This window comes from Cervus canadensis, chromosome 21 (genome assembly GCF_019320065.1).
Source record: "Cervus canadensis isolate Bull #8, Minnesota chromosome 21, ASM1932006v1, whole genome shotgun sequence".
Lineage (NCBI taxonomy): Eukaryota > Metazoa > Chordata > Mammalia > Artiodactyla > Cervidae > Cervus > Cervus canadensis.
Window position 1 is genome coordinate 9,895,665 of NC_057406.1, and position 140,086 is coordinate 10,035,750.

Sequence of the window (140,086 nt, forward strand, 5' to 3'; positions counted from 1 at the left end):
GATGAGTCTGTCACACCGCTCCCCAAAGGAAGAAGCAAGGGCCCTAGTCATCACTGTCAGCCATAGGCCCTCGGAAGAATGGAGAGAACAGGGGCTTGGGAGTCATATCCACTCAGGCTTGAACCCTGGCTTTCCCTGCTCACTCAGCCATGTGATTTTGTGTCTCCATGAACCTTAGCTTCCACATCTTAAAAATGGGGGTAATTCCTGCTTTACACAGTGGCCGAGAGGAGTAAGAGGTGCTTCACCATTAGTCATCACTCGTAAATTCTAGTTGATACCTGGTGCCTGATAACAATGGGGTAAAAGGGTTTGAAACGTTTGTCCAGCTGTCCCCTGGACCTTTTTGAGTAAACTATGGAGGAAAGAGGCTGATTTGGGGAATCCCACCTCCTCAGAGGTTCACTGAGTTCCAGCCCAGAATATAATTATGACTCAGGGTGGGTCACCCCTGGTTACCCACCTGGGGGAACCTCACACCCTGGATCTGTAACAAGACTGGAAAGCCACCATCTTGGCCCAGAACACAGATTCTCAGGCTACCTAGGAAAGGGCCACCGTGAGCCAGGCTGCCTGGCCAGCCCTCTTGACCCCTCACCACCCCTTCGTTGCCACCTCTGGCCCTGTCGCTGTGGGAAAGCAACTCTGCGAAAAGAGGGTTCCAGGTGTTCTCACTAAATCAGAGACTTGGGCTCAGGACTCTGATACCAGCACCCACCTTGGCCTGCAAAGACCACCAATATTATTCTTTAAAATCCAGAAGGGATTATATCCTGTCCTCACCGGCCTAAAGGGCTCCCTTCAGGTCCCTGAAGACAGCTTCAAATCTAACCTTGATCCTATTGCCATGATAATAGCTCACCCAGCCCAGACTCTGGGTCCAAATCAGCCTTTGTAGGGTTTATAAACTCATTATCTGAGTCAGCTCACCATGATAGGAAGTAAGGGCCTGCATGACCACAGCCCAGACAACTCACCCCTCTGAACCCCAATTTCTTACCCTATGAAATTGACATAATAATCTTTGCCTTGCCTGCATCCCAGGGTTGTGGGTAACCAGGTGAGATCATGAATGTAGAAATGCTGTGCAGATTGTCAATCCAGGATTCAGGTGAGAGGTGGGACTGTGCTTACAGGTGAGGTCAGAAGCCACAGACAGTTACACAAGTCAGGTCATGGGCCCAAATCATGCCACAATTTCAGGATTAGGACTGAGGCATTTGGGCCCTTCATCTGGTGTATTTATTTTTTTAACTATCACTTAAGTAAATACATTCTCCTTATCAAAAATTTAAAAACAAAATAAAGCTAGGGTTCCTATTTGACTGACTCCCTCAACCCCAGTCCCCTCCTATGATGTAGTCGTGGTTGTCAGTTTGAATCCAAGCCTTCCAGACCTTGTGCATGCTTTTATATTGGATGGATCCTACAGATTTTGACTAAGCACCTGCTCCTTGACTGGGGGGCTCAAGAGGAGATGGGGCATGAACAAAACAGGATCCCTGCCTTAATGGAACTAATGTTCTAGTGGGGCAGACAGGCAGGCAGGGAACAAGTAAATCAGCGAAGATCATTTCAGATGGTGAAAGGGGCTTGGAAGAAAATAAAGCAAGACGATGTGACTGAGAACCATGGAAACAGTCCGGGCAGCCAGGCAAGTCCTCCTTGTGGTGGGGACATTTGAGCTGAGTGATATCCATCCCCCAAGAAAGCAAGTCAAATGCAAGCCAGTGAGCGATGTCACTGCAGGTAGTTTGAATTCTTCTAAAAATTCCCAGTAACAGTGCCAGGCAGGATCTAGGCAGGGAAGCGTTGACTGGTGTGGTGAGGGAGACAGACTAGTGAATACACTTTGTCCAGCATAAGGGGCAAGGAAAAAGGAGCCCCTAAGGAAGAACAGTCTGAAGGAGGACTCTGACTAGTCTGGGAAAGGGTGCAATGCTTTTTACTTCCTATTCTTCCTTCCAGCCTGCTTTGCAGGAGGGCTGTGAAGGAGGGATTATAAAAGGAGGATGAAAAAAAAAGCCCAAGGGGTGGGGAGCTAATGTAGAATGAGCACTGATGGGAATGGCTGAGTGAGTGCATGATCAGGACCTATAGTTTACATTTTTTTTAAAAAAATATTTATTTCATGTATTTATTTGGCTGCTCTGGGTCTTAGTTGTGGCACTCAGGATCTTCCCGGCGGCATGTGGGTGCTTTAGTTGTGGCAGGTGAACTCTTGGTTGCGGCATGTGGGATCTAATTCCCTGACAAGGGATCAAACTCAGCCCCCCTGCATTGGGAACTCGGAATCTTAGCTACCAGGATCACCAGGGAAGTCCCCCCAGCTTGCATTTATTTTCACATGCAAATCTCAAGGTAAATTTCAGAAAGATGAAGGGGAGAGGAACTGCCATAGAGGGGACCTGAGCGGCTGAGGGGAAAAGAATAATATCATTGCCTCTGGGGAACCTCTTGTGCTGTGTGCTTAGTCACTCAGCTGTGTCCGACTCTTTGTGACCCCATGGACTTTAGTCCACCAGCCTCCTCTCGTCCACTGGGATTCTCCAGGCAAGAATACTGGAATGGGTTGCCGTGCCCTCCTCCAGGGGATCTTCCAAACCCAGGGATCGAACCCAGGTCTCCAGCATTGGAGGCAGATTCTTTACCGACTGAGCCACCAGGAAAGCCCATATAATATATATATATATATATATATATCATATATATTTATGTATATAAATATTTACATGTGCAGATACATGGAATTTTAAAACATCAAGAAGAAAGGAAAAAAATCTAACCAAATGCTGTCAGTGGTTCATTTCTGGGAGTGAGATAGGAGAGTGGTAGACTCACTTTTTACACGTCATTATGGTTTGAATTTGTAACAACAGCAGGCATAACTTTAAAATGACAGCTTAGAGAGATAATTCGCATACCATGAAATTTACTCTTGTGAACTGTACAATTCAGCGAGTTTAAGTATATTCACAGAGTTGTGCAACCATTATCATTATTTTATTTAGAATATTTTCATCACCCCAAAACTCTGTACCCATTTAGTACTGATTCCCAATGCCCTTTCCCCAACCCCCCTGCCCAGCCCCTGGCAACCAATATTTACTTTCTGTGTATTCAACTCCTCTCTGTTGCTGTTGTTCAGTTGCTAAGTTGGGTCCAACTCTTTTTACGACCCCATAGCATAGACTTCCGGGTCTGCCAGGCTCCTTCTGTCCATGGGATTTCCAAGGCAAGAATACTGGAGTAGGTTGTCATTTCCTTTCCTAAGGGATCTTCCCAATCCAGGAACTGAACTCAAATCTCCTGCGTTGGCAGGCAGCTTCTTTACCACTGAGTCACCAGGGAAGCCCTCAAATCCTCTGAAAATGAAAGTGAAAGTCGCTCAGTCATGTTTGACTCTTTGCGACCCCATGGACTATAAAGTCCATGGAATTCTCCAGGCCAGAATACTGGAATGGGTAGCCTTTCCCTTCTCCAGGGGATCTTCCCAAGCCAGAGATCGAACCCACACCTCCCACATTGCAGGCGCATTCTTTAGCAGCTGAGCCACAAGGGAAGCCCTCAACTCCTCTAGGTACCTCCTGTAAATGGAATCATTCAATATTTGTTGTTGTAATTTTTAGATTCTTGCTCTGATCATAATCTTAACCAGTCACTTGAAAAAACAAAAGAACTTTCCCATACCAACACAACATTGTTTGCAGTTTAATTAATGGTGCCAGAAACAAATGGGGCTCCAATTTTAAGACAAAATCAACCCCAAATGAGCAAGAGGAAATTTGTTCACACAGCACCAGGGCTGTAGCAGATCACTGGAAGACAAGAAATCCAGGTAAGTCAGGTAGAACAAGCATAACTTCATCATGAAAAAGTGAACAGATGACAGAGCAGGACTTTAGGAACTGGGCCACTCTTCCAGTCTAGGCCGCCCAGAGCCCCGGCACCTGTGAGCTTCCAATTCTAGGATTTCATTTTTCTAAGCTTCTCTGATTCCAAGATCCATGTGGGTCTGACTCCAGGCATCAGGGCCCTGCCCAGGCCCTTGGCTCTGAGTTGCTCTCCAAGGGGCAGCCTGGCAGAGTTGTGGACAATAGGAGCATTGTGGAACCTTGGAAGCCAAGGCCTGGGGGCAGCGAGAGGCATGTGGGAAGCTCAGGAGACAGGAGTGGCAGCCGCTTCGTAGCTCTCCTCATCCTCGCTGGGCCAGAGGCATGCCCTGAGCACGTCAGGACAGCACCCTGCGTCCCCACCCCAGCCAACCTGGATGAGTTGAGTCCCATAGAATCCCAGCAATGTCTAGCATAGGCGGCTATTCCAAACCATTCTCCACAGGCCCTACTGCTCCCCACATAGACACATTCTGGAAAATCTGTCCGGGATTGTGCAAGTAGGTTTGCATCCTTACTCCAAAATGAAGTAACTCTGCAGCTAAACCTTCCAGAGTAGAAAGAACCAGAACTGCCCATCACTGGGAGGGTTCTCTCTGAGCTGGGAAATACTTTGCCTTCTGGGTCTGTCCCAGGGCGGGAGGCAGGTCAAAGAAGCCACTGAAATACCCAGGCTGGAAAGGACCCCCAGGTAGGATCTAGCGAAGCCCTTCCGGGTACAGGAGACTGGAGCCAAGGAGGGAAGGTGTTCACCTAAGGTGGTAGAGGCCATCGAGGAGAAGCTGGAGCTAAGCCCCATCCCCCTGACCCTCGCTCTCCAAGCTACAGACTGCCTACGAGGTCTCAGCCTGCCACACTGTACCTCATCTCTTTTGGCTTCTCCTGAAATGCCTGTTGCTGCTTTTCTAAATCCTACACAGCCATCAAGGCCCAACCTAGATATCACCTCCTCCCTGAAGCCTTCTCTGATGGACCCGGATAGAAGCCACAACTCCAGGTCTTCTTACAGAATCCCACCCTTGAATTAGATGGAAACAAAAGGGGGTATCCTTGCCAGTATCAGAGAGGACTTTCCACAGGCCTACCCTGGAGAGACTGGCAGGGCAATGTGGGAGACAGAATGTAAATAATCACAATAAACAGTCACAGAAAGACAAGACAAGGGAGGTGATATAGAAATGGACAAAGTGCTATAGTACTTCCACAAGGAGCTTCTCCTCTCCTGTCCAGGGGTTGGGGATACATCCCTGAAGGCTGCGTGGAGAAAGTGGCATTTGAACAGTGGCTTACATTATGTGGCATTTATTTGTGTATATGTGTCTCTCCCCATGGGGCTGTGAGATCCTTAAGAATATTGATAGCTAATCTTTATTGAGCACTAACCTTATGCTAGACATTGTGTGTGTGTGTGTGTGTTGTTGGGTGGGGTGTTTTCTTGTTGATGTACATCCCCTCTTTGATTTCTCACAACTCTGTGAGCTTCACGTGATCCCCATTTACAATGAGTAAGACTCTGAGAGGTAAATCCTGCTGAAAGCCACACAGCTGTCAAAAGGTGGTCAGGACTCTGTCTGGCTCTCTCTGACTTCAAAAAAAACTTTCACCGCAAGGATATGCCGCTGGTGGATTGAGGCCTGCCTTGTGTCAGGTCTGCACATAACCTCTGCACACATTATTTTCAATGAAAGTTCATTCACTGTTATGTACCAGTGAGCTTTTTGAGCAAGAACCCTCCCAGGGACCCCAAGTCCACAGCCCCCAGCAGCTCTTCCAACTCACTTCTGACAGCAATAAACGGTACTGGTACTGGAGTTCTTCCTGAAGGCTAATAAGTTTGGTGCTTGGATGCAAGTGGAATGTTCTAGGCCCTAAGAGTTGGGCTCCTGTGACTCTGCAGTGGAGCTTGGGGACAGAAATTTGTCAGGAAGGAGGGGGTGGGAGGTCAGAGGGCCTGACTTATAGTTGGGTCTGCAAAGCCAGTCCCCATTTAAGTTTGGACTCTTTACGGGTGACTGGGGGTTACAGTAGAGGTCAGGGTGCTGGAGCCCTCTCAGCTACCCCTGAGAATCAACCTGGCCAGCTTTGCTAGTGAAAAGCAGGCAGGGTGGGAAATTTTCTGAGACTTCCTGACCCGGGAAGGTCATCTGGCCTCTGAGGACCGGGTGACAAGGAAGGGGCTGTCAGGCTGGAGAGATTTCAGTCAGCCAGAAGGTCGGATCGCCTGCCAAGGCTGTCAGACACTAGAAAAGGATGGTTTGTCTTCTGCTTACCTGACTGTCTACACCAAACTGTGAGCCAGGCAGCTCTTCCTGTCTGAAACAGAAAGTGAGACTTCTGCCGAAGCTCTGAGCAACTTCTTTTTCCTGTAAGTAGAACATGTTAGCGAGAGCACACCTCACCTCCAGATCACACCACACAACAGAGCTGGGACGGACAAGAGTAACAGCAAACCCTGGTGTCCTTCCCTACAGCTCCGCATGCTGAGGCTTAGAGGGCCCCGGGAGGCCGGTAGGGGAGAACTATTCTCTCCACTGATGGATGAGGAAGCAGAGGCCCAGAGAAGTTAAGCAACCTGCCTGAAATCTCCCAGCCTCTAGGAGGGCAGTGTCAGGACATGTTTAGCTGGGCCCCCTGCCTGACCAGAGAGTGGAGAAGTCCACCCTCTAGGTCCATTAGCCCCAGGGGGAGATATAGGAGTGGGGGTGGGAACAGGAGGGAGGTACGCTAATCAAGAGTGAGGCCGGAAATACAGAAAGCTGGGTTTTTCAGCTACAGATTTGACAGGAATGTGAAGCCATAGGAACCCGGCTGACTTGCTGCTTTCCTTACCCACCACCTTCTGGAAAAATCAGGAAAGTTGCTGGTCAGACTTTGGATTCTTGACTAAAAAGAAAGTACAACTTCACAGTTACAAGTTAAGTTTTATTTGGGGCAAAATGAGCACTGCATCCCAGGAGACAGCACCTCAGATAGCTCTGAGAGACTGCTCCAAAGAGGTAGCGGAACAAGGTCAATATATAAGATTTTGGTGAAGGGGGAAAGTGAAAGTGAAGTTGCTCAGTCATGTCCGACTCTTTGAGACCCCATGAAGCCTACCAGTCTTCTCCATCCATGGGATTTTCCAGGCAAGAGTACCGGAGTGGGTTGCCATTTCCTTCTTCAGGGGCTCTTCCTGACCCAGGGATCAAACCCCGGTTTCCCACATTGCAGGCAACGCTTTACCCTCTGAGACACCAGGGAAGCCCATGGTGAAGGGGGAATTCAATGCAATCAAGTGCTTATTTCACAAGGGGTTTTCTGCCAGTCACCATTCTGCTGATGTCATCATGAAGGGATTTAATGCTTTTCCAGTTATGAAGAGATGTAAGGATTGGGATCATGAAATCAGTTCCTGAAAATATCTATCCAAAGACCTGTTCCACCAGATTCCCTGGAGCACAGAGGGTCTCACTCCACCCTGAGCTCCCTCAGGGCATGTTGAAGGTCAGCAGCTGCAGCAGCAAAAGTTCAGTCTCTGCAGAGGCAGATGGCAAATTCTCTTGTTGTTGTTCAGTTGCTGGAAAATTCTCTTGGCCGGTGCCAATTTGTAGTTGATAGGGCCCCCTCATGGTCATAAATCTGACCATACTTTAGGAGGCATTTCATGACTATTTTGTCCCATGTTGCTGGGAAGGCCCATTCCTAGTTCTGGAGAAGATTTTGCTAATAGACTACCCAACGTGCTATTACTGGACTAGGTCTTAATAGTCAAAGATCTCTGGACACCTGTCTTCTAGTTACGGTTCAGGAAAGTATTCCCCCTCAATTTCATCTTCCCATATCTAGAGTTACACTATTACCATTGATCACATATTTGATCAGCTGCTTCGAGTCTACTTATCATTATTTTCATGGGAGGCTCAGTCATACACCTGATAAAACAGGAAACAATAATCTTGTAAATCAGACAAAATACACACAGTATAGCTAATAACATTAGTGGACTTATAAGTAAATAGTTCAGCTATGAGCCTCCCATACCAAGCCAGTTTGTTTGTTTGTTTGTTTTTAAAGATCGTCAAGACTAGGGAATTGGGTCACTTAAGGCAGAAATCTGATTTTTCATATGGTTCATCAAATGTGTTATATTAGATGAACTCTAATCAAGCTCTTGACTCATCAAGCTCACATCAATGTTAGATTGGCTGGAGTTTTCTCTAATTCGTTACATGTATGACCTTGAGCTCATGCACTGGAGAAGAAAATGGCAACCCACTTCAGTGTTCTTGCCTGGAGAATTTCAGAGACGGGGGAACCTAGTGGGCTGCCGTCTATGGGGTCACACAGAGTCAGACACGACTGAAGTGACTTAGCAGCAGCAGCAGCAACCATACACAAAACTCCTTTTGCAGGGTCCACTTTCCACAAAACTTATTACTTTCTGTACCCATTACTTTGTTTTCCCATCCTGAAACAGCCACCTGTAAGTCAGACCTACTTCCTTTTCCCTTCATAAAATGCAACTCCATTCCTCATACCTTCTTTACTGAAAACACACATCCTGCTTTCCTTAAGCAGTGAAGAACTGAACTTTATATTAGCATTCTATAGATTGGTGAGCATAAATACCGGGATAATTTCTAAAAAAACTTTGCTTTCTTAAAGAAAACATCTCAGGATGGCACCAAACATTTTCATTAATAGTCAAAAATCTCTTTCATTTCTCTTTAAGAGGAAATTAGTTTTCAGTAATCAGTGTTTCAGAATCTTATTTTATTTGGAAATGACCTAGCTATTCAATAAACTTTCATCACTTCGTTTAGCACAACGCTAGAGATTCAGGTTACCAAAATCTGGAGAGACTATTTTAGACATTCCTGAAGTATAACCAGGGCTTCTCTGGTGGCTCAGAGGTAAAAGCGTCTGCCTGCAATGTGGGAGACCTGGGTTTGATCCCTGGGTCAGGAAGATCCCCTGGAGAAGGAAATGGCAACCCACTCCAGTATTCTTGCCTGAAGAATCCCATGGACGGAAGAGCCTGGTGGGCTACAGTCCACAGGGTCGCAGAGTCGGTAATAGAGTTTTTAAAGGCTTCATTTACATTTTCTTTCCTTAAAAGTTTCTTCACTCGAGTTACTTTCCTTGCTGACAAACTTGTAACAGATATAATAATATTTAACTTACATCAAAGCTAGGCACAATGAAAATATTATCCTTAATGTTAATAACTCTTAGACTTGTCTATATTATATCACAAACATTAACACCAGATATTTAACCACTGAATATTTCCCAGTTCTCGTGAACCTGAAATTCATTTAGGTAGATTTCTCTTGCATTTAGAATTGTTAGATTTGTAAGCGAAGGAAATGGCAACCCACTCCAGTATTCTTGCCTGGAGAATCCCAGGGACTCCGGAACCTGGTGGGCTGCGTCTGTGGGGTCGCACAGAGTCAGACATGACTGATGTGACTTAGCAGCAGCAGCAACTTTTCTTTCTAGTGACAGAGTTCCTTCCTCTTCTTGGGCTCCAAAATCACTGCGGATGGCGACTGCATCCATGAAATTGGAAGACGACCGCTTCTTGGCAGGAAGGCAGAGTCAGACAGGACTGGGCAACTGAACAACAATTTTCTTTAGGCCAATTAGATTAGAGCTCATTTAGAAACTAATCTCAGCAATCAGCAATATTATCCAAAGACAAAGACACATACTGAGACATACATGTATTCAAACAGACACAAGAGATCTCATAGCTTTGTTTTCCTACCTTAGTTACGCATCAGACTTCACAATACCAAGTTCACTAATTGCAAGTAACAGTTGGAATAAGAAATTTGTAAAAAGGCTTCTTTCCCTTTTTTCCCCCCTTCAGTTTCAGGAATTAGAGATAGTCTGGATAAGTGATTCAGAGAGCTCTGGTATCAAGGCCAACACAAAAGCTATAGCTCCAAGAGGAGCTATTCCCACAGGACAAGAATTCTAAAGAGATAAGTTCTTCCAAAATTTAGACCAGATAGTGCCCAATGCAGAGTTCCAAAGAATAGCAAGGAGAGATAAGAAAGCCTTCCTCAGTGATCAATGCAAAGAAATAGAGGAAAACAATAGAATGGGAAAGACTAGAGATCTCTTCAAGAAAATTAGAGATTCCAAGGGAACATTTCATGAAAGATGGGCTCAATAAAGGACAGAAATGGTATGGACCTAACAGAAGCAGAAGATATTAAGAAGAGGTGGCAAGAATACACAGAAGAACTATACAAAAAAATCTTCATGACCCAGATAATCACAATGGTGTGATCACTCACCTAGAGCCAGACATCCTGGAAGTGAAGTCAAGTGGGCTTTAGGAAGCATCACTACAAACAAAGCTCATGGAGGTGATGGAATTCCTGTTGAGCCATTTCAAATCCTAAAAGATGATGCTATGAAAGTGCTACACTCAAAAAAAAAAAAAAGGAAAGAAAGAAAGAAAGTGCTACACTCAATATGTCAGCAAATTTGGAAAACTCAGCAGTGGCCACAGGACTGGAAAAGGCCCGTTTTCATTCCAATCCCAAAGAAAGACAATGCCAAAGAATGCTCAAACTACCGCACAATTGCACTCATCTCACACGCTAGTAAAGCTCAAAATTCTCCAAGCCAGGCTTCAACAATACGTGAACTGTGAAGTTCCAGATGTTCAAGCTGGTTTTAGAAAAGGCAGAGGAACCAGAGATCAAATTGCCAACATCTGCTGTATCATAGAAAAAGCAAGAGAAAAAAAAAAAGAAAAAGCAAGAAAGTTCCAGGAAAACATCTATTTCTGCTTTATTGACTATGCCAAAGCCTTTGACTGTGCGGATCACAATAAACTCCGGAAAATTCTGAAAGAGATAGGAATACCAGACCACCTGACCTGCCTCTTGAGAAACCTGTATGCAGGTCAGGAAGCAACAGTTAGAACTAGACATGGAACAACAGACTGGTTCCAAATAGGAAAAGGAGTACGTCAAGGCTGTATATTGTCACCCTGCTTATTTAACTTATATGCAGAGTACATCATGAGAAATGCTGGGCTGGAAGAAGCACAAGCTGGAATCGAGATTGCCGGGAGAAATATCAATAACCTCAGATATGCAGATGACACCACCCTTATGGCAGAAAGTGAAAAAGAACTAAAGAGCCTCTTGATGCAAGTGAAAGAGAAGAGTGAAAAAGTTGGCTTAAAGCTCAACATTCAAAAAACGAAGATCATGGCATCTGGTCCCATCACTTCATGGCAAATAGATGGGGAAACTGTGGCTGACTTTATGTTTTTGAGCTCCAAAAATCATTGCAGATGGTGACTGCAGCCATGAAATTAAAAGACGCTTACTCCTTGAAAGGAAAGTTATGAAAAACCTAGAAAGCATATTAAAAAGTGGAGATATTACTTTGCCAACAAAGGTCCGTCTAGTCAAGGCTATGGTTTTTCCAGTAGTCATGTATGGATATGACAGTTGAACTATAAAGAAAGCTGAGCGCCCAAGAATTGATGCTTTTGAGCTATGGTGTTGGAGAAGACTCTTGAGAGTCCCTTGGACTGCAAGGAGATCAGTCCTGGGTGTTCATTGGAAGGACTGATGTTGAAGCTGAAACTCTAATACTTTGGCCACCTGATGCGGAGAGCTGACTCTTTTGAAAAGACCCTGACTCTGGGTAAGATTGAGGGCAGGAGGAGAAGAGGGCGACAGGATGAGATGGTTGGATGGCATCACCAACTCAATGGACGTGGGTTTGGGTGAACTCTGGGAGTTGGTGATGGACAGGGAGGCCTGGCATGCTGCGGTTCATGGGGTCGCAAAGAGTCGGACCCGACTGAGCGACTGAACTGAACTGAACTGAGTGCTCAAATTGGCCCTGATAACCAGGGCAGATTAGTCCCAGCAAGGATTGTTCCTCTGGGGAAATGAGGTCTTAGTTTGATCAGCCCCAAGCTATTGATTATAGGAGAAAAGTCCTGGACATCAGGGAACTTCAGTTCATTTTCCCATCCTGTGGCAATAGAGATCTAATATTTTTAGGCCATTTTCCTTTGTCATTGGATCATAGCTATAGGTTGACCAGTCATCTAAAACTTTGTTGCAAGGGATTCCCAGGTGTGGTGTGGAACCTTAGAAGAAGTGCTTCCCATTTTAACTTGAGCAGTTTGTACCAGATGTCTGTGCACACAAACCAAACCAGAATCTCACCAGCCAGAAGTCACATTCCAAATAAAACAAAAGGCAGAGAGATGCCCAGAAATCAAAAGCCAAATGGCAAAAATGTCAAATGTGACTTCCCAGTCCCACTAGAGTCAGTGCTGGCAGAGTGACCTGGCAGAGTCAGTGCTAGCAGCCTTTTTTGGTTCTGATATACTTTCAAGCAATTTCTTGTTGGCTTCCTGCAAAGAAGTTACCCTATCGCTTCCTTTTGTAGAACCTTCTAGGTACCAAAGTAAGCATTCCATTCAGTCTGCTTGATCTTACACCTGGCTTTTTCTAATGGTGCATGCAAAAGTATCAATTTTGGAATATCAAAAGAACTCCAATTTGGACACTTTTGTTAAGATCTTCTTTAGCATAATTTCCCCAATTAACTAAGAACTTGCAAATATGAACTCTGTACAGACTGTACATGAATCTGGCTGGAGTGTTAGTCAGAGGTTGGCTTTCTGACACCCCTCGTTTCTGTTTTTGAGATGTTTCCCTTTTTAAGCTGAATCTGTCAGGGATAAAAATCATTAGTGAAATTGTGCGCTGTTTGTGAGTTTAACTCCTCCAGGAGTCACCCCAGAGTCATTTCAGCTCCTCTTATGTGTCTCAGATTCTGCCTCCAGCAATTTAAGACCACCATGGCTATTCAGGTCACTGAATGGCCAATACTTATTGTGACCCTGGATGATCAAGTATTTTAATTAATGAGTGGGACTTCCCTGGTGGCTCAGACGGTAAAACGTCTGCCTACAATGCAGGGAACACGGGTTCGATTCCTGGTCGGGAGGATCCCCTGGAGAAGGAAATGGCAGCCCACTCCAGTACTCTTGCCTGGAAAATCCCATGGACTGAGGATCCTGGTAGGCTACAGTCCATGGGGTCGCAAAGAGTTGGACACAACTGAGCGATTTAACTAACTTCCCTATGGGTGGAGAAGGAAATGGCAACCAACTCCAGTATTCTTTCCTGGAAAATCCCATGGACAGAGGAGCCTAGCAGGCTACAGTTCATGGGGTCACAGAGTCGGACACAACTGAGCGATTTAACTAACTTCCCTATGGGTGGAGAAGGAAATGGCAACCAACTCCAGTATTCTTTCCTGGAAAATCCTATGGACAGAGGAGCCTAGCAGGCTACAGTTCATGGGGTCACAAAGAGTTGGACATGACTTAAGCAACTTAGCATGCATGCATTCTCTATGGGACCACTGCACTGTATGAGGACTTTGCCTCTACCACTCCTGTAAATTTCTCAGTCACCTGAGAAAACCATAACTGGCTGGAAGGAATCATCCCTTTTCTTTGGAGCAAGGCTCTCATATAATCGCCTCGCTTTTATCCTGACAAATTCTATAAAGAATTGAGGGAAAGTGTCAGATCAGCTCTTACCTACACTCAGCCAAGACCACTCAGTCCCCTACAACAGAGCAACCTCAGTATCTTTCAGCCAAGTCTTAGGTATTCCTGGATTTCTTTCAGTCGAGCCCTGCCCACCCAGTACCTTTCCACTCGGTGGGTATTGTTGCCCTGCTATCTTTCAGCTTAGCCCCACTCAGTGTCTAGTGAGTGGGGTATGCCCCAGTTTATTTCAATCACCGCCCCCCCCACCCCAGTATCGTATCTTTCAACTGAGAGTGGGCAGGTAACCTGCTCCACCACCAAATAAAACCCACAATCACAACCAATAGAGGAGATCTGAGAACCAGGACCAACTTACCCAAATTCATCTGCACTCCCCAAGAAGGTGGATGGGCGCACCACTGCTGGTATCAAAGCTCTGGTTCCTCATGGAGTTCAGGCGAAGGAGGGAAGTCCACTGGGTCACTTTGTCAATCACTGTAACTGTCTAAACTGACAAAAAAGATGCACAACTTGATAGTTGCGAGTTAAGTTTTATTTGGGGCAAAATGAGGACTGCATCCCAGGAGACAGCACCTCAGATGGCTCTGAGAGACTGCTCCAAAGAGGCAGTTGGGTAAAGTCAGTATATAAGATTTTGGTAAAGAGGGAGTTCAATGCAATCAAGCACTTCCTTACAAGAGGTTTTCTGCTAGTCACCAGGAGCTGATATCATGACGGGATTTAGTGCTTTTCTAGATATGAAGGTACTGACTGTGGGGAAGACTGAGTCTTGCTCTGGTGGGCGGGGCTATGCTCAGTAAATCTTTATCCAATTTTCTGTTGATGGGTGGGGCTGTGTTCCCTCCCTATAGTTCCCTCCCTGAGGCCAAACTATGGTAAGGGTAATGGCAGTAATGGTGACCTCCTTCAAAAGGACTTAAGCCAGCACCCTGGGGCTCCCAGGACTGTTGTATTTAGTGCCCCTGGCCCTGTGGCAGGCCACTGCTGACCCACACCTCTGCCAGAGACTCCAGGACCCTCACAGGCACGTCTGGCTCAGCCTCTCGTGGGAACCCTGCTCCTTTCTCCTGGGTCCTGGCGAACACAAGGCTCTGCTTTGTGCCCTCCAAGAGTCTGTTTCCCCAGTCCTGTGGAAATTCTGTAATCAAATCCCACTGGCCTTCAAAGTCAAATTCCCTGGAGGTTCTCAGTCTCTTTGCTCTGCTGTGGGCCCTAGAAGTTTTGCAACAGTGTGAGAGCCTCTTTGGTATAATTGTTCTGCAGTTTGTGGGTCGTCTGCCTGGCAACTCTATGGTGGGGCTAATGGCGACCTCCTCCAAGAGGACTTATGCCACACGCCGCGTCTCCCAGGTCTGCTGCAGCCAGAGCCCCTGTGCCCACAGCAGGCCACTGCTGACCCATACCTCCACAGGAGACACTCAAACACAGGTCTGGCTCAGTGTCTTGTGGGGTCCCTGGGCCCTGGTGCACACAAGGCTTTGTTTGTGCCCTCCAAGTGTCTCTGGCGGGTAAGAGATTTGATTCTAAATGGGGTTTCTGTGTGGATCACAACAAACTGTGGAAAATTCTTAAAGAAATGGAAATACCAGACCACCTTACCTGCCTCCTGAGAAACATATGCAGATCAAGAAGCAACAGTTAGAACTGGACATGGAACAATGGACTGGTTCCAAATTGGGATAGGAGTACGTCAAGGCTGTATATTGTCACCCTGCTTATTTAACTTATATGCAGAGTATATCATGCAAAATGCTGGGCTGAATGAAGCACAAGCTGGAATCAAGATTGCCAGGAGAAATATCAGTAACCTCAAATATGCAGGTGACATTACCTTTATGGCAGACAGTGAAGAGGAACTAAAGAGCCTCTTGATGCAAGTGAAAGGGAGAGTGAAAAGGTTGACTTAAAACTCAACATTCAAAAAACAGAGATCATGACATCTGGTCCCATCACTTCATAGCAAATAGATGGGGAAACAATGGAAACTGTTACAGACTTTATTATCTTGGGCTCCAAAATCACTGCAGATGGTGACTACAGGCATGAAATTAAAACATGCTTACTCCTTGGAAGAAAAGCTATGAAAAACCTAGACAACATTAAAAAGCAGACATGTTACTTTGCCAACAAAGGTCAATATAGTCAAAGCTATGGTTTTTCCAGTAGTCATGTATGGATGTGAGAGTTGGACCACAAAGAAGGCTGAGCCTCGAAGAATTGATGCTTTTGAACTGTAGTGTTGGAGAAGACTCTTGAGAATCCCTTGGACAGCAAGGAGACCAAACCAGTCAATCCTAGAGGAAATCAATCCTGAAAATTCATTGGAAGGACTGATGCTGAAGCTGAAACTCTAGTACTTTGGCCACCTGATCACAGAGATGACTCATTAGAACAGATCCTAATGCTGGGAAAGATTGAGGGCAAGAGGAGAAGGGGACGACAGAGGATGAGATGGTTTGATGGCACCACCAACTTAGCGGGCATGCATTTGAGCAAACTCCATGAGATGGAGAAGAACAGGGAAGCCTGGTATGCTGCAGGCCATGGGGTCGCAAAGAGTGGACACAACTTAGCGACTGAACAACAACAATAGATATGAAGAGAAGCAAAGATCGGGATCATGAAATCGGTTCCTGAAAATATCTATCTAAAGCCCTGTCCCACCAGATTCCCTGGAACACAGAGGGTCTCACTCCATCCTGAACTCCCTCAGTGGGTATTGAAAGCCTTCGGCTGCAGCAACACAGGTTCAGTCTCCTCAGAGGCAGATGGCAAATGCCCTTATTGTTGTTGTTCCGTTGCTGGCAAATTCTCTTGGCCAGTGTCAATTTGTAGTTGACAGGATCTTCAAATTGGCCACCCCCTGCCTCCCTCTCAGCTTCTTCCTGATGCCCTTCCTCCATCCCAAAGTCTGGCTCCTGACTCCAAGCAACAGCCCAAGCCAGCCCTTCTCCAGTGTGCAGGGCAGGTGTGGGTGGGGAGGAAAGGCCACAGAGAGGAGGAGACAGCGCAGGCCCACCCACACTCTCCATTGCTGAAGAGAGTGAATACATTCAGCATTTATTAACCCGATGCCTCTGCCTTCTGGAAAGGATTTAAAGCACTCCATCACTTATTGACACACTCATGTTGTTTCATTTGATAAGCCTCATTCACTCACTTCCTCGTGTATTCATCATTCGTTCATTCATCCAACTATTTCTCTTTACTGCAAAGCCCACTACTGCCCCCTTTTCTCTGGTATTCAGGGGAGGTCTTGGCCCATTAGATCCCACAGTCTTACCCAGAATTCTAAAACTGTAGGGCTGCAGCCTTTGGACAACAGCCGGTCCCACTGACTTTGCAGATGAGGAGATGGTCAGCATCCACCCGAGGCCAAGGCCATTCTGGGAAGAGCAGCCCCATCTCAGGCTTGCAGCCCAGTCCACACTGTGGACAGGGAGCCGAGGCCACCTGAGGCTGGTCTGTGCGGCGAGAAACCAGATGCAGCCTTGGGATCTGACTATCAGGGTTCCAGCCCCAGCTGTTCACGGCCGCTGCCCAAGTTCTTACGCCCTGGGCATGTCCACCTGAATGTCTCATAGGACCTTGAGCTCATGTCTGAACGCAGTTCTCTACCCACTTGCACATGCTTCCTGTTTCAAACTGCCCCATCCACCCCCATCTCAAAGGAGGTTCTACTGTCTCCCCAGCTGCAAAAGCCAGAGGACTAGGCATCTCCTTCCCTTCCCCTGCCACCACCCTGCAAGAGCTCCTCTATGGCTGGGCTACTCTAGACAAGCCCCTCAGCCTCTCTGTGAACTGGCCTCTACACTGTCTCGACACAGACTTGCCTTGGGTCCCACCCAGGAACAGGGAGTAGAGAAAGCCCTTGGGTGAGTCAGTAGTCTCTGAGTCTGAGCTCTACCAGGAAACAGCCTTGCTTATCCACATCATCTATGACTCTGAATTCCAAGGTCATGGCCAGCTAACCAGCTAATAACAATGGACTTCATTCGTTCATCGCACATGCTGGCCAGGTGCTGTGCTAAGTACGTCATATAATTTAATTAAGGGAAGTGCTACTACCTCCTGTTTTATAGATGAGCAAATAAAGTATTGAGAAGCTAAGTAACTTGGGCCGCGGTTACACAGCTAGTATGTGGAGTTGGGATTCAAACCCAGGTCTGACCAAGCCTAAGCCTGCACACTTTGCTGGGCTGCTTTCTTTTCTGGCACAGGAAGGTTTGGTAACTGGCCCCACCCAGAGCTCCCCATTCCTGGCTCATAAAACCATATAACTGGACCATCAGGACTTCCCTGGTGGTCCAGTGGCTAAGACTCCACGCTCCCAATGCAGGGGGCCAGGGTTCAATCCCTGGCTGGGGAACTAGATCCCACATGCCCACAACAGCAAAAAGATTGTGTGTGCTACAACTAAGACCTGGTGCAGTCAATTAAACTTAAAAACAAACAAAAAAATCCTCACTCCCGTTACACGTGGGAGGATTTTGAGCCTGCTTCTTCCACTCCAGACAAGCTGGAATAAAAGGCTTGCGAGCTGACTGCAGCTGCTTGGTGCCCTGCATTCCTCAAGCGGTACCAGGCAGAGTTCAGCTGTGCCTGCCTCCTCACTAGGCCTGCCGGCTGCCCAGCACTGCGGCTGGACGTGGGCCAAGACACTGGGAAGCAGCCCAAGCCAGGCGCTTACACAGTGGCTCTGTGTGACCTTGGGCTCCTGAAATGGCCTGTCTCCTGGTAAGAAGAGCGCTGACACGGCGCACCTTGACCTTGCATAATTTCAGTGATGGAGACGGGAGACTCGGACATGAACTATGCATCTCTGGTGGTGAATTCAAAACAAGTTAAAGCAGAGGCGCCCAGGTGGGTCTGTATCCTGTGAGCCACCATTGCCCAGTGTCAGGACGGGTGGTGGGTACAGGAGAGATGACGTTGCATGAGCCCTCCTTAAGAAGGCCAGGGAACCAGAGAATGGAGGTTACCACCCCGGGGAGGGGGCTGGTAAGGAGGCCTGGCTGGCACTGGATCCCAAGTCTGCCACTTGTTAGAATCCAGCAAGCTAACAGATGAAGTGTTTGGACAACTACCAAGAGCTCTATGAATGTTTGGACTTATTACATATTAACAAAGAGCCTGCCTTTGGTTTTCCTTGCATCTCAGAGACAGCACAGGCTTTCGAACTGGGCTGACCTGCATTCTGTCCTCGGTCCTCTTTAGCTCCTGGAACTTGGACAAGTCATGGAACTTCCCTGATGGAGAAAGGCCTCCCAGCTCAGACTCAGTCACAGCCCTAATAGCCTCCACAAGGCCTATATATGACCCAGAACCTCTTCCTCCCTCCCGCTTGCTAGCTCTGCTCCAACTCGCCTTCTTGCTACATTCTCTCAACATACAAAACATGCTCTGGCCTCAGGGCCTTTGCACTTGCAAGTTTTCCCTTCCTAACACTTTCTCCAGGTATCTGCAACATTGCCTCTTGCCCCTTGGGTCTCTGCCCAAATGATGCCAATCAGGGTGATGACCATCCAGTTCAAAACAGTAACTCCTATCCTTGATTTTTCTCTGTAAGATACATCACCATCCAACATGCTCTGCATGGTTTATAATCTGCCTCCACCCATTAGAATTTAAGATGAGGACAGGGACTTGGTTTTTTTCTTTTTAATTACAAGTAATTATTTGTTCTTTAGGGGTTTTGCTTTTTTACCCACTTCCTTCCCTTCATGCCTAGCAACACCTGGTTGGCTCACTTGGAGGAAAAAGGATCCAATCTTCTGTGCATGAAATCCTGCAATGGGCCTGATACACAGCAGGCATTGTGTTAGACTCCTAGAGCTGCTGTAACAAATTACCACAAAGTTGGTTAGAACAGAAATTTATTCTCACAGTTTTGGAGGCTGAAAATCCAAAATCAAGGTACCAGCTCTAGTGGAGAGGGCTTCCTCACCTCTTGCAGCTTCCGGTGGCTCCAGATGCCCCTTAACTTGTGGCTGCCTTTCTCTAATTTCTACCTTTCTGTGGCCCCCTTCCTCCTTGTGTGTCTCTGAGTTTAAGGACACTTGTCATTGGACTTAAGGGCCACTTGGATAATCCAGGACAAGTCATCTTGAGATACTTAGCTCACATCTGTGAAGACCTTTTTCCAAACATCACACTGATAGGTTCCAGGGGTTAGGACATGGGCGTATCTTTTCGGGGACTAGCATTCAGTAACTACCGCATGAACTACCAGCATTCATATCAATAGGAAACAAGGACACAGAAGAGTTTATGAATTAAAAGTGTGTGGGGGGAAGGAATAACAGCATCTCATTTAGTCCTGCTGCTGCTGCTGCTAAGTCGCTTCAGTCGTGTCCGACTCTGTGTGACCCCACAGACGGCAATCTACCAGGCTCCGCCATCCCTGGGATTCTCCAGGCAAGAACACTGGAGTGGGTTGCCATTTCCTTCTCCACATTTAGTCCTGACTCCCCATTAAAGCAGATTCTATCCTCATTTACTTCAGTGGTGACTCAGATGATAAAGTATCTGCCTGCAATGCAGGAGACTCAGGCTCAATCCCTGGGTCAGGAAAATCCCCTGGAGAAGGGAATGGCACACACTCCAGTATTCTTGCCCGGAGAATCCAAGGACAGAGGAGCCTGGTGGGCTACAACCCCAGGCCATGGGGTTGCAAAGAGTCAGACACGACTGAGCGACTAACACACAACATCCTCATTTATAAGCAAGGAACAGTGCTCAGTGATGAACTGACCTTCGAGCAGGAGCTTCCACCCCAAGAGCCATACAGGTATCCACCCCAGGGTGACAGGTGACATCCCAGATAAGGAACCCAGTTGACCAGTTCCAAGCCACCGCTGTCCCAACACCGAGGCCATGGAACAGGTCCAGATCTGCCCAGCTGCAGACTCTAGGGATCCTCAGGTGGGCTGCAGAGCAGTGAGGAACACAGCCCAATCATCCTCGTTTCATCTCTCAACAGAGAGATGGCAGATACCCTCTCATCAGAGGGCAGGCAGATCTTAATTTTCAGAGAAGTCTACCAGCCCAGAGGTTGCACAGTAAATTAGTGACATAATTCAGACTTGAATCCAGGTGTCATGCCTTCAAAACAGTGGCTCTTCCATGTTCTCTAGCCTCCTTATAACCAGAAAACTTAAAAGGAACCAGCCATGTACCAAGTGAGCCCAAAGCCTAGCTTCAAAATTCACAACCACCTTGTCGTTGGGTGGCAGGGAGGAGCTCCCAAGTTCCAGGAAATTGCTTTGGAGGGGATATATACAGACCCTGCAGATCTTGATGGTATAGCTACTGCTATTTAACCTCTTGCTACCAGTCTTTTTTTTTTTTTTTTTTAAGGATAAGATGCTCTATAATTAATTTATTGGTGGTGGTGCTGGGTCTTCATTGCTGCAGAGGCTTTTCTCTAGCTGCAGTGAGTAGGGCCTGTTCTCCAGTTGCAATGCAAGGGCTTCTCATTGTGGTGGCCTCTCGTTGCAGAGCACGAGCTCTAGGTTGCTCGGGCTTCAGTAGTTGTGGTTCCTGGGCTCTACAGCACAAGCTCAGTAGTTGTGGGGCAAGGCCTTAGTTGCTCTGTGGCATGTGGGATCTTCCTGGACCAGGGATCAAACCTGTGTCTCCTATATTGGCAGGCAGACTGTCACTGAGCCACCAGGTAAGCTCTTCTTGCTACCAGTCTTAGGGTAGGACTTTTCTAAGATAAAAACACAAGTTTGGAAAACAAAACAAAACAAAACACAAGTTTGGGAAATGAAAGACCAGTCTTCACTACCTACCATCTTTGACTTGGGCAAGCTACTTAATTAAGCCTCACTTTCCTTGGGTTTCCTGGTGGCTCAGATGGTAAAGAATCTGCCTGCAGTGCAGGAGACCTGGGTTTGATCCCTGGGTTGGGAAGAGTCCCTGGAGGGCATGGCAACCCACCAGTATTGCCTCAAGAATCCCCATGGACAGAGGAGCCTCATCAGTAAGTTCAGGATTCCACATCTCTGGAGTAAGATAATGCATAAATGGTGTGCAGACCATTCTGAGGGCTTACCCCTGAATACAAGATTTCTACAGATCCAGGAACACTTGATCTTTGTTGTGTAGGTTAGGTGAGCTACCTGAGACAACTTCAATGAAGTTTTCAATTATCATAGATCTACATGATCTGTGCTTTAACTGTTACAAAAGATAAGATTAGAAATAGGCTCTGATAATAGTGTGGGCTGCTAGGTTTTGAGGTGAAGATGGCATCTCAAAGAAGTCTCCAAGATGGTAGATCCCATATGGCCGTTTACAGGAGGGATGGGAAAGAATGTGAAAAGCAGACACAGATCTGTAGTGACTGGCTGTGACGTTCATTCTGGCAGACAAGCAGTAGTTTCAAACTCACTGAGGGTGGGAGAAGCTGTCCACTGTAGAGATTTGTTTTTTTAACCTAAGTTTTCCGTGTGAAGAATCACAAGACCTGAGCAGCATAAGACAGTAGAATTTGGAGCCATCTTATAGAAAAACCCAAGCATTTTGCTCAACCCAATATAACTGCATGACCTCGATGAAGTCACTTAACTCCCCAGGTCTGTTTCCTCTTTGACAAAATGGGGACCCTACTCCCAAACCCAAGCTGTCCAGTGTAGGCAGTGTACCTGGATTCCTCAGCAGAGTCCTGGCAGGATGTGTTCAGGAGTTCCTTCCAAAAACCCAGCACTTGCACAAATATGCATGCAAATTTTGGCAGGTCATTAATGCTCACAGGATTCCTTTGAGATGAAGATAAGATACTAAATAAGAAAATGTTCTGTATATTGTATAATGCTTTATGAATGCAGGAATTAAGTAATTCAATTTAAACATTAATAACTAATGCATCAGGACACATGTATCTCATGACACATGGGAAATTACATATAGTATTCTTGTCCACAGACGCTCCCCAACAAAAATAAGAAGACAAATCTGACTCCAAAGAAGATCCTTTATTAAGAACTACTTAAAACATATCAGTCCTTGATTCAAAAAACTTCAACTCAAGTGACTGGGCAATGGCTGAGCTGGGTAAAGGCTTCATGGTGGCAGAACACCACCTACAATGACATCAAAATAAGTTCCTGAGTAGTGTCAAGTGTGAATATACTCAGGGTCTCTGTCCCATCTTTTTCAGGGTTCGGTTAAGCTGGAAGAGAAAGAAAAGTCAAGTCAGATAATGGCTTTTTCACCAAACCTTTTCCTACGGTGTGCATGATCACCAGGCCACACTCCCGAGCCACCCCTCTGACGCAGACACGTCACAGGATCACTACTGACACAGCATCTACTATCAGAGTGTCAGGTCCCCCACCCGGCATTCTCATAGTGCCGCACAGGCCACGCAGCTTATGCTATCTGCCCTTCACACTGGACACACACTGTATACTGCTCTAATACTTTTATAGACAGGAAAGGGCCTCGGGCTGGCTAGACTTGCCAGGCCTGTGTTACTGTCCTGCAGGAGGACTCCAGTAGCACGGCCCACAGCACAGCAGTGACCTCTGCTGGAGGCCTCAAAGCACCGGGACGCTGAGGCTCTAGCTATGGGCACAAAGGGTGACCCACAAGGCCTCTCTGAGGGCAGGGCGTGGAACGCACCACGTATGTCAAAACAGAGCTTCAAGGTCTCTGCCTGCAGAGACTGGCCAGACCTGTCTAAGTTGAAGAGTAAATAACTGCCAGATGGGGAGGGACGGGTAAGAGCAGGCAGTGAATCCACCCATATTAGGAAATAACAGGGAGGGAGGCGAGAGCCGGCCACCCGCAGAGAGAGATCTTGGGAAGAGATGCTCCAAAGAAGGCTGACACAGCAACTCCTACAGGCCCAGCCCCACCCTCCAGACCCCAAGCAGCCAGCCTGTCTAGCTCAGAAACTTCAAAGGCCAATTTCAGGCTTTCTTGAAAATACAAATGAGAAAAAAAAAGAAAAAGGAAAATAGAAATGAGAAATAGAACACTTAAAAACTCCCCACTCCATTCCCAACTCCCATCTGCAGCCCCCACACCACTCTCCACACCTCTCACCTCTTCAAATTTGTGAATCTGCCGAATGAAGAAATCCCCATAGCGCCGGGCAACCTTGGTGTCTGCGATGTGGATCATGTCCTACGGGAAAAGCAGCCACAGAGGAGCAGTGAGGGGGAGTCACCGACGGACTCTGCAGACACCAGTGATGCTAAGTGCCAGATAAACCCCTATCCATGGGGGAGCATTAACAGCTAGGAGCCGCTCTTTATACATGCTGATTTTTACTTTCTTCATGTTAACCCATTTATTTTCTGGTCTTTTTAATGAACATGCATCTGTTGGCAATAGTAACATTTAAAACGTAGCATTTTATTCTCATATACTGTTTATAAGTGGCAAATTAGATTTTAAATGATTTTTTAGCTCAAAATATTTTGTTGAGCACTGTTTACTTGTACATTCCTATATAATCTAGGTTAAGACCCAAGAACTTCCTGAATTTCTTGATTTTTTTCAAGTCAAGAATGAAAAAAAAAAAAAAGAATTTGCTAACTCTTGGGAGAAGACAATCCAGAGATGGTTGGGACTAGTTCAGCTGCTCACTAAAAGGAATGTAGCAGGTGACTGATACGGCCCAAGAGTGTCAGGCACTGGGAATAAATTCAAACAGAATTTTAGGTAGCTGATGCAATACCACAGGGGGTAGACGGTTTTGATTTTTAAAAACATGACTTGGGAACTAAGATCCAGCAAGCTGCATGGCAAAAAGCACAAACAAAAAACCCCCAAAATTTCCCACCACCACCACCACCAAAAAACAAAACCCACACAACTTAAAACTTTCACTACTGACACGTTTCTACTTTGGGTGAGTCTGTTCATGGCAGGGATAGCCAAGTTCTGCTGAACACCAACCTTCCCAAAAGCCATGAAGTCTAAAATGAGAGGATCTGGTTTAGCAAGGTAAGTTTCCAAAAGCAAACTACCCAAACTGTCCGAGCAATTCTAGAATTAGGTTCATAAACCCAAGAGAACAGGTTCACAAAAATTCACAGCAGTGTTACCCATAACAACCAAAATGTAAAAACAGCTGGACTGTCCACCAACTAACGAATGGATAAACAAAGTGTGGTGTGTCCAAAAAGTGAGATACTATTCAGCCATAGAAAGGAATAAGGCACTGATACCCACTACAACCTGCATGAAACTTGGAAAGATGCTCCATAAAAGCTAAAGACAAAAATCCACATATTTCATGATTCTAGTTTTCAGACAATATTAAGAACAGACCCATCCAGAGAGACAGAAAGCAAATTAACTGATCTGCCAGGGGCTGTGGGGCCAGAGGAACTGGGAATGCTGCTAATGGACAGGGATTCCTCTTTGGGATGACAGAAATATTGTGGAATTAGAGCAGAGATGGCTGCCCAACACAGTGAATATACTAATTAGTCATGGAATTTTACCCAGTAAAGTGAAGTTTGTTATTAATTTTAGCTTTAAAAACTGCTAGCAAAAAGTAGTATGTTTAGACCAACACACTTTCTTCCTCTTTTCACCCCTCAAGCCCCACCTCAGCTGTGCTAAGCTGATTTTCTGCCTTTTCTAAGGATGAGTATAGCAATATCCACAAAGGTGAGTGGGTCAAATGACACATTAGTTTTCTGAACATGATTATTTTTTTAATCTGACAGTTTCAAAGTAAGTTCTGTATATTGTGTTGACTGGTTATTTTTGTTGGAACATGGGTCCAAGAGTTAAGTTTAAAAAGCAGTTGTTATATTCACAGATGGAGAGGCGGGTATGGGAGGGATGGATGAGGAGCTTGGAATTAGCAGATGTAAACTATTACATCCAGGATGGATAAACAACAAGGTCCTCCTGGACAGCACAGGGAACTATATTCAACATTCTGCGATAAACCATAATGGAAAAGAACATGAAAAACAATATATACATGTGTGTAACTGAATCATCTGCTGTCCAGCACAGATTAACACAACATCACAATATTGGAAATCAACTATACTTAAATACACTTTTAAAATAGAATGTTTAAACAAAAAGCAGTCGTCAGCAATGGATACACACATGTGCGGCCTAGTTCTCAGGAGGTATCTGTCTGAGGATTGTGCATTTCTAAGAGGTGCATATGTGTGTGTGTTGCAGACAAACATACTTTCTGAAAACAACCAAAAATGTAGGATATTTTTTTAAAAATTGCCTCATAGCAGCAAAGAGATGACAAGAGAATGAAGAATCATTTAAGAGAAAACAAACTGTTCTGTGAGCAAAACACAGAAGCCCCTTCTGCACTGAGGGCATTTGCTAATCCTAGAAAACCCGGGCAGAAGGCCAGTCTAACAGAAGACCATCCTTGTAACGCTGAGATCCTAAAGAGCTGCATCCTCAGCTACAAGTGATCCAGAAGTCAACTCCATCCCACTCCTGACACCAGCAAACCCTGCCATGGATGGGGGAAGAAGCATGAAAGAGACTCCTCTCTGAGACATACTCTTCTGACAGTCTACCGCCTGGCCTCGTCACCCAGCTGGTCCCAGGAACCTCAGTCTAGTGAGTTCAGTCTACGGTGGTCCCAGACCAACAATATTCCCAGGCACCTTGTGAAGGCAAAAACAAATTCCCTTCACAGGAACAGATGTTCATCCTTTGCTTCAAAGAAATACCAACAAATATTTTTTCGAGGACAATGAACCATATGTAGTTAAAAAAAAAAAAAGTACATATGGAAACACTGCACCATTATTATTATTATTATTTTCTTTTTAAAAGAGAAAGCTAGAAACAGAGCTGGAGAGACAGATGAACAGGTACAGAATGTTTTTAATCAAAAGTATCCAGAATAGAGGAGACAAAAAGATGAAGAAAGGTTTAAGAGACAAGAAGGATAGAGGTCCTACATAGATTAAAGAATTCCAGAAGGAGAATAGAACAGAAACAATACCTAAGACTTACTGGCTAAGAATATTCCAGAAGAGATGAAAGATACTGATCCACTAATTTTTAAAAGACTCTTTAAGTCTTTATCAGGGTTCCAAACATGCCTGAATACATTTCCTTGGAAGTTCCCTAGAGGCCTAGTCGTTAGGATTCTGGGTTTTCCCTGTCATGACCCAGGTTCAGTCCCTGGTTGGAGAACTGAGATACTACGAGCCCAAAAAGAAAAGAGAAGGAAAAAAAAAAAAAAGAAAAGAGAAGGGAAAAAAGAATGTTTCTTCATTTCTGAGTATTATGTACATGGTGCAAACAAACAGGGGGAAGGTGATATTTCCTGCAAAGAACAATCTGAGAAGTTCAGCATATTTTAAGTCTGGAAAATCTCACTTAAGAAAACAAAACAACTTAGGAAAGAAAAAAAACTCACAAGTACATTAAAATGTTCAACTTGAAGGTAATAACAGGAAGGGACTACCCTGGTGTCCAGTGGTTAAGAATATGCCTTGCAGTGCCGGGCACACAGGTTTGATTCCTGGTCTGGGAACCAAGATCCCACAACCTGCAGAGCAGCTGGGCCCACACACCTCAACTACTGAGCCTGTGAGCTCCAGAGCGCCCCATAGCACAGCTACAAAGACGCCCACGAGCCACAGCAAAAGATCCTGCATGACGCAGGCAAGGTTCTCCAGTCTGCAACTAAGACCTGCCGTAGCCAAAAAAATGAATAAATATTAAAAAGCAAACACTAACAATGTTCCTCGCCTTTCTCACAAAGTATATTGCTTGTGCATCTTTCCAGAAATGACTCTCTGCACAAGCATATATATCATTAAAAAAAAAAAATTAAATAGACGATTGACAGCCACTCTATAAAATCACGTGTACCGTTCAACTGCCAAAACCACCCAAACATCTACCAGAAGAATGGAAACACTGCAGTCAATAACTGCAGTAGATGTCAGACCATCACAGAATAAACATGACTAAACTACTGCTACATATGACAATGCTGGATGGTGATTTCTCTCACATATAATGTCGAGCCAAAGAAGTCAGACAGAAAAGGGCACATCCTGCGTAATTCCCTAAAAAGAAGTTCGAAACCAGGTAGCAATGATCTAGGGTGGTACCAGTCAGGACAGTGGCTTCCCGTCCGGTAAGGTACGTCCAACAGTCTACAAAGCACCACTCCCCCTTCTTCTCCCACCACAGCCTCCTCTCCGGCCACTCCAACCACACCGCAGCTATCTGGCCTCGCTCTGGCCTCAGGGCTTTTGCTCTAACTGTTCTCTCTACCTGGAATGCTCTTCCTCCAGGTATCTGCTTGCTAATTTCTGCCCCTCCTTCAAGTCTCAGCTGCAAGTTCACTTTCCCAACAAAGTCTATCCTGATCATCTTATTTAATACTGCAACCTGTGTCTTCTACTACCACCAACCTGACTTACTCCATAGCAAGTGGCAACGTCTAAACTATTACATGGTTTGCTTAATGATAATGTTTACCACCTACTTTTTAAACACTAGAATACCAGCACAAGGGCAGAAATCTTTGTTGATTTTGTTCAATGATATGTCCCCAATGAACAGAACAGTGAGCATCCTAAGACCCTAGCCTGGCAGGGTGGCAGGGGGCCAGCCGTACCTTATCAATGTAGAAGTCAACTTCGGAGGCTGACTGAAACTCTCCATCTAGGGCGGAGATGCCACTGGTCCACACCAGGTTCTTCATCTTGTGTTTGAAGACAAGCAGCTGGATTCGGAACTCCTGCTCGGTGAGGTCCAGGAAGCCGGCCAGCTTGGCCACGGGCATGGTGGTGTACAGCTTGAGGAAGCTGCGGATGGTGGAGAGCTGGGCCTGCTGCTGCACCTCGTCAGAGAACACCTTCAGCTGCTGCAGGAAGGGCTCCTTGTGGTAATTGGGGTGCACGTTGTCATAGTTGGGCACCACTGGCGACAGGAACTTGGGGCAGGAGTAGCTGAAAAGCTCCTCGTAGACCTGCGGGTCGCCTTTCTGCATGCGCAGCATCTTGTCCCCGTATTTCTCGCGCAGCTGGAGGTGAATGCTCTCGTCGATACGCATGGGGTACATGGTGAGGGCGATGGCCAGCAGCGCATGCATCTGCTCATTCTGCTTGTTGATCTGGGGGTGGGGGGAGAGACTGCTGCAGGGTCCCATGAGAAGGACCCTGTACCCTCCCAAACACTCTGTTCAGACCTCCTGACTTCTCCCTTTGTCTTACACCCAGCAGCTAAGTTTCCCAATGTCTCTCCCAATCCTCCCTCTAGCTCCACCAAACTTCCCGCCTGGTTCCAGGTCCTCCCTGTCTCCTGGATTCTTCACTGTTACCCCTGTCTCTGTCTCACAGTCCACCCTGTGTACCGTTGGCAGGGCAATCCTCCTACACCAATTATGATCAAGCCACCTATAAATCTGTTTTTTTTTGGAAAAATATTTTAGTTCTTATAATATCTAGAAATCTTTGATGGTACTTAACGCCTGTAGAATATAGATTAAATACTTCAGCTGACTAGTAAAGGGTATCGCAAAATCTAACATCCCAGTCTGATTATTCTTCTGCCTTTCAGTCCAACTGGTTTACTGTGCTGCTACATGATCATACTTCCAAGTCTCAACACCTCTGCTTTATTTAGAAACCTCCCCCCAATTCTGGATTCCCAGGTAGCTCAGCGTCAAGAATCTGTCTGCTGACGTGGGTTTGATCCCTGGATCAGGAAGATCCTCTGGAGAAGGAAATGGCAACTCACTCCAGTACTCTTGCCTGGAAAATCCCAGAGGAGCCTGGCAGGCTATAGCCCATGGGGTCAAAATTTTGTTTTGGAAGGTGTTTACCCAAAAACTGTTGGCACCGACATGTCAGCTGGTCAGAGGCCTCCTTACCATCTCATATTTGTACGTGGTCCTCTGGAACATGCTCTTGGTCCTCTGGATGTAGAGGAGGATGTTGGCAAAGACCCGGATGGCATCCTGGTAGCGACGCATCATCAAATATGCAAAACCAACATAATAGTATGTGGTAACCTGGCACTCGGGCACACGGGAATACATGCTCTGTGGAAGGAGGCAGAAGCAGCATCCATGAGTCTTAAGACCAATTCATCCCAGCTGGGTGTGAAAATAGGCGGGGCCTAGTATCAGCCAAAGCAGAAGCACCAAGAGATCCCTGCAGAGGCCCTGAACTACCCAGAGGAAGCCCTGGCTCTGGAGTTGGAGGCTCCGAGTAGACTGTACCACTAACTGATTATGTGACCTGAAGACTCCATTTTCTTGGCTGTAAGAGAAAAAGACTGGACCAGGTAACCCTAAAATTTCTTTCAACTCTAAAATCCTCTACACCTCACTTTTACATTCTTTCTTGCTTTTCCAAGTAAGCCCTATAAAGGAACAGACAGATAAGATACACACATCAAACAAAAAAGGTATCATGTTTCTATGGTGAGGCAAACAACCACTGCTAACATACCATTATCTCTACCACCTCAGAACTTTTTAAGTATTTTGTTAATTCTTTGGTGAAAGCTGAAAGGTAAAAATCTGCCTAATCATTCTGGTTTGAAAATAGTATCAATAGGAGTGGTGAATATCTGAGGCGTTATTAAGCATCAAAGAGAAACCACCCTGTCCAGATTCAGGTTTTCCCTGCAGTAGTTTTCCCAATTCTTGTCTCAATGTTCCCTGCGGAGGATTCCTCATTTTTTCTCCTTGAAATCTGTCCTAATAGATCAGAGATTCTCGTAAGGCCCTGCGAATGTGGGCCTGAGGAAACAGGGAATTACCTTCTTGTTCAGTTCGATGTTCTCTAGCACCTTGATGGCCTGGTAGTAATCCCCCAACAGGGAGTGCAGTCGCAGAAGGCCCACCAGGCTGAAGTAGCCGAGCATCTTGTAGAGGGAGTGCCGTCCGTACTCCCCAGCCACACTCTCTGGGTCACCTGAGAGACAGACAGACAGTGTACACTTCAGGAGAGGCTGGGAACAAGGGCAGGCCTGAACCTTGAATGTCACTCAGTAAACTCTTAACCTACTGCCAGTCTCTAAAGCTTTCTGCAAAAGGAAATAACTCTGCCTTTGAAGGAATAGGAAGAAGCATGCCTGCCTTATGCTAATCTTATATTCACCAGTTAAGTCAACTGGTGGGGGGGTGGTGGTGGTACCAGTCCCCTCACACACCTGAGAACACAAAAGGACCCCTCTCATCAATAAGAGCTCCTCACTAAGGCCCCTCCTTTCAGGATGTCCATGAGATCAAAGCTATCTTCCTAATAACACCAAGATACCACGTGCCTTTCTCACTGAGTTGGCATTTGCATCAATGGTGCAAAAACAATGTGCATAAAACTACAGACAACTTAGCATCAATCAGACAGCGGCACCGGACTCTATTGTCATCACGGCATTCTTTACCACCACTCACCTTCAGTGAAAGAACTAGCCACTCTTTTTCACAAAACCCAATGTTACTTAAAGGAATAACTGATATACAAACTATGACTATTCAGACATGGGTATTTAGCAGACATTTTCTCAAAAATGAGTGCAGCGAACTTGTTAAGATTCCAATGTCTGTTAAATATCAATGAACTTACTTATCAACTTTTAAGTAAAAATTAGAATTTCATAAAACTTCTATCTGGTACTATGAACAGCTTCCCAAAATAAGGACTTATCTGATGAGGTTGATGGTCAAAGTAACAGATGTGGTTTCAAAAAACTGTATAATAAAATGTGTCAACTTTCAGAAAATCTTGCTAGCTCATTTTACAAAATCACGCACAGATTAAAAAAATTCACTCAGGCTACAGGAGAGACTAGTAAACCTTAACATAACAAAGTACAAGTTTACTGATAAGGTTTCAGATTCCACACTGCAACTAACCTATAGAAACTACCATGGTCAAAAAAAAAAAAGAAAGAAACTACCATGGTCAAGTTCTGCTGTAGAATCAGAGAAGAGCTGGGCTATGCAAAAAGGCTGTTAAAGTTTCTCTTCCCTGTCCCAATTAAATCTCTGTGTGAGGCCAGATTCCCCTCAGATACATCACCCAGAGCAGCGTCTTGCCACAAACTGAGGGAAGAGGCAGAAGACTCCTCCAGGGCTCTTCCACAGAGCCACACTTAAAGAGGTTTGCAAAACCGCCGCTCTTCTCACTGGAACAAAATGCTTATAGAGATAAACTTTAGGATTCTTAATCTTTTAGAGTGTCAAGTGGTCCTCACACCAAAATGTTTGAGAAGTGCTTATCTCAACAAAGGCCCTGGAGAGGCAGCCGAAATGTTTACAAACACAGCTCTTAGGAAGTACTGGTTCATTCTGTCAGCCAACAGACGGCCAAGCCCAGCAGCCTCCAAATCAGCACTCAGCTCCTACTCACCCCCAGACACCAGAGGAGCAGCCCATCACCCGAAAGACACGGCTCCTTAGCACTACCCATGGCCACCATGCCTGAGAACCAGATGGCGGGCAGCACTCAGCACTCACCTCCGCTCGTGTACACCTCCAGCTGCCGGTTGATGTTGGACTTGTCCACTAGGGAGTGAAGGACATTGAGGACACTGTGAACATTCCAGATTTTGGGATTGGAGCGAAGGAAGTCGATCTCTTCCTCTGACTTCTTGGCGGTCTTACAGCGGTACTGACTAAACGACTGAAACTGTTGAGGAGGAAGGGAAAGATGCAGCAGGGGCATAAAACCCAAAGGGACAGCGCAAGCGCACAATGCTACTGCTGCGCGCTCACTACTGGTTCTCTGACAGCCAGCTTTGATTAAGCTGTGAATTCTGTTCATTACTATATACTTATTCCACACCAAAGTAACTATCTCTAAAATGACAAGTAGTTTGTGGGAAAAAGAAAACATTCAATTTGGAGTCAAACACAGCCTAAAGTTACGTAATGTCTCTGGGCAGCACAGTGCTGGCCGCTAGAACCTGGTTTCCAAACACACGTTCCAGTGACCTAGAAGCTAAGTTCTAGATGACCTAAGATCACTCTTCAACTGTAAAATATCATCTTCCTCTAAGAAGCAGGAGAAAATGTTTCCAAATCTACAATAAACAAAGAATAGTATCCAGAATGTAGAAGGAATTCTCATTAAGCCAAAAAGAGGAAGATCATCCAACAGAAAAACAGGCAAAGAATACTGATAATTACTTTGAACAGGACTGGACTGGTCAATTAGTAGAGAAAATGCTCAATCTTTTCAGAGAAACGTAAATTAAAATGACTACCATTTCTTTCCTATCAAATTGACAAAAATTAGACCAATAACATCCAACACAGAAAACTTGCTCTTGAATGCTGATAGTAGTAGTATAATTTGACACAGCCCTTTGAGAGAGCAGTAATTACTATTTTTTTTAATTTGAAGTGACAAAAATGTTTTATATCTTGATTGTGGTTGTGTATATATTTGTCAGATCTCAACTATACTCTTAAAATTGGTATATTTTATTTATTGAGTGCAATTTATGACTCTATAAGCCTGATTTAAAACAATTTAAGAAGCAAATATCCTTTGGCCGACAACTCTACTTCCAGTCATCTCCAGAAACAGACTTATGTGTAACACATAGACCAGAAGAGTGGTAACATCATGTGGATGGTACAAAAGAACAAGGCAGGTCTTTATACGCTGATTATCTTTGCAGATACTAATTGATATCTCTGCAAAGGCAAGGCAGGAAGACACTTTCACTTTATCTGTAGTTAAAAAACTCAGTAATAACAAATTCATGTTATTACTATATCAATATAAATAAATGAAAGTGGTGGGGAATAAAGAGAAAAATAAACACTTCCTTTTAAATTTTTTTTTAAAGAAAAAAGGAACAATAATAAAAAAAAAATTTTTTTAAACAATAAAGAGTGATGGGGAGGAGCTACTCACCCCATAAGGTATATAGCTGGCATTTCTTAAGCGGCTTATAGCACTCTCATGTCTCACAAAGACTGGCTGAAGGAATCACACCTAGCCCATAGTGGGAGTCTTTGTTAGAAGTGAGAGCACTTAAACCTGTTAACAGAGCACCAGTTAAGCCCAGGGAATTAGGATTATCTTTAATCAGATGAAGAACCTTAGCACAGACTCTGACTTGCTGTGAGTCAACAGGATGGCCAACCTTCTAAAATTATGCCAAGTAACAAGCCACGGACGGACTTCCCTCGTGGTCAAAGCAGGGGGCCTGGATTTGATCCTTGGTCAGAGAACTAGATCCCACATGCCTCAACTTAAAGAGTTTGCATGACACAGTGAAGATCCCATGAACTGCAACTAACAGCAGGAAAAGCCAAATAAATAAATTACAAACAACAATAACAAAACAAGCCAAGGAGCCAGAGAAGGCAAATAAGGCCGGTGTGCTCTGTGGCCTTCACTGCCCAAAGGCACTGAAGCCTACCTTGAGCAAGAGGCCTCAAGGTTTCCTCAGCTCTCCAATCACACGTGTCAGCACTTTGTATTTAGAGTCTCTTCGATCCACGGAGTTCAAATAAGAGCTTTATTAACAAACCAATTTTTCCTGAAATACCCAGTAAGAGCTACGCTATCTCAGTAAAATACAAGAAAAAGATTTTTCCCCAAGTTCAACATCCTTTTTTTAGTAATAGCACTCTTAGGTAATATTTCCCCTTTGATAAAAATGTCCTGTTTTACTCTGATCCAGAATATATTCACATCACCACCACCACAATCAAGATATAAAAACACCCTGACCTTAGGTGATGCAAGTGAGGCTCAGAAAGCTGAAAAAACATGTCACTGCTACAGAGCTATCAGCTGGCCACGCTCCGGCAAGACCCCACTTCTAGCTGACTCCAAAACCTGAGAAATCTGTATTCTTCCCATCAGACCACCTCTAAGGGTCAGGCAAGAAAGTTTTGGAAGTCTGGAACTCAACTCTCCTGACTTCCAAGTTCAGAATGGAGCTCTCAGACTTCACTGAATTCTTCAGAAAACCACGACATGGAGTTCAATGTGACAGGGTTATTTCTCACTATACTGGGACGGTTTTATATTATGTACCTTTTTCTGTGTGTGTGTGTGTAGCAGAGTTTTATTAAAATGTAAAAGGACCAAAAAACCTTCTGACATAGACATCAGAAGGGGGATGGAGAATGCCCTGTATCTTTTTAATAACATGAATGGTTAACAGCTATTCCTGTTTGGACCAGTTATTGAATATTTCAAATTAAGCCAAAGCTGACCAGCTACCTGGTAGATGAACTCATCGATGATGTCCCAGAGCCACTGGTTGGGGAGTTCAAGGGGAGCAGGACCATCAGCATCTGTGCAGAAGACCACAGAAAAGTCAGACTAAAGTCAATGACTACGCCCATTCAGCAAGGCTGCAGAACACAATTTCTAATTTCTCTCTTAAAAGGACTATGAATCTCAAGACTTCCGCTCTTCCCACCTGCATGTTAAAATCCTGTTAAAAAGAGATGAAGACAAATAGGTCTCATCATAACCTCAGACTCACTAAGAATGTAGTTGAAGAGATTGCAATAGTTGTAATAGGATTCAAACCTCTGCTCCAAGGAGGGTCCCCCCTGTAAAGAAAGCAGAAGACAGGAGGACACATTTAACCTAATGCACTCTACTCATGGCCTGCCATTGACAGCAGAGAACAAACACAGCTGACCTTTGAAAACACGCGGGTCAGGGGTGCCCACCCTCAAAAATCTATGTATAACGCACAGTCAGCCCTCCATACACGTGGTTTTTCTGTATCTGCAGACTCAACTCTGTAGTATATTTACTGAAAATATCTGCATGTAAGTGGACCCACATAGTTCCAACTTGTGTTGTTCAGGGGTCAAACATACATGAGAACTGATGTCTGCTCTCCCCTTCTTAGCACGTAAAGAGCACTCTAGTGACAGGGAAGACAGTAAGTGCTACAGCAGTCCAAAGCGATCCTGAGCATCTGACCCTACGGGTCAAATTTTATGCCAAAAATCTTAACTGACTTTTAGAGAATAGGCATGCACAACTGGCAAAGCAGAGGAGCAAAGGGAAGGTATTTCAGGAAAAACAAGACTAACAGAGGCAAAGAGATAAAAACTGTGTATGGTGCTTGAGGGCTGGGGAGTAAGGCAGACAATGCTACACTGGGCTTCAATAGGCCAGAAATGCAGAGGTCTTTTAGGGCCAAACAAGAATTAAGCCAGGGGTTCAGCAAATCCACCATCACCTATTTCAGTAAACAGAAAGCTCAACTGGAACACAGCCACGTGTACTCACTGTCCATGGCTGCTACACAGGTGAACAGACTCTGAAAGAGGCCCAGAACACTTACTACCTGGCTCTGTACATAGAAGGCTGCTGAGCCCTGAACTAGACTTCATCTGCTGGTAAATGAGTACCACTAAAGATGTCTGAGCTGGGGAACAACATGATGAAAGGTGTATTTTTGATGGACTAGAAAGAACACTACCTTGGAGTCTTAGTCCCACAGCTTACTAACCATGGGGTCTGACAAGGTATTTAATCTCTCTGAAAAATGAGATTATGAAGGTAAAGTGCCAAATACAGTAAACGCTCTTTCACTGAAACTACTACCTGCCCGAGCCCAGTCAAGGAGAACTATTAGAGGTGGAGAAATTAAACGAGCAATTGTGTTCCAGGGACAAAAATGGCATAGAGTTAAAAAACTGCCAGCAACATTTAGATACTCACACTGACTTTGGCATATATGTGCCTGTAGTATAATTCTTTGTACAAAATCAGGAAGACAGCATCTGAAAGAGATGGCAGAGGGGTGCTTTAGGAATCCACTGAACAACTAGTCAGTTTTAGCCCCTGGTGGGAGGTAACAGGGTAAATGTGATTTCAGAGATTAAACAACATCAAACTTCTAACACTCGCACTCCAAGAATACATGCGACAAGAAAATTCATTTCCCATTTTACTCTTTCAAATTCATCTTAACCTCATTCAGGCCCATATCCCTTCACCATTTAGCTATTGCTGCCATCCAGTTGCTTAACCAGGACATAATAATGGCTCCAAGGAAGATAACATGACATTTAACTATTGAAATTGCACATGCAAGGGGATCTTTGACTTAGACATCCTATTTTAAGGAATTTATCCTATTGATATGATGCAACCATGAAAAAGATAGATGTGGGGAAGCTCTTCAGATACTGATGCTGTGCAGAGTTCACATACAGGTCTGAGACTATTATCCTTAGGTCTGCTAGTAAAGCTGCTCCTTGACTGGCATCTGAAGGTTTCAGAAGGGTTCCCACCAACCCGATAGGGGATGGTCTGATGTCCTTAAACTGTTTGTACAAACAACATGTTTTACACTGAATACCTGCTTTACTTTTGGGAGTCTGGAATTTCGGTACATGTTGAGTCTGTAATGAGCTGCTATGGTAGATAACTTGTCACACATCGTGTCACAACTCCTTGCTCAAGGAATGAAGTACAATCCATGTGACTCCACTAGAGAGGACTGTTAGAATCTCAAACTGAGGTTCTCTCAAACTGATACTCAAATACAACACAATCTCTATCAAAATCCAAGCTGATCCTAAAATTGACAAGCTGATCCTAAAATTAATATGGAAATTCAAGGGACACAGAAGACCCAAAGCAATTTTGAAAAACAACAAAGTTGGAGGACTTATACTTCCCAATTTCAAAACTGTCCAAAGCTACAATTGTTAAGACAGTGTGGCTGGTACAGGCATAAAAGATCAATGGAGTCAGTTCAGAGTCCAGAAATAAACCTCTACATTTATACGATTACCAATTTCCAAAAAGGGCGTCAAGACAATTCAATAAAAAAAGGTCTTTCCAATAACTGGTACTGGAAAAACTGGGTATCCACATGCAAAAGAATGAGGTTGGCTCTTCCTACTTTACACTATATGTAAAAGACTCCATCAGAAGGTGAAATGTGAGGAGGTCAGAAAGCCCACTCTGGAGCAACTGTAATGACCCCAAAAATTACACAAGGAAAAGGAAATCAGTCAAGACAAAAATCTCACTTTCAGCATTCACCACATATGAAAAACCTGTCCCCTTTTCATTTATTCAGCTTTCATTCAACAAGTTACATCTACTATGCACCAAACCCTGGGGAAATAAAATGAAGAACAAAACAGACACAGACAATTCTGAGCTTTCTAATGACTTCCAGTTATAGGATCCCATCCAGCACCCAGGACACCTACCGTTGCCAACCTGAGGAGCAATGGTTTCAGCCTCAGGCCAAGGTGTATTCTTGAAGAATCTTTCAGTCAACTTGGTCCAGCTGAAAACCAAACAGACATACTCTGTAAGTCCAAAACAGGAAGGATCTGCACAGGAAGGATCTGTTTTAGGGATCTGTCACATTTTATAGATAAGTACCCAAGCTCAGTAAAGCGAAGAAGTCACAGAACCAGAGCCAGGGCCAGAGCCTCCAACTCTGTGACTTTCCTCAACCCAACTCTGCACCCCAACCTCTCTTAATACAGTGAAACATTTCTTTTACATCAATTAGGCAACCACAAAGCTCTTCAAGATCATCTCCTGCCCCTGTGTCATCAACTCTGGAGTTGTATTTCATTGCTTACTGTTTCCTGACTTGAGAACTTTTCAGACACCCCCACACACCTCCCTTAGTTTCCCCCCTTTCCACTTCCAAGAGTTCTCTTCTTCTCCAAACATGGCAGCAACACTGTCTATTTGTTGCAGTTTGATGCCACAACAGCCCTAGAGGATCCAACCCAAACACTGCTGCCCAAGATGCTTCATGACCCTATTTCCTCCTGAAGTCTTTTCTGACTATCCAGCTCGGACTGACCTGTCTCACTTCTAAAGCCCATTACACAAGGGCAGTCCCCTCAAAACTAGGATACAATCAGGAAATCCCTGGTGGGCCAGTGGTTATGACTCATCACTTTCACTATTGTGGCCTGGGTTTGATCCCTGGTCAGGGAACTAAGATCCCATAAGTCACATGGCATGAACAAGGTGGGAGTGGGAACTAAGACAAAAAAAACCCAGAAGCAACCACTCAAGAGCTCAGTTCACCCTACTATGCACTGAGAAGTTGGACAGCACAATTTAGAAATTAGGCTCTGCTGACAGACTGTGCAGGTTCAAAACTCAGAACATCCACTATGTGACTTATTCCTTCTGTGCTTTGTTTTCTCACCTATAAAATGAGGAAAACAATGGTACCTATTTCACAAGGTTACTGTGAAGAGTACATGAGTAAATACAAGAAAAGCACTCATGACACTAATTTATATTGATCATATATGCAATTACTATTATAATTATTAACACTGATGGTATTATTTTAGGCCTATTACAAGTTCTGGTATAGAGTCCAACAAAGTAATGTCTATAGCCCCCAAAGAATCACAGAAAACTCTGGGCACTCTCAGTAACTTACAGAGTAATGAGTAAATATCATCCCCTTTACAGACTGCATTACTCAGCCAGTCTCCCAACAGGAGATCATTTCAGCCAATGGCCCATACCTGTTCTCATAAATGTCCTGAATCTCATACACTTTCTGGTCAATGACATCGCTGGAGACACGACTGGCTTGTAGCTCATACACCTTCTGGTCAATTAAGTCTGAGACAGTTTTGTGGAAGTACTGGATGAAGTTTTTGATCACTTCAGGAATCACTTGATAGGTCTGCTGTTCATACTGACGTTCATAAGCCAGATCCTGCTTTGGATCTCCTAGAGATTGGATATGATAAACACTTCAAATCTGAATGTATAACATAACAAAAAAGGAAGGCCACTCTTAAAACTAAACTTACGTCGATAAAACTAGGTCTAATTCCTTTTTAAACACTCTCCACGTCACTCCCAATCCCCACTGGCCTCTTTCTTCACATTTTCCACTACTCATTTTATTTATTAAAGTAATTTATTTGCTTATTGATTCTCCCACAAGAATCTAAAGTCTATGACAGCAAGAACCCTATCTGTCTTGTACCCAGGTCTACCCTCAGAACTTGGGACAGTTACTGGGAAGGGAGTGGAGACTGTGGTTAAGAGAGAGTAAGTAGTAGGCACTTAGTATTTTTAAAATAAATAACCAACTGCCATTCTCTATCAATATGATGGTGCAAGCAACTAAACTTTTAATTTTTCACAACAAGATTTTGTTCTTCAGGTAATAGTTTAAACAAGGAAAACCACAGCCAGGACAACCATCCTTCCTTTGTGAGACTTTGATGTGGACTATGAAAAAAGCCTGGTTTAATAGGCTCTGTACCACCCTTTGGCGGAGAGCTAATAACTGACTCCAAACCTGGATCATCAACACCTAGTTTTAAACAGGTGCCCTCAGGGCAGCTGTGAGACATTCAAAAAGGTGCCAATCCTCAGAAGCACCCAGCTAGCCAAACCCATAGACTCACCTGTGTGCATATCATAGTCGCCAGGATAAGCATAGGGATCGTAAGCCGCCTATTAACAAAAGAGACACAGATAAACAGTCACCAGTCTGAGAATCCAACATGCTCGATCTAGGTTCCTAAACACACAAAGACGATTAAGACAGAAGCAGAAAATATTAAGAAGAGGTGGCAACAATACACAGAAGAACTATACAAAAAAGATCTTCACGACCCAGATAACCACGATGGTGTGATCACCCACCTAGAGTCAGACATCCTGGAATGCAAAGTCAAGTGGGCCTTAAGAAGCATCACTACGAACAGAGCTAGTGGAGGTGATGGAATTTCAGTTGAGCTATTTCAGATCCTAAAAGATGATGCTGTGAAAGTGCTGCACTCAATATGCCAGAAAATTTGGAAAACTCAGCAGTGGCCACAGGACTGGAAAAGGTTAGTCTTCACTCCAATCCCAAAGAAAGGCAATGCCAAAGAATGCTCAAACTACCACAGAACTGCAGTCATCTCACACGCTAGCAAAGTAATGCTCAAAATTCTCCAAGCCAGGCTTTAGCAGTACGTGAACCATGAACTTCCAGATGTTCAAGCTGGATTTAGAAAAGGCAGAGGAACCAGAGATCAAATTGCCAACATCCACTGAATCATAGAAAAAGCAAGAGAATTCCAGAAAAACATCTACTGCTTTATTGACTACACCAAAGCCTTTGACTTTGTGGATCACAACAAACCGTGGAAAATTCTGAAAGAGATGGGAATACCAGACCACCTTACCTGCCTCCTGAGAAATCTGTATGCAGGTCAAGAAGCAACAGTTAGAACTAAACATGGAACAACAGACTGGTTTCAAATTGGGAAAGGAGTAGTCAAGGCTGTATATTGTCACCCTGCTTATTTAACTTATATGCAGAGTACATCATGTTAAATGCCAGGCTGGATGAGGCACAAGCTGGAATCAAGATTGCCGGGAGAAATATCAATAACTTCAGATATGCAGATGACACCACCCTTATGGCAGAAAGCAAAGAACTAAAGAGCCTCTTGATGAAAGAGGAGAATGGAAAAAGCTGGCTTCAAACTCAACATTCAAAAACAAAGATCATAGCCTCTAGTCCTATCATTTCATGGCAAATAGTGAAACAATGGAAACTGTGAGAAACTTTTATTTTTTTGAGCTCAAAAATCATTGCAGATGGTGACTGCAGCCATGAAATTAAAAGACACTTTGTTCTTGGAAGAAAAGTTATGACCAACCTAGACAACATATTAAAAAGCAGAGACATTACTTTGCCAACAAAGGTCCATCTAGTTAAAGCTATGGTTTTTCCAGTAGTCATGTGTGGATATAAGTGTTGGACTATAAAGAAAGCTGAGCCCAGAAGAACTGATGCTTTTGAGCTATGGTGTTGGAGAAGCCTCTTGAGAGTCCCTTGGACTTCAAGATCAAACCAGTCCATCCTAAAGGCAATCAGTCCTGAAAATTCACAGGAAGGACTGACGCTGAAGCTGAAACTCCAATAATTTGGCCACCTGATGTGAAAAACTGACTCATTGGAAAAGATCCAGATGCTGGGAAAGATTGAAGACAGGAGAACGGGACGACGGAGGATGAGACAGTTGGACGGCATCACGGACTCGACAGACATGAGTTTGAGCAAGCTCCGGCAGCTGGTGATGGACAAGGAGGCCTGGAGTGCTGCAATCCACGGGGTCGCAGAGTCGGACACGACTGAGCGACTGACCTGAACTGAAAAAACACAAAGACAAAAAGACACAGTCCCTGCTTTTGAGCGACTCATGCGCCTGTGAGAAAAGGGAGAATAAATAGACAATGACAATACCTCGTTACGGCTGCAATAAGAGCAAAGCACAAGAGGCTGTGGGAATCAGCGGGGTTTGACGGAACTGAGCCTAAATCATAAGAAGTCAGAGCTCAGTTACAGAAACAGAGAACCCTTTGAATCCAGCCTCGGCCCCCGGGCTTGAAAAGGAGAGGACGAGAGGACCGGACACACGAGGTGGGCGGGCCGAGACCCGGCTGATCTGGAGTCCGGAGCTGTGCGTGGCAGCAGCATGAGTACGGGCACGCGGCGAGGATGGCGCGGGCTCCCAGAGAGGCGGGGACACCACTTCCCCTTAGGGATCAGTGTCCCAAAAGCCCTACCCCTGTGGCGGAGACCAGCACACGTCAAGGACAAGTTACCTCAGACTCGTAATCATCAGCAGGATACGACATGGCTACGGCGGCCGCGAACCCAGCCTGGAGAGAGCGGAAAAAGGCGGCCTCGCCTCCGTCTGGGCGCCGGAAATCCAACCTCCCAAGAGGCTGCCGGGAAACCGGAAGCTTTTCTGGGGCCGCCGGCAAGCTGAGGTAGCCATGTTGGGAAGGGCGCAAGTAAACACCATTAATCTTCCTTCTTCAAATAGAGGCTCTACAAGGAAGGCGATTCTACAGTACTTGCAAAATTTTATAAATAATAACGTTAAGTAGTTTAGGGTCATAAAGAATGGGCAAGGTAAAAGAAACCAGAAGTAATCCCCCTCAAAGGATGGTTGACAGCTTCCTCGGCCGTCGTCTCGCGAGATGGGTCATTTGGCTATGGGGGGGCCTGAATGTGGATTTAGGTGCTAGAAGTTTGCCTGAGGCGAAAAAACGGTCTTCAAATGTTCTGATCTCCAAAGTCTAAACTTATCGAGTGTAAAAATGGAAGTTTAGTCCAATGCAGTGCGAAGGTATTGAGAAAAGGCGCCCCCCTCCCCAACTTTGGACATTAATATTGGAGCAGGCAAAGATGAAGCCAGCTGTGGAGGGAGGAGGCAGTCCTAGGACCCACCCTCGCCTACAGCACTGCACGCTGTGAGGGGTGTTCACCAGCGGGCGTTTGAATGAGTTCGAGTCCTGATGAAACCGTAGAGTTAGGGACAGGGTTATAAAACAAACCAACACAAACTGGTGTGTGGGTGAAGGGCCTTAGTTTAGCCATTACAACAGCAGTGCCTCGCCCCAATTCCTTGTGCCGCGTTCTTGCTTTGCGTCGTCGGTTACCAAAAGGTGATACCAGCATGGAACTAAGCTTAAGCTTAAGGGCCCGTCTAGTCCCCGGGACCCTTCGTTGGCTTAAGGAGGGGACCCAGCACCGTGCTCACATAGTCATATGGTTTCGAAAATTTTTTAAGAGTAATGTTTTTATTGCAGTCGGTTAGAACCTCTTTCTATTCCGATTTCTCCTCCTATCACATTTCCTCTTGTGTCTAGTGGCGTTTGGGATTCTGCTAGAGGAAATCCTGTTGGGAACGTTTGAGCTTAGTAGGATAGGTTTATGTGATACTCTTGTGTGAATAGTTACTGTTGACCCTCCGTGTGTAACGAACACCTACACCGCGGGTCCTCAATGAAGTAAGTATTTAAGGGTAATCAGGGCAACTAGAAAGCTTCAAATTTCCCAAAACCTTACAGTTAGTATATGACAAAAATTTGATACAGGTTGCCCTCAACTTTGACAACTCTCAAAATGTTCCTGACTTACTAAAAAAGAATTGCAAAGTCGGAAGGAACTTTTCTAAATTACAAGAAAAAATTTTTGGTTTGACATGCTGAAGGAAAAACTAAATTGTCGTTCCATTAAAATTGTGGGAAATGATACAAAATTGTTATATAAAGTGATCAAAGTCAATTAAACCTTTAAAAAGAAAAAATAGAGGTGTTTAAGAAAAATATGGCTTCATTTCTGGATTTCATGATGATTGCGTTGTTAGCTTTTTTAAATTACAAATTGCAAATTATAATTGCAAGATTTCTCCTACAATTTTCATTGTGCTCCTTCGTTCTAAATAAATAAATATCTTTCCTCTCTCCTTTTTGGTTTGTTATTTTCTGTTCTTTATTCTTTGCGTAAGGTGAAGAATCTGCCTTGTAATGCAGGGGACATAGATTCCATCCCTGATGGGAACTAAGATCCCATGTGCCACAACTTATGGAGCCCAGATGCCCCCTAAACTAGAATCCATGCACCCAAATGAAGATCCCACATGCCACAATTAAGACCCAAGAAGACAATTTTTTTAGAAAAGAAAGAAATCCAACTTTGACCTAAGAGTAACCGGGCCCCCATTGTAGACTATGAAATGTCTGATCACAGAGTGTTTGATTTTGCAAGGCTCCCTTGTTAATGGAAAACCAGTACTTCAAAGGGAAAGAAACAGGCGGCAGACCAAAGCTCCTGGAATAATTTTACCTGAGAGAGTCACTGAGAGAATTTAGCAGTTGAAAAGCTAGCCTGTTTTCTTGATCTTCTTTCACTTGGGATTTGAGACAGGAAATTCTGACACAGGAAAGCCATTAGTTATATTTAATAGTCATCCTGGGCTCTTCAGCTCTGTTCATGTCAAGCCCCACTTCCCAAGAATCTTGAGTTTGTTTGTAGTTGATGTATTACCTTGTTTGTTTCATTCTCCTGAAATGATCTCAGAAGCCTCTGCTCACTGCCCTTTGGGGCGGAAGTATGTAGGCCTTGAGAGACAAGTAGCTGAGTCTTCATAAATCAGAAGTAGAAGTATCTTTAGGGATCATCTGGTACAGGAGTCCACTAGATAGGAAAAAAAAACAAAAAGTAGCACGCTGTTTCCGAATGTATGTTAACTTGTAGCCTTCTTTGATGGAGACTATTGAAGACTGTTGTTCTTGCCTGCAAATAAATATTTACCTACTTTTCTGAAAAGGGCGTGGCCCTCTTTCTACAATCTAAAATAGCAATTCTCAAATTGTTAAAAATATAATTGCATGCTCATATATATATTTCTTTGTCATGCTACATATCTTGATTGAGGTGATAGTCACCTGAGTGTATACATTTATAAGAAATGACCGGCCTTGTGTTAAAACGTGGGAATTTTCTTGTATATACTTTAAACCTCAGTAAATTTCATTTAAAAATTATAAGTAAAATTAACAACAAATGACTAATGAAAAATCTTCGGAACTTCCACAGTAGGTAAAAGATTAATACCACTAAGAGGTTAAAAACATAATTCTCATACCAATAAAGAGTGAGCTTATTTATTCGTTAATGAAGGAAACAACAGTATGACAGACATGGCCTGAAAAGAATTTGAGAATAGTTAATCGGCAAAGAAAGTGTCGGACACAGCTGAGCACACATGCACTAGAATGGGCAAAGAAATGCTGAAATATGATTGCTAGGGACTTCCTTGGTGGTCCAGTGGTTAACAATCTACCTTCCAATGCAGAGGACATGGGTTTAATCCCTGGTCAGGGAACTAAGATCCCACATCTGCAACTAGAGAAACTTGCATGCCACAATGAAGATCCTGTGCAGCCAAAAAATAGAAATATGATTGCTAAATTAGATCCAAATCTGTCTTGCACTACAGAGTAACAAAACCATAACTCTGGTGTTATGTTCTTTACTGGATGTACAAAAGTCAATGTACCTTATCAGTTTCCTACAAGCTAACCTCTAACTTTACAGAGTTATAAAAAACATCACTGAGTCCTAGTCAATTGTTAGTCAAAGTTAAATTTCCCCAGAGAGTCAGATGTCCCTTATGTAAGTTGATTAGAAATTCTCTAGAATGGCATTAAGAAGTCACACAATCACTGTACATCATGCTTTTACATACTAAATAATTTTCCTCCACACTAATTTTCATTATTCCACATTTGATGGAGACAAGTGATATTTTAATTTCCTGTTAGCTCCATTAAAAAAAAAAAATCACAGGTATGAGGACAAATGGCAACTGCCTTTAGGCCTCAAATGGAGGTAACAGAGAGTGGTGGGGACTGTGGCAAACCAGAATACCATGCGCCGCCTAAAGGGGAAAGTTGCTATACAGCTCCAGCCGACCATTGCCAGGTGGGAGAGTTGGTCACGTATTGCTATACTGTCTTATTTTTAAAAGAATCTGGAAATAAAAAGTTTTGTGGGAAAGATCTAAATTTTTTAATGTTGGCAACCAGTTCAAATTGCTCTAAAATACTGTGTAGGCCAACAGGATGAAGGAATGAATGAAGGGAAAGCCAAGCCAGCCTGAGCCAGTGTCATTATCTGACCTAGAACAATATTTCTGATGTGAAGACTGAAGCCCAAAGAAAGGAAACACTCGTCCCCAAATTATGAAGTGAGTCATGGCAGAGTAGGTCTTAGAACACAAGCCCCTGGATTCCCAAGCAGAAGCTTTTCCCACCAGGCAACATTAGACGTACTTTCTTTGTCTCCCATTAAGTGCTTCATGTTCTATTTGCTAACTGACCAAACATAATGACTTGCATATGAACGCTTGCAGCCCCCTTAGATCAAGTTCATGCCAGTGTGATATGCCCACAATTGCATAGGATTTTCACTGGCATCATCAACTTGATGGACACAAGTTTGAGCAGGCTCCAGGAGTTGGTGATGGACAGGGAAGTCTGGCGTGCTACAGTCCATGGGCTCACAGAGTCGGACACAACTGAGCAGCTGAACTGAACTGAACTGCATGGGCCCTAGCCTGCATCCTAAGCTTCTTTATAAGAACAACAACTATCATACTTTGAGCAATAACTGTACCACACTCTGTACTAGGTTCTTCTATCATTGGCTTTGATCACTGGTTTGGGAAGATCATCGAAACAGGAAATGGCAACCCACTCCAGTACTCTTGCCTGGAAAATTTCATGGGCAGAGGAGCCTGGTGGGCTACAGTACATGGGGTCCCAAAGAGTTGGACATGACTGAGTGACTGAGCATGCACATACATGATATAGGGACTACTCTTACTTTTATTTTGTGGTTAAGGAAATTGATGACAAGAGAAGGAAAGTCACTTGCTTAGAGCCATAAAACTACATATTTATGGTCCCATCGTTGATGGTCTTAACCATTGGGACATGTTCTCTTTACTCATGCATTCATTCATTCAACCAGTCAGTTAGTCAAATAGTTACAATATGCTTGCTCCAGTTGCTGAGCCAGGCATTATGAGGGAATACAATTTCATAGTCCCCAGTTCCATTCAAATCTCAGCTGGTTAGGCTAACTGGGTCCACATCCAACCCACATCCCATTCTTCCAATCCAAATAACAAGTGGTTCTTGCAACACACGAAGTGTTGGGCTGCGTACTTCAACAAAGCTGACTTAAAATTTAGAAGTAACAGCAACCTCTAGATGTTTAGGGATCCTGTTTAAATTAAAAGATTTCAGACCATGCAAACTTCTTAGGAGACCAAGATGGCTTGAAGACCAGACCCACTAGTAGGAGATGAAGAGAATTGTGCTTTAGACAACAAGTACACCTTGATTCTTCAAAGAGAGACTGGAGGGATGAAGATTATTTTGGAGGTTATCACATGGAAAAAGTTGAGGAATGAATAATAAAGTTATTTCAGGGTACACTCGGCAGGAGTGAGGTATAAACACCCAGAAGTCACTTATATTCTCTGGAGGCAGGTTTCCAATAGGAGAGAGCAGTGTGATGGAAAGAGGATTTTCTATGTTTAAATCCCACTTCTCCAACTTTCTAGTCTCATACCCCTGGTTGATTCATATGACATTTCAAGACTACAGTTTCCTATTCTGCTAAGTCAGTATAATAATATCTACCTGCTAAGCCTCTTGTGAAGGAGAGCTAAATGGCATCATATATATTAAGCGCTCGGTAAATGGTACCCATTCAATGTTTCTTTCTAGATACAAATGAAGTTGTCATATGCCCTTCTTCTGCATGGGGCAGAGGAGGAGAATAATAATAATAAACATTTTTCTCCATGTTACAATGATAAACTTTATAGTGGTGTTCTGAGAACACTGCAAAATCTGAAAGTCTTTTTAACTGTCTGAAAAAGATTACATTTTCACTGTGCTGAATAACAAGGAACAACTTTTGCCAGGACAGTCTTCCTCTCAAGAGAGCTGGGCATCCGTGAACAAGTCCGTTATCTCTCTGGTTTCAGCCCCTCGTCTATGAAGCAGCGGTGGTCCTCTCTGCTCACTTTACAGAAGTGGATGCGGGATTCAGGGTTGTGAAAATTCTTACAAAGCAGGGTAATTGGGAGGGGTTGCTAAGCTCACCGTTAGCCGTTTGCGGAACACTTCTTTGTTTCCGGCTCTGACTTCTCCCATCCGACGTGAGCCTCTCAGAGCGTACCCAGTCTGATTCTGTGTCCAGGACTTAGCACAGAGAATTTGCTGGTCAGTGACTGGCTCTCGGACTCAAATGTTGATCTCTCTCGTGTAATGATGTTGAGTTACAGTGTTAGTCGCTCAGTCGTGTCCGACTTCGTGACTCTATGGACTGGAACCCGCCAGACTCCTCTGTCCATGGGGTTTTCCAGGCAAGAATATTGGAGTGGGTTGCCATTTCCTTCTCCGGGGGATCTTTCCGATCCAGGGATCGAACCCGGGTCTCCTACATAGCAGGCATATTCTTTAACGTCTGAGCCACAGGAAAGTCCTTGAATTACAGAATTCGTTTCTTTGTAAATTAGTGATCAACGTCAGGGTTACGGAGAGAACGAACGGAATCTATCGCCTTTAGAAGCTATTACTACACGGTTTGTGTTGCTAGCCCCACATTTTAACATATTCTTAACAGTGTATATTTGTAGGAAGTTCTTTTTTTCTTTTTACGTTCATTGATTTAAACATTTTCTTCCTTTCCTTTTCCTCTGGCTTCTTCACTTTCCTTTGTGATTGGCTGCAAATAATCTTAACGTGATTGGCTAGGGCATCTGCCCGTTATCTTTCCCTTCATCCGATGGGAGAAATAAGAAAAAAAAGTGTCCTAAACTCAGCTATTTTACTGGCTCCGGTAGGGGACCGCTCAAATTTGTGATTGGCTCTTATACCCATCAGTCATGCTGCCGGAAACGAAGTCTATTGCGGCTGGAAGGGTTTTCATTGGTCCGGAACGGCCCCGCTCGCGCGCCCGCCCCGCCCCGAACCCGCCCCCCCACCCGGTTGCCGTGGTTGCAGGCCCGGCCTGCCAGCTCGTCCGCTGACAGCGAGCCTTTAGGGCGGAGGGAAGCGGGTCCGTTGGTCCGTCAGGCACGAGGCTCCTCCGGCGGCCAGGCCGGCGCGGAGCCGTTGCCATGGCAGCCGCCGCCGGGGGCGCGGACGACGAGTCGCGCTCGGGCCGCTCGAGCTCCGACGGCGAGTGCGCGGTGGCGCCCGAGCCGCTGACGGGTCCCGAGGGCCTCTTCTCCTTCGCCGACTTTGGGTCTGCGCTGGGCGGCGGCGCGGGCCTCCCGGGCCGGGCGTCCAGCGGGGCCCAGTCCCCGCTGCGGTACCTGCACGTCCTGTGGCAGCAGGACGCGGAACCCCGCGATGAGCTGCGCTGTAAGATCCCCGCGGGCAGGCTGAGGCGCGCCGCCAGGCCCCACCGCCGGCTTGGGCCCACTGGCAAGGAGGTGCACGGTGAGGAGCGCGGCGGGAGGCGGGGCTGGCTTTCGGCTGATCTCCTCAGCCCGCTCAGGATGGAGTCCTCCGACGTCTGCGCTACGGACCTGGAGTGACCCCTGAGTCCCCTTCCAGTAGGAATAGTAGTCGTATGACTGCTAAGAGTCATGAGTGTAAAAAAAAAAAAAAAAAAGTAGTCTTCCTGCTCAGAAACAGTCCCGGAGGCTTTTCACATTTGGTAGTTCCTGAGTAGAAACGGATTCCTAGCCCCAGGTGTAGATAATACGCGGGTAGTGGAGAATAGTTTCGTATCAGAGCCAAGTCGTACCAGCTTTTTTAAATGCACAGACCTGGGTTGGACTTTTCTAGCTCATGGTGGCTTTAGGCAAACTGCAGACCCTTTCAGCTGTAGTTTTCTTATCTGTAGAATGGGAATGTTGACGAGGTAAAGTAGGGAATGTATAGTCAATATTTGGCCTTCAAGTTGTGCCAGACACTGTTGGTGATAATGTGGTCATTTTCTTTTCTTTTTAAGATTTATTTATTTATTTTGGGCTCTGCTGGGCCATCTTTTCTGAGCGCAGGCTTTCTCTAGTTCTGGTGAGTGGGGGCTACTCCTTATTGCGGTGCGCAGGCTTCTCCTGGTGGTGGCTTCTCATTGCAGAGCATGGGCTCTAGGCACGCGGGCTTCAGTAACTGCAGCTTCTGGGCTCTAGAACTCAGGTTCAATAGTTGTGGCACATGAGCTTAGTTGCTCAGAGGCATGTGGGATCTTCCTGGACCAGGGATCAAACCCGTGTCCCCTATATTGGCAGGCAAATTCTTAACCACTAGACTGCCAGGGAAGCCCTGTGATGGTTTTTGATCCTCATAATAACTCATCAAGATCCAGATACTGTTCCCACTTTACTGAAGATGAAACTGAGCCTCGGAGAAATTGTCTTGCTCTAAGTCACATCAGTAGAAATTGTTTGTGCTGTTATTAGAACACCTGCTCTGATACTTCTTCCATATTGTCTTTTACATTTTATGGATGCCATGGAAACCAACACCCTGAAAGATTTAAGAATGGGGACTTTTAGATTCCCTCTAGGACCTACTCATATCTTAATGGTGTTATCAGGAATAATTGAGAATTTGAAAGTGCTGTATAAATGTAAGGAATCATTATATATCTGAATTGTAATTTTTGTCCATTTCTCTGATCATAAAAGTATTGCTATTAGCCTCTAATATAGAAGTAGTGTCATTGTGGAGAAAAAAGTTTCTGTGTGGGAATTATCAAATTTAAATATGCCATTTGGGAGTGGTCTGTTTTGAAGGAGAGTATAAGATTATATGTGTAACCAGCTCACAAAGAGCTTTGTGTAAATCATCTCATTTGACTTTTGCAACAACTCAGGACTGTCAGGACAGAGCTCAGCCTTGTTTGTACTTGATAGATCTGAAGCCCAGGGGCTTAACTAACTTGTTCAAGGTCACCAAGTGGCAGAGCCAAGAACTGGCTGCAAAGGCCTTGGAGGATTTGCTACAAAATGTGGCTTTTGCATGAGCTGTGTCACATTTCAGGTTTCTCCTGGTTTTATTCTGGGACCTCTCTTTCCCTTTAGATGCTTTTTTTTTTTTTTTCCCATTTGGCAGTGCTGTGCGACACGCAGAATCGTAGAATCGTAGTTCCCCAATCAGGGGTCAAACTCGTGCCCCCAGTGGTGGAAGTGCATGGGTCCTTAACCACTGGACTGCCAGGAAGTTTCCAGGAAGCCATCACTTTCTGCTTCATCATGGCCATTGCTGGGTTTTTTTGTCTGTTTTTTTAACTGGCACTCTTATTCTCTTCACAGCTCTGAAAAGGCTGAGGGACTCAGCCAATGCCAACGATGTGGAAACAGGTGAGTGTGCAGAGTGAGTCCGGCTCCATGGTCTGGTCAGGGAAGGAAAAGGCCACATAACCAGTACCTGGGAAGACAGTGCTGAATCTGCCAGCTCACCCCTGGGACCACTGTATCTATTGTATAACTGCTGTCATCTTACAGATGACAAGTCTGGTTCAGATGCTTACTCTTCCCATGCTTCCCTGCCACCCTGTCCTTCCTGGTGTCAGAGTGTTTATTACCCTGTGAGCCACCTCACAGAGGGAGCTTTTGTATCCCTGGCACCCAGCCACAGAGTAGGAGTTTTTGGGAACTTCTGGCTGAAAGGAATGAATCGTCAACTTGAACCACCAGGAGAGCCACCATCTGTGCAGAGCCCTTCAACTGCTCCCTGAGGCTTGGTGGTAGTGGGGTTCGTGGTTCTCCAACTTAAGTTGACAGAACATCTGAAAGGCAGGGGTGGGGCTCCTAGCAGGACACCGCTCTGTTTTTTGTTGTTGTTGTTGCTCTTCATCCTTTTCTAGCTGACAGGGCAGTAGCAGCATCAAAGGTACAAGACAAGCTATAGAAAAAAAAAAAAAGATTTAATTTTATCCACTAACTTAATTCATTCTGTGAATCAGGGAAAAGTGGTATATTGGTTCTCTGTAACTGCTGTAACAAATTACCACAGATATAGCTGTGTAAAACAGCACCAGTTTGTCATCATACAGCTATGAAGGTCGCATGTCAAGCTTAGGTCTCATCAGGCTGAAATCAGAGTGTCAGCAGGGCTGTATTTCTTGCCAGAGGCTCCAGGAAGAATCTGTTTCCCTGCCTTTCCCAGCTCCTGAGGCTGCCCACGTTCCTTGGCTCATAGTCCTCTCCCTTCATCTTCAGAGTCAGCAATAGTAGACTGAGTCTGCACACTGGTTCTACCAATGGGAAAAGGTTCTCTGATGTTTAAGACTCATGTGTTAGATTGGGCTTGCAAAATCCAGGATAATCTAGCTAGAGGTTGCTAACCTTAATCCTGTCTGCAAGGTCCCTTTTGCCAAGTAAGGTGGCCTATCCATAAATTCTGGCTATTTGTCAATGCCACCTTTGGGTGTTGTGATTCCGCCTACCTCAAGTGGCCATCATTCTATTTTGAGAGTGGGATGCTGTGATCAGATAAAATGTAAGTGTGGACAAAGGGTCGTGGGATAGGAGAGCAGGCATGGAGAGGAGGTTGTTCCCCTCAGGGAGCTGGGCCTTGAGTGGGCCCAGCTGGCAGAGTATAGTGAGCAGGCCTAGAAACTGGAGGGCTTTTCAGCACTCTCCAATTTCATCTCTTCCATGAGCTTTAATATTGTGGAATATTTGGGTAGTAACCTATATGGCTTTTCAAGGAAAAATGATGTATTCTCTTTTTAATACCTCTAGTGTGTGACCAGAGAATATTTTAATTATACTTCCCTTCCACAGAAAGTCTAGTTTATCTTTTTTAATAGGTTTACTTTCTCTCTAAATCCAAGTATAGTTGATGTATAATATTATGTAAGTTACAAGTGTACATTATAGTGATTCACAATTTTTACTAGTTATACTTCATTTATAGTTGTTATAAAATATTAGCTATATTCCCCCTGTTGTATAATATATCCTTGTAGCTTGTTTTATACCTAATAGTTTGCCCCTAATAGTTACTCCCCCACCCCTATATTGCCCCCCCTTTTCCCAGTGGTAACCACTGGTTTGTTCTCTATGCCTGTGAGTTTATGTCTAGCTTATCTTTCTTTTTCACAACAGTAAAAGATGTTTATCAGCTTTCACAATCATTAGCCAGTGTCTAGCTTATCTTGAATCATTCAGGTGTCCACATGCTGGTTTCATTATTTTGGTGGAAATGCTGTAATTTTCCATTCAGTGTCTGTGACACACCCATCTTCAAATCTAACTGGCTTATGGCTCTTAGATTTACCAGGCTCTTGCAGGACTCTGGTAGAGAAACTGGCTATAGTTTAGCTTTTTCACTCCATTTTACTGTATGGTTAGCATTTTGTTTTCTTGCTCCACGTTTGTTGGGTCTTTTGGTGTAGGTTGGCAATTATAGTGGATGTAAAATTTCCACCCTGCTATCGTTAAATTATAAGTACCTTTCTGTGAATTCATAATAATTTAAAAGATTTTTTTTTGGCTGCACCAGGTCTTAGTTGCAGCATGGGGGATCTTTAGCTGCAGAATCTTTTAGTTGTGGCATGTTAACTCTTGGTTGCAGCAAGTGAGATCTAGTTCCCTGACCAGGGAGTGAACCTGGGTACCCTATGTTGGGAGCTCAGAGTCTTAGCCACTGAACTGCCAGGGAAGGCCCATTGAAAAGATTTTAAATGTGAAAATAATATATGCATTTAAAGTGTTTTAAAAATTAGAAAAATATGCAAGAAAAACATTTTTAATGTCGGGAAAGGAACTAACCTTTGTTAATACTTTGGTGACTCTCCTTCCTGTCCTTTCTCCTGTGCAGAGGAATTTTCTTGATGAGCTTGCAGACTGTGCTGTATACACAGTTTTACAGCCTGCTTAATGCTTTATGTATCATAAACATTTCCCATAGTCTTCATAACCATTTTTTTTCAAAACAGAAGTGTCATTTTTCTTATTTATAGAATGAATACATAGCTGTGCAATTTTTGTAAAGCTTGTAAAGAGCAGAAATTACCTTGTAATTCTATTCCCCAACTATAACCACAGTTTGTAATGGATGCACATGATGCCTTCAAAGGGACAAAGCAAGAGTTATTCAGTTAGTCACATATTTGCACACTGGTTTTTCACTATTAAGATAATTTCCTAGGAATGGGGTTTCTACATCAAAGGATACATGTATCTTGATGGCTTCTGATAGGTGTCGCTAAAGTGCTTTCCATAAAGACTTAGCTGTACAGATCACAAAAATAGAACCATTTACTTTATCTCGGGGATGCTGGCTCTATTTTGGTGACTGCACTGATGAACACCGAGGTGACCTGAAGCTCTTCCTTCTTCTCCACTCTTATAAACCTTTTCCATTCATTCATTCCCAAACCATTCATTCATTTATGCAGTCAGTTGGCCACATTTGTGGAACAGGACAAGTCATATCTTGGTCCAGGATATTAAGAAACAAAACAAAACCCTACAGTATTGCTGGAGAAGAAGAGTATAAAGTGACACCATTTCTAAAAAGAAAAAACCCAGAGAAAGGGAAGTCATGTGTTTAGTTGGAGAGGTATAAGCTCTTGAGCAGGAGAAACCTGGGTTCCTATCCCAGCCCTCCTATTGGCTTGGGCTGGAGTCTGTCTCCTAGTCTGTAGCATGGACATGGTACCATACCGAGTGTTGGAGGGTGTTGGCAGTCAGGCACCAGATGCCTGGCTGGTGCTTGGTGTACAGGCAGTTACTCTGAAAGAGCTCAGCCTGTTAATGTGAGAGTAGCAGGATTAACAGGGCACTACAGAGATGTGGGGGTCAGAGGGACTCATTCACCTTTAGGAGACGGGAGAGATTCACGGAGCAGGAGATTATCTGGGCTTCGTCTGGAAGGACTCGGGTCCTTGAGAGGTTCACTGGGGGATTGCTAGGGCATTTCACTGCTTGCTCTAAAATGATGTTTGGCAGCAATTTCTGCATTTCAGTTTGGACATGGGCACGCAGTACATAATGCCTCACATTTTATAGTGGCTCCAGACTTTCAGAAAAGGACTTTCATATCCATTATTCTCATCATGGCAGCTCTAGAGGTTGGCTGGGCAGAAATTACTCCCATTTGCTGGTGAATGGGGGACCAAATCTCAGCCTTCCTGCTCCCAGCCCAGCTCTTCCCACTGCCGCATGCTGTTAGCAATGAACTCCTTTCCTCTTTTGCTCAGCTCAGTCTGGGACTTGGTCTGCATGGCAGAGCCCAGCCTGTGTCCTGGGCTGCCTCCTGGGAGCTAAGTGAGCTAAGTGAGCATCAGCCCACAGCCGTGTCCCAGCTGGATGGATGTGTAGCCAGACTCAGGTAGAGGGGCAGGACCAAAATCAGTACTGGGGATTTCCATGACTCCAGAATTCCTGACCCTGAGGGCCGAGATCCTTCTGTGAGGTTCTGTCCCAAGACACGTACTTGGGCACCCAGCACCCATGGTGCTCAGTTGTGCCCTCAGGAGAACAAGTCCCTCGTCACAGCAATCCTCGAGGGGGCCGCATCCCGGAGGGACTAGCTCTCCCACATGTTATGGATGCCTTGCTGGAAAGGGCCCTCAGCACCCTTGCCCACCCCCGGGGCCGCAGCTTGGCTGACGCCGCCACTCTGCCTGCTTGCTCCCTCTGTCTTGGCGGTGCCAGTGCAGCAGCTCCTGGAGGATGGTGCGGACCCCTGTGCAGCTGACGACAAGGGCCGCACTGCCCTGCACTTTGCCTCCTGCAATGGCAACGACCAGATTGGTGAGTCCTGGGGAGGAGGGGGAGGGGGGCTGGGTGAGTATTCTCCCTTCAGAGGGGCTGGGGGACAGCACACGGGGGTGGGGGCTGCTGGAGGTGAGGAAGGCCGGACCCTCCCACGCCTCTGGCCTGTGGAACTGCGCTGCCTGACTAAGGCGGGGCCCACCTGGGGAAAGAATGAGATCGACCCCAAGGTCGGACCGGACCTTCCAGACTTTCAAGCAACATTTACTCAGTGCTAAGGGCAGCAGTGGGACAGCCCACCCCCAAACCCAATTTTTTTTTTTCCCAGAAGTCTTTTTAGGATGTGGTGTAACTTGCAAACAGTGAAGTCTCTGTGTCCTTACACCGCTGTGTCCACCTCCTGGATCAAAATATAGAATCTTTTCAGTGCCTGGCATCCTGTCTCATGCCCCTTAAGAGCCTTCACTAGCAGCCGCAGCTGTTGGGAGAACTTTCTTTAACCCTAAAACTTCAGTCCCTTAATACCTGCAGAGGCTCAGGGACCCTCCCAGAAGCCTTAGTTCATGGCGCTCAGCGTCCTGCATGCAAGTCTCACGAGTGAGCAAGGGAGTGAAACTGCGCAGGGCAGGGTACTGGCTTTCAGTGTTCCGTGGAGGGGTGGGGGCTAGGATCCTGCCAGTAGAAGCCCCCAATGGCTCCTCTGGGGCTTTCCTGTTTCCAGTGCAGCTGCTTCTGGACCACGGAGCCGACCCCAACCAGCGAGATGGGCTGGGGAACACGCCACTGCACCTGGGTAAGTGCCTGGCGAGCTGCCAAGACAAGCTCCTTTGATGGAGAGCCTGGGGTCCTGCAGACCCCCAGCAGGCAGGCTCTCCTGTCTCCTGGGGAGAGCCTGAGTCCCCGGGGCCGCACTCCCCTTGGGCTGTGTCCATGGCTGTCCCCGTCCACTATTGGTTGGCTGTGCCCCAAGCAGAGCTGATTTCACAACCTGAACTGGCTCAGCAGCAGCTCTGCCAGGGGAGGTTCTCGCCCTGCGGCCAACTCTCATCATGGCTTGTGGTGAGGCGGGTCCCGCCTCCCAGCCTCAGTTTCCCCAGCTGTGTAGGGAGGGAGTTGGGTTTGATCGCTGAATCCCCCCAGTTGCTGCCTCGGTGATGCGTCTTGGGGAGTGATCTGGCACCTGAACCCTCAGAGACAGTCCTGCTCCCTCCCGCGGGCACCCAGGACCAAGCCCCTCGTGGTCCTGAACTCTCAGTCCCTGTTCTCCTTCCTCAGCGGCCTGCACCAACCACGTCCCCGTCATCACCACGCTGCTGCGAGGAGGTGAGTGCTCCCCTCTCCCTCCTCCCTCCTCCTCCCCCCGCTCAGCATGCTCACCACTGCCTGTTTCCCCCAGGTGCCCGGGTGGACGCCCTGGACCGAGCGGGCCGCACGCCTCTGCACCTGGCTAAGTCCAAGCTCAACATCCTGCAGGAAGGCCATTCCCAGTGCCTGGAGGCCGTGCGGTTGGAGGTGAAGCAGGTGAGCACCCCGCTCGGCTGAGCCTGCAACACTGAGCGGTGACTTCATAGTTCATGTGGACCCCAGTGGACACCGGGTCCAGTGCGCCCCTGGGCAGCAGCCTCGGGCTGCTCTGTGCCTGCCAGCACACCCTCAGCCTGCCCTCTGGTTTCAGATCATCCAGATGCTGAGGGAGTACCTGGAGCGCCTTGGGCGGCACGAGCAGCGGGAGCGGCTGGACGACCTCTGCACCCGCCTCCAGATGACGAGCACCCGCGAGCAGGTGAGCGCAGCTGTGGTCCAGACCCCGGCCTGGCAGGAGCCTCAGGGCCAGCCGGTCCCTGCTCTGAGGCTGGAGAGAGAGGCGTGGCTGCTGGTTGCCGTCCTCTGTGGGCCTCAGAGCCTCTGTCCACCTCTCTGGAAGCGGCCTGGGTCCTTCTCTCTGGGGCAGCGAGGATTCACCCTTGGACAGCTGTCCCATAGTCCGGGGTGAAGCCCTCATAGCCTCTGGGAAGAGACAGTGCCTGCCTCCACGCCTGTGGTGCTGTCGGGGGAGATCCGGGGCACCCCCTCACAGAGCCTTGGTTTCTTCCCGCAGGTGGACGAAGTGACCGACCTGCTGGCCAGCTTCACCTCCCTTAGCTTGCAGATGCAGAACATGGAGAAGAGGTAGCGAGAGAGGCTCCCTGCCGTCCCGCTCTGCTGCCCGCCCCGCCCCGCCCGCTGCCCTCTCATTACAAAGAAAAGGCCTGGTGCCTGGGACCCGGTCTGCTGAGGCCTCATCCCAGCTGCTGGAGGCAGAGGCGTTCTCTCACTGACCTCAGTGCTGCTCCCAGCCGCGGTCTCTGTCGTGTCCATGGGCCGACACCACAGCCCCCAGCTTCTTCCTTTGGCTCCCGCAGCACCACAGCCACGCCTCAGCCCTGGCTGACTTGACACGTGCTCTCCTCACAGGCCTCGCTTGTCCCACAGCCTCCCTGTGCCCTCGGCAGGCCCCAGACCCTCCTCTGAGTCCGCTCCCGGCCGTGGGCTTGTTGCAGCCAGCCGGGTGGGCTTAGGGCAGGCACCCTCTGGCCTGGGGGCTTCTTGGCTGGCCCTGCACCTCTCACCAGCACTTAAGTCAGGCTTGTCACCAGACTTGCAAGGAGACATGGCAGCTAGTTTCTTTGGTTTGGAAGGGGTCAGGGGGTTGGTGAAGCCTAGACCTTAGAAATACAAGGTTAGGGAGGACCTAGCTGAACCCAAAGCAGAAAATCCTGGACCCTTTTTTCCCCAGTCACTGAAACACCAGGAGGGTGTAGCCTTTCTGCAGCCTAGTTGTAGTAGGCGAGGAGTGGCCCTCAAGATGGCCATGTTCTAATCCCAGGAACCAGTGAACATCACCTTATATGACGAAAGGGACTTTGCAGATGTCATTAAGCTAAGGTCTTTAGACAGGGCGATTATCCTGGATTATCCAGGCAAGCCTGTTGTGATCACATGGATCCTTATTAGAAGGAAGCAGCAGCTCAGAGAGGAAGTAGGGGACATAGTAACCGCGAGGCGGGGGTCACAAGGGAAGGAATGCAGGCGGCCTCCACTAGCTGGAAAAGACAAGGAGGGCTTCCCTGGTGGGCCAGTGGTTAAGAATCAGCCTGCCAATGCAAGGGACACAGGTTTGATCCCTGGTCTGAGAAAATCCCACATGCCTCCAGGCAACTAAGCCTGCGTGCCGAAACCACTGAAGCCCGAGCAAAGCAATGAAGACCCAGTGCAGCCAAAAAATAAATTAAAAAAATAAGGCAAGGAAATGGATTCTTCCTTCATAACTTCCAGAAGGAACCAACCTGCTGACACCTTGATTTTAGCTCAGAGAGACAGGTTTCAAATTCTGACTGCCAGAACTGTAAGAGAATAAATTTGTGTTGTTTTAAGCTACTAGATTTGTGGTAATTTGTTGCAGTAGTGAAGGGAAACTAATATGCTAGTAAAGGCTCAAAAACTCACAACCCGGCAACTTCTACCCTGGCAGAAGCCGACATTCCCCTTGGGGCTCAGAGATGCACAAGGCAGCACCCCCTTCTGGCAGGGATATGCCACAGCGGGGAAGCCTGAAGGGAAGGCCTGGCAGACCCAGCTGTCTCCCAGAGAACATTTGACTACGAAGTTAAGATAGACTTTTCCCAAATTGTCAGTGCCGGTTCTGCTCTGGCTCTGCCCCACTTTCCCTCTCGCCAGACTGAGTCCTGGCTGCTTTTCAGGAAGTGGGGAGTTTGTCTCCCAAATCCCAGCTTAATCAGATCTGAATGGAACTCATGGAACCTAGCTCTTCCCCAGACTCTAAAGAAGAAAGGAACAACAGACTGGTTCCAAATAGGAAAAGGGGTACGTCAAGGCTGTATATTGTCACCCTGCTTATTTAACTTAAATGCAGAGTACATCATGAGAAACAGTGGGCTGGAAGAAGCACAGCTGGAATCAAGATTGCCAGGAGAAATATCAATAACCTCAGATATGCAGATGACACCACACTTATGGCAGAAAGTGAAGAGGAACTAAAAAGCCTCTTGATGAAAGTGAAAGAGGAGAGTGAAAAAGTTGGCTTAAAGCTCAGCATTCAGAAAACTAAGATCATGGCATCTGGTCCCACCACTTCATGACAAATAGATGGGTAAACAGTGGAAACAGTGTCAGACTTTATTTTTTTGGGCTCCAAAATCACTGCAGATGGTGACTGCAGCCATGAAATTAAAAGGCACTTACTCCTTGGAAGGAAAGTTATGACCAACCTAGATAGTATATTAAAAAGCAAAAGACATTACCTTGCCAACAAAGGTCCATCTAGTCAAGGCTGTGGTTTTTCCAGTGGTCATGTATGGATGTGAGAGTTGGACTGTGAAGAAAGCTGAGCGCTGAAGAATTGATGCTTTTGAACTGTGGTGTTGGAGAAGACTCTTGAGAGTCCCTTGGACTGCAAGAAGATCCAACCAGTCCATCCTAAAGGAAATCAATCCTGGGTATTCATTGGAAGGACTGATGCTGAAGCTGAAACTCCAATACTTTGGCCACCTCATGCAAAGAGTTGACTCACTGGAAAAGACCCTGATGCTGGGAGGGATCGGGGGCAGGAGGAGAAGGGGACGACAGAGGATGAGATGGTTGGACGGTATCACCGACTCGATGGACATGAGTTTGAGTAAACTCCAGGAGTTGGTGATGGACAGGGAAGCCTGGCGTGCTGCGATTCAAAAGTCGCAAAGAGCTGGACACGACTGAGCGACTGAACTGAACTGAAAGAAGAAAGGACCTTGGGGGAGAGAAAGGCAGGGGGTGAGATTCAGGCGGGGGGCTGCCTCCTGGGCCCTGGGAGTAGGGAAGCTGCAAGCCCCATCGGGTTGCCAGAGTTGGGGAAGGTACCCTCCCTGAGGCTGGGGAGAGAGGAAGGTAGATAATGCAGTAGCAATCCCGCATGCCCCAGCCAAAAGAATAAGTAAATATGTTTAAAAAGAAGAGAAAACATGCAAGTGCGCCCTGAGCAGGCTGAGCAGGGCAGGGCAAGATGGAGAACCTGACGGAGGTTGCCCACACAGGAGTCAGCTCTCTTACTAGCTGCTCGGGGAATTAACCAAGTTTGTGGGGGAAGCAGTGGGGAGAGCGGGAAGAAAAAAAATCCACGTCTGTTGATTTCACCTTCTGGGTAGGGTCCTTTTCTCTACACCTCCCATTTCATTCATGTTGGAAATGCCTCTCAGCACTCGCTTTATACTCACCAATGTTCCAGGTGGGAACATAACAGGGAAAGAAAACACAAAATCCCTGCCACGCAAATGGTGGTAATGCTTGGAGAAGGATATTCACGAGATAGCTGGCCTTCCTGCTGTTTGCCAGAGTGACCCAGCCGTGCAGCTGGGCTGGAACCTGGACTCACCCCCCAAAGCTCATGCTTCCACCACGCCTGAGGTCAGAGTCTTCTCAGAAGTAGTTTCCTAAAACTGAGGGCCACAACATTTGTTGACCTCCTGCTATGTGCCAGCAGGCCCACACAAGCCCTTTGATTTAGTGTTTGCAGTCAAAGGGTAGCCAGCGGCCTTGCTCACTATTATAGATGCACAAGATTGAGGCTCAGAGAGGAACTTGCTTGAGGTCAGATAGCAGCACATGACCCAGCCCAGTCCAGGAATTCCCAAAGTGCCGATCTCCCCAATGTTCATAAGCCACAGTAGACACCCATGGACCTTACTGAGTAAATATCTCTCTCTGTGTGGGGAGGGGTGGGCCCTTCCTCACTGAGCACATGGAGCAGTGTGCCTGGTATACAAGGCCTGCACCTGGTCACCGAGGGGAGAGAGGACAGGGCGGAGTCATGGGACTGAGCTGGGTCTGGAATGGTCTTTGCCAATCTTTGGTGGCTGCCCAAACTATTATAGGCCTTCTGAGGTGGTCAGAGAGCTGGGAGCAGCGTGAGCCAGGCCTGGCAGATGGACGGACACAAGTTGGCTGTGGGACCAGGAGATGGCATGGAAAACGTGGGGCCCAGGAGCGTGAGGGGCTGGCCAGAGAGGCAGGTGAGACCAGGCTGCAGAGATCCTGAGGTCAGAAGATTTGCCCTGGCGACAGAAAGCAGGTGAGGCAAGCTGTCACCTCTACCCTTGAGGTCATAAGCGCCCTTACCTAGAGCAATCACCATGAGCTCCGGGGAAAAGACCCCTCCCCTCAGATCCCCAAACTGCTTCAGATGCCGAGCCCAAGCCAGGGTCAGGAGGACAGGATGCTGGACTGATACATACCTGGATAACAACAAAGTTCCCAGCCCCCCCAGCTATAGGGAATGAGAGCCCAAAGCCCCTGATGCCGACTCTCCAGCAAACACTGAGGCCCGTACCTGCAGGGAGATATGATCAGTTCACTTGACAGTTGAGGAAACGAACTCAAGGCAGCAAAGGAGTCTTGTTCAAAGCCCCAGACCAGGGCCCAGAGTGGTCCCTTGTCTCTGTGACTGGCCCATGCCAGCCTAGTGACGTTCTCCCACTTTGGAAGCTGGGGAGGATGGCACGTTTATTAAATGCCCTTGGCCATCAGCATGTGCAGAGGAGGCAGAGGCAGGTGAATTGAGCCTCCTCAGTTGGATTGTGAGGGTTTTTGGGGCTTTGTTTTCTTTTCTTTTTTTTTTTGGCCACACCATGCAGCTTGTGGGATCTTAGTTCCCCAACCAGGGACTGAACCTCAGCCCCTGCAGTAGAAACTTGGAATCCTAACCTCTAGATCACCAGGGAAGTCTCAGATTGTTAGGGTTTTTAGGGTTTTGATGGAGGCAAGGATCTGCCCAGGAGAGCCCTAGAAACCTCTCACATAGGTGGCGGCAGCCAGGAAGCAACCTGTGGCAGTGTGCCTGCATCGCAGCCTAGCTTAGGCGGCTCAGTTCCATAGTCCTAAGAGGTCAGCTGCAAAGTGCAGGAGCCAGGATTCAAACCAGGTGATGTGGCTCATAGTCCGTGTCTTGACCCCTGCACTGCGCCGCCTCTCTGAGTTGACCTGACAGGCCCACCATGCCCAGCCCAGCACCCTCCCCAGAACCACAGCCATCCAGAGCACCCCCAGGAACTCCCAACTGGCACCCCTTTGCCCCTCAACCCCTCCTCACAACCCTTCCCCCTGCTTCAGGCTCAACCCTACGCAAAGCCCAAGCTGCTAAAGCAAGGTGGCATCAAGCAGATGCCTCAATAAATCAGTCTTGTCCTCTTAAGTCAGAAACAATTCCACCCCCACAGCCTGTCCTTCTGGCTTCATGCCATCTTGGATCCAGCCGGCAACTTGCAAATGAGCCCTGCATCCAGGCTAAGGACTAATGTTCATTCATAGGGAAACTCGGGGTGGTTAATTGGTATTTATGTCCCCAGGTACACACCCTGAAGTTGATAGATGGTGCTGTTCCTGTCAGCTGGAGGCAGGGAGAGAGACTGGTTAACATGGTTGTGCCAAGGTCCTCACCTTGCCCACCCTGCCCGGGGCTGAGTTTCACCTTGGCTACATTTGCTACACGGGGCCGGCTGGTGGTGGGGGTCACCATTGCACATTCGAATTCCTCCCTCCCCTTAAAAAAAAAACAACTCCTATCTGCCTCTTCTCTTCCCAAAAGACCATGAAACTGAAATCAGACCAACTTGAATTAGACCCCAGCTCTGTCTGGGACTACCTCTGCGATCTTGGGCAAGTGACTTAATTTCTCTGAGCCTCAGTTTCTCCAAATTCAAACTCGAAAGCAGATGAGACACACCTTCCAGGGCCAAGTACAAGGTCTGAAATACAACAGGTGCCTAGTTCACCACTGCCCCACGGACACCCTCACCATGTCCCCCAGGCCCCTCATCTCAATGCGTTCCCACCGAGCTCAACATCCCCCCACTGCCACCCCCAGTAGCCTGAGCCAGAAGGCTGGGTGTTATCTGGGACATTGCTCTCCCCCACCCCATAACATTTAATCACTATTTAGCCCCAGCAATTGTACCTCGTATGTGGTTGTCCCATCTGTCCACGTCTCTCTACCCACTGCCACATCTTGGATGCCTTCATTTCTCTGGGTTCTCACACTAGCCTCTTAACTAGTCTGCCCAGCCTCAGCCTCATTCTGCTCTCCCTCCCCAGGTATAGTCTGCCTTGCAGCCAGAAAGAGTTCCCTCGAGAATATATCTGATCCGGTCACTCTTTTGTTCAAAACCTTTCCATGAGTCCCCCTGCCCTCAGGACAAGGTACAGTCTTGGTTACAGACAGGATTTAGAGAATCCTTTGCAGCTGCCTCCCCTGACCTCTCCCACCTCACCTCCTGCTGGGGCTCCATGTACCCTGTCCCAGGCCCTGGGCTCATCGTGCTGTGCCTGAGTCGAGGTGGAGGACTCCAGGTGGCCTGCGCACACGTTCTCCCGTCTCTCCCTTCCACATCTGCCCTGACTCACACTTCAGGGCTTGGCTTGGGCATCACCTCCTGCTGGAAATCTTCTCTGCCTCTCCAAGCTAGGTAGGACCCTTCTCTGGGCTCCCACAGTCCCCCATGCTTCTGTCTTGCTTTCCTGCAGGAGAACTCTGTACTGAGTAGGTGTTCAGACTTGAATGCTGCAGGATCCTCCCTAACAGGTTGGTACAAACGGGAGGGTGAGAGGGTTACATAATTCGAATCTCCTTCCAAATAAGAGGAGCTCCATCCTCTTAGGCTGGCTCGAGACCTCATAGGAGGCTGAGGTCAGGTGGATTCTCCTGGGCCCTAGGGGCAGTGGCCGGGGCTCATTCAGCCTCTGGACAGCCGGATTGCCTGCCTTTGGTCCTCCAGGACTCAACTCTTTCCACCAAAGTATTACAACCATCTGCTCTTCCACGCATTTCATTAGCCTCCTGAAGCAGACCCAGGAACCTCAGGGGCTGAGCCTAAGCCCAGCAGCAGGCCATCAATCTTCCTGCCAAATCCATGGCAAAAATAATCTCCCAGCCCCAGCCCCAGGCCAGGCCCTTGGTGGTAGCTTTCCTGACCCAGGGCTCACAGAGCAGCCTCTGGGTTGGATCCTTGCTGCCAGCCTGGCACCTCCAACCCAGCCTCTACACAGCAACCCAGGGCCCCTCCCTTCCTGAAAACCAGTGGCATCACTGCCTGCCTGCCTGAAAGGATGGAGTTCCTGACCCCCCCTCCCCGCCCCCGCCAGCTGACCTAGGAGGCACATGTGACCTCACTGCACCCACCCTCCCTGCCTCTCCAGGGCCCACCCCACCCTATCCCACTCTGCTTCAGCTACACAAACCCACTTACTGCTCCCACCTGTACCTGCCCTGGCCTTTGCTCTGCCTGGCAGGCCTGTCCCATCTTTTCCCAAGAAAATGCATATTAAATGTCATTTCCTCTGGGTATCCTGCTTGGACTGGCCAAGGAAGGCAGGCATTTCCTACTCTGGGCCCTGTGTACTTTTCTGTTATGGCCCCATGACACAGTGCTATCCTTTCTTCTTTTGATTTTTGGCTCTCCAGCTAGACTAAGAGCTCCCAGAAGGCAGGGGCCAGGCCAAATTCACATCATCTCTGACTTCCTCTCAAGGGCTAGATTAAGGCAGGCACTCAAATGTTTGAGGGATAAAGAAGGAAGAAAGGGTCACGCCTTGCCTTCCCTGGCACCTCTGTCCTCCTGTATCATATGTCAGCCGTGCGCCTACTCTGGGCCAGGCTGTATGGCCCTCCATTAGTCGGGGTGTCTGGGCTTCTTTATCTAGCTCCAATGGGCCAGGGAGACCCATTCAGAAGCAGGAGTCAGAAGCAGGAGGCCTCAGGGTCCAGCCAGGGCCTGGGCTGTACGACTGTCCCTCTGCCAGGCCACCATGCAGGGCTTTCACTGACGGACCCCTCCCCCAGGCCTGGAGTTTCATGCCAGTTCAGGCTCTGGCTGTCACTCCCTGGCTGGGCGCTTGTCTCCTGCCCATCCTGTTTGCAGTGGGTCACCTGTCCGTGCCCACAGAGGTGACTGTGGAGAAGTACCAGCCCACCTGGGTGGCTGGACCAACCACAGCATAGGCCACCCTGGGAGACTTTGTTCCGAACTTCGGCTTCGTGGGCTCTCACCATTGTTGTGTGTAGCAGTCTTGTCAGATGCTCTTAGATGTTTTTCCAACACTTCCCGGGCTGCCCCTGGAGCCATTCCTCTCGCCCAGTTAGGATCCTGGCTCTTCCTCAGTTTTGCCACTTGGCTATGATCAAGTACCTCGTCTCGAGCCTCAGTTTTCACTTCTGCAAACGGAAGTCATATCCCTTGCCTGTTGGTGCCAGGCACGGATGAGGCAGGGGAGGTGTGAGTGATGGCCGTGGGGAGACAGAGGCCACCCTGGGGGCTGCAGAAGCGGCAGCATCACAGCCCCTGCCCTCCAGGAAACTCTCCCACTGCTGCAGCCTGAGTCAGTCGGGGACATCTTGGCAGAGACCGGGGAGAAAGAGCTGGGGACCAGGTGTCAGCCCTGGTGCTGGGCCCTGGCGGCACTGGCTTCCCAGCTGGCTCTCAGCCTCCCCCTGAGAAGGCTGACTGCCACTCTGATCCCTGGGTCTGTGGCAGGTGGCAGGCAGTGAGGAGGTCTCAGCAGCTGCCCAGTGTCAAGGAGGGCCTTTCCAGGGTGCCCAGCAGCTGGGGCATGTGTGCCAGGGAGACAGAGAATTGGAAGGTCTCAGCCAGAAGCTAATAAACAATATTGGCTTACGGTGAGGGAGGAAGTGGGCAGCTCCACACCATTGGGACTGATCTATTGGTTAATTAGGAGATTTCCACAGCCACAGACTATGCCAGCTGTGTGTAGGGCCAGGTAGGGAGGGGGCCACAGGGTAATCAGGGCTGCTGGAAGGCCAGCTGGGGTCTGAGTGTGGCTCAATGTCTCCCCTGAGCCAGGAGCCTCAAGTGGCTGAAGGAATAATGTGAGGAGTTGGGGTCAGGCAATGGACCTAGGACTTGATGGCTGGGGCACACCCATCAAGACCCGCTGTTCTGAGTACCTAAACAGAATTCTGCTATAGCAGGGGAGTGGGGACCCTCTGTGGTTTCCAGGGCAGCCAGTTGAGTATGGGGATCTATAGGTTTGGGGAAGAGAGGTGAAGCGGAATGAGGAAGAACCAAGAGAAACACTGGAAACTATGGGATCTGAGAACAGAGGTCCCAGAGGTGGAGGAGTCGGTTCTGCTAAGTAGAAAAGGTAAACAGCAGTAGGTTTGAATCCAGACTCTCCCAAACACTAGCTGTGTGGCAAATCGCTAAACTCCTCTGATTCCTGATGTCTACATCTTTAAAGAGGAAGGAATGATATCTACCTTGCAAAGCTGTAATTAGATTGAAGAATGTAACACTGTAGTAGCTGTTCCCTTCTCCAGGGGATCTTCCCAACCAAGGAAAGAACCCAGGTCTCCCTCGTTGCAGGCGGATTCTTTACCAGCTGAGCCATCAGGGAAGCCTCATGGGATACATACAAAGTGCTTAATAAGTATTTGCTATGTTTATTTTGTATCTGTTAGTATTAAGTTACTCTGACTTCCCTGATGGCTCAGACGGTAAAGAATCTGCCTGCAAAAAAAAAAAAAAAAAAAAAAGAATCTGCCTGCAGTGCAGGAGACCCAGCTTCCATCCCTGGGTTGGGAAGATCCCCTGGAGAAGGGAAGGGCAATCCACTCCAGTATTCTTGTTTGGGAAATCCCAAGGGCAGAGAGGCCTGACTGGACTACAATCCTTGGGTTCGCAAAGAATCGGACACGACTGAGCGACCAGCACTACTACTACGCTATTAAGTTACTCAGGACAGGGCTTCGAAGGGAGAAGGGGCTTGGTAGAGGAAGCAGGGCTTCCAAGACGCTAACAGAGTTGGAGGAATGGGCAGAGGGACAACCCTCCTTCCTGCCAGAGTTGCTATGGACATAGTCGGGGGGCTGCCTGGCCTGGGGGCCTGCGCTTGGCTGCGTGGAACCATTTTCACCGTCCAGGGGTGTCACTCCATGGACTGAGTGTCCACTTCTCCCCAGAGGGTTCCTGGCTTTGGCCCCATCTCCTAGTACGGTCCGGCCCTGGAAGAGGAAGGACAGACAGACAGACACCCGGCAGAGCGGAGGCAGACAAGGTTTATTCTGGTCCTCTGGCATGTAGGACCCTGCACGCCTCTCCACCACCTGCGGACTCTGGACCCCGCTCCCCGCCCCAGTCGCAGCCCACCGGCAGCCTCCCGCGAGGCCGGGCGTTCCCGGAGCAGCCGGCGGGGCCCGGGGATCCCGGGCGGACGCGACGGAGGGCGCGACGGGCACCACCCGGGGGGCAGCGGGCGCGGGGGCGGCGGCTGCCGCAGGGCCACAGGCGGCGGAGGCGGGCGCGGAAGTGGCGGGAGGCGAGCGCGTAGACGAGCGGGTTGAGGCAGGAGTTGGCGTAGGCGAGGCAGTGCGAGGCCAGGCGGCAGGCGTAGGTGGCCGGGCTGAAGGCGAAGCGGCCGTACCAGAAGCAGAGGATGAGCGCGTGGTGCGGGCCCCAGCAGAGGGCGTAGAGCGCCGCCACCGCCAGCATGACGCGCCCCGCGCGGCCCGTGGCTCTGCGCCGGGCCTCGGCCGCCGCCGCGCCCGCGGGGCCCACGGCTGCCCACAGGAAGCGCAGCGTGCGCCCGTAGGCCAGGCTCACCACGGCCACGGGCAGCAGGTAGCCGGCGGCGAAGGTGGCCACGTCGAGGGCACGGCGGCGCGCGTCCTCCCAGGCGGGCACGCAGAGCTCAAGCGCGCCGTAGCGCACCGTGCCGTAGTAGCTGAGGTAGGGCGCCGAGAAGAGGGCCGCCAGCAGCCAGACCAGGCCCACGGCGGCGCGGGCGTTGCGCGGCGTGCGCAGGGCTCGCGAGCGCAGCGGGTGCCGCACGGCCAGGTACCTGCGGGCGGGCGCGGCGTCAGCGCGGCGGCGGGCGGGCGGCCTGGATACCGCCCGCGTCTGAACTGTCGCGGTGACCGCGCGCCGGGCCTCGCTGGCAGGGAGGTTGTGGGGATGAAGGGAGTTAGCGCGCAAAGCGCTTGGACCAGCGCCCGGCACCTACCGAGGCTGGGGCGGAGCTCAGCGAGAAATGACCAACCGGCCCAAGGTCATCAACGAGTTAACTAGAGAGTGAGCCTAGGTTTGACCCCAAGTTTCAAGCCCTGAAAGCCGGTCTGATCACAACTCGGGCCAGATGTGGGCGGTAATAAAATAGCTGATGAATTTCATTCGTGTGTTCCTTTTGCCATTCATTTCATGCTTACAGAGCACGGACTAAGTGCCAGGCCCTGTGCTGACACTTGGAACACAGAGATGTTCTCAGGATTCTCCCAGTGAAGATGGGGTGAGGGCAGGATGACCCCCTCAAGTATGCCCTGCAGTATACTCCGAGTATGCCCCGAGACTGGTTGGTGGGGGCCAGACAGCTGTTCTTTTTCTCCCTCCCCCTCCCTTTTTGGTCCCCGATTCCCTCCTTCCCCTCCCCCAGACCGGGCCGCGTTCCCAGCCCAGCGCACCTGTCCACTGAGACAGCCGCCAGGGTGAAGCTGCTGGCGTACATGGTGAGGTAGATGAGCAGATGCACAGCCTTACAAACCAGGGCCCCGAAGAGCCAGGCGTCCAGCGTGTAGATGGCGGCCTGGAAAGGCACGCAGCACAGGATGAAGCAGAGGTCAGCCGCCGCCAGGTTGAGGATGAATAGATCCGTCGTGCTGCCCGGCTCCTGCCAGGCACTCGGGCCAGGCTGCAGCAGCACTGCCAGCACCAGCCCGTTGCCCACCGTGCCCAGCAGGAAGATGAGGGCAAAGACCACGGGCACTGCCACAGCCCCCATACTCCCCGGGCTGTCTAGCGAAATGTTCTGAATATCAGCCATCTTCCCAACAGATGGGCACCTGAGGAAGAAAAGCTGGAGTCCTCAGCTCTGGTCACTTAATTCAGGGGTCTAGTTCCCCCACCATAGGCCTGGCCAAGTCTCCTGGGGTGGACGTTTGTGGGGGACAGGGATGTTGGGCAGACAGAGACAAAACTTATCCCTGAGACCCACTGTGCAAGCTCCTGGCAGTCTCACTGGTGTCTAAGGTGGGTTTCTCAGTTTCCTAGGAAACATCCCAGGGCGTGAAGGACTGATTAGGTAGTGGATAGACACCTTCAACCAATGATGCAGGTAAAGACATATGCAAAGTGGGGTGTGGGGAGGGGCAGTTCCAACCCCAGGATCTGGTGTATTTTCCTCACTTTTCAATGGGGATCTGAAATACAGGGAAGACTTTTGGATATTAGTCAAATTCAGCCAAACTGGGGTGACATCCCTGAGTCACTGGATAGTCCAGCTTAGTGAGAGCACCACATGGCACAACTGGGAGCACCATATAGGTCACTGCCCACCTTTGCACATGAGGAAATTGAGGCTCAGAGAGGGGACTTGGGAAGCTAGTTATCACACTCTGAGAGATCTGAGGTTGTTGCGACCCTGGTACCGACTCCCAGGCTGGAGCACTCATCTGAGAGCTGTAATAGGTGGTGCCCCTGACAACCTGCATGTGTGCGTGCGTGCGTGTGTCTGTGTGTGTGTTACATCTATGTAAGCTATGATCAGCTGACCCCTGTCACACCCCATGGCCCACATCGGCTGCTACTTGTGGGTCTCCCTGCATGTTTGGACCTCTGGGGTAGCTGGACGAATGAAGGGCAAGGGGGCCGAGCAGGGAGGAGGAAAGAAAGGTGGTATCTTAGAGACCCCCGATCCCAGCATGCAGGAGCCCGCCCCCACCCCCCACCCCCACCACCAAGCCCAGATGGGCGACACAGACCTCAGTCCTGGGCACTGGGCTCCTGCTCTCCCTGGGCAAACTGACCAGGCTGAAGCTGCCTCCTGGCTCAGTGGCTGCCCCTTGGTGCCTACCTGCAGGTACAGCTCTGCCTCCCACTGCGCCCTCTTCTCCTTTAAGGCCTCTCCTCTCCCTCCGAAGAAGTAGCCACCTCCTCCTCAGCCCCTGATTTTCCCCGGGTGGCATGCTCTTCTGCCTGGCTCTCCTCTCCTCCGCCTCTCTGCGTTGCTTCTGCCTTTCTGCAGCGAGTAACCCATTGATCTCGCTCTCTGAGATTCTCGCTTTGTGGTTAACCCCTCTGTGCCCAGGGCCCAGTCCATTCCTGGCCCTCTCACCTCCCGTGGTCCTGCTTGCTCACTCCACTCCACATCCTCTCTGCTCCCTGCTCCAAGAAGGGCTCCAACCCAAGTTCAGAAAGGACTCCTAGTCTTTTTTTTTTGCCACATGGCATATGGGATCTTCGTTCCCCAACCAGGGATCGAACCAGAGCCCCCTGCATTGGAAGTGTGGAGTCTTGACCACTGAACTATCAAGGAAGTCCCAGGACTTCTAGTCTTGAATGGAGTGTCCAACGCTAGGAAACCAGATAAAAGTCTCTTTTTCTGCAGACTAGGATTCCTCCTGGCCCTGAGAATTTCAAGATCCATGAACTTCCCTAAACTGATTCCAGGGCTTCAGTCTGCCTGAAGACTGAAGGGTCTATGTGCGTGTCCAGAGTCTGACTTTTAGTCTTAGGGCAGTGGGGAACTACAGAAGATTCTAGAGCAGGGGCGTGACCTGCTCATTTATTTTGTAATTAGCTTATTATGGCCTGGGGTTGAAAGAATGGCTAGAGGGGGAGTGATTTAATGAGTGACCCATTAAGAGCCTCTCCTCCAGGCAAAGAGGTTACCGGGTCTTGGTGAATGACTGGTGATTCAGTCATGGGGTTCTGGTCTGGACCTCCTCTTGGAGGAGGAGTGGACCACATGGCCACATCTTCCAGAGGGTTAGAGGCCAGTGGGACAAGATGCATTGGATTTAACAACAAGGTGGTTGTTGGTACTAGACAAATGTAGTCGGGGCAGAAGGCAATCTGCAATGAATGGGGAAGAGAGGCGTTAGGGGTTGTGTAGTCTTTCTAGAAGCTGGGAGGGTGGGGTGAATGTCAAGAAGTCTGTGCAAAGAGAAAGAAAACAGCCTGAGATGATGCTGATGAAGCCAGGACTTGCAACCAAGGCCTGAGGAGCTGGGACGAGACTCTTCAGAACTGGCTTCCCGAGGCCCTGGGATGTTCACCAGTGCTCACGCTCCTCTAAAGCCTGATGCCACCCAACACAGATGTGGAATATCCCCGAACTTTTAGAAGCAGAAACTCATTGAATTGAAAATATTAGGGATCATCCCTAGATTCTGCAAACCTGAATTCAGAGCTATCAAAACTGCATTAAGGAGTTAGAATTGTAGAATCTTGTGATCTCAGAAGAGCAGAACTATAGGATCTAGACTTAGAGTGGTGGGATTTGAGAACTTGGGGGTCCACAACCATCTTATATGGAAGGAATGCACTGTGAGATGCCCAGAAGCCTTGACTCACAAATGTGGCAGGCCTGGACCCTGAAAGCCCTGACACACTGCCCTCCCTCCCCTTGGGAGCCCCAAGCCAGCTATGGCCCTCCTTGCCAGAGTCTGGGCTCTGGCTGGGTTGGAACAGTTCTAGGGCAAAGAGCTCCCAGGAGCAGCTAAGCTGAGCTGTGATGACAGCCGAGGAGAGGAAGATCGAGGCAACCAGAGTAGGACCACCTGTGAGGCAGGCAGAATGGGCGCCTCACCATGGCCTCAGCCCAGTGGGCCCCGGGCACCCACACCTCCCCTTGTTCCAACTGCTGTTTCTGGTGGCTGTGGCCTTGAACCCTGCGCCCAATGTAGAGGACAGATGGTGTGCCCTGAGAGCAGTCCCTGGAGATCTGGGCCCTGCAAGATGTGAAAGTGCGACTTTGTGGCTGGCCCTATAGCCTGTCTTGGCCTCTGGCAATGACCAGTATGTGCTAAGCCCAAGCAAGTGTGCCCAGAGGTGCCCCTGTGCCTGATGGCACCTCTTCTGACCCCTTGGGACAGTTGCGGAAGACCTGCGCCATGGTGGACCTGGGCCAGTACAGGTCACATGCTGAACCATGAGCTGGCTGAAAACTTGGCACCCTACTGCGACGAGCTGGCCCACAGCGTCACAGTGCTGGGCTGTCCCCAGGCACACAACGTCAGCAGCTGGTGGTGCCTGGAAACTGTAGGAGGAAGAAGCATGCACTCTGTACCACTGGTGGGTGGACCTCACCTACGGCTGTCTTATCTGGGCATTACCAACTGTGACCCGTCCTCCCGTGGCTGCTCATGGTCACCTGCCATGACCTGCCAGCCTGAGCAGACCACACACATCAAGCTGCTGGCCTGGCCAGGCGCTGGGCACCAGGCGGTGGGTACTTGCTGCTGAAGTGCACCTGGTGCTAGATGCCCTACCCTGTGTTTGGGCCCCTGATGTGGCCACTGCAGCCCCCTTCCCTGGGGCTGCATCCCCAAGTACCTCAAACTCCTGGACCCCCAGCTTCAAACTGCCCAGGATCACAGGCTAGGATTCTCAGAATCCCAGCGTTAAGACCCTGCTGGCTGGGACCAGAGCTCACCCAGACTGTCCCTCTCTAGACACCCAGGCTGAAGGGAGGGCTGGGGGTGTGGGGCACCAGAGCCGTGGCGCCCACCTCTAATGAAAAAGGGCTTTTTCATCCTCCCTGCCCTCTCGCCAGCAGACTATTAGCTCCCAAGGCCACACCATGCTGAGGCTGGAGCTGTGTGACTCAGACCCATCCTTTACCCTACCAGGTGCCCATAAGGCTGAGTGGGGAGGGCTATGGAGAGAGAAGGGCTGCGACGATGGGAAGGGGACTGTCATCTCTAGCAGGGGAGCAGTGAGCCGTTGTCGGGGGTTGGGGGGGGGGCAGTGGGGATGGGGCCTTGCCTGTGGGGCTGTAAAAACAGCCTGTCCAAGGCCTGAAGTCTAGAGGGGGCTGGAAAATAGCAGCCAGAACCCGAGCTCACTGCGCCCCCTGGCGGTTCCTCTGACTAGACCAGTGAGCCCTGGGAATATGGAGATGGAAGGGCTCCAGATACCAATGTAACAGCCAGTCTTGGTACAGCAGGGAAGACCGAGGCACACACGGGGGCAGGGGCTGCCTAAGGCCACAAAGGCAGGGACAAAGTGGGGCTAGAATATAGGGTTCCAGTCTCTCGGGGCCTCTCCAATGGTGACATTCTTTCCTCTGGGGCGCAATCTTCTGCTTCTCCCAAACATGGACTTGGGTGTCCAGCCCCTTCTTATCTGGGCAGCTGTAGGCCATCCTTGGGGTGGGGAGCAGAGGATGAGGGGTTCACCAGGGCTAGACTCTGGAGGCTGTGGAGTAGGGGGGGCGGGTGGCATGGGAAGGGGCCTGTAGGGCTGGTGCTCAGCTTCTCTCTACGTCAGGAAAGCATCCAACTGAGCCAAATGGTGTCATCCCACCTGCCTGGGTCCCATCTTAATTTCGAAGAGGTGATCAACTCTGAGAGCTATCACAGCCCTCAAAGCCCCAGCTCCTGCCTGATCCTTCAACCAGCTGCAGGACTGGGGCTGCTCTGAGAGAATAAAGCAGACCAACACGTCACAGCCGATTTCCACACTGTTGCTTTAACCTCACACCCACAAGCACAGGCCTCATGCCAGCCTGGCGCCAGGAATGACAGAGTTCAGAGCCTCTGGCCTGGGCTGATCAGAGGCCCCCCTTTTCACTGTGTTGGGAGGGGGACCTCGGCTCTGCTGGTCACTACCCAGAACTCAAGGCAGTGCCCCGTGCAGCCGCCCCACCTCCACGAAGGCCTCCACACAGCGGTCAATGTCCTCCTCGCTGTGCACTGCTGAGATCTGGACTCGGATCCGGGCCTTGTCCTTGGGGACGACAGGGTAGCTGAACCCAATGACAAAGATGCCTGCGAGGGTAGAGAGGGTCAAGTTGGGGCTCACCATAACCAGGCAGGTTCTGGAGGGCATGACAGATAGCCCTTACTTTTCTGGGGGCTACAGAGGGCAAGGGAGCGGCCAAAGGTCTCTCAAACCTGGGACTGCCTCATGGCCTAGGGTTTTCAAGCTTGGACAGACATCTGATCTAAGAAGGGTAGTAGGGCTGGGGGAAGAGGGGATATTCACAGTCTAAGGGTTCCCTCCTTTTCTTTTAGGACCCACAGCCACATCTCAAGCCCCGCCTCCTTACCTCTCTTAAGCATGTCATCTGCTATGTTTAAGGCCAGCCGAGCGTCACCCAGCATCACAGGGCAGATGGGGTGATTGGCTCCTGAGATGGTGAAGCCAGCAGCCTCCATCTGACTGCGGAATCTGTGGGCATGAGCTGGGTGTTACTGGGAGTTGGGGGACTGTGGAGTAATCACATCCACCCCTGATGGACATGGATGTGACCCAAGGCTTGTGACCAAGTCTGCAGGAGGGACCAACAAAGACAGAGATGCTGACCCAGAGAGGCAGATGGGGAAAGAGGCAGAGGAACAGGAAGACCAGTTAGGGAGGCGGAAAGACAGGACTGTACAAGAAGGGGGAATGCAGGATCATTTGCAAAGAAATGCACCGGGGAGACTTCCCTGGGAGTCCAGTGATTAATACTCCATACTTCCAATGCAGGGGGCGTGGGTTCGATCCTTGGTTGGGGAGCTAATATCCCACAGGCAGTAGGGCCAAAAAATAAAAAAAATAAACATACATGAAATGTACCAAGAAATGGAAGAAAAAGACAGAGAGAAGAGGGTGGGGGCAAGCACGTAGCCCCTGGTTAAGAGAGCCAAGTTCCAGACCAACCCGCTGGGGACATGGAGGTGGGCAGAGGCAGGATGCAAAGGCAGGGAGTTATAGGCCTGTGCAGGCACACAGGGCAGACCCTCACTAGCTCCCTCGCCCCAGCTGGCCCCACCCTGCCCAGGACCGCACCGCAGGGTCTTGGCTGCCATAGACTGGACGATGGCATTGCTCTCCATGAGCAGGTCCAGGGCCTTGGAGGCACAGCCGACAGAAGCAGGTGGCAGACTGTTGGAGAAGAGGTAGGGCCGGGCCCGCTGCCGTAGCAGGGACACCAGGGCCCCAGGCCCGGTCGTGTAGCCCCCTGAGAACAAGGGTGAGCACAAGGAGCCAGAGCTTATCCCATGGCCCTCCTGAGAGGACAGTCCATGCTGTCTTCTTCCCTGCAGCCCCAGGTCTCCCCTTCCCACCTCCCTCAAGACCCCTCCAGGGCCGTGCGTGCAGATAAAGGGAGCCCAGGGGCCCAAGCCAGCAAGCACCTGATGCTCCACCCAGTGCCTTCCCCAGTGTGGAGTTGATGATGGTGACTTGGTCCATCACGCCCAGCAGCTCATCTGTGCCCCTGCAAGGGAAGCTGCCACTACCACCACGGCCACCTGAGCACCCAGGCTCATGGGTTGGGTGTAGGGGCTGGCCTTGTTGTTTCCCACCCACCCTGATGAGTCCAACCCAAGGCCTCAGGGGCTGTGTGCTCCCACCGTCCTGTGGCCCCCAGGAAGCCAGTGGCGTGGCTTTCGTCCACAAAGACCAAGGCACCGTATTGAGAGGCAAGGCGGCAGATTTCCTGCAGGGGTGCGATGTCACCATCCATGGAAAAGGCCCCATCAGTGGCCACAAGGCGCAGCCGATGCTTCTGCAGAGAAGATACGGAAGGCAGTGGCTGGTATCACGAGTTGGACCAAGTCACTCCCTTTCTGTGCTGCTTGGCGCTCTAAAGGCTCACTCTGCCCGTGCCCAGAACAGAGATGAGCACACATGTACCCTCGTGCTGAGGCTGGCACATCCTCTCCCTCCTCTGGGCCTTCCCCATCTCCTCCAGGGCAGTCTGGAGACATGCTTAGCCACTGGGCAGTGAGAATGCTCCCAGTCTCCTCTCCAGAGGGCAGGGTGGGGTGGGGTCAGTTCTGTCCGTAAGCTTATCCCACTCTGATGCTGGGCAGGGGCCTGCCACACATAAGGTGCTTCCTCGAACTCAAAACAGCATTGTGCCATGGGATAAAGTTTGGGGTCTAAGATTGTTGTTGTTTAGTTGCCAAGTCGTGTTGGGTCTGAGGATCTGGGTTCAGATCTTGGCTGTTTCGAACTTTCAGGCTATTTGCCTGTGAGTGAGGAGATGGCTTCTGCAAGCCTCTTTTCCTTCACTGGGGAAGGGGGCAGTTTGCGGGGGAGGCTGAGGATAAAACCTTGGCCCTGGATGCGCGAGACCCTGCCGCACCTGGGCCTCCTGCAGCTTGGCTTCCAGATCAGCCATATCCAGGTGGCGGTAGCGGTATTTGTGGGCCTTGCACAGACGGATGCCGTCAATGATGGAGGCATGGTTCAACTCATCCGACAGGACTGCATCCTCCGAGGTCAGCAGGGCCTGTTGGAAGGCAGTCAGAAGTAGAGCCATCACCCAACCACCATGGGGTTCTCCCTCCCTCATGACTCCCCCTGAATCAATATTTCACTGCCAACCAGGGCATTATTCTGGGCAGGGAGGCAAGGAGCCCCCTGCCTCTATCTTGATCCCCAGGGGTTCCAGGACTGGGCTGAATCAGAGACCCTGCTCTAGCAAAAGCAGGTGAGAATATGGTGAATGCCTGGCCCCTAACACCCTCAGCCTTCCAGCTGATGTAGGTTACCTCCCAGATGCCCTGGAAGCTGGCCTCCTTGTAAGCCCCAGGATTCCTCCTGGAGACATGCTGGCCCACTGGAGCCTCTAGACATGGCCCTGGTGTCCTGCCAAGTGCTCCAGACTGCACACTCCCAAGCCCTGCACAGCCTGGCAGGCCTCACTAACTCCCACCCGTGGTGTCACACACCTCAAAGAGGCCGGTGTTGGCATCAAAACAGCTGGGATAGAGAATGGCATCCTCCCGTTGGTGGAAGCGGGCTATCTTTGCTTCTAGATCTTTGTGGATGCTCTGAAGTAAAGGAGTGAAACACATATTAATGCCTTTGGGGCCACATGGGACAAGTCCTGGGGACAGAGGCTTAGAGAGCCACAAACAAATCCTCCCCCTTCTTTTTGCACCACAAGGGTTCACCCAGAGCCAACACAGGAATCTGAAGCATTAGGGGCCCACTAGGTGCCCCTCTTCCTGGTTGGGTTTTCATTTTACAATGGGGGTCTGATGGTAGAATTACAGATGCTAATGGCAAAGGAAGATATTTTCTCTATTAAACTGAGTACCCTTTTTTTCTATTTTCTTTTTTCTTTATTTTCCTTTTATTTATTTATTTTTTGGCCACACCACACAGCAGGCACGATCTTAGTTCCCTGACCAGGGATCAAAGATCAAATCTGTGCCCCTTGCAGTGGGAGCACAGAGTCTTAACCACTGGATCATGACGCAAGTCCCTAAGTGCCTTTTCCTGTTGTTTAATGGCAAAAAGGAGGATTACACAAGTAACTCTAGGTTCATTTGGGCCTCCAATTGTTAGATTTGGAAGCTGTCCAGTCTAACCTGCCCTGGTTGGAAGTCAAAAGTTCCATTCATTTCACCTTCACCTTTCTGAGAGGACAAGTAATAATAATCACAAGGACTCAGAAGCACTGACTCTTGAGCAAGGCCATATAGGTTCAAGTTCCACCACAATAGGCTGTGTGCTCTGGGCAAGTCAATTAACTTCTCGGGGCCTCAGTGTCCTCATCTCTAGAACAGGGGCAAGAATAACACTTAGAACTTGGGATTATTATCTGCCTTAAGAAGTAATTTGCAATGTTCTTAAAATAGCACATGATACATAGTAAGCACTATAAGTTTCATGTATAAAGAGTTCATTTTGTAGCATATACAAAATAAAATTATTAAGCAACATTTATTGAGCACTGCTGTGTGCCAGGCCTTGTTCTAAGCATTTTTACATGTATTGGGCTGGCCAGAAAGTTCATTCAGGGTTTTTCGAACGATGTTACGGAAAAACTTCAACGAACTTTTTTTGCCAACTCACTATTAACTCTTTAATTTGGGGTAATCTTATTAAGTATTATTATTCCCACTTTACCAATGAAGGCATTGATGCTCAGACAAGTTAAGACACTTGCCCATGGTAACAGAACCAATAAATGGCAGTACTAGAAACCAAACTCAGGCAGAATAGCTCCAGAAACCTCTATTTCAATCCCTGCCTTCTATTCTTCCTTTCTTGAAGAGGAACAGGTAAGAAGCTCTGTTCTGTGGGTGGGGAAATGGATACTCTGAGAGGTTAAATTTCTTGCCCAAGGCTTCACAGCAAAACAGAAGCTTGAACCCAGTTTTTCCAGTGAACAGCACTGGGGCTAAGCATGGGCCCAGAGTTCTGGGATGAGCTGAGTTGCCTAAACCAGCCCTGCTGACTGCAGAAGCAGACATCTGAAGTCAGTGCCCAACCACCCCGTCCTCCCTGGCCCCAGCCCGGGCCACACCCTTGGTGTACCTGGGTGCCACAGATGAAGCGGACAGAACTAAGGCCGGCTCCAAACTCCTTTAGGGTCTGCAGACCTGCCTGGATGACCTCAGGGTGGCTGCTCAGGCCCAGGTAGTTGTTGGCACAGAAGTTAATAATTCCTGAGATGGAGGACAGGGGATAGACACAGGAACTCAGGACAATCAGGGCCTGTAAAGGTGCCAGGCCCTGGGGACTCAAGAGAGGAAATGAACATTGAGTCACCCTTGAAGAGGCAACAACCATACAATACGATCTGTTCTGGAGCAGAGGCCAGGCTGGGGAGCAGGGAGCCCCTAGGAGGCACGGAATTCAACAGTTACAGGAGAAGGAGGGGCAGAAATGGACTCCCAGAAGAGCACTTTGGAGAAGGAGAAGGTTTGGATCACATTCACCCGCAGCCCTTCCTCTCTGGCTTCTTCTATCTCTGAAGACAACCAGTAACCCCTCATCTGGCCCTTGGCTCTTTCCTGGGTAAAAGAAGAGGGCATCACAGAGCCCTACAATGGTCTCCAAACTCCACACAGTTGACTTTCCTGCCTGGTATAGAACTGTATGCCCAGGAGGGTGGCCTCTCTGAGACCTTGACCCTTGCATTTTAAAGCCCAAAGTGGACACAGCTGACCCAGGAAGGAAACTAAGACTCCAAGAGGGCAAGGTTTACTCAGTTTGGGAGAGGCAAAACAGGATGGGAACCTGGGTCTCCTAATTTCCCACTGTTTGATCTGCTCCAAGGTTCCCTGGAGGAGGAGAGAGACCTCTGTTTTACAAATAAGCACAACAGCACCAAGTATTCCAGGCCTATTTCCTGGGCAGAAGGCAGGTTTGGAGGCCTATTGGTAACCAGCACCCACCTGGGTCCTGGCACAGACAAGATGAGCAGTGACCACAGATGAGACAGAAACCAGGCAGGCCTGGTGGGCCAGTTCACAGTATGACTTGTGGGGCAGCCCTCAAGCCCCTTGCTCAAACAGTGATTGTAGCCAGAAAGTTGGTCTCTATGGACAGTTAGGTGACCTTCCTGCGCCAATATACCAGAAGACCTACCCTAAAAGCCCAGCTCTTCCTGCAGCTAGCTGGGGGTTTATGGGCAAGGCACTTCAAATCTATGAGCATCAGTTTCTCTTCGTTTGTAAATGGGACCAGTCATGCCCATGTTTTGAGATTTGCAGGAGTGCAGGCGCAGCAGTTAGCAGAAATCTGAACAAAGCAGCAGCTCTAGAAATGTGGGATTTCTTGCTGCTGCCTTCCCATCACCCTTTCTTAAATCCGTATGGTGAGAGCCAACTGGCTGTCTCGCTTTCTTCCTTACGTTCTCACAGGCTGGATCTCGGATCGAGCCCTGGTCTCTAAATCAAAAAGGTGCTCAAAGGACTAATTACCTTCTTCTGGGGGAACAGGCCTAATCAGGTTAGAATTAACTGTGGGAAAAGGCAAGTCGGCCTGACAGATGGGAAACGGTCCAGCAGCGGCTACGTGCGCCCGTGCTCTGGCCCGCTCACTGCCTCCAGGATCTCCATTTCAGAAGAACCCTCAGGACGGCCCCCCCGAACACCCGTCCAGGTCTGGCGATTCCCAGGAGGGGGGCGTTACCTCCCGGGGCGCCGTCCACGTGGATGTGCGGCCCCTGACTGGACGTGATGACCCGCTCGCTCTTCCAGGTGCCAGCTCTACGGATGCTTTCCAGCTCCTCCTCCAGGATGCCATGCAGCTGAGCCAGCGCCGACTGCGCCCGGCGGCCGCGGGAGGCCCCGGAGAGCGCAGCATGTAAGACGCGGCCAGCCCACATTTTGCCCACCTCGCCCGAGCTAGACTGCCCGCTCAAGTCCTTGCGCACCAAGGCAGCGGCGTCATCACGTGCGGGGGCAGGGCCCCGGCAGCCAATCGGAGTGAGAAGGGCTCCGCTCTAGGGCAAGGGAGGAGGACCTAGGGATAGGAGGGCGGGACCTGGAGGGATCAGCAGAGGACGAAAGTGGAGTGATTTGTATGTAAGTTGAGACTGGAGCTGTCCGTGTTGGGGGAGAGGAGGCGACGGGGGTTGGAAGACACATCAGGGCCAGACCCACCAGACCCCCCCACCCCATTCCCATGCCCTGCCTACACACGCGGAAGGTAGGGACGCCCTCTGGACGCGGGCGCCTAGAAGCAGGCTGAGCCACGTTCCATATGCTCCGGCCCTAAGGTTTCCTGGGTTCTGTCGAGCTCTTGGAACTCTCCCTAGTGCTTAGGTGCAAACCTCCCCCCCAGGTTTCGCCCACCATATTGCTCCGCTTTCTCCTTCAGTTTTAGAAGTACGGAAACACACAGCGCTCAGATTTTCTTTTTTTTTTTTTTTTTACATTTTATTTTAAAGTTTGAAAATTACAAAGACAGCAAATTCTTCCAGGCACAAGGAACACTTATTTAAAAATAAAAAGGGGCGAGGAGGGTGGGAAGAGCGCAAGCGCGCCTATTTAAAAAAAAGGAAAGACTGTACAGGGTTTTTTCTCCCAGCTCCCGGGTGTGAAACGTTAAGTACTAGCCCTAGGTATGTATATATATATATACATACATACATACACACACACACACACACAACCAGACCTAGCTCTGTAAAACTACTTAGCAACTCAAAGTCGACTGCAGTATGTCTTACTGTCCACTCCCCGCCCTCCCCTCCTCCCCCGTCTACCACTACATCTAAAAAAAGTAAAGAGGTCAGGAGGTTTTTAAGTGGTGAGTGGTAGGGCTGAAGCCCCACTGGACTGCCAAGCAAAGCCACCTCTTGTACAAGAGGAACCAAAAATAAGGGGTGAAAGGAAAAAGGTCCTCCTAGGAAACAATACAGTTGTGTGGAAAAACCCAAGTTTCAACAGGGGCACACTGAGGCACTTGGCTGACACTCCTCACCCTTCCCAAGTTTCTACTCCCATTTAACAAGAGACTTTCTGAATCCACAGAAACCCCCAGTGGCTAGTTTCTAGCTGACTGAAAAGCTAGTTTCTAGGACCAGCTGTCACTTTAACCCTCCCTCCCGTTCCCTAGGACAATAGAGAGGCCACACGGACAAACTAACAGAAGTGAGAAGGAAACTGGGTTTGGAAGTCCCACTCTCACCACGGGAAGGTGGCAGACAGCCAAGAGAGGGTTTCCCCCCACCCCCATCTACCTCCTTTGCCTGTCCAGCTGCTGCCATCCCTCTCTACTCCCCACCAAGGTTCTGAAACTCTCACAAGGAGTGCTGAACTTAAAGCTTGATGGTCTCTGAGGAACTCCTACAAATCTTAAAGTTCCTGGGCTCCCTGTCACCTAGCCCCAACAAACTACCTTGCCCATTCCTCCCCCCACCAGCCCCACCGACTTTTACCTTCAGAGTGAACCAACCACCCAACTAAAGAAAACACACAAACCCACCCAAATTCCCAAACCCACAAGCAGATTAGTAACAAATAAAATATAAGTACATTCTCATCATTACAGAGATATTTGTTGTTGCTGTCCTTGCATGGTTGGTTAAGGAAAAATGAATTATTCCCTAATTTCTGAGAAATACAAATTCTGTCTCTTTACAAAGTCAGAAGGGAAAGGGGCAAAGGATGGCAAATGAGACCAAGAGAGAAGGAGAAAGTATTTACAGAAAATAGACAGGCAGGAGTGTCCACAAGAAAAGCCTCATTGTCACTTCTTCTTGCCGGTCCTCTTGGCACTGGACTTGGCTTTGGGCTTCACTGGTTTGGCCTTCTTAGGCTTGGATGCCTTGACTGGCTTGGCTTTGACAGTCTTAGGTTTTTTGGTTTTCTTGGGCGTGGCAGCCGGCTTCTTCTTGGCCTTCTTGACTGGGGTGGCTTTGGGCTTCTTGCTTGGGGCTTTGGAGGCAGCCTTCTTGGGCTTGGCTGCCTTCTTTGGCGTAGCCACCTTCTTGACTTCCTTCTTCGTCTTCTTGAAGGCCACGGACCTTTTGGGCTCGTCGCTCTTGGCCAGGCGGAAAGACCCCGAGGCACCCACCCCTTTGGTCTGCTTGAGGACTCCAGTGGTGACCAAGCGCTTGATGGACAACTTGATCTGGGAGTCCGCGTTCTCACCCACCTTGTAGTGGCTCTTGATGTACTTCTGGATGGACTGGCGCGAGGAACCAGCGCGGTTCTTCTCTGCCTGGATGGCAGCCACAATCATGTCTGAATACTTGGGGTGGTCTGTGGACTTCTTGGAGGCCTTGGCCCGCTTGGGCTTGGCCGCAGGGGTGGACGTGGAGTTCTCGGTCATGGTGGCCTGCCTGGTCCTGCTGTTGAAGACGGCACCTTCCAAAGGGCCAGCCCTCGTCGGCAGCGGAGGAAAGCCTAACTCGGGATCTGCTCTGGAGCCTGACTCCCAGGCCAGTCCAGAGGCCGACTCTCGGGGGCCGCCTCGGGTCGCGGGGAGGGCTCACTGGGCCGTGTCTGCGTGGCCCAGCCCCGCCGGTCTGTCGCTCGGTCGGTCTCGGCGCCCGGCTCTGCCTCTGCCTCTGCCTCCGCCTCCTCCTGTTCTGCCTCCCTTTTCCCAGCTCCGCGTCTGGCGCTCGGGCGGCGCATCCGGGTATTTAGCGGCGGCGGGCGGACCGCGGTGAGGACAGGGCTGCTGGCTGCCTGCTCCCGGCCCGGAATGGCGCCGCGCCGCCGCCATCTGTGTTTCTTCCGCCGAGCAAATCCGACCTTTCCCCCCTGCCCGGGCCTTCCTGCTCCCCGCCGCCGCTCCGGGCCGCTGCCTGGCTCTCTGAACTCCTCCGCCAGGCGTCCAGCTCCCTCGGCCGCCGCCCCCCGCGCCCGCCACGCGCCCCAAACAGCGCTGAGGACCGGTGGCGCGCCGGCACATTTCCCCTTTGCGGGGGGCTGGCTCTGCGGGGCCTGGGAGTCCCGCTGCTTGAAAACCCCCGTAGGAAAGCTCCCCCCTGGGGCTACCGGAGACCTCACTCCCGGCCCGCCGCGGGACCCCCCAGCCCAGCAGAGCGGCCCGAAAGCGGCCCCAACTAACACACGCGGCCCCGAGACGGGCGACTCCCAGCCGGGCCTAGCTGGGACAGGGGGGAGGGGTCGCTCCCCCGGGGTCCGGTCACCTCTCGGGGGTCATCCTGCCACCGGGCCCCCCGTACCTCTACCATCTCTCAGTCCATGGGACCCCGAAGTAAACTTTCCCTGGAAGAGTTGGAAGGGCACGTTCAAACTTTGTCCCTTCCCCCTCCTCTGTGTTCGCTCCCCCAGCGCGCCCCCGACATCTGCATCGAGGATCTCTCCTGAGGCCGAACCCCGAATGCTGCCTGGGTCCCTGAGGGAATGAGGAGGGGTCTCCCAGGTCTCCTCCTCTCCTCAAAGACCCCCCCCCCCCAATCCTCCATGTATCCTACCTGGGAATTCATTTATAGTCCTTCCTCAGCCTAGGAGTTTTGGGGTGTCAGAGACAGAGCTTGCTGCCCCCACTCCTAGGACCCAGCCTGGGGGTCTAGTCCCCCTCCCAGAACTCCTTGAAGACGATGCGCTGGGAGGTCCACAATGAAGGCGCTGCTCAGAAGGCTCTAATCAAAGACTGTCTTGGGGACCCCTGGGATGAGGAGAAGCCCTGAGAGCTTTGGGATTTTGGGAAAACGGGGCTCTGGCGGGGAGGTCGAGGAGAGGGTCATATTGCTTGAGTCCTCAATGATCTTCAGAAAGTGTGAGTTGTTCAGGGAGCCCTGGCCGGGACCACCTCCATTTTGCTCGGAAGATGCGATGTCTTTGTTAAAATTTATGTATCTTTCCCCTTGCTGCTTGGCAGGTACAGATAAGGAAAACAACGGGTACCACCGTCTGTGGGGAGCCTCGGGGGCTCAGAGGGGCTTTAGTGGTCAGGGGCGCAGCGTTCCTGGGACCTCTTGTCTGCCATAGACGTCCTATATTCACATGCAGGGTCCCTCTTGGCAGGGGTCCTAGGTTGAGATTCTGTAATGCTCCCTCTCTGAGCCCCCTCCCGCAACAACCCGCTTTTATTCTCCAAGCAAATAAGCTGTCACTCTTAGCTTAAACAATACCCTGGTGGTGGGGATTTATAGCTAGTCAAAATGATGACGGTATCTGGGTAGTAAGGTCCAGGAGGTGTTTGCAGACACCAGCTGTAGACGGGGAAGGGTTGGAGGGTTTAGATGGGGGAAGAGAGGGGAAACTGGTCGCTATTGGGAGGGGTGTGGGGGGGGGGAGGCTCCTACTGGACTTGGGAGTCTCTGAGGACAGGGAAATTAATGGGTTCCCCCCCCCCCCTTCACACACACACCAAGGGCTGGATTAATCCAAATGATTGGGAACGGGGAGGGGGAGTCTTGAGACTGTATCGGTATGGGATACCTTCTCCGGGGCATATCTTGGTGGCACAGATGAGGAAGAGAAACCAGGAAGGGCCAGGTTAGTTCAAAAGCTCAACCTTCTTATTTGGATATTGTCAATTACCCCGAAGTCTCCTGGCTTGAAAACACAACAGTCTGATGGGTTTGCTTTGGTTATTGTCAAAGACAGTTCTTCCCGTTCCCACTAAGATCTGGATTGGGAAAATAGGCATCCACGTGACAGCCACAGGTCCGAGATGTTGTTTCACCCAGCGATCCTATAGACATGTCATCCCCCCATCCCAGGTCCCCGCGTGTCTCAAAATAAGGCCTGAATGAATTCAGTGGCACCATGATGAAATAATTTTATTTGCACAGCGCTCTCCACCCGTTTCTCGATCCTTCGCACCTCCTGCCTGGAGAAGCAGGTAACGCTGTCACTCCCTCCCCCCCCCCCCCAATCACTCCCATTTTACGGTGAAGGGGTGAAGGTCACGGGACTAGGAAGGATGGACGTAGAGGCGCTTTGTGAGGCTCAGCTCCCCACGCCCCCAGGCCTTCACTTCATTTTGTAGTTATCACATCTCGAATCCCCGCCCATCCCAGCAACCGGTAAATTCTCTCCTGGTCCTGAAGCCAGAAATGGAGGGAGGTGTCGCTTAGGGGTCTCGGGAGCTTTGCCGCCGGCGGATAGCCTTTCTCCCTGCAGGCGCCGAGATTCTCTGCCCCTCCCCTTGTAAGGGAGAACTGGATAGGAAGTGGGGGGGGGGGGGTTGGCAGGGGTTTCCCCGGAGTTGGGCATAGAGTCCGAGACCGAGGTGGGCACGAAGAGAACAGGCTGCCTCCAGATTGGCTTGGGCTCACCTCGCCTCGCAGACACTGCAGAGTCTGGGGGTCTTCTAGACCGCGACCCGGTCCCACCCGCCTACCCTGGCAGGGTACACTCGGTCTCCACCAAGCTTCGAGTCGTTTACTGGCCGACAGAAGGCGGAACTCCCTCCGCCTCATTTAACGCGAGCCCTTTAAAAACTCGGGAGCCGCCGAGCTGCGGGCAATTCCTCCTGGGAAATGTAGTCCCCGGGTGGCAGCCCCGCACTGCGACCCGCCGGGGACCTCCCGAGCCTCCGAACTGCGGGGCCGCCCCAAGCGTGGGGAGGGGGTCAGACCTCGCCTGTCCATTCATTTAGGGAGGGGCCCAGACCTCCCTGCAGTTTTTCGGTTGTCAAAAAAGGCCCTTGGTGTTTTCACTTATCATAATAGGGCTCTACCTACCTCTGGGGTTGGTGTGAAGGTGAAATGAAATCCTGTATGGAAAAGGGTAAATCGAGCTAGAATGCGGGGGTCTTGTTTTTACTAATATGCCTGGGTGAATGTGCCCGTAAGTTTACTGAGTATATTCAAGTCGTACATAACATCATTTTTCAGAGAGGAGGTCTGTGATGGCTAAGTGATTTGTCCAAGATGGGTGAACCAGGAGGGTGACGGGTGACAGACTCTCAAGCCAATGACTTTCCCGCTCCAGATGTGAACTCATTCTGGTCTTTGGAAAACTAAGGTATTCATTTGGATGTGCCAGGCCCTGGGGTATGGCTGTGAACAAGAGATCTCTGCTCTTATGAAACTACTTTCTAGTGGAGAAGCTAGGTAAGCAAAGAAGTCCGTTGTATGGTATGTTGGAGAGCCATGATTGCAAAGACAAAAATTAGAGCAGGGGGACTCCCCAGGTGGTCCAGTGGCTAACAATTCACCTTCCAGTCTGGCCGAAACAAGATCAGTCTCTCCCCGGTTGGGGTACTAACGTCCCACATGTTGTGGGGCAGCGAATCCCAGGTGCAGCAACTTCTGAGCCTGGGACCACTGGAGCAGGTGCTCCGCAAGAAGAGAAGCCCTTGTGCTATGTGAGAAGACCATGCGCCACAACAAAGACCCAGTTCGGTAATTAAAAAAAAAAAAAAATAGAGCAGGGTAAGGGGGAGCTAAGAGTGCTGAGAGAAGAATGTTTGCAGTTTTAAATAGGGTGGTCAGAGAAGGACTCATTAAGAAATGGACATGTGAGCAGATTCAAAGGAGGTGAGAAAGGGAGCCATTTTTATTCTTGGAGGAAGAATCTTTCAAGCAGAGGGAATAGCCAGTGCAAAGGCTCTGTGGCAGGAATGTACACGGTGGCTGAATTAAGAAGGACACTAAGGGGAGATGAGGTTTTTTTTTTTTTTTAAAAAAAGGGTCTCTGAAACAAAGGAGGCACAGGTCACATAGTTCGGGATACCATTGTAGGGACTTTGGCTTTTAATCTGAGGGAGATGGGAGCCACTGGAGAGTTTTGAGCAGAGGAGGGACATGATGGGACCCAAGCAGTAGCCAACCAGTCACCTGTTGCAGCTGTGTGGAGAAGCTGCAGAGGGCAAGGACAGAAGCAGGGTAGGGAGTCTGTTGCAGTAATCTAGGTGAAAGATCATGGCAGTTTGGTCCATAGGGCAGCAGTGGAGGGGACGGAAAGTGGTCAGGTCCCAGGACGGCACTGTGGATTTTGGCTTGAACAAGCAAAGATGGAGTTGTCATTAAGTGAGGCAGGAAAGACTGAGGGTTTCAGAGTTCTGACTGGATTAAGTTTGAAATGCCTCCCAGATGTGTGAGTAGAAATGCTGAGAAGGCGGGTAAATAGAAGAACCTGAGTCTGGAGTTTAGGGAGAGAGATCTTCTACCTTCCTTTTCTCCCATTTAAAGACCCTCTACTTTGGCCAGGTGGGAACAAAACAGACTTGGTTTGGTCATACTGGGCTCAGAGGCCACTGGGGAGACGGCACTGATATCATTGCAAACTGTGATTGTGTCAAGCGTAGATAAGGCTGAGAACCAGGACCTGGGAAGGAGGTCACAGGTGGGCTTTTGTAGATCAAGCCCCAGGGAGGCCATGTGGTTAGATGGGGGCAGGATGGGGAGTGTGATGGGAGACGTCCTCAGGTTGAAGAGCCGGCTGGAGCACGTGGGGCTTTAAGCCACGGCAATGGGTGTAGATTTTGCTTTGAGTGCAGTCAGAAGCTGCTGCAGAATTTTAAGCTTAAAATTTTGTTTCTTAAAATAATTAACCCAGTTATTTTAAAATAAAAAATTCAAATCATGACATACATCACCCATGCAAGAGAGTATGCAATGTATATTCAGTTCTAAAACCAACATGGAGACAACTGTTTCTTTTGCTCAAGTTAACATAAGGAACATCATCAGTCCATTGGAAACCCTGTTTATTGCTCTCCCTGATCACTTCTCCATGACATTTATCCTGAAATTCTGTAAGCAATTCTCTTGTGTTTCTTTCTTTATGGTTTCCCCATATGTGTACTTAACCCCATACACTACTGTATAACTTAGTTTTGCCTGTTTTTGGGCCATAGACAAATGGAATCATATAATGAGTATTTTTTTCTATGACTTGTTTCTTTTACTCAGTGTATTTTTGAGAGTCATTCCATTGGTGCAGGCAGCTGTAGCTCAGTGGTGGTCAGAGAACATACTGGTTGTGTAGGACCTGACATTTATACAATTTTTAGAGTCCTTTTAAAAAAACACAAAATTGTAATAGAATATTAGGTAACAAGTGAATTTATATTTCGAGTGAGAAAAGAACTCACAACAAATCCTAAATTTTTTTTTAAAAACCTGGTAAATATCACAAAGGTCATAAAATCCAGAAATACATTTTTTCTGATGCACTGTTTGACCCACTTTGCTAGGATCCCTCTCACAGCTATACAAGGGGCTTGCGCAAGGGAGAGAACTTTCATTGAGGCAGCTTCACAGTGAATCCATCCTAGAAAGTGGTATGTTCCCCTGTAGGAAGAAGCTGCAGTTTGACTTCATGCTCCTTGTGATAAATGGCTCCCAGACCTGTCCACATCCTCTTCCCTGGAACCTGTGCTGTTCTGTCACATGGCAAGTTTGCAGATGGAGTAGTTTGCCAACCTTTAGATGGAGGATTACCCTGGATTATCCAGAGGGACTCCAATGTAACAAATGTCCTTAAGGGGAGGAAGAGCGAGGCTGAAGAGTAAGAACCAGAGAGATGGTATCATGAAAGAACTGACCATTGTGGGCTTTTAAGATGGAAAGAGCCCACAAGCCAAGAGGTGGGCTGCCTCTTGAAGGTGGAAAAGGCAGAATCCAGATCTTCCCCTACAGCCTCCAGAAAGAACACACACCTGCTGACAGCCTGCTTTTAGCTCAGTGAGACCCTATTTGACCTTCTGACCTCTAAAACTGTAAGGTAATAAATATATGTTGTTTAAAGCCACCAAATTTGAGACAATTTGTTTCAGCAGCCTTAGGAAATTAATATACTACTGTTTGGGTTGGATATTTAGGTTGTTTCCAGTCTCTTACTTTCCAGATAATGTTGCTGTTTGAACAGCCTTAGCTTTACCAGGTGGAGGCAACTGCTCCTGTTGGCTGATTTGGCTACAGTTTGGCTGATTTGGGGAACGGCGGGATGAAGGTGGTGAGACCGTTAGGGGCCATCTCAGCGAGCTAGATGTGAGAAGTGACAGTGGAGGTGGGAAGAAGGGTCAAATGTGAGAAATATTAAGGAGGACAAGTCCACAGGACTCCCTGAAGGGTTCCCTGTTAGAGGTGAGGGAGCAACCAGAAAGAGTTCCAAGTTCTGGAGCAGAAGCAAGGATGGTGGTAGAACCAGAGATGCTGATGGCTGGAAGTCTGATACCAGGACCCTTCCTCAAGGGCTTCCCCATTCCCACCCTCGCTGGCGGCTCTCTTGGTCCCTTCTCATCCTTTACAACCTCATGCATTGGAAGCTGACCTCTCACCCACTTCTCCCAAGTTAGGAAAATGATCGAAATCCCATGTGAATTGAGAGCCAAATGATGGACAGAAAGATAAACACACACTACCAGGACAAAGGAATGAAAATGCAGGTGATAGCTTCACCGTTAAACTTTAACTAATCTAGCTGAATTAAATTTTAACTAATTTCCTAAGATTTAAAGCAGAAAGACATCACCAAGGCAAAGACTGAGGGTTTTGATTCTTAGAAACAGTTTAATCTCCTGCATGGGCACCATCCTTTGGGAACCCATGTGACTCTTCCACAGGAGAGGAGGCTGTACGTGCAGACTTGGGAGGTGTCTATAGTACACCGATTCAGAAAAGCAGACTGAGAAAAATTTGTGTGGGGATCTAATTTTTATAAAATAGGGCACTTCATCCAGGGATATAGTAATAGTTCACATCTATAGAGCTATTACTGTGTGCCCAGCATTATGCTGAGGGCTATCTGCTCTGTTGATAGGTAGTAATGTTACAGAGGATGAGATAGTTGGATGGCATTACTGACTCAATGGACACGAGTTTGAGGAAACTCTGGGAGATAGTGAAGGACAGGGAAGCCTGGGCGTGCTACAGTCCATGGGGTCACAAAAGGTCGGACACGACTTAGCGACTGAACAACAACAGTGTCTTTGGACCTTTTTCTGTTATTGTCACTTCCTCTGACAGATGGGGAAGGAACCTGTCCAAAGGGGTCTGACTCCATGCTCTAATCAGCTCTCAAAGCTTCCTCTCCTTTGAACTTCCCTGGTGGCCCAGTGGCTAAGACTCTGTGCTCCCAGTGCAGGGGGCCCCAGGTTTGATCCCTGGTTGAGGAACTAGATCCCACTGCAGTAAGAGTTCGGGTGCCACAAGTAGAAGATCCTGCATGCTGCAACTAAAAAGATCCTGCATGCCACTACTAGGACCTGACACAGCCAAAGAAATGAATAAGTAAAAACACATGCATATTAAAAAACAAACAACAAACAAACAAACTTCCCCTCTCTTAATCTGGGGACTAGGAGGGCAAATTTGTGGCTGTCCCTGGGAGCCCTGGAGGAAAGAGCTCCTGGCACCAAGCCCTCTCTTATACGGGTCATTGAGATTAGCTGCCATCTGACCCATTGAAACAGTCCTGACTAAGGTCATCTGGCAAAGACACCTATGCCCCGAAGAGGGAAGTCACTCTGTGGGAAGGCAGACACCACATGTGGCTTGGGTGGGAAGCCATGCTCTCCCCCAACTGCGCCCCCACCTTCTGGCATCATTCCCATTTCAGGGATCAAGAACTGAGCTCCTGGTATGAACCTTGGGGCCAGCAACAGCCAGGCTGGGAGCTATGGAAGTGGGACTAGCCTTAGAATCCAGTGAGCTCTGGGAATCTCAGGCTATTCTGGAAGAGACCTCAAGAGGGAGACGCTGGGCCTCTTTACCAATAAATGCATGCGGATGCATGACAGATGGTTTTTAAAAAAAAGCAACCACAGGACTTCCCTGGCAGTCCAGAGGTTAAGACTTCACCTTCCAATGCAAAGAGTGTGGGTTCAATCCCTGTCGGGGGCTAAGATCCCAAATGCTTTGTGGCCAAAATGAACATAAAATAGAAGCAGTATTGTAACAAATTTAATAAAAACTTAAAAAAAAAAAAAAATGCTGAGCAGTGACCAGTAGGTCATTCTCCAGGCTGAACAAGTAGGCTATGGATATGTGTGTGAACATCCATGTTATTATTGCCAGTTTTCTCTGAGGAGTAGAATTAGGTCATGGCAGGCTTTATTTTTTACTTTTATACTTCTAATTTGTTTTAATTTTTGAAATAATAAACATGCATTACTTTTGTAATAAAGAATCCTCATAATGTCAGAAACATACATATGAAGAAAAGGCAAAAAAATAATATTAAAAAACTGCTTCAGAGTAAATATGATAAACATTAAATGTCCAAAGCATATAGAATAATGTCACAAGTCCTTGGGAGAAAAATGGTCACGCCACAGTGGGAGATAGTACATAAACAGATAAATTATAGACAAGTAAATACCAATAGCTCATTTGATCTCATATATAAGCTAAGATGTGCAGCATTAAACAGAGAAGTGTCAGATTTTCCACCTTTCAGGATTTTTTTTTTTTTTTGGTCACACAGCTTGCAGGATCTTAGGTCCCCTTAGTTCCCTGACCAGGGATTGAACCCAGGGCCTTGGAAGTGAAATCATAGTGTTAACTGTGAAGGAATTCCCTAAGATTTTTACAAATGGTAACAGGGCTGGCAGTGAGTCAGGCACATCCTTCCCCTGCTCGTGGGAGAGGACATTAGATCAACATGTTTGGATAACAATTTGCTGCTAGGACTCAAGCACCTTGAATTGTTCAAGGATCTAATCATGAGACGAGAACCAGACAAACGCAAACCAAGGGACATTTACAAGATGACTGGCCTGGATCCTCCAAAAACATTGAAGTCATGAAAAACTAGTCAGAGACATGTCCCAGATTACAGAAGACAAGAGAGACCCAACTAAATGCCATATGTGCTTCTGGATGGACCTTGAATCTAAAAGAGAACAAGTTCTAACAGACATTATTGAAACAGTTGAGGAAGTTTGAATGTGGGCTCTATATTAGATAGCATTGCACCTGTGTTCGATTTCCTAAATATGATCATTGGATTGTGGTCTTGTGAGTGAATGTCTTTTTACTTAAGAGATGGACGCTGAAGGGCTAAGAGAGTGTTATGATGTCTGCAACCCAGATCACTGAGTATTTAGACAGAGATATGGTTTATAGATTTGACATCTATAACAGAGAACACAAGAGAGAAAGCAAGGGTGGCAGAATCTCAACAGTTGGTCTCTGGGCAAAGGATACATTTTGGTAAAATTTTATCTTTTTTGGTAAAATTTTATTTATTTATTTTTGGCTGCACAGCATGGCATAGGAGGATCTTAGTTGTTGTTTGTCTTGTTTACTTTTCGGCCATGCCCTATGGCATGTGGGATCTTAGTGCCCTGACCAGGGATCGAATTCATGCTCTCTGCACTGGAAGCACAGAGGCTTAACCACTGGAGCACTAGGGAAGTCCCAGCAAGGATTTTAGTTTTCATGTGGGGATCTTAGTTCCCTGACCAGGGATCAAACCCATATCCCCTGCATTGGAAGGCGAAGTCTTAACCACTGGATACCTCAGGAAAGTCTCCCTATTGAACTTTTCTTGCAGCTTGTCTGTAGGTTTGAAAATGCACAGAATAAGTTGGAGGACAAGTGTTCAAGGTTAAGTGAGTCTATCGGCACAGCCCATTCTCAACTCAGCTTCTGAGTGACAGACAGGATGTGCAGCCTGGTGGGGCTGACCCTGGGACTGGTCCCAGCACCCCCCAGCTTGCTCCTGTTCTCCCATGTCCTTCAGGTCCCAGCCCTCAGCACTTCCGGGCTGGAGACCCTTTGCAGACCTGTCTGGAGGTTCATGCCACGTGCTGCTACTGCACCCTGGTTTCACTCCAGACCCCGAGCCAGTCCTTTCTCCTCAACCCCTCATCCCACGGCCAGGATGAGGCCAAACTGGGACCTTAAGCTCAGCTCTCCCTCTGCCTGTGATCTTTTGCCCTCGTCTACCCCCGCATGCTGCCCTGGGACCACCTACTCACTGGACTTGCCTGTCCATCCTCCCTAACACTGGGGACTTGTGTCTTTTCCGGCAAGTGTTGCATGGGCAGCCATAGCCTGGAAGGTCATGGAAGCCCCCAGAGGTGGGGGTCTCCTGGGAGAAGCTGGGAGCACCCCATCCCAAATCTGAGGCCCTGCTTCTGCCACCCCAGTGTAGGCCCTGTGGAAGCCTAGGGCATGTGGAGGGTCTGTTTGATTTTATATTTTCAAAAACCAGCAGCACCCAACATCAGCAGCAGTTGTTCTCCTTAACCTCGGGGCACATGCTCTGCTACTGAAGTGGTCAGCTGGGCTTGACCTTGGGGCCCTTCCAGTGAGTAAGAGCCCGCCTGGATGAGGAAATAAAGTGGGGTCCCTGGCTAGGGGCAGGGGAACCAGGGTGTCTTGCAAACACACAACACAAACAAAACCAGAGTTTCTGGGAAAAGATGGCAGAGTACACAGGTCGTGGCCCTTTTCCTCTGAGAGACCGAAACCAGCTGCCTGTCAACTCTTTGATGTTTTCCAGGCAGCCACTCCCTGACTGCCCAGAGGAAGGACCGTTGGCCTTCCTTGGCCTTAGCTTTTGGGAGTGAAAGGCAAAGATTCTAGAATCAAAGAATTCAGAGAAATTATGGAAGCCAAGAATTCGGTCCTCATATTAGAATTCTCACTTAGTTAGAATTCTTAAATATTAGATTCACAATCTCTTATAACTGGACTTCCCTGGCGATCCAGTGGTTAAGATTCTACACTTGCACTACAGGGGTTCGATCCCTGGTCAGAGAACTGAGATCCCAAGTGCCACATGAAAAACAAAAAACAAGACCAACAACAAAAAACACCAGCCTCTTACAGCTGAAAAGTGATTAGACGGATGGGCAAATACAGTTTTTCTACTCCATGCACCACACTCTCAGATACCATAACTAGTACTCTGACCAGCGCCAGCAGCTAAAGGAACCTGGAAGCAAGACTGGGATGCCCAGGATGGCGAGGAGGCCTGCATACTGGGTCCAGCTGCTCTCTGGCGAGAGCCATGCCCAACTGGAGCCCTCACATAGCTGGCATCACTCCCTGCAAGTGTTCAAAACATGCTTTGGTGCTGGCTGGGTTGGAGAGCAAAATGCTGCTCCCAGGAAGGGGTGGGCAAAAACTCCAGGTCTCTGTGGCATCTCTGCAAAGGTTCAGGGCCTTTCCTTATGGGCGCTGAAGGTGTTTAAACACAACTGGGGAGACAACTTGGGTGGGAGAAGCACCCGAATCTGCTGTGTGACCTAAAATAGTTTGCTAATCCTCTCTGGGCTCGTGTGCTCTCTCCTATAAAACCAGGGTTGGGAAGATCTCACTGACCCACTAGAAGTCCACAAAGTCTAGCCTGGTGATGAGGTCCAAGCACCATAGATTCATGTTGTCTGGGTTCAGATCCCAGCTTTACCACTTACAGGTATGAGTTCTGGGCAAGCTGACACTTCTGTGTCTCGATTTCCTCCCCCTTGTAAACTGGAGACAATAGTGGCACCTCCCTGATAGAGTTCTCACGAAGACTGAATGTGTATATATGCGTATAGATAAATATGTGTATTTGGGCTTCCCGGGTAGCTCAGTGGTAAAGAATTCATCTGCCAATGCAGAAGACTCCAGTTCCATCCCTTGGTCAGGAAGATACCCTGGAGAAAGAAATGGCAACCCACTCCAGTACTCTTGCCTGGAAAATCCCATGGACAGAGAAGCCTGGCGGACTATAGTCCATGGTGTTGCAAAGAGTCAGACAAGACACAACTGAATATGCACGCGTATGTGCATATATAATATGTTTATAGTAAATTACATGTCATTTAACCTAACATCTATAATATTATTATAATATGATATGATTATATCTATATCACTTAGAAGAATGCCTGACACATACTCAGCACACTTTAAGCATTAGCTGTTATCATGATTGTTGGTATTTCATCACCTGGACGGAAATGATGTGTTTACCCACAATAAGGCGGGAAAGACTCACAGATGAGTTAAGTGTCTTTACTTTTGGCTGAGATGTGCGTCAGTTCAGTGTGGAAACAGTGGATTTGCTCCTGCTGATCCAAAGCTCTGACTGGCAGTTCCATATGGCTTTTTTTTTAAATGTAGAGATCTTTTATTTCTGAATGTAGGTTGTTTGAGAGACCAGAATTTTTAAAACATGAAAGAGGGCCACTTAGAGGAATCCAACCTAATGAAATGACCCTTAAAGTCACACAAATATTTCTGCATGAGGATGTTCACTGCCTCATGATTTTTAACCCTAAAAAAATGGAAAGCACTCCTATGTGAAACAGAATAATAGTGGAGTAAATCTTGGTCTTATCTCATGCCAGTAAGAATGATGGTGTAGCTCTCCAGTTTGTTGTCACGAAAAGATGCTGAGGAGTCAAGAGGTTAAAAGATTTCAACAGAGCATTTTTAGCATTTTGTGGTTTTCGAGTAGCCTATGTGTAGTGTGATTCCATGAAAAGCATATACATTTTACGTTAAAAGAAGTATATAAATGCACTTGGTCATATGTATACATAGGGTTACAAAACAGTCTGACAGGATATTCAACAACTTCATAAAGTTTTGCTTCTAAGTGGTAAGTTTACTGCTGATTCTTCGTTTAGCTCATCTGCTTTTGCTCACTTTCAAAAATTAACATACTTCACTTGTATAGTAAATGTTTTAAACAAAGGGGACAAAATAAAAGTGACCAAAAAGCTGGTTCCTGCTTTACCCGAAGAACTCCAGGTCCCTTGGTGGCTGAGCCCCAGTCCCATCACAATTCCCCTAGACCTTTGCCGGAGCAGGTGATCTCATTCCTCTCCTCTCAGGGGTGGTTTTCTGAGAATCTCCTCAGGGCACTGTGCTGAGCGTCTTGTGTTCATGATACCATTGTATCTTCAAGATCTTCCTTTGAGGCAGGAATGATATTTCCCATTTTATAGATGAGGAAGCTGAGCTTCAGAGAAGTTAAGGAATGTGCCCATGGTCACACAGCTGAAAGGCCCTGGAGCCAAAACCAAACATGCTGGACTCTAAAGTGCTCGCCTGTAACCATCGAGTGGTCCTCTCTCCCTCCTCTGAACTCTGGCTGGAAGACACTGCCAGCCCTTCTCTGCGCAGGCAGTACAGGCTGGGGTACACCTAGAGTCCTTTTTTTTTTTTAACTACAGTTTGTGTGCTCCCAGCCTGGCAAAGAATTCCCAACATACTGTCTGAATTTTAGGCAGTTGAGTTGGTAAATACTGATGATGGTGGAGTCAATATCCATGTCCCCCTTGGAGCACAGTGATATAGTCTCCGACGTTTGGCTTAGGCATGTGACCACCCAAAGTGGAGGCTGCCTTTTCCACCCTCTTTTACAATTAAAAATGGCCATGTGACCAATTTCTGGCCAAAGGAATATAAATAGAGTGTTGTGCTAGGGCTTCCTTAAGAGAAAGCTGGCATAGGCCCTTTGCCCCTTCTTCACTTCACTTCTCCTAACTCCTGCCTGGGATGCGGATGTGTTGACTGGAACTAGTGCAGTCATATTGGACCATGAGGTGCATTTGTGAATGGACCTGCTGTTTAACATGGGATGTAGGTCCTAGATATAAGTGTATAAGGAAGCTGGATCCCAGACACTGTGACTCAGCTCAGCTTGGGATCCCTTCCTTCAGACTTTTCTCGATAAGGCAAATAAATATCTTTCTTTTTTAAGCTTGTATAGTATATGTGTGTATAAGCTTGTATATAGTATATGTGAGTTTGGCCACTCACAGCTGAATATATCCTAAGTAATTCACTCACTGACGACTCTCTTTACCAGAATTTGGACTGGGTTTTGGGAACAAAGACAAATCAGACATGAGCTTTATCTTCTCTACACTCACAGTTTGCGGGTGGTTGGGGGGGTGGAGACAAAGATGAAATAGATAATCCCAGGACAATTCTAGTCTCAGTTTCATACAATAGGCAGCCATTTGTTCATATAGTCAACTCTTGCCAAGAGATGGGCCTTCTGCTCAACACCAGGCACTGTACTGGGTACAAGAACATAGATGCAGCCAGCCCTCAAGGGGGTCCAGGCTGAGAACACATACCCTGGAGCCTTCTTTGCATTCAGAGTAGTAGCCTCTGACTCAGTGCCTCTGGAATGTGGTTCCTGGCCCCCTATCAGTCTGGGTCTGCTATTGGTGAGTCCGAGAAGGTGGCTGGGGGCTGGGGAACTGGCTTGGTTCAGGCTGGGGCAGCCTTTCAGACCACCTGCCTCACTGCCCTGTGTGCATATTTTGCTTGGAAAGAGAGGGCAGAGGTGAAGTGGGCACCTTTAGAGGATCCTTGTGTGCAGACACGTGTGTGTTTGAGGGTGTGTGTATACACACATATGAACATGTTTGTAGGCGTACATGAGATGTGTGGTGTGTGCTTACAGGCTATTGTGTATGTATATATAAAATACGTATTAATATAAACCCTCTAAGCATGCATTTAGTGAAATATTAACAGTCTATGAAATATGAACACATAATGTAAAGATATTAATGTATCATTGAGTGTGTTAGGATACATATTCACATGCATATCAATGAATATCTGTTGAAGAGTGTTCTCGGTACCCTACAGGAACTGCCTCATTTAATCCTTACCACATTCCTACAAGGTCAGCACTGTTATTAGGTGAGAGGTGAGGAAACAGGCCCAGGGAGGTTAAGTGATTTGCCTGCGGTCACACAGATGTTCAGCAGTCTGTCCCAGCCTGCACCCCAAGCTGCCCGCCTGCAAGGCCCTGGAGCATATGCAGACTCCTGTGCAGGCTGGATGTTTGAGCGGGGGAGCGTGTTTGAGAGTGCAGAGGATGGGTGGCCGTGGGCACAGCTGTTCTCGACAGTATGCGTCTATTTCAGCTCTGTTTACATGGTGTGGCTCCAGGTGTCCCTGCCCACTCCCTCAGCCTGGAGTGCCCTTCTCTGCCTTGGTCTCCTGATGACACCCAAGTCCTCAGAGACTCAGTGTGGGCGTCACCTCTCCCTACAGGCGGCCCTGACTCCTCTGGCTGAGGCAGTTGCAACATCTACCCTCCCTGGTGTTGTCTTCATTGGGGGTGAGGGTGTATCCTTCACATCTGTGTCACCCAGGTGCCTGGGACGGGCCTGGCCAGGACATTAACAGCCATGACAACAGCTGCCCCTTGGTGGGCACGGGCCCTGTGGCCAAGCGTGCTCGGGGGCGGTGCCCCCATGACCTCACTGAATCCTGTTTATCAATCCATGCCAGGTGAGAAGGAAGTTAAGTACTTGGCTGGACCAGAAATTGAACCCCAGACTTGGCTTTAGCTCTGTGGTTCCCGTGGTGTGCTCCTTTGGGGCTCTTTTATTATTTTTTTTAATATATACCAGGTCTTAGTTGTGACACATGGGATCTTTAGTTGTGGCATGTGGGATCTAGTTCCCTAATCAGGGATCGAACCCAGGCCCCCTGCTTTGGGAGTGCAGAGTCTTAGTCACTGGACCACCACGGAAGTCCTCTATTTTATTACTTAAGCTTTTATTTATTTGGGAATAGCTATCATGTGCACCTGGGAAAACTCAGGAAAGCCTACGACTTCAAAATAAGAGTCCCTTCCCCCATCACCCACCTTTCCTGACCCCTCCCAAGGGCCAGCGCCATATTCCCCCTGGGTTTTCCCTCCATGTACACGCGCATGAGTGTGTCTCCTTCCAGAGAGGTTCTAAGCATCTCTAAGTACATGTGCCAACCATACCTGTTATATTTTCTTTTATATAAACAGTGACACACCCCACACCTGGATTTGCCTGTTGACTTCTTTACTTCACATCTTGGAGATCTCTCCACATCAGCATATAAGAACTTCCTCACCGCTTTTAAAAAATTAATTAATTAATTTGGGGACTTGCCTGATGGTCCAGGGGTTAAGACTTCGTGCTCTAAATGCCAGAGGCCCAAGTTCAATCCCTGGTGGGGGAACTAAGATCCCACATGCTGCACAGTGCCACGAAATAAATAAAATTCTTTTTAAATTAATTAACTAATTTGGCTGCACTGGATCTTTGTTGCTGTGCGGGCTTTCTCTAGTTGCAGCAAGTGGGGCTACTCTCTAGCTGTGGGGCTTGGGCTTCTCACTGAGGTGGCGGCTCTTTTTGCAGAGCACAGGTTCTAGGGCACCTGGGCTTCAGTAGTTTTGGCTCGAGGGTTCCAGAGCACGGGCTCAGTAGTTGTGGCTCATGGGCTTAGGTGACCCACAGCATGTGGAATCTTCCCAGACCAGGGATTGAACCCGTTTCCCCTGAATTTGCAGGCTGAGTCTTTACTACTGGACCACCAAGGAAGTCCCCTCACTGCTTTTTATAACTGCTTGACACATGTGGTGGGGAATTTATTAACCACTTCCTATTCCCAGTGTGGCAATGAACGTCCTTGTACAGGCACAGACTTTGACTTAATAAATGGATCAGTGAAGGGGTGACAGGATGCCTGAGGTTGGGGCCTGGGTTATGGGGGGACCCTGAGTGTGGAGTCGAAGGTAGCTCCAAGCCTGTCTTCCTAAGGAAATGGGAGAACATGAGAATCTCCTGGAGTCCTGAGAGTCCCGGCCGGCTGGGTCCCAGGTGAAGGTCACCCAGCAGAATCCCCTTGGCTCCTCCTCAACAATGCAGCAACGTCTCACTGCCAGTGAGGTGTGTCCACCATGAGTCACCTTTCATGCCCGCTTGGCCAACTGCCTCCATCTCTTGAAGCTGGAGATGCCTCGCTGAGGTGGGAGGACCCATGGGTGGCCACGCCACATGAGCATCTCTGGGATGCAGGCTCCATGCCTTGCCCTGATGGCGGAGATGGAGACACAGAGATGGCCACTGACCTCAGTGAACCATGATCTCAAGGAAATGCAAGAGCACTTTGAGAGAGTGGCCAGCTGGGTCCAGCGTGCCCAGAGCCGGGAAGGGTCTGGTGTGGGGGTTCAGAGTGGGGTTGGAGGTCCAGGCAGGGAGCCACACTGCAAGATCTCAGGAGTTTTGAGAAGAAAGTATGTTTGGCAGCCCCCCGACCCAGATCTCTTCCCTGGTGGCTCAGATGGCAAAGAATCTCCCTTCAAGGCAGGAGACTCAGGTTCGATCCCTGGGTTGAGAAGATCCCCTGGAGAAGGGAATGGCTACCCACTCCAGTATTCTTGCCTGGAGAATCCCATGAACAGAGGAGCCTGGTGGGCTACAGTCCATGGGGTCGCAAAGAGTCGGACATGACTGAGCAGCTAACACTTTCACTTTCACTGACATGGGGTGAGGCTGGAGCTGCGGGATGGTGAAGGGGCAACAATGCAGGCCCCTTCCTGCCCTTTCCAAGGGCCCTAGCCTTCCTAGCCCTCTTGGGAGGAAGCTCTCTTGATCTGCTTAACTGGGGAAACTGAGGCAGGAGTGTGGAGGTGGCTCATCAAGTCAGCCCAACAGAGGTGAGCCCCTATCTCCCTGCAAACCTATGTCCCAAGCAAGAGGCCCAAGGCATGTGGTCTGTGGGTGGTTTCCGGTAAGAAGACCTGGGTCAGCCTGGGAAGCCCCCTGTGGTATGAGACCCACTGACCTAGACTCAAGCTCTCTGATTCTTGCGCTGCTGGGTCCCTGCCCCTCACCTATAAAATGGAGGTAACAACAACAGCAACAAAAATTTTTAAAAAGAAAGAAACAAAAAAAACCCAAAACAAACAAAAAAATAAAATGGAGGTGACTATGCACCTCCCTCACTGGCTGTTCTGGGGATTAAAGGAGACGATGAATGCAAATGCTTATTCTAGAACCTGGCACACGGTTAGTGCTCCACAAAAGGTAGAAAGCTTTCTCTTTGGCAGGTAGCCTGAGTAAGAAGATTTGGACTCTAGAACCAGACATGCTGTGATGTGATACACTAAGTTATTAACCTTGGTGAGTCCTGACCCCTCTCTGAGCCTCAGTTTCCTGCTCTGAAAATGGGGACCACACATCAAAGAGGTGTTGTCTGAAAGTCCACTCACAGCGGAAGCTCCCTCAATGTGAGCTCCTCCTTCCCTGGGCCTCAGAGCCCAGGGGGCCCTCATAAAATCCAGAAGGGGACGCTGGGATGACAGGATGACTCACGGTTACAGCCCGGGCCCTTTCATGTACAGGAAACTGCCATTAGCTCCCAGCGCCTCCGTCTGGTTGCTGAGCTTCCCAGCTGGTTTATGGGGAGACCTCACCCTTTGCCGTTCAGCGTGGGAGTGAGGCTGAGGCTGTGTCTGTGCCCTCTCTGGAGGGTGCCTGACTGGGTAGTCATTCCTTTCCAGTCAGTCAGTCAGGGAGTCAATCAACAAACAAGAATCCAGCTGAGACTCCGGGTGTTCTGTGCTGGGCGCTGGGGAAACAGAAGTGAGTGAGAGCTAGTCCCTGGCTTCAGGGGGCCCCCAGACTGAGTGAGCCATGCAGAGAGAACATGTCAGGTGGAAGGGCTGTGGCAGCCAGAGCAGGCATCTAGCCCCACCTGGGGGAATCTGGGCGGGCTTCTTGGAGGTGGCAAGTGATGACTAATCTGCGTGCTGACTCTGCCGGGGGCCTACCAAGGGAGGGGCGGGGAGTGGCAGGTGCAAATGGAGGAGAGGGGTGAGGACAGACAAGTGCCTGGGTGGGCACGCTTGGGAGCTGCAGGTACCTTTGTGGAGTGGAATCCCAGGGCCCAGGGTCCTGAAGGGGCGAGGAGAGGAGGCTGGGGTTGGGGCTCATGTGCCAAGACTCGATCCTAAGGACAGCACGGGCTCAGGGCAGGGTTTCGCAAAGGGAGAATTGTGTTTTTGAAAACCCACGCTGGAGGTGTGTGGATTGGATGGGAAGGGAAAAACCAGAGGCTGCGGACCAGGGAAGAAGGTGACTCAGGTCCTAGTCGTTGGAATGGGGGAGGACGCAGAACGAATCATGGGCTTGCAGACAAAGATAAGCAGCAGTATTCAAGGGCGGTGAAGAGGTCGTCAGCTACCCCAGGGCTTAGCAAGGAAGGAGCAGGCCAGGAGCAGCCCACGGCCAAGCGGGCTCCTCCCAGACTGCCAGCTGCCCCTACTTGTTGGGGTCAAGAGGGCGAAGGGACCAAATGGTGAGAGCTCGCTAACAGGACTCTTTTCTAGAGGATTTATCGCAGAGCCCCTGAAGGGCGTGGCTGACATGGCAACAGATCCGCCCCACCACCCCCAGGAGAAGTCTCAGGATGCCCTGAAAAGTGATAAGTGGGAACCTGCCAGATGGGATAAAGAGGCCTGGATTCTCACAGGCCATGGAATTGGGGTTTGGACCAAGTTCAACCAGATCTCCTGGAAATGGCAGGGGGCAGGGGCAGTCGGCTGACCTCTGACTAAAAATAAAAAAATAATAGCTCCTGTTTTTGAAATACTGTATTGTGGGCCCCATGCCATGCATTTTATTTCCATCATTTCATTTAATCCTTAAAACCACCCCATAACAATAACAATCACAGCAATAATAACATTTTTATTGGATTTTACTAGATCCCAGGCACTTTTCTCACCATGTTACATCTTTTGGCTCATTTTTGAGCTTCACAACATTCCTGAGGGGGATGTACTACTATTCCCATTTTACATATGAGGAAACTGAGGCACAGAAAATTTATATAACTTGCCCAAGTTTGCCTAGGAGCTAGGATACGGTTGGAGGACTCTCTGGGTCCCTTACTCCCCTGCCCCTGCCACCGACCTGAGCTCTTACTCCTTCCTCATCCTGCCTCCCACAGGCATCATAGGAGGGGGAAGGGAGAGGCTACGTCACTAGTGCCTTCTGAGGTGACATTGCCCCGCTCTTCCCAGAGGAGCTCCGGGTCCCTGGAGCTGAGGGGCAGAATAAAGTCTGACAAGGTGTAAAGAGTGAAGGTGGTAAGGAAGTGACAAAACTTTGTCCTCTCCCCTTATCCCCCGTCCCCCACACAGCTCCCCTCCCTCCATGGCCTGAGGAAATCTAATGGGCCCTTGGTGGGCCTTTTCTCCCAGCCCGTCAGCCAGTCCCTTCTCAAAGCATTCGCTCCCTGGGGCTGTTGGGAACCTACCTACTGCTCTTCCTTGGGGTCCTGTCCTCCTCTCCCACCCCTACTACATGCCACCCCTAAGGCCAACTCAGAGCCCTCACCAACCCTGTGTGCTGAAGGGGTTGCGCACACTCCCATCTTTGCCCAGACCCTCATCCTGAACGAGGGCAGTGCCCACTCAAAACTCCCCAGTGGCTCCCCACTGGGTTAAGACCGCAGCTAGAGCTTGGACCCGTGGTACCCGCCCTCCTTGCAGTTTGAATTCCAGGTGTGGCTTGTTCCTCCAGCCTCATCTTGGATCCCTCTATATATGCCAATCTCAATGCAAATACAGCTGCTCTGTCCCTGAAGGGACTTTTCTTTCCATCTAGTATCTTCTTCTTCTTCTCTTTTTGACTATGCCATGTAGCGTACGGGATCTTAGTTCCCCAACCAGGGATTGAACCTGTGTAGCCTGCACTGGAAGGTAGACTCTCAACTATTGGACCACCAGGGAAGTCCCATCAAGTGCCTTTAAAATTTTTATTTATTTTTATTGAAGTATAGTTGATTTACAATGTTGTGTCAATCTCTGTTAGCAAAGTGACCCATATATATAAATAAATAAATATATATATATATATATATATAGAGAGAGAGAGAGAGAGACCGACCTTCTTCTCCCATCTAGTACCTTTGAACATGGTGTTCATTCGACCTGGAATACCTTCTCCTAGCTAGTTCTGGCTTAGCTCCAGGGCCGCCTCCTCCAGGAAGCCTCCCTTGACCTCCCAGGCTGGATTTGCTGCATCCTCTGTGCTGACTGCACGTTTTTGTAATTAGCTGAAGAGGAGCAGGTTGGAGGGAAGACAGGACTTTGATAGCAGCCCTGAGATTGAGGCTGCCCAGGTCTGGAGTTTCTGAGAAAGGTCTGGACTGGATACAGACAAGAGCCAAGGACTAGAGATCAAAGACAGAGAGCAAGCTTGCCACAGGAGAATGTGTAGAAGATAGGAGAGCTGAGGTCAGACTCTGGGGAATCCCAGCATTAGAGGGCTGATAGCAGAAGAGAATTCCACAAGGAGACTGAGAAAGAGGAGCTGGAGAGTTAGGTGGAGAAGCAGGAACTCAGAGGGAAAAGCTGGCTCCCCATGAACCAACCCCTAGCATTCATGCCCTGGTGTTGTCCCGCCACCTTGAGTCTGGACTGGCCCTGTGACTTGTTTTTGACAAATGTGGTGGAAGCAGTGTCACAGCACTTCCAAGCCTAAGTCCTAAGAGGCATGTAGATGCTTCCAGCATCATTTGAAACTCTCTAGGGAAGTAAACCACCATGTAAGAAGTCAGACTACAGACTGCCCGGAGACTGGCGTGTCATGAGGAAACCCAAGCTAGCTATATGAAGTGACCACATGGAGAAAGAAAGAGAGATGTCCAATGGCCTCTGCTATCACCACCATCCCAGCTGAAGCCCAGATATGAGTGAATAAACCATCTACAATGGCCAACCCAGGTGACCCTTCAGGTAACTCCAGCCCTGCCACCACTGACAGCAACTGCAAAACAGACAACAAGAGAACTGCCCAGCTGAGCCCAGTCTATCCACAGGACCAAGTGTGGTAATAATAAAACTTTCTAAACCATTAAGTTTATAGTAGTTGGTTACATAGCAATAGATCATTGAAACAGTTGGTAATTCAACCTGAATAACTCTCTATGGCAGGCATTATCATCTCCACTTAAGAGGATGGGGAAATAGGGACTTCCCTGGTGGTCCAGTGGTTAGGACTCCTTGCTTCCACTGCTGGGGGCTCAGGTTTGATCCCTGTTCAAGGAACTAAGATCCCACAAGCTGAGAGACTCTGCCTCAGTAAATAAATAAAAACACTGGGCTTGCATGCCTAGGGCAGGGGTTCTCAAGATTTTTGGCAACAGGGATCCGTTTTGTAGGAAGACAATTTCCCCAAGGACATGGGAGTTGATTCAAGTGCATTCCACTGACTGAATTTGCTGAGCAGGAGGAGTTCAGGTGGTAATGCAAGCGATGGTGAGTGGCTGTAAACACAGATGGAAGCTTCGCTGGCTTTCCTGCCGCTCACCTCCTGGTGTGCAGACACGTTCCTAAAAGGTCCATGGCCTAGGAGGTGGGGACCCCTGTTCTAAGGGGAAAAAGAGAGAGATGGGGAAATAAACCCAGAAAGGGACGTGACTTCGTGAGGTTCATGTAGCCTGCTGGAGGTAGCAATTGGGGTTTGAACCCAGACAGGTGTGTCTGATACCCTGCCCTGTGCTCTTTCCACAGCACATGCTTGGCTGCCTGAGGAGACCAGACCTAGCAGCCAAACCACGTGGCTTTGGCCAGATTCCTGGTGTGACAGGTTATTGTGGTTTTCCTAGGAGCTTCACCTGGGTACCTGCTAGAAACTTGGATTTTTTAAAAAAAATTAAGACACAATTCATGTAGTCAAATGCACAAACCATTGTGTGCAACATGGTAGGTTTGTACATGTGACCTCCCTGGTCAAGATACCGAACATTTTTGGCACCCCAGAAATTTGCCTTGTGCCTACCACTAGTCCATGTGTTCTACCATACCTGGAACCCAGAGGTACTCACTGTTCTGACAACTATCTCCATAGTGACAGTTTTGCCTGTTCCTGAACTTCTATAAATGGACTTATACAACATGGACCTTCTTTGAAAAAAGTTATTTGACCGCGTCATCTTAGTGCAGCATGCAGGATCTTCTATCTTCATTGCAGTATGTGGGATCTTTTTTTTTTTTTTTTAAGTTGTGGTATGTGGGATCTAGTTCCCTCATCAGGGGTCAAACCTGGGCTCCCTGCTTGGGAGCTTGAAGTCTTAGCCCCTGGACCACCAGGGAAGCTCCAACGTGGGCCTTTTTGTGGCTGGCTTCTTTCACTTAACATTATGTCTGGAAGACTCATTGTGCAGTTGCATGTAGCAGTAATTCTTTCCTATTTCCCTATTGTATTCTAATGTATGAATTTGCCACCATTTATTCATTCTACTGTTGACAGACATGAAAATCTGTTTTCAGATTTGGGCTACTATGAGTAAGGTTGACATGAATATTATTGTACTAGTTATTTCGTAGACCTCAGCACTCATTTCTCCTGGGTGTACACGCAGGAGTGGAAATGCGAGGTCACAAGTAGGTGTGTTTTTAACTTTATAAGAAACTGCCAACAGTTCCTCCTAGTGCTGGTACCTAGAATGCTCCCACCAGCCCTGCGTGAGAATTCCGGTTTTTCGGATCCTCAGTTGGTATCGTTGGTTCTTTTGATTTGAGATATTCTAGTGGGGTGGGGTGGGGAGGGATATCTCATTGTTTTTCAACGGCTGAGGTAGGGCACCTGTTCATAGGTTGGCCTGATTTTTTAGTTTGCCTAGGAAGCCCTGCCTGCGGAGAGGGTGTTGCCACAGCCCAGGTGCCACATGGGCAGCCTAAGATGGGCTGAGAGTCATGGAGGCAGGGGATGGACTAGAATTATGTCCAGGAGGGGCTGGTCTGGGGCAACAGGGCCTGGTGAGGATGGGCAGGGCCCTGGACTCAACTGTCTGGTTGCTGGGGCTGCCCACGGCATGCTCCTTACCCCATGAGACTGGAAGTCCTGGATCAGGGCAGCACGAAGCCTGGGTGATTTGATGGCTCAGAGATCCTGGTTCTTCTTTCTGCTCCACCATCTTTAGCATATTAATGAGGCAAAATGGTGGCAACAAGGGGACTTCACCAAGCACTCCACCCAAAGGTCAGGAGAGAGAGGCCTCCCTTCCTTGTGCCCCTTTCTAAGAGTAAGGAAGACCTCTGATGATGACCCGCTCCAGCCCTCCACCCCAATCAAGACTTTCCTGGGCCATCTCATTGGCTGGAGCTGTATCCCATGCCCATTCCTCAACCCATCACTACAAGGGAATGCGGCACATTTCCCCCACACCCCACAAGCTTGCTCCCCTGAACACACAAAGGAGGTTCACAGGGCATTTGCTCATGCTTTTCCCTTGGAATTGGAAAGCTTTCCTGATTTTTCCATCTTGTCGTTTTTCAGTCGCTCAGTCAAGTCTGACTCTTGTGACTCCATGGACCCCTTTTTCCATCTAGAAAAATTATATTCCAAAGCCACCCCCCAAAACCCTCTTCCACCTGCGGGCTGGGGGGGGGGTCTCCCCTGGGTTCCCACAGCCTTCTGGGACGCACCCTCTGTGACCTGTTTTTGCGGCCTCAGTCGGGGACAGGGCCAGTTCTTGTTCAACTCTACACACCCCGTGCTCAGCACAGAGATGCCCCAAGGGTTGATGGGAACGGCTGCAGGGGGTGAGGCCGGCTTGTCTTCGTCACCTTTGGCACAGCCCTGCACATCAGACAGCCCAGGCTGGACCAGCGGCATCTCAGAAAGGAGGCCTCTTCCCAGCCCCAGGTGGGGCCATCCATGATCAGCACAACAGCCAACAGAGATGAGGGCCCCAGCGTGGTGGCCTGGGGTGACTTCTTCTACTTCCCTGCCCCTAACCCTGCCAGGCTGGACAAAACCTCTGGGCACAGCGTCAACACGGGACTGGGGTTGAAAGATACCCATTTGATGGAGAAGCAAATTAAGGCTCTTAGAGAGGGGCATGGCTTGACCAAGGTCAGTCATGGGCAAAGCCTCAGGTCTGGTCCTTCCTCCAAGGCTGGCTCAGCGCCCACTCATGGCTTCTCAGAGTGAGATGCCCCTGATCCCTTGGGGTCAGCGGTAGGGGGAGCTGTTAAAGTGCAGATTCTGACTCAGGAGGTCAGGGTGGGTCCTGGACTTGGGGTTTCTCACAAGCTCCCGGGTATCACAGCTGTTCCTGCTGGCCTGCAAACCCCACATAGAGCTGCAAAGCCTGGTGGAGAAACCAGATTCTCAACCCCACCCTCAAAGCCCACATGCCGCTCCTTCAGGAAGGGTGGCGTGCTGGAGGGTGTGGGTGGTGAAGCCACTTTAAGAAACCCTGACCATAGAGACAATCTTCTGTATGATGCAAGGAACCCAAAGCTGGTGCTCTGGGACAACCTAGAGGGGTGGGATGGGGAGGAAGGTGGGAGGGGGGTTCAAGAGGGAGGGGACCTATGGGATGCCTCTCTCTCTATATATATATATGCCTACATGGGCTTCCCAGGTAGTGCTAGGAGTAAAGAACCCGCCTGCCAGTGCAGGAGATGTAAGAGACAAGGGTTCAATACCTGGATCAAGAAGATCCCCTGGAGGAGGGCATGGCAACCCACTCCAGTATTCTTGCCTAGAGAATCCCATGGATGGAGGAGTCTGGTGGACTATATACAGGATAGATATACCTATATATCCCCATGTACCTATGGCTGATTCATGATGATATATGGCAGAAACCATCACAATATTGTATAGTAATAATCCTCTAATTTTAAAAAAAAGAACCCCCAACCTCCGCCACCCACCCTGTGTAGGCCATCCAGGACAGCAGAGCTGCCAGAACATTTTATTAAGTTAAGAAGGCTCATGGAGCAGGAGAGAAATACCTGCACGGTGCGGCTCCCACAGATCCATGCCCAGCACCCCCTCAGTGGAGGGGGCGGGGCTGTGGGGACAGCTACCGGCTCCCTCTGTCCATCTGTCCCTCTGTCCAGAGTCCCAGGGAGTGAGTCCCCCCAGGGCAGGGAGTAGTTAGCGGGAGGTAGGGTAGGAAGAGGGTGGCCGGCTCCCTGCCTCTCCCACCGAGTCCACCCTGCCACAGCTACTGCTGGGCCTCCACTAGACCCCGGACAGGGAGACGGGCCCAGAAGCCCAAGCAGTGGCTGGAGACAGAGTGGGGGCTGGTGCTGGAGGCACGTGCCACTAGGAATTGCTTTTTAAAAAGTATAAAGTGTTTTTGGGGAAAAAAAAGGAAAAAAAAAATCTATATAAAAATCTCTTCACATATAAAATCCTGAAGAAGGTGCAAGGTAAGACCCAGTGCTAGGGGCGCGCTCAGATACGCAGAGAGTGTACATGTGTATGTGTGTGTGTTGCTGTGTATGTGTGTGTGTGTGTGCATGTGTGTGGTGGGTGTGAATGCACGTGGGTGTGAGCCCACAGAGGGTGGGGAGAAAGCTTGGCTTCTGACGTCCGTCCAGCAGGGAAGGAAGGCGATTGGTCTCCTTGGACTGGGGGGTCTGCAGTGGGCTGGACCACAAGGACCTAGAAGACAAGAGTGGGGGAGTCTGCGAATTAGGAAAAAAACATGCACCCCAATGTTCTCAGCAGCACTATTTACAATAGCCAAGACATGGAGGCAACCCAAGTGTCCTTCAACAGGTGAATGGATAAAGTATACACATAGTAATACAATGGAATATTACTCAGCCATAAAAAATAATGAAATAATGCCATTTGCAGCAACATGGATGTGCCCAGAGATTATCATACTAAGTGGAATAAGTCAGATAGAGAAAGACAAATATCACATGATATCACTTGTATGTGGAATCTAAAAGAGATACAAATGAATTTATTTACAAAACAGAAACAGACTCACAGACAGAGAAAACAAACTTATGGTTACCGAAGTGGAAAGTGGGGGTGGACGAAGAATAAATTAGGAGTTTGGGATTAGCAGATATAAACTATTATATATAAAATAGATAAATAATAAAGTCCTACTGTATAGCACAGGAAACTATATTCAATATCTTATAATAAAATATAATGAAAAAAATTCTGAAAAAGAACATATCTGTATTTCTATTGGGTTGGCCAAAAAGTTCATTCCATAACACCTATAGAAAAATGCTAACTTTTCGGCCAACCCAGTATATATAACTGCATCACTCTGCTATACACCAGAAACTAAAACAACATGGTAAATTGTAACACTGTAAACACTGTAAATAAATTGCATTTCAATTTAATAAATAGAGCAAGGGAATCTGGCTAAGGCCAGGGAAGTGTGACCAGCAGGTCCTTCTAAAGCCTCTCAACCCCAAAGGCCGGGCCAGACCTGCTCCTCCAGGCTTCTCCCCATGCTTGGCCCACAGGGTGGCCTCTCCCGAGTGCCTTAGGAAGTCCCCAAGGACGTGTTAGAAAGAGGAAGCTCCAGGTAGATAGGGCAAGAGGAAAGGCAACATAAAAATAGCTCAGAGGGATTTCCCAGGTGGTCCAGTGGCTAAGAGTCTGTGCTCCCAATGGAGGGAGCCTGGGTTCAATCCCTGGTCAGGGAACTAGATCCGACATGCTATAACTAAGACCCAATGCAACCAAAAGAAAAGTCTCAGACCCTGCTAAGTCAGGGATGACTGTGAGACTAAGTAACCTTAAGTTTGTTTTCTGGGACAGAACACGGCCTCCAGTGATGTCTGGGGCGTGAAGCTCAGAGGAAGGAACCTGTGGGTGATTAGCACACACATGAGCAAGCTGTGCTGCTGGGTCTGATGAGGAGGTAGGCACACCCACACCGGATCTGCCACCCAAGCCCAGGCCGATCAGCAAGGGCACTGCCGGCCCTGAGGAGGGGCGTGGACGGTGCAGGGCTGCAGCTGCAGCTCCGTGTTAAGAAGCTCCCACTGTCACAATGCGGGGACAGGGCCGATAATCACAGACTTACTGGCTGGCCCACCTCTGAAGAAAACGTGCTCCAGCTCACAGAGCAGCCTCTGGGTGAGTCTGACGGATCCCCGGGACGGCCCCAAGTTGCCGATGTCACTGTCCCCCCACCCAGAAGGGGAACGGAGGCTGGGAGGAGGAAGTGCCCCGGGCCAGGGGGTGGCTCGGGTTTTCAGGTGCAGGTGAGCCTTGAGGTCACACCTCCAGGCCCAGCACCCGTGACGGCCTCCCCCTGCCCGCCCTGCAGCACCCACCCTGCGGCGCCCACCTCTACTCGGCCAGGCTGTTGCGCACGGCCTCCTTCTCCTGCAGGGCAGCCATGGCGAGGCGCAGGTGCTCTTTCAGCTGCTCAATCTCCCGCTCTGACCGCGTCTTGATGTGGTTCAGCTCCACGTACACATCCTGGTACTTTCCCGAGGTGAAGCGCTTGTCCTGGGGGCCGGGGAGGCACTGTGAGGGCAGGGAGCCCTCCATCCTGGCCCCACCCACCTGCCGGCACAAACAGCCAGGCCTCTCCAAGCCCCCCTAGGTGGCCTCCCCAGAAGGCTCCCCCGCTCCACCCAGTGACACAAGTTTCGGCATCATTTTCATCCCATTCAGGATGAGAGGCAAGGTTCAGAGTGGTGAAACTTCTGTCCAAGGCCACACACTCAAGTGAGTGGCTGGGAGGGCAGGTCAGCCTGGCCCAGGGCTTGGGCCCCTTCCAGGAGTCTCCCAGAACCACCAACACACAAAGGGTTGTCAAAGACACATGGACACGGCACCAAGGGTGGGTCAGACCGGGCCACAAATCTCAGCCCCCCAGCTCCCAGAAACACAGGTTTCTGGGAATGCATACTCCACACTGGAATGCATACTCCACAAGAACAGGGATTTTGATCTTGTCCACAGCGAGTCACCCAGCACCCAGTATAGTGCTGAGCACGTAGTAGGTACCAATAAATATTTTCTGATTAAATACTGGGCTGGCCAAAAAGTTCATTCAGGTGCCTTCCATAAGATGTTATGGAAAAACCCAAAAGAACTTTTGGGCCAACCCAATAAAAACAAGGGTGGCCTGGAGCAAATCACTTACCCTTTCTTAGCCTCAGTTTCTTTGTCTGTAAATGGGAATCCTGACCCCTACATGGGGGAGGCACGGGGAGGGCCTGATGAGGCCAGGAGTGGCCGGCACAGAACAGGTGCTCACAGGATGGGGGCACAGCTGGATCCAGGGGCTCCCTACCCCTCTGGCATCCCACCTCAGCTGGCCGGGACTCACCTTCTGCATCATCTGGAGCTCATCTCGGAGGCACTGCACCTCCTTCTTCAGATACTGCAACTCGTTCTCCTTCACTCGCAGCAGCACCTGAGGTCACAGGTTCCAGGCTGACCTGGGGCCAGAGTCCAGAGCTACCCTGGCCCACTACAACCCAAAGCCTGGCTTCTCTCTGTTCTGGGCCCCTAGAAGGCAGCTCCTACCTGCACCAGGGTCCCTGGGGGAAGACTCCTCCAGGAAGCCCTCTCTGATTTCTCCTTGCTCTCTCAGCCCATCTGTATCATGTGAGTGGATATCTTACGGTCACCCCCGCTGTGGTCACAACACAGAACCAGGCCCTCACCTTGAGGGCGAAGATCATGAAAAGAAGCCACAGTGTGGCCCTACTGTGAGCCAGAGAGGGCTGCACTTCCTCATTAACCCCTCCACAAACCCTGATGAGCAGGTACTATTTTGACCTGATTGAGAAGGAGACAGGTTGAGCCAGGGCGAGGGAGACTTAAAAGATTAAGACTCTGGAGCCAGGTGCCTGGTTCAAATCCCAGCTCCCACACTGACAAGCCATGTGACCCTGGGCAAGGTACTTGAACTTCCTGTGTATCAGTTTTCCCAACTGTAAAATGGGGACAGCAACAGCATCTTTTTCATAAAACTGCCAGAAGCTTCAATGATTTAGCAGATATAAGGGCTTATAGAAATGCCAGGCAGAGAGTAAAGCTGTGTACAAATTTTTGTTAAATACAACCAAAGACGAGGGTGATCCTGGGATCACACATACATTTTCTCATTCTGGCTTCTCTCAATAAGGGAGGGGCTAGCTCCATTTTACAGATGAGCCAACAGGACTCAGAAAGGTGAGGTGACTTGCCACAGTCACACAGCAGGTAGGTGGTAGGACTCAGGTGGAGAGCTTTCACCCAGCTGGCCCAGGAGTGCTGGGTGCACAGCAGGCCTCCTTCCGAGCTGCCCTGCCCTCTCCCCACTGCAGGGCAGGCCCAGCCTGTCCGGGTACTCTCCCCAGGCCCAGGCCCCACGCCCCAGCTAGGAGGCCTGGCACGGGGTGGGGGGTGCAGGCGCACCTCCAGCTCACAGGAGCTCCGCTCGCTGCTGCGACCGCAGCCGTTGCCCGTCCCCTGAGAGGCGATGAAACTGCGCAGCCGGTCAATCTCCTCGGACAGGCGGGTGTGCAGCTCCTGGAAGGGGTGGGATGGTCAGTGCAGGGGTGCCGGGATGCCCACACCTGGCCCCCACCCCCGGGGGGGCCAAGGCCCACCTGGTTGTGGCGCAGCAGCTCCTGGCCCTCCTGCTGGCAGCGCCTCAGCGTGTGCTCGCGCTCCTCGGCCTGCCGCGTCAGGGCCCCGATCTCCAGGCACTTCTGCGAGTACTGCTCTGATAGCACCTGCAGCTCCCGCTTCAGCGCCTCCACGTCTGACCTGCCAGGATAGAGTCGGGGAGGATGGCCCGGGTTCTCTGGCCCTCGGGCCAAGCTGGGTCAGGTCATGCAGACTTGAAGCAGCTCAGGACTCCTGATTCTTGCCCTAGTTTTGCCTTCGGCCCACTGTGGGGCTGTGAATTGGTGTCAGCCTCTCTGGGTTGCAGGCGCCTCCTCTGTGGGGGGGGTGGGTTGGAGGAGCCCATCTCTTAACGCCTCTGTAGCCCCAGCATTCCAGAGTGTGCTCTGACAGGGAGGGACACCTACAGGCTTCTACTGGAGCCCTGCTCTGTGCGTGCATTAGTCACTCAGTCGTGGGCAACTCTTGGCGACCCCACAGACTGTAGCCTGCCGGGCTCCTCTGTCCACAGGATTCTCCAGGGAAGAATGCTGGAATGGGTTGCCATGCCCTCCCCCAAGGGATCTTCATGACCCAAGAACTGAACATGGGTCTCCAGCATTGCAGGCAGATTCTTTACTATCTGAGCCACCAGGGAAGACCCTCAGCCCAGCTCCAGGGGACACTAAAGAGGGGAAGAGAGGGTGGAGACTGAGACTGTTATAGACAAGAAGGGGCCTGAGAACAGTTGTGTGCACTGGTGTGGGGGTCCTACCGCGTCTGTTCCCTGTGACACATGACTGGAACAGGAATCTCAGCTGGGGCAAACTGACATGGTCCCCTGCCCAGGGGTCTCAGCATAGGTCCCTCACTCATAACCAGCAGGGTGGATAGCTGGGCCCCCTGGCTCAGAGGGAGGCCCTGCCCCCAGGCTGCAGGGCCCCATCGCCCTCTTACTGGTGCTGCTTCCGGAGGCCGTCTGGACCCTGCTGGAGAGTCCGTGTCTTGTTCAGCTCCCGGCTCAGCTCCTCCTGGTAGGCTTTCTTCATGGCTTCAATGGCTGGAAGCAGGGCAGAGAGGGAGAAGGGAGATTGGGGAGGGGTCACGAGCATCGAGTTCCACTTCCTCTGGGACTCCGCATGGAAACAGGAGCAGAGAGTGGTAAGTAAAGAGCACTGGGCTGGGCTGTGTCATGGACTGAGTGGCTTTGGGTAAGCTGCTCAACCTCTCTGAGCCTGTCTACTACGGGAGGATGATAGAACCTGTCTGAAGGACTCTGCTGGGAAGACACCTCAGTGTCTGACCGCCAGTACCTCTTGTTATTCATGATTTCTGGATAAGACTCCACACAGTCCTCCCTGCAGAGCCTGGGAGGTTCTTTAACAAGGTCCATCTGCCTGGCCCAGCCAAGTAGTCAAGAACACTGGCTCTGTGGCTGGTACAAATCTGTGTGACTTTGTGCAAGGAACCTAACCCCTCTGTGCCTTGAATCCTTATCTAGAAAACAGGGATAACAAAAATGCCTTTTCTCTTGGGTGACTGGGAGATGTGCGTAGAGCATGCAGAACAGAACAATGCCTGGTACAGAGGCAATACTCAGATACTGGCCCCCACTGGTTTATTTTCAGTCTGCAAGCCCCCAAGGACTGAGTCTCTTTCCACACTCACATGGTGTTGTTGTGAGGATTAAACAAGTCCTCATTCATAGTCTTATCCATAATTCCAAAATCCAAAAGCTCTGAACACTGAAAGTGTTTCATAACTCTTTTGGTGCAATCCCCAACCTGAACAGACCCAAGGCTATTTCTGGTCATTATTATCCCACTTAAGAGCAACACAGAAATTTCACTGCAAAATCTTAGTGCTAGATTTCAGGGTGAAACCCAGACCCTGCTGGGGGAGGATATCCTGGGTTATCTTCCTAAAATGCAAAACACATTGACCCCAGGGTTTGGGGCAAGGGGCCTTCAGTTTGAGTGCTTGAACACTGGCAGATGGCAAATTCCAAATCACGTGACCTCTTTCTATTATTCTGCAAACCCCATGGAAGTGTCCAGGCTGTGCCAGACACACCCAGCAGGTCTGCAGGGGACAGAGAGGGAGAGCTGGCCAGAATCTTGGGTATACCTATTCCTGACTTGGAAGAGCAGAGGGAAGGGCTTTGTAGTCAGAGTGCTCTGTGCTCCAGCTCCATCTTCTGATACCTCCAAGCTATGTCATCTGGGATAAGTTGCCACCTTCTGAGCCCCAGTTTCCTCATCTGTGAAATGGGTTCACTTCCTGGCGCACTGCAAGGACTAAGGTTGCTCATGTGTGTAACAGGGTTTGGTTAAATGCCCACACCTTTCCTTGCTCTCCCCTGGGTCCAGCCCACTGGCCCAGTGAGACGGCACTCATATGAGAGCAGAGTCTGTGGCTGACCAGTCTCTCTGCAGCACATGGCGTGGATTTTTGGCTGTGGAATTGCAGCTCAGTGTGTGTGTGTATGTGGCTTGAGGTGGGCCTCCAAGCCACAGGCCCCTGAGAGAGACGACTCTAACCCTAACCCATGGTCTATATGTAGGGGGAAATCTATTATTGCCTCGGTTTCCCCTTTGCAAGTAGGGCTAGAGGCCATATCTAGGAGCTCCTGACTCCCCACCCCAAGTCTGGCACCAGACCCTCATCTCTTATTTAAAGACCTCCAGTCAGGAGGAGCCAGAGCTCGGGAGGCTCATGGGGCCAGGCCCTGCTGTGCCGTTCCCGCCCGGGGTCCTCACCCGAGGCCGTGGCCGCCGTCTCCTCAGCCAGGAGCCACTCCTTCTCCTGTTGCAGCCGCTGTAGCTCCCGCTCGTGGTGCCGCTGTAGCTCCTGCATCACCTGCTGGTGCGAAGACTCCATCTCTGCCAGGCTGCGCTCGCATGCCTCCTGCAGGTGGGAGGCCAGGCCGTCACGGGCTGCCCCCATGGCCCGGGCAGTGCCCCTTTCCCAGCCTGAGGCAAGAAGCCTCGGGGGCAGGCCTACCCTGGTCCAGGCTTCACCGCCTCCCCCCCAAGACCCTGGCATCATCAGCCTGTATCTGCCCCTGCTCCCCGCCACCCACAACCCCCAGCCTGTTTGAAGACCTGCCCCAGCTTCAAACCCTTCTGGGCTTCCCATCCCACAGAGCAAGTCCCTGCTCCAATGTCTGCCAACCCTGATGGTCTCAACCTAAGCCCTCCCCAACCAAGGAACATCATAGTTATTTTAAAAAGAAACAAAACAAAACAGCTCATGGCATGTTCACACCTCTGAGGTTTAGCTCATGTTATTCCCACTGCCTAGAACATTCTTTTACAACTTTCTCTTCCTGGGTAATCCACTTGGCTTGTAGCCTGGCTTAAATATCCTCCGAGCTCTGACTCTGGTCAGCCTCTCCCTTGCTTTTAAAAGGCTCTGCTTCTGCCAGATTATAAATTCCCCCCCTCCCCAAACAAAGAAGATCTGATATAGCTCAGAGTCCCTGGGGTCTAGGCCAGGCCTGACTTGTGGCAGATGCTGAGTAAGCAAACTGAAATTGATGACTTAGCACAAAATGGGGCTGTGTAGACAAGACCGGCAAGTTTTTAAATGACTGATAATGCCGACTGCTGGGAGAGTCAGCTGCAACCGGGTGTGTGGAGGGCAGTTTGGTGGCATCATCAAATTTTAATGACCCTTTACCCTGGCAGGTCCACTCCTAGGAATGACCCCACAGAAAGTCATGCATGTACAAAGACTCTTAGACAAGAGTATTGCCTGAGGGCAGGTTGGTAACAGATGAAAACTGGAAACAAGCTAAGTACCTAACAGGGAAGCCCTTAAATAAGTTATGGGATTGCACTTTACAAAGGATCTGGGCAGCTGTTAAAAGACAGAGCTGCCCACGCAGACTGCTGTGGAAGGGTGTCTCGAAAGTGAGGGCATGAAAGCTAGTTTCTGACGATACACATGGTGTGACCCCAGTCGTGGACCAAAAACACTTTAGAGGTGTAGGTCTGAGTACCTGTGCATAACGACATAGAAAAAGGTGTGGAAGGCTACCCTGGAAAGTAGAGTGGATGACCCTCGGAAGATGTCCACGCCCTACTCCAAGAACCAGCGAATGAGTTACCTTACACGGCCTGCGGGACTTGAGACTGCTAATCAGCTGACCTTAAAATAGGGAGATTATCCTAGATTATCCTCTGGGCTGAAAGTAATCACAGGGTCCTTGGATGTGGAAGAGGAGCAGCAGAACAGAAAGAGGGAGAGGGGACTAAGGCAGGAGCCCAGTGGGAAGTAAGAAGGACCAGACTCTCCTGCATGAGTTCTGAAGATGATGGAAGGGGCCACGAGCCAAAGAATGCAGGCGACTGCTGGACGCCAGAAAAGGTGAGGAGATGGAGCCTCCCCAGATCCTACGGGAAGGAACGAGATCCCGTGGATGCCTGGATTTTATTAACAGCCTGGGGAGACCCACGTTAGACTTCTACTCTACAGAACTGAGAGTATGATGAGTGAGATGATCAATGTGTGTTACTTATGTTTCTGGCAATTCATTATAGCTGTAACAGGAGACTATACAGATATGCTTAAAAGGTAACCCAGGTGACCCCTGGGGCTGGAAGCAGGCAGGGGAAGGAGAGTTCACACGTTTGTTTCTAACCTTTTGATTTGTTTGAAATTATTTTTGAAAATGTAAACAAATTTCTTACATGATTAAAATATGTTTAAGATCATTCAAAAGGGAAGGGGAAGAGCCAAGGGAGAAAGGGAGGTGCGGATAAGAGACCCAATGCAGATAAGAGGCTGAGCCCTCCCCCAAGGCACAGGGCACCTCATGGCTGGGGAGGGAGGATGACCCCCGCCTCACCAGCAGCCACATCTGGGGGGCTGCAAGGGCCAGTCTGGGGAAAGGACGAGGGCCAGGTCCCCTGGATCCAGGTGTCCTGAGCAGTGGGCAGGGGACACCTGTCTCACTGAGCCTCTGTGCCTGTCCTCTGTGTGTCCCCTCCTGTGGGGCAACAGAACATGGCCTTGGGAGTTCCACAGACTGGGTCCTAGTCCTGGCTGTATCACGGAGTGAACCCAAACGAGCCCATTCCCCTCTCAGCCTCAATCTCCTCATCTGTAATACAGACCCCATAAGACCAACTTGCAAGGCTCCCTGAGCTAAGTCAGCATTCACTGTAGAGATCACCCACCTGGAAAGACAGGAGCCTACAGGAGAAGGGACTGCTGTTCTTATAGGGCCCCATCAGGCCGGCAGACCCAGCAGCCAATAGGGCATCCAGAAGCTGATGTCAGAACGTGGGCACTAGCCCACAAGGAGGAGCTCCTAGAAGGCCAGGCGCTGCTCCCTCTGACCTGCCTTCCTGAGGGCCCAGTGTGTCGGCTGCCACCACTGACGTGGATCCAAGTATGTAAAGAAGTGCCTGTGGCCCCTACTGCAGAGGCACCGTGGCCCCAGGCCCCCTGGCTGCTGTCCTGTGCTGGCAAACCCCACAAGCTGGAAGGGGGCACCCCCTCAGCCTGAGGAAGCAGGCTTGGGAATCCCTGCCCTGCCGTCACCTCACCAGGGTCCACTGACTCTCCAGCTGCCTCCCCCAGGGCCTGAGGGGACACACATGGTTCAGCTCCTCTTCTCGGGTACCCTCCCCACCCTGTCTTGGGCTGTTTCCCCTTTATGCCCTTCTCACCCCCCATTCCACCTGCTACCCTGCCCATCCCGATCTAACAGGATGAAACGCTGACAGCCTTGGGGAGCCCAGTGGGCGCCTGGGGACCAGGAAGCCAGGACCACAGACACAGGTCTGCCGCCAGCTTAGAGGACTCGCCTCCTCTCTGGGTCTCTGTTTCCCCATCTGTACCCTAAGAAGTCAGAGCAGTGCTTTTCCAGCTTCATTTTAGTGACAGAAACCTTCCTGCAAAGGGAAGCTAATGCAGGTTCTAATAGTCAAAGACGGTGCTGCTCCAGGACCGACAGCTGTGGATGGACCCACCCAAAAAAGGCAGCCTCTGGGGTGTCCAAGGGGTCCACCAAGCTCAGTCTGAAGCCCTCTGGGGTGGGTAGTGGGGGGCATCTCTGAGGTCCCCGGAGGCCTCAGGTGATGGTGCTGGACCCCACCCTGTCTAGAAATGCCCCACCTTCCTCTGGCGTCGAGGGAGCCCTGACAACAACTGGGCCCTCCCTTTCCCCTTCCCCACGTCAGGTGATCCCCAAGCTCACCCTCCACAATACACCCCCAAGTCCCCTCAGCCCTGCTCACCCTCCACAATATACCCCCAACTCCCCTCAGCCCTGGTCTCCCTTCAGCTGAATGTTACAGAACCATTCAGCCCCAGATGGCCCCTGGCCTTGCACGGCGGCCCCAGCTCCCGGCCGTGAAGCCCCCCTCTTCCCTCCCCCCTCCTTCAGCATCGTCGTAGCTCCTGGTGCTAGTGCTGGCCGTGATCCCTCCCAGGCCCCCTGCACGCCAACCCCACCTTCCTGATGTCGAGTCCCAGACCCCAAACCTCCTCAGGTGTGTGGGTTGCCATCCCAGCTCCTCAGCTTGGCAGTGGGCGTCTCCTTGACAAACACCCAGTGGCCCTCCCCCTCCTGCCTCAGCCCCCGCTCCCACCCCCAGCTCCAGAACACTTCGTGAGAGCCCCACGCTCCCTTGGAACTTCTAGAAGGCCTCCCTGCCCGGAGCCTGGAACCCCAGCCTTCTTTTTTTTTTGTTTCAGGCAAGGGTGTGCTAGCTGGGGAACAGCAATGTAAAATTTTTAGGAATTCTGTGGTGCAGCTACTTAGCATAGCTGTTATTAGAAATTATATAAACTTATAATTAGTTACATTAAAAAAAACAGGGTGACGGACTTCCCTGGCAGTCCAGGGAATCTGCCCTCCAATGCAGGGAACATGGGTTCGGTCCCTGGTAGGGGAACTAAGATCCTACATGCTGAGGGACAGCTAAGCTGTGAGCTGCAACAAAAGAGAAGCCGGCACACAGCAATGAAGAGACTGAAAGCAGCAACTAAGACCCGCGCAGCCAAAAACAAATAAGTGTTAAAAAAACAAAGCTGATAGTCAAGATTCATTACCTCCTAATTATTTCACTGCATTTTATTATTAGCTACGCTCTGAGGTTATTTACATGTCCTGTATCTGCAGGGTGGAAATGCCACATGATGGTCGGCGCATAGCTTCCCAATTCTGTTCAGGGACAGTGGCCATAGCAGGAATATTTACACCATGGAAACTGGTAAACATTACAAATCAGAGCTTGATTTACTGTTTTGTTGATTGTTCAGACTTAACCAAATGATGAGAAAAAGCTATTAACGCTCACAGTACAGATTAAACTTCAAAGTGTGTGCCAGCTCTGACTGCCACATTGTACACAGAACAAAAACCCAAGAAATGTCCTTAAAAGAATATTTTCAAATAGTCTCAACAGTAAAGTATCCTCCAGTTCAGCAAAGAAGTTGCTCATGACATTGACCAAGTAAAGTTTAGGCGTATCTCTGGCTGTCTTACTCATTCACATACAAAAAAATGCCAACCAACATTCACATTAGAATGACACTCGTAAAAAAAAAAAAAAAAAAAAGAATGACACTCGTTTGTCAGTTTGCTGTAGATACGAGCATTTGGAGAAATCAGTGAAAGTACTCTGAGAAACATCAATTTGCCATATGGAATTCACAATAGAAGCATGACATATTTTTTTATTTGTAAGTTGCACACTAAACATGTTCTATATCGGTAAAATTTACAATAAACATATAGAAGTGTGTCAGTGTGTATATGCACATGTATTTTTTCTGGAGAACTAGTTGTCCCAGACATGACAGTCAAAAGTGTCTCTGGACACGGCCAAAATGTCCCCAGGGGAACAAAATCAACCCTTGTTGAGAGTCGCTGTCCTAGGCAGGCCGTGCATCCCCCGAGGGCCACTGGAGGCACCCATGTCCTGCAGACCACCTTGCGCAGGGCCTCCGCCTGGCAGGATTTCCCAGTGTTTAGGGAGTGACTCCCAGGGGCCTAGGCTTCCCTGATGGCTCAGCTGGTAAAGAATCCGCCTGCAATGTGGAAGACCTGGGTTCGATCCCTGGGTTGGGAAGATCCCCTGGAGAAAGGAATGGCTACCCATTCCAGTATTCTGGCCTGAAGAATTCCACAGACCGTATAGTCCACAGGGTTGCAAAGAGTCGGACATGACTGAGCAACTTTCACTCTCCCAGGAGCCTGCCCGCTGAGGGTCCCATTGCTCCATCAGGCCCTTCTTCCCCTGAGCGGTACAGGGGAACCGGGTCTACATACAGAAGGTCACAGGGGGGCTCACGCATGGGCTCTGCGGTCTGCTGGACCCGAGTTCAAATCCCACCTCTGACATCTGCAGGCCAGCTGACCTCAGGCAAGTCACACACCCTCTCACAGCTCAGTGGCCCTGTCTGCAAAATGGGCACAGTGCTCATGTCCACCCTCTGGGGAGATTAAGTGAGATGGTGCACATCAAAGGCCTCACCCAGGTTCCGCTCTGGTACAGGAAGGACTCCCAGAATATCAGCTGTTTTCTCAAAATACGGCAACCAGAAACCTGTCCCCAGCCCCCATGCAACAGCTCCATGGCCTTACCTGTGAGATGTAGCCGGGGGGTATGTGGCCGTCCTCCTGGGACTTGGGTGCACCTTGAGGAGCCTCCCCTTGGAGACGCCATGCCTCCAGCTGGGCACGAAGGGACTGGACCTATGGGGATGGGAGGAGGCGAGGTCACTGAGGGCCTCGAAGGGGGAATGGAGCTGGCGGGATGAAGTGGCCCTGGTGTGGTAACGTGAGCAAGGGGCACATTCCAGATGCTTCCTGGATGGCCAGGTCAGGGACCCAGGAGAGTGCTGGCCCAGAGAAGAAGGTTCAACAGGGTTGGGCACAGGACACCACAGTCAGAGATATTTACCTATTATATAGGTAGGAGGAAACTTCTTGGAGCCTCAGTTTCCCATCAGTAAAACAGTGAGGCGATCTACCCTAAGGGACCATGAAACTGCCATGTGACCAGGTGAGGACTGCATGAGCCTGCATGTAAGTAAGGAGGGCCTAACACAAGGGTTGGTATGCAGAAGTTGCTCAATAAATGGTCTCTCCCTTCTCTTCCCCCTTCCCTTCTTTGGGACTGCTGAGGACAGAACAAAGATGGAGAAAAACAAACAAAAACAGAAGATCCCCAAGGTCCAGGAAAGCAGTTTCCAGATCACAAGGCATCTGAAGTGTCAGTGGCTCGGGGGTGAGCTCCCCATCACTGTAGGTATGCAAGAACTAATGCTACAGCATGACTGCAGGGATGTCAAGGGCGCTGGTGGGGTGAGGAGGCTCCCAGAGGCCAGCCATGCCCACCTACCTCCTTCTCCAGCGCCTCATGGCTGTCACTCGGGGCCCCCCGGCGCTCCCCACGGCCTTGATTGAGCAGGGCGGTGAGAGGCACCCGCTTGTTCTCCCGAAGGGGCAGCTTCTCCAGCTCCTGCCACTTCTTCTCGATCTCCTCGCTGAGCCGGCTCTGCTGGTCCTCGGTCAGCGGGGCACCCAGGACCCGGCGCGGACCCTCGCCTGCCGGTGTCTCTGCGGCCCGGGTATCCGTGGCCTCGAACCACTTGCGTCGCTCCTCGGAGCGTTGGGCCAGGTCCCGCTCCAGCTCCTCCTGCTTGGCCGGGCGGTCGAGGGTGCGGGCCGGGGTGCGGGCCCGCTGTGGGGAGCCCTGAGTCAGCGGGGAGAGCTCCACGTAGTCCAGCGACTGCCGCTGCCCATCTGCCTTCCGGGGGCCGCCCCGGCTGATGACCTCAGAGCCCACCCGCTGCTCCCCCGCCTTCAGGGAGCCCTTCGGGGTGCTGTAGCCATGTAGCGTGTTCTCCTTGTTGCAGTCCGAGAGCCTAGGGGGCCAGCAGAGCCACGTCAGGCGGGACCTGGCCTGCACAGTCCCAAAACAAGCACTTCTGGAGTGTGACCCGTGTGCGGGGGCCTGGGGACAGACCCCAGTGGGGGAAGCAAGTTAGAACTAAACTACAGCTCCATCATTAACAGATCCTGGAAACCATCCCAGCTCCACCGCTTCCAGGGAACCTGGCCGCCCTCTCTAAGCCTCAGTCATCTCATCTATAACATGGGACAACAATGCCTCTTACAGGAGGGACGTGAGGACTAGATGACTTAATGTGTTCAAAGCAACCAGGAAGGCCTTTGCGAATGGTGATGGCAGCATTAGTGTTAAGGGTGTGGTGGGAGACAAGACCCTGGGCTCAAGAGGCTCATAGTGGAACAGGGGAGATGCCCAGGGTCACTGCAAGTGAAGTGAACAGTGGCCTCTGGCTGCATAGGCACAAACTGTGGAGACTCATAACAACTGTCAGCTCCCCTCTGCTTCCATAGCAACACTGGGTTATGTGGTCACCTGGCCAAAAACTAAAGTGTCCCTTCCCGCTACAAGTGGCCATGTGACTACTCTGCCCAGTGCAAGTGAGAGGCAGCACCCTTCAAAGGACAGGTGTGCCCTGGCCTGCCTCCTGGCTTGGACCCGTGAGAATGTGAGCAGTGCTCTGGCCCAGAGGCAAGGCTGGGGGCTAGGGGCCACACAGCAGCCCCGCCAGGTCCAGACTGGAGTGAGAAATAAACCTCTGCCTTGTGTAAGCCCATGTTTGGGGTTTCTTTGCTATAGCAGCAAAGCCTATACAGTAAATCATAGTCCAGCTGCATAGTAGGCAAGAGTTTATAAAGCGCCTCTGTGCATATCCTCACACGATACCTGGCACAACAGGTGAGGAATCTGAAACTCAGTCCAGACAGCAACTGGCCTAAGGCTGACAGTCAGGGGGCGGCCAGGCAGATGGACACACAGTCCGTGCCCCCTCAATACCATGCTTCAGTTTCTGCCACCCAACAGCCAGAGTTCCGACCCTCACGGGCATCTGGGCTTTTTGTGTTTGTTTCTTTAAAAAGATGCTTACTTAAATTTATTTTTATTTACTTTTTGGCCGTGCTGTGTGGCATGGGAGATTTTTAGCTCCCTCACCAGGGATCGAACCCATGGCCCCCTGCAGTGGAAGCCCAGAGTCCTAACCACTGGACTGCCAGGCAAGTCCCACATCTGGGGTTTATACTGTGTGGGGGCTCTACCACCAGGTCACTCGACCCTCCTGCCCCTCTCCCCACAGCGACCTCCACAGGGAGTGAGTCCCCCACCCCGACTAAGTAGCCATCCCCTCTCCCTGACACAGGCTCAGACCAGGCCCCTCAGCACACAATCAGCCACACCTCCAAAGAGCCGAGGCCTCTCCCCACCCTATCAGGATGGGATGAGAGTCAACCTCCAAACCTCAAGGTATTTCTGGATGAGTGCCACAGATATCCACTGCCCCCTCCCTCTCCCTATTTTGTTGGTAGAGAAACTGAGGCCCAGGGCCCTCAGGTGAGCACCAGATACCCATTCAGGATGCGGCGCTCAGGGGGTGGTAAGTGCCTCCCCAAAGGCCCTTGTCCAGCACGTACTTGGTGACATCTGGGGCTGAGGTGGGACGCACAGTCTTCCTCAGAGCCTCGATCCAGTTCCTTCGGATGCCCGAGGTCATGGCCGACAAGGTATAGATAGCATCTTTGGTCTGCAAGTCCACCCCACAGGTAGGTTGCCACCTGGCCAGTTTCCTTGCTCCCTCCCCACTCCCCCAGGGAGGTGCCCTTCCCTCCCAGGGGGTGGCATCTCAGGTCTTAAGCCTGGAGGCGGGCAGAGGATGCACACCCTCCCCTCCTAGCCTCGGAAGAGTCCCGTCGCCTCCACAGTCTCTCCAACATTCAAATCGGCTTGCCAGTGATACCCGGGCTTGCCCCAGACAAGCTCAGTGTTGGCAGCAGAGCTTCTTGCTGGCTCTGAGGACAAGGTCTCTGGGGAAACGAGTGATGGGAGCCAGTCTGGGGAGCCACACTCCACCCCCAAACCTCCTCTGGGGGCCCTCCAGGGATACGGCCCCCAGCTGCCCACAGGCTCACGTGGATCTGGAAGCCATAGTTCCGCTGCACTGCGTACTCAGTGACGTCCATGCAGGAGCGCAGGTCAATCTCACCGTCCAGCTCATCCGCCTGCAGCAGGAGGACTCATGATGGTCCATGGACTACAGTGATCCCCCCTGAACCCCTTCCAGGGGTCCCCTGGAACCTGATGGGGGAAGAAGCCCTCCCACTTCATTGTCTCACCTCCTCAGCAGTGGAATCCCGGTAGTACTTGAGGCTTGAGTCAGTCAGCACAAACCAGTGCTTCTTCCACTGCAAAGGAGAGATGGCGGTGAGTAAGGGTCAGGGGCATGGAATGAGTATGTGTGTGTATGCGCATCATTCCACAGGCATCTTGGGTGCTGCCAGGTCAACTGTTCTGCTTGCAGCAGGTGCCTGGCACTCTTACCAGCTGGGCTGAGATGCGGGGGGCAGGGGACAGTGCAGAGTCACAAAATCCACATTTGCAGTTAGCCCCTCCATTCCGTCTGAGCCTCGGTAGCATCATCTGTGAAATGGGTAGGCTTCTCCTCACTAACCTCATCCTCCCTTTCTTTCTGAGAGCCCTTCCCTGATTTGTTGACAATTCCATAGGCCTCCTGATCCTTTCCACCAAGATCATCGAGGGTCCTGTATGCAAATCCTGCCCAGTGCAATCCAGGAAGGGGTTGTGACCTGTGTAAGGGCATTTGCCTAGCAAGCCAGGGGTCAGGACTTCAAAGTCTTCTTCCTTATGCTACTCCCAGATTGATCACCCCAACAGCCGAGGACAAGTCTCCCAGAGAGCAGGACCAGAAGGCGGCCCAGGGAGAAGTGTCTGAGAGCTGGTCATATTCTGTTTCTTGATCTGGGTGCTGGTTACATATACATGCAGCTATGAAAATGCATTATCTGTACATTTACGATGTGGGCACCTTTCTGCAATGCTTCTCTCTACTGCAGATGGGGTTAGGTTGGCAGGACACATGGGAGAGGGGTGGGGGCATCAGAACAGCCTGATATGAAAGTGCCAAGCTCAGCTCACGTCCAGGCTTCCGGCCACTCACTAGAATGCCAGTCAAGATACACCCACTACCAGGGTCAGCCCATGTCCTCTGCAGCTCCCCCGCATCACCAAGCTCTGGTTAATACTTCAAGTACTTAGTTTTCTTTCCTCAAGAAGATGGTAAGTTTTCAAGGATATGCCAGGATGATACTTTCTACTTCTTTCCACACTGCCGCCCCTGAGAAATAGGACTTTAACATCCAAGAGACCAGGGTAACAACTATTTTATCCCTTGCTAGCTGTGTGTCTTTAGTCATGTGTCTCAACCTCTCTGAGCTTCAGTTTTCTGACTTGTAAAGTAGGGCTAAGTAGTCCCTAAGCCTCCTGGTGAGGTCAGAAATTCCTAACCCTCCCCGGAGTGTCTCTCATGGCACTTGGCACATGGTCAGGCACAAGGACGTTGGGGACTGTTCAGAGAGACTGGCCCTCTTAGAACCACGCTGCTCTTCTGGGTGACCCGAGCTGCTGGACAGGACAACTGTTCCTCTGTAAAGTGGGGCAGGGGTTTTGGGCCAAAAGATCTCTTAGGCCGTTCCAGGCCTGGTCTACGACTGCCTGCGATGGCAGCTGGCTGGACTCTGTGGGCCTCAGGAGCCCCAAGTTCTAGGCCTGGGTTTGTCCAAGGTGCTGCTGGGCCTGGAAGAGATCAAAGCCCTTTGGGCCTGTCTCCTGTCTGTGCACCAAGGGGTTGGGCTAGCTGAACTCCCAGGGCCCTTCCAGCTCGGACATTCCAAAACCCTGTGAAAGAGAATGAGTAATGGCCAGTTCTGGGTGGGGCTCATAATCTCTGCCCTCCAGAGACCCTGGGTGGGGAGGCTGGGAAGGGTCACTGGTGGGATGCCCGGCCTTGTGTGAGCCTGGAGCCCAGCCACCAGGGGGCTGGCAAGCAGGCAGCGGGTTCGGAAGGTTGTGGGCTAGAGGGAATAAAGCATGTGGGTAGAGAACACAATGAGATTCCCTTTGGCTCCAAGCCCTCCATGGCATGCGGGCTGCACGCAGACCCAAGCCGCGGGCGCATGCAGGACCCGGGCAGGGAGACGTCCCCTCCCAGGCTGGGTGGGCAGGAGGCCAGCTCCACCTCCAGCCTGGCAGCCAGAAGGGTAGAATGGTGAAAAGCTACTGTCCCTTCTGGCTCTAAGGATGCACACAGCAGAGAAAGGGAAGGGTGATTAGCTGAGGCCCAAGCAGGCACTGAGGGCTCTGTGGAACATTTTATGTGCTTGACCTCTGTGACTCTGTTATCCAGCCTGGAAAGAATTCTCACTACCCAGCATGCCCATTTCACAGATGAAGCCACTGAGGCCGGAAGAAGCTGTGACTCGCTCAATGGGGCGCCAGGTTGGTGAGACTTCAAGGAATGTGCTCTGAGCCCCCACCCCAAGGTTGGGGGGAGCTGCTGCATGGCTGAGCCTTTGGGAATTTGTATAATCTCAGACAGGATGATCTCTGCGAACCCCTCCATCCCAGACCCTCAGACACCCAGCCAGGGTCGTCAAGAGGTGGGATGGCCGAGGGGCTCCTGGTGAGAAGAGAGGATGGGGGTGGAGGGCGTGAAGGGCCAGGAGGCCGCCATCCTGGAGACCTTACATAATGCAGGCTGCCTCACAAAGCTGAGATGACTAGCGGCCTCTGCCCTTCCACCCAGCAGCCCAGGGCCTTCTTTCCAACAGGAAACATCCCCCTCAGGGTTCCCCCTCTGGCCCTCACCATCCAACCCCTCCACCCAGAAGCCAGGGTCTCTAGATGGCTAGACAGGCCAGGGAAGCTGCTCAGCCACCTGGGCAGCCCCCAGGACCCTACAGGGCCCTGCAACAACCCCACTTCCCACCCCCTACCCCTCACCCCACCCCACCGCAGCCCTCCTACCTCTCCAGGCTCGTCCAAGATAGACATCCATCCCTTCTTGAAGTTTAGCAGATCGGGCTATGGGGAGAGGGGGTGGCAGGTGAGTCAGGCTCAGCGAGAACCAAAGGGGCTCATCCTACCTGCTCTAAGTCCTATAAGAGTACTGCGAAGCCAGAAGGGAGGGTTCAGGGCCCAGATAACCCCCCAAATCCAGGCAGGCTCCCAGCCACTGAAGCAGCCTTGGTCCCTTTCCTGAACACCCGGCAACCTCTGAGAGGTGGGCCGGGTGACTGGCCATCCACCACAGACCTCCGAGCTCCCCTCCCGCCAGCCTGCTTCCTCACCTGAGTGTGGAGGAGAGGGAGAGAGAGAGGGGAGAGAACTCTGCCTGGAACAAGGGACCCTTACAGAGCGCAGTGGACAGGCCAGGCCAGCAGGGCTGAGCGAACTGTCCAGTTCCTCTTGCTGATGAGGCCCAGGCAGATAATGCCCTAATGATCTTACCCACCCCCAACCCAATAAGCCTCCCGTGGTCCAACCAGCCCTGCCCTTCCTCGTCTCCTGGAGACCCTGAAAAATGGAGCCAGGCCCAGGTGTGGTCTAAGACCCCTGGGGCCGCCCTAGCTCTTTGGAAGAGCTGGGGAGATGTTACCTCAGTTCTGGCAAGTCCTACCTGCCGAGTGCTGCCGAGGGGGGCACGGCCCCGGGGTCTGGGGCCTCCCAGGTGTAGCATGTTCCACAGGGACCTGGAGCTAGGTGCCCCCCGCCTATCCCCTAAAGGACAAAACTGCTCATCTGGGCATTTTATCTGGCCAGGCCGATCCACAGACCCTAAGGCCTGCTGGGGAGACCTCTCTCTCTCTCGTCTAAGTCCCGGTCCCCCTGCAGGGTCTCAGCTCCTGCTCGCTGGTGGGCCAAGCTGGCCGGCAGGGAGGAGGCTGCCACCTGTTGCCATGGCTCTGAGCCCACCTATCAGCATCTGCATCACAGCTCCACCGGGCCAAGGTGTCTGGTTGCATGGAGGGAGCGGGTGGCATGGCTCGGCGGGGTGGGCGGCGACAATGGTTGGAAACCTGGAAATTGGAGCCACCTGACCTGGCCACCTGCCTTGACCCGCCTTCCTCGGAGCAAGCCCCATTCTCTTCCTCCGGTGGAGGAAGAGGCCTGAGAGGGGCTTGGGCCAAGAGCCTGGACATCCTGAGCCGTCCCCAGCCATGGCCTTGGGACCAGGGCCCCTGGATCTCAGCAGGCCAAGTGGCCCAACCCCTGCATCAAGCCCCTCCCCGCATATCTGTCTGACGGAAGGGACACAGGCCCTGCTCAGACCTGGGAAACCCCAGGCTGTGTACGCCCTGTCTGCTTTCTCTTCTTCCCCGCCCTGTTCCCCACGTGGGCCGGAAGCTGCCCAGGGTGGTTCCAAGCTCAGACTGAAGACCAATAGCCATGCTCAGGGCCACCAAGTCATCTGGGTCCACGTGCAGACAGGGGCCTGCCGTGGCCTCAGGGCCTGGCATGCTGTGACCCCAGGGGAAACCTGCTGATTAAATATCCGCCCTCCTCTACCTCCCTGATCTAAATTCCCGTGCTTTGGGGGCCGTTCCCACCCCACCTCCTGGCGGGTGAAGAGCCAGGCTTTTTAGGATGGACCACAGAGCTGGCATCACTGTGCAGACCTGGGGAGAGCCCCCCGGGAAGGACCAGCTGACCACCCAGCCAATCAAGACAGCCAAGCCGGGGCTGGGAGAGTCATGGGCTTCCAGAGGCTGAGGAAGGGCAGGAGTGACAGGCTGGGACCCTGAGGGCTGCCTGGGAAGCAGAGTGGCCTTCCTAAGTCACATTCCCTCTCTGAGCCCAGATGCTTGATGTGGCAAAGGATGGGGGGCGGGGGGGTGGGGGTCCTGCCCTCCCCCAAGTTCCATGAGAGAACTGAATGGGCTACACACAGAGACACTGGTACCCACATATCACACACACACTGTCAGACATGAGATGGCATGGTGACCTTGGGGAGAGAAGGCCACCAGTGTGAGTTTTTAAACCTGCTGGCGGGGGAGGTCCTGCAATTACCTGGGAAGCCCCCAAGGGTCAAAAGGTCAGAGAACCTAACCCTCTGCCCCCTGTAACTTCACACATGGCTCCTCAGCCCCAGACACCTTCCCTCCACCTGCAGGAAGCTCCCTTTCCCTTTTCCTTCCAGAGTACTGATAGGACTTCACAGCAGCCCTCCCTCCTTTGACCACAGGTCAACTCTGCCTCAAGCCAGCCTGGACCATGGACACCGCCCCCTGTATGCACGCTCTGGCAGGGGACCCGCTCCGAAAGGCCTAGTGTCACAGGCCCGCTCCAAACCCTCAGGGGCGGTTCCAGAACAAGGTCAGGCTGCCTCAGGACAGTCCGAAAGCCTCAGCATCACCCCTGCTTAGGGGGCCCCAAGTTTTACGTCATCACACTTCCTCTCCGATCCCCAACACACCAGGACTGGGGCCCTCCACACACACCTATGTCCTCTGCTTGAAACACAAGGCCTCCTCCACCTCCTTCAACCAGGCAAACCCCTTCTCATGCCTTGAGACCTGGCTTCATCGCCACCTCGGAGGCGCCTTTCCTGGTACACACCACACCAGATGACTTCCCAGGGCCTCTGTGGCATCTGTGATCATCCTGAAGCCACTCACTTATCCCTCACAGGCTAGACCAGAAGCAACTCCATCAGGGACACACACTGTTCACCACCCCCACCAAGATCTTAGGACTCAGGACATTCATACAAGTTTCTTTCTTCCCTTCTTTCTTTTCATCTCTCTCTCTTTATTTTTTTGAACCAGGCTCTGTTCAGTGGAAATCAGTGGTGAATAAGAGATGCGGCCCCTGCCCTGGTGGAACTCTGGAGAGAGACAGACAATAAACAAGTGAGCAGGTATATAATTTGATGCCAGGCAGCCGGCTGGGGATGAAGCTCCAGGGGCAAGGCTGCACCCGGCTAGGGCAAAAGGAGGTTGCACAGAGCCTGACTCCAGGCCCAGCTTCCTGAAGCCTCTAAGCATTTACACGTTCATAGCAACTTTGCCACTTGTTCGTTCAGATTTCTGAGGTCGAAGTCAGGGAGATGGGGCCAGGAGAGAGGAAGAGGATGTGAGGAAGCAATGGGCAGGACACCAGCCTGGAGTGGGCTCAGGTCTGAGAGCAGCCAGGATGAATCCGGTAAACACTGTCAAAGGTCAATATGAGCCTCCTCTCTGCTCCATAACCTTTCATGGCTCCCCAGTGCCCCTGAACAAGCCCAAGCTGCTCTTCCTGGCCTCTGAGGCCCTCCTTCCCAAGTCCTTTTTCTACGTTTCACCATTTCATTCCCCAAATACGGCCACCAGCCTTGATCCACACTGTACCCCCACCCAACCCCCCATCCCTCTCCATTTGACAAAGTCCTATAGTCCCAGGAGGTCATTTCCTTAGGGGAGCCTCCTCCCACCAGCAGGGATGAGTCCCCACAAGCTGCTTCCAGCAGTCTTACCCAAGTTCAGCATGTGCTTCCCCAGGAAAGGCAACTATGTACATTTATCTGATCCTGAGACAAAACTGGGACAGACCGAGTTACAAATTCTGGCTCAGCCAGGGCCGGGCCATGTCACCCAGGGCACGTAAGTTCACTACCTACAGTGTGAACTCATCGGTGTCCTCACCGGTTAGACGGGGAGTTACCATCAACCTGCAGGGATCCAAGCTGGTAATGTGACAGCACCCAGTTTCAGGGCCTGGCAGGCACCCCGTAGGCAATGCAACCACTCTCCACTAGCCTAAGGCAGGGATGGGGGGGTGGGGTGGAAGACACTGACTCAGCTCCTCCCCCCACATCCCTCTCTACTCCCTGACAGGGGAGGGGAGGCTGCTGACAACAGGAAGGGCCAGCAGAGGTGGCAGGATGTGCAGAGGCTGAGGAAGTCCAGGCAGTGAGCAGGTCATCGCACTTAGGAGGCAGGGGCCCGGCGCACACCCACGCTGCTCAACTCCCCCCAACCCTCCTCTCCAGGCTGTCAAGAGTCTCCCTAAGGAGCCTGCCAGAAAGCAAAAGCAATCCTGCCCGTCCCTTCCAGAACATCACAGTCAAGGGGCCAGAGTGACCTGGAAAAGGGCTACTCCTTCCCTTACACTCAGGGTAACCTCTGGCAACTCACCTACACCCCTCCCCAAGCCTCAGTTTATTACACTGTGAAACGGGGCTATTGGTGAACTCAGCTATGAGACGCAATATGATAATTAAGGCACAAATACTGATAGAGGTTGGGTATGGCTCATCCCCAAGAGAAAGACAAATCCCTGCCACCATGTTCCTCACTCCCAATCGCTGGCCTGCCCCACCCAAGGTCCCAGAGCCACTGCGAAGTGGCAAGCCCGGGAGAGCACGGTATCCTGCTACTTCAGAAGTCCCAGGATGGGCTCCAGAGGCCTGTGCCCAGCGCCCACACGGGCGGACAAGCTTCCCAGACCCGCACCAGCGAGACCCATTTCAACCAAGGGAGCTACTCTCTCCAGCCCCTGGCGAGACCCAGACCCGGGCCAGGCCCATCTCCGCTCCTCCCGCGACTCAGAACCCTGGGAGACCCTTATAGATCTGGCGCAACTTGGGGGAATCAGATCAGGTTTTCACTAAGGGGAGCTGGAGAAGAGAAGGGGAAAGGGCCACCCTGAATCTGTCCGTGATTGGACCGGCAAAAGTTAGGGGGTGGTGCCTGAGAGCGAGAGTTCCCATCTTCTCGGGGTGGGGGTTGCCCGGGCTCCTGGCTCGGAAAGGTGAGGCCGGGGGAAGGTGAGGCAGGACAGCCGGCCAGTGCGGCCGGGGTCGCCCTTCTTCCGGCCGAGACCTCTTCTCGCCTCAGGGAAGTGAGGAGGGGGTTGCCCAGAGGGGAGCGGCGCGGCTCTGGCTCCGGCTGTCGCTCTCCTCCCGGCCTGGGGGTGCAGAAGGGCTGCACCCCCGGTGCGGGGAGCACTCACCGTCATGTTGGCAACCCGGGGCGGCGAGAGCAGGAGGCAGGAAGGTGGAAAGGGCTCTCGGGCTGGGCTCAGCGGAGCGGGAATCCCGCCGCCGCCGCCGCCCCTCTCGGCCGCCAGCCGCCGCTCCTCCCGGCCCTTCCCTTCCCCGGCGCTGCCCCGGCCCCTTCCATCCGCCCATAAAACTTTTTTTTTTTTTTTTCAAACTTCCTGGGAGGATCCGGGATGGCCAATGGGCGGCAGGGTAGCCGGGACAAACAGTGGCGGGGGCCGCGGGCGGGCCAATGGGAGCGCGGGAGAGGCCCGTAGGCAGGGCCTCTTGCGACGGGACGGGCGAGCGGGGGCGGTCCCCGGCGCGGCGGATGGGGGCGGAGGGAACGGAGGGCGGGCCGGGCTCTGGCCCCGGAGGCGCGCTGGGAGGAAGGAAGGGCCCAGCGTGCAGGTGACTCTGACGGGCCGCTGCGCGGGAGTGCGGGGTGGGGGCAGCGGGGTGTGGCACCCTCGTCGCCCAGCAACGGTTCCCCCCGACCCAGTCGCCAGCCGCCAGACGGGAGCGATGGGTCCATTAGGGCTCTGCCTCCCCGGTTTGATGACGACGCCGGCAAAGCACCCAAAACTACCAACTCAGCGCGTCCCACTCGCCCAGCCCCCTTCATTACCTGTGTAGTGGACTTTCGTCCTTAACCACAGACCCGACAGGGGGTGTCTTTGTCTCCACTTTACTAATGAGAAAATGAAGGCTCAGAGAGGTGAGCCAACTTGCCCAAGATCGCACAGGAAGAAGAGACGAGGATTCCTAACAAGTAAGGTAGGTGCTAGTGGTAAAGAACCCGCCTGCCAATGCAGGAGACACAAGAGACAGGGGTTCCATCCCTGGGTTGGGAAGATCCCCTGGAAGAGGGCATGGCCACCCACTCCAGTGTTCTTGCTGGAGAATTCCATGAAGAGAGGAGCCTGGAGGGTTACAGTCCATAGGGTCGCAAAGAGTCAAGCGACTTAGCACAATCTAAGCACAAAGTGAGTTATGGAATCATAGAGCCTTCCCATTTTAATGCCCCCTCCTCACAGGGAGTCTTTCTCTGCTTAAGAACCTCATTTTGTGTTCTTGGGTGTGGACTATACTGTTTCTCTTTCCCAAAGCACTTGGTGGTTTTTAAGAGGTTCTTTGCCTGCAGGAGCTCCTCTAAACCCACAGTTGAGGAGGGACTGTGATGGAATTTGTTGCTAAGTGCATGGAATGGCTTATGGAGCATTGTGACTCAAGCCCTGTATTACCTTAAGCAAAGTACTTAACTTCTCTGTGCCTCAACTTCACCTTCTGTAAAATGAGATGATGCTATGATCTCACAGGCTGCTGTAAGGATTGTTTATTTAAGTAAAGCACCTAGAACACCCCCTTTATCCCTAGTTAGTTCTCCTTAGGTAGGGGCACAGGGGGATTGGAATAATTATCATTTCAGTGATTCTGCCATCTCACTTTGGGGTTCAGAAATTATTGCTGTCATGATTATAATTACTATCCCCATTTCACAGGTAAAGAAGTGGAGGCCCAGGGAGCTGAAGTTTTTCCAGCATTTCCCACTGGAATTCTCTCCAGCCTGAGGAATGAGACCCCAGATAAGTCCTCCTAGACACTGGCCTTCTGGCCTTGCTGAGCAGTGTTCTCACCCTACCCCTGTACCTCACTCAGGCATTTATTTGGTCCTTGGGAGAGTGAGTGAACAAACAGAAGACCTCAGCTACCACCCTGACACAGTGGCATGGGCACGCACCTGATAGCACCAGCCTCTCTGCTGGGTTCCTGGCCCCCCGGGACTCTCTTCCAGTACCCTCAACACAGTAACTAGAACACTCCCCTGCCCAAAGTTCTTCAACACTTCTCCACTGCTGAGAGGTACATTCTTGTGCCAGGAGTCAGGGTTCATTATCATATGGCCCCTGCCTGCTGTCCTTCATCATTACACACACACACATTTCACGTGCTCGGGCTGCACAAGCACCAGGACGTCCCAGAATAAGCCAGGTCCCCTGTAGCTCCCTAGTGGCACATATTGTTCTGTGCTGTGTCTGGAACACTTCCCTTCCTGTCCTCTTATGCCCCAACACACACACACTCACTCTCTCCCTCCCCTCCCTCCAAATGTTTGTTTGCCTGGAAAATTCCTCCTCACCCAAGTCTCAGTCCAAAGGAAGCCAGAGTGCCCCCAGCACAGACTTAGAATCTCCTTGTCCAGAGCTCCCTGCATCTGTACACTCTACAACTCAAGTGATGACCACACTGTGTCCTGACCAGTTCTATGTCAGTGTCCTCACAAACTGTGAGCTCCCTGTGGGCAGGAAGAGTGGTTTTTGTCTATATCATGTAAAGCCCAGGGCCTCAGCCCATATCAGGTTTTTCACAAATGTTGGTCCAGTGAGTGAATGCACAAGTGAAGCGATGACTCCCTTACTGCAACTTGCCCTAGTAAGAGGGATGGCACAGCTTCAGGGACCCAGGGATGACTTCTTAAACAGTCACCAAACTTTGGGGTTATCCGGTTTCAGACTGTTCCTCTATTGAGGATAACAGTGTGAGGCTCAGAGAAGGGAGACAAATTAGGGGCAGAGACAGAACTCAAGCCTTAGGTTTCCTGGCTCTTGTCCGTGGACTAATTTCACTATCCAGCCTGAGAAATGTTTAAAACTGCTCTAAGTAACTGTCTGGGTGGTTCCACTAGCAGTTCTGTCTCTCAGCTCCTGATTTTCCTCATCATCAGGTGAGAGAAGAGCCGCCAGTTCATTGAGCCTCAGTTGCCATATCTGTCCAATGGGGAAAATCTGCAGAGACTCTCAGGGCTGCAAGGAGGACTCTGCAAGGAGACACGGATGCACGGAGGTGGTGGGGACAGGGTGGGCTCTGAGGTTGGCTAGAGCAGGCTTCAAATCCTAGCTCTCCCCTTTGTGTGACCTAGAACAAGTGAATTTCATTCCTTCATCTATTAAATGGACAATGTGAACCATACATGATACACCAAGGGCAAGGATTCAATGCAATCAGGTGTGCCACTCACTGAACACAGAGCCAAGCACATAGTAGGTGTACAATAAATGCTGGTTATCATCACCAGCAGCAGCAGCCCAGAGTCCATTTCCCCATTTCTCTTCCCTTTCTCTCCCACCAAGGACTTACCTGCTCCCTCCTGCCAGAACTACTGTGTGTTAGTGACCTTTAGTTAGGCTGATAAGGTAACTCCCGCCCCTGACTTAAAGATACCACCCTGCCTAGATAACCATGTTTGCTTGGTTATCCTTGTGCCTTAACCCCCATAGAGCAGCAGAGAGGAAATTCAGAAGTGGATGGGGGACTTCCCCAGCGGTCCAGTAGTTATGACTCCACGATTCCCCTGCAGGGGGCAGAGGTTTGATCCCTGGTTGGGGAACTAAGATCCCACGTGCCACGTGGCCAAAAAATAAAAATAAATAAACTGAGCCAAGATATATACTTTTTAAATACTAAAAAGAAAAGAAGCAGATGGGAAAGTTAGTGTTTGAATGCTGCCCCCCACCCCCTCGCATCTCTGTACATCCTGATCTCTCTGAGCCAGTCCTCCCTACAGCCCTGATCATCGGCATATATACATTTTATCCCGTTAGACAGATGTGGCAACTGAGGCTTGGTGAGTTTGACTGCAGCCATGATCTCATCAAGAGATCTCATCAATCGCTTCTCGGCCTTTTGGCTAAGATCAAGTGAAGAGATCTCATCAATGAGGAAAATCAGCAAGTGGCTGGTTCCTCTAAACCCTAGCCATGCACCCTTGGGCAAGTCCACCTCACCTCCCTGAGTGTACACTGTGTCTAATTACAGCATCTAATGTGCCCAGCTTAGAGCTAGACCCCCAGCTTATCAGAGTACAAGAACTAGCCTGTCACTGAGAGAAGAGAGCCCACGAGCCAGCCTGTGGCCCCTGGAGGTGGCCAGGCCTGCACCCTCCACTGTGAAGCGGGGGCCAGAGAGAGCAAGTCTCAGCTGCCTCCCCTCCCCTCTCCCCACTCTTGAGGAAACCCCGAACCAGAGGCCTGAGTGTTTACAGCCCTCTCTGGGTAAAGGATGGGTTACGTAATGCCAGATGTTTGTGCAACTGGCTCAGGCCCAGGTCTGAGACACACTTTGCAATCCCAGAGCCCCTCGCAGGCCCTCTCTCCCTCTCCCCCTTCCCCCCAGCCTAGCTCCCCTTGGCCTGTATGCTGATTGGGAGCTTTCAGCTGTGTGAATTATTCCATCACCCTTCACCCTGCAAGCTGAAAGCGGCCCCAGCCCGGTCCTGCAGGTGGGACAGGCCCCTCCTGTCCAAGGGAGCCCAGGGCTCTGCTTCCAGCCCTCCTTTCTCATGTGTGGGTCCCACATCTCTCCCTCTCAGCCCCTATGGTTTTCCTCTGCCTAACACCAGCCTCCTCCCTCCCCTCCCCCTCTCTCTCCCACCCTCGCCCCTCCCATCCCACTGGAGCCAGCCTACCCTTTGCCACCTGAGGACCCCCAGAGACAGCAGGAACGGATTGAACAGCGTGGGACGGTCCCCGGGCATCCGCCATGAGGTCACCAGTCGGCCCTTGAGTGGGCTCCCAGCCTTGCCCTCCGCTGGCCTCTTGTCTGCCTGTCAAACAGGGTCCAGTGTTGGCCCCCAGGTCCCTTTGGTGGGATGGGGGAGTCCCTGATGACAGCCTCCCCTGCCCATGCTGCCACGCCCACCTCAAAGGCCCAGAGTTGCCATCTTCCTCCATCCCAGAACTGCCAAGAAAAGAGCTTGTGAACTCATTCACCCGTGTGGTGTTGGTTGGTAGAGCTCTAGGGTCTCATCGCCCTTGGGAATGTGCACTTCTCCACCCTCAAGTTGGACCCCAAGGAGCCAGCAGGAGGGGAACGCAGACCACAGATGTGTGTTCAGCCCGCATAGGGTTTTCAGATTATTTTGCATTAGGTTCCAGTATTAAATAATCAAGAGGTTAACACATAACTACATATTTCCAGCTTCTCTTGAAATATCTAAAGATGGAGAAACTCTGGGTCCCTCTTCCCCATGGCAACAATCCTCTGGAGCCAAGAGGTCACCCAAGTGTCCCCCTAATCCCGAGTCCCCCATCTGCCTGCTCTCCTCACCTTTGTGAAAGGAATGAGTCCCAGACATCTACAGTCATACCCAGCAGAGCCCCCAAGTGCACCCCCTTTGGAGTCATCCTTGTTTGGGGATTCCCTGGTGGCTCAGCTGGTAAAGAATCTACCGGCAATGCAGGAGACCTGGGTTCGATTGCTGGGTTGGGAAGATCCCCTGGAGAAGGGAATGGCTACCCACTCCAGTATTCTGGCCTGGAGAATTCCATGGACTGTATAGTCCATGGGGGTCTCAAAGAGTCGGACACGACTGAGCGACTTTCACCTTCACTTGGGGAAACTGAGGCCCCTGTGAAGCAGAGGCATTTGCCCAAAGTCACAGAGGAGGCTACTGGCACAGGCGGATGTGGGACATGAAGCATCAAAGCACAGGTCCAGAGGACACTGGGGGGAAGGACGGCCCCGACCCCGCACCACATCCCCGTCACAGCAGTGACCACTAGCCCATGGGCTCCATGATGGCACTCCAGTTGGCCTCTGGCCCACACCCAAGTATATAGAAGGTGCTCACTAAGTATGTAAGTGAATGAATGAATGAGGCAGTTGTCCATTCTGTCCAGCTTCCTAGGGGTGGGCTGAGAGGTTTTCTGGGTTGCTGGGGCAGGCCCATTTCATGGAGACCAGAGGGGGACCCCTGTATTGCTATTTCCTCTTTGTTCGCAAAACTCCAGCCCCAGGAAGTGTGAAGAAATAACACAGAAAGAGGAAGAGCAAAGCTACCGGAGTCCCTGTGAGAGCTGGAAGCCCCTTTAGTGACCAGTCCCCATCACCTCCCATTTCACAGATGGCCCAAAGCAGTTAGGCCCATGCTGCTTCTACTCTGCGAGGCCCCAAGGCAATCAGGGCACAGCTGGGAAGCGGTGTTGCGGGGGGAGCAGCAAGAAGGCTGGGTGGGGGGTTCTGAGTCCCGGGTCCTAATTTGAGCTCCGCCACCGACGGGCTGTATGATCCAGGATGACTGCCCTGCCCCTCGTTTCCTCCTCTGCCCAACAGTCAGGGGTCGGGCAGAATCCCCCCAGCTCAGGCTAGAAGCAAGGCCAGACAGACACCCCCTCACCCCGTGACACCCGGCTTTGCAGGAGCCAGCAGGAGAAACTGCAGAACAACAGGATTAGAGAAGCACTGGCCCCAAGCAGCCTGGTCTCCCTCTCCCGCCTCCCGCTGCCCCAGGCCCTCGGCTCTGACCTCACCTCTCTGGAGGCTGAGGGTGATGAGAACAGTCTGTTTGGCAGGTCGTGGGGAGGGGCGGGGCAGAGCATGTGCTCCAGCTGCAGCCAGGCTTCCCAGCAGCCTTGACGGGCCCCACCCCTTGCACACATCTCTCCCGCCCGGGACCCTGGAGATCCTCCAGGCCCAGCTGACTTCTGTACCTCCC

The 140,086-nt window shown here is 50.2% G+C and overlaps 6 protein-coding genes and 1 long non-coding RNA gene across 12 annotated transcripts in view; 2 read left to right on the forward strand and 5 right to left on the reverse strand.

Moving 5' to 3' along the window:
* Positions 1–18,176: 18,176 nt before the first annotated feature.
* Positions 18,177–22,550, forward strand: LOC122423543. Its single transcript, XR_006264170.1, has 2 exons — positions 18,177–18,312; positions 22,381–22,550. It is a non-coding gene; the product is annotated as an uncharacterized LOC122423543 (long non-coding RNA).
* EIF3L (eukaryotic translation initiation factor 3 subunit L) lies at positions 22,412–42,139 on the reverse strand. 2 transcript variants are annotated; one of them, XM_043440713.1, is made up of 13 exons: positions 42,006–42,139; positions 39,809–39,857; positions 38,909–39,119; positions 37,610–37,689; positions 36,102–36,163; positions 34,903–34,972; positions 34,635–34,708; positions 31,904–32,075; positions 30,202–30,356; positions 29,306–29,476; positions 28,049–28,546; positions 23,506–23,586; positions 22,412–22,627 (listed from the first exon to the last, which is right to left on the reverse strand). In XM_043440713.1, the coding sequence occupies exons 1-13, from the start codon at positions 42,036–42,038 to the stop codon at positions 22,589–22,591; spliced, it is 1,695 nt and encodes a 564-aa protein (XP_043296648.1). In that variant the 5' UTR covers positions 42,039–42,139; the 3' UTR covers positions 22,412–22,588. The 2 variants fall into 2 exon arrangements, with proteins under 2 accessions (XP_043296648.1, XP_043296649.1); XM_043440714.1 differs by lacking the exons at positions 37,610–37,689; positions 39,809–39,857; positions 42,006–42,139 and having other exon boundaries at positions 38,909–38,987.
* A 6,614-nt stretch (positions 42,140–48,753) lies between these two features.
* ANKRD54 (ankyrin repeat domain 54) lies at positions 48,754–58,873 on the forward strand. 2 transcript variants are annotated; one of them, XM_043440962.1, is made up of 8 exons: positions 48,754–49,217; positions 51,041–51,088; positions 55,397–55,495; positions 56,178–56,249; positions 56,732–56,779; positions 56,853–56,977; positions 57,132–57,239; positions 57,555–58,873. In XM_043440962.1, the coding sequence occupies exons 1-8, from the start codon at positions 48,893–48,895 to the stop codon at positions 57,627–57,629; spliced, it is 900 nt and encodes a 299-aa protein (XP_043296897.1). In that variant the 5' UTR covers positions 48,754–48,892; the 3' UTR covers positions 57,630–58,873. The 2 variants fall into 2 exon arrangements, with proteins under 2 accessions (XP_043296897.1, XP_043296898.1); XM_043440963.1 differs by having other exon boundaries at positions 49,079–49,217; positions 55,402–55,495.
* Positions 58,874–67,360: 8,487 nt separating this feature from the next.
* On the reverse strand, positions 67,361–70,809 carry GALR3 (galanin receptor 3). 2 transcript variants are annotated; one of them, XM_043441484.1, is made up of 3 exons: positions 70,340–70,809; positions 68,952–69,329; positions 67,361–68,335 (listed from the first exon to the last, which is right to left on the reverse strand). In XM_043441484.1, the coding sequence occupies exons 2-3, from the start codon at positions 69,308–69,310 to the stop codon at positions 67,555–67,557; spliced, it is 1,140 nt and encodes a 379-aa protein (XP_043297419.1). In that variant the 5' UTR covers positions 69,311–69,329; positions 70,340–70,809; the 3' UTR covers positions 67,361–67,554. The 2 variants fall into 2 exon arrangements, with proteins under 2 accessions (XP_043297419.1, XP_043297420.1); XM_043441485.1 differs by lacking the exon at positions 70,340–70,809 and adding an exon at positions 70,248–70,306.
* Positions 70,810–73,938: 3,129 nt separating this feature from the next.
* Positions 73,939–80,609, reverse strand: GCAT (glycine C-acetyltransferase). Of its 3 annotated transcripts, XM_043440535.1 has the most exons (10): positions 80,356–80,609; positions 78,754–78,884; positions 77,157–77,258; positions 76,568–76,714; positions 75,831–75,985; positions 75,612–75,694; positions 75,265–75,360; positions 74,922–74,991; positions 74,540–74,661; positions 73,939–74,258 (listed from the first exon to the last, which is right to left on the reverse strand). In XM_043440535.1, the coding sequence occupies exons 1-10, from the start codon at positions 80,549–80,551 to the stop codon at positions 74,107–74,109; spliced, it is 1,254 nt and encodes a 417-aa protein (XP_043296470.1). In that variant the 5' UTR covers positions 80,552–80,609; the 3' UTR covers positions 73,939–74,106. The 3 variants fall into 3 exon arrangements, with proteins under 3 accessions (XP_043296470.1, XP_043296469.1, XP_043296471.1); XM_043440534.1 differs by lacking the exon at positions 74,922–74,991 and having other exon boundaries at positions 75,265–75,436; XM_043440536.1 differs by lacking the exons at positions 73,939–74,258; positions 74,540–74,661 and having other exon boundaries at positions 74,792–74,991; positions 75,265–75,436.
* A 473-nt stretch (positions 80,610–81,082) lies between these two features.
* LOC122423454 (histone H1.0) lies at positions 81,083–83,286 on the reverse strand. Its single transcript, XM_043440537.1, has one exon. It carries the CDS (start codon positions 83,002–83,004, stop codon positions 82,420–82,422), a length of 585 nt encoding a protein of 194 aa, XP_043296472.1. The 5' UTR covers positions 83,005–83,286; the 3' UTR covers positions 81,083–82,419.
* A 25,765-nt stretch (positions 83,287–109,051) lies between these two features.
* The window catches only part of LOC122423473 (TRIO and F-actin binding protein), a 59,163-nt gene continuing 28,128 nt past the window's right edge, over positions 109,052–140,086 (reverse strand). Inside the window, 14 exon segments of the mRNA XM_043440572.1 lie at positions 109,052–109,761; positions 111,431–111,594; positions 112,424–112,510; positions 113,500–113,613; positions 113,694–113,853; positions 114,649–114,751; positions 116,451–116,598; positions 122,294–122,404; positions 123,054–123,579; positions 125,192–125,301; positions 125,687–125,776; positions 125,891–125,997; positions 128,597–128,654; positions 138,059–138,196. Of these exon segments, the coding sequence (XP_043296507.1) occupies positions 111,433–111,594; positions 112,424–112,510; positions 113,500–113,613; positions 113,694–113,853; positions 114,649–114,751; positions 116,451–116,598; positions 122,294–122,404; positions 123,054–123,579; positions 125,192–125,301; positions 125,687–125,776; positions 125,891–125,997; positions 128,597–128,654; positions 138,059–138,196 (1,914 nt within the window). The 3' untranslated portion in view covers positions 109,052–109,761; positions 111,431–111,432.

Bases quoted from the DNA above. Each gene is read 5' to 3' on its own strand.
- GALR3 (XM_043441484.1), bottom strand. From the start codon at position 69,310: ATGGCTGATATTCAGAACATTTCGCTAGACAGCCCGGGGAGTATGGGG. The intron at 68,336-68,951 runs GTGCGCTGGGCT...GCCCGCCCGCAG, and splicing joins GCGGCTGTCTCAGTGGACAG to GTACCTGGCCGTGCGGCACC.
- GCAT (XM_043440534.1), bottom strand. From the start codon at position 80,551: ATGTGGGCTGGCCGCGTCTTACATGCTGCGCTCTCCGGGGCCTCCCGC. The intron at 78,885-80,355 runs GTAACGCCCCCC...CCTCCATCTCAG, and splicing joins CGTGGACGGCGCCCCGGGAG to GAATTATTAACTTCTGTGCC. The intron at 75,437-75,611 runs GTGCTTGCTGGC...CCTTGTTCTCAG, and splicing joins GGCACTGGGTGGAGCATCAG to GGGGCTACACGACCGGGCCT.
- LOC122423454 (XM_043440537.1), bottom strand. From the start codon at position 83,004: ATGACCGAGAACTCCACGTCCACCCCTGCGGCCAAGCCCAAGCGGGCC.
- ANKRD54 (XM_043440962.1), top strand. From the start codon at position 48,893: ATGGCAGCCGCCGCCGGGGGCGCGGACGACGAGTCGCGCTCGGGCCGC. The intron at 49,218-51,040 runs GTGAGGAGCGCG...TTCTCTTCACAG, and splicing joins CACTGGCAAGGAGGTGCACG to CTCTGAAAAGGCTGAGGGAC. The intron at 56,250-56,731 runs GTAAGTGCCTGG...CTCCTTCCTCAG, and splicing joins GAACACGCCACTGCACCTGG to CGGCCTGCACCAACCACGTC.
- EIF3L (XM_043440713.1), bottom strand. From the start codon at position 42,038: ATGTCGTATCCTGCTGATGATTACGAGTCTGAG. The intron at 39,858-42,005 runs GTAACTTGTCCT...TTTTGTTAATAG, and splicing joins CTGATGATTACGAGTCTGAG to GCGGCTTACGATCCCTATGC. The intron at 22,628-23,505 runs GTGAGAGGTGTG...TTTCTCTTCCAG, and splicing joins AGATTCACAAATTTGAAGAG to CTTAACCGAACCCTGAAAAA.